General features: G+C 28.5%; 1 protein-coding gene and 1 long non-coding RNA gene across 2 annotated transcripts; one reads left to right on the top strand and one right to left on the bottom strand.

Moving 5' to 3' along the window:
- The first annotated feature begins 10,502 nt into the window (after nucleotides 1–10,502).
- Nucleotides 10,503–12,854, top strand: LOC136086648 (uncharacterized). Its single transcript, XR_010641494.1, has 3 exons — nucleotides 10,503–10,653; nucleotides 12,502–12,596; nucleotides 12,717–12,854. It is a non-coding gene; the product is annotated as an uncharacterized LOC136086648 (long non-coding RNA).
- An 18,129-nt stretch (nucleotides 12,855–30,983) lies between these two features.
- On the bottom strand, nucleotides 30,984–60,634 carry LOC100207574 (uncharacterized). The gene is made up of 3 exons (XM_065808854.1): nucleotides 60,439–60,634; nucleotides 55,926–56,063; nucleotides 30,984–31,655 (listed from the first exon to the last, which is right to left on the bottom strand). The coding sequence occupies exons 1-3, from the start codon at nucleotides 60,620–60,622 to the stop codon at nucleotides 31,486–31,488; spliced, it is 492 nt and encodes a 163-aa protein (XP_065664926.1). The 5' UTR covers nucleotides 60,623–60,634; the 3' UTR covers nucleotides 30,984–31,485.
- Between the last annotated feature and the right edge of the window lie 51,291 nt (nucleotides 60,635–111,925).

A 111,925-nucleotide genomic window follows, 5' to 3' on the forward strand; every position in this document is an offset into this window, starting at 1 on the left:
TCATTTTCAGCAGTCGAAGGAAGAGGTTTCAAGAAATTGTTTGACATTGCAAACCTTAAACTGAGCCTTCATCACTGAACAACATATTCAAGAAAGCTTTCAATTCGCTCAAGAGAAGTTCAAGCTGGATAACATATTCAAGAAAGCTTTCAATTCGGTCAAGAGAAGTTCAAGAACATCGCTGGACACCCCATGTCCAACAGTTCCCAGGCAGACACACAGGTATCTTAATTGAAAGAACGCTGGATTCCTTTTTAGAAGAACTATATTTGCCTACTGATTTGCCAATGTACTGCGTAAACGACCAGGCAAGAAACATGAAAATTGCACTCAAATTCTCAAAGCGCCTTGACCAATACTTGTGCAACAATCATACTTTGCAATGTGCAGTTCGAGACTCATTTAGAATGACTGCTGGAATGGATGATGCGTTGCAAACATGCAAAGAATCGGCTTCTTTAACTCACCAGTCAACAGTTGCAGCTGAGTTGCTTGAATCAGAAGCAGACGCTCAAGGAATCAATTTTAGACAGTTATGCCAATCTGTTGACACAAGATGGAATAGTGAACTGGATTGCATGGCTTCTGTCCTACATCTAAAGAGTGCAATTATCAGCTTATGCGCAAATGAAGATATTTTTTCTTCAAAGACCATCAGTGCATCACAGTGGAAATCAATCGAGGGAGCAGTAGAAATTTTGGCACCACTTAAAGAAGCTACAGAAACGTGATCGGCTGAGTCTATTCCAACAATTAACACTGTCGCCGATTCTCTTTATTTAATCCATGACAAAATTGATCAATTTATTGAGACGGATGGAAAAAATGGCTACGGTGTCTTGTATGCAAAAAACTTGAAAAGCTACATTGAGAAAAGATTTCCTCTTTGTCACACTTGAAACTTGTTGAGTGCTGCAGCAAACTACTTAAACCCTGCTTTAAAGGGACTTCACTTGAAGCTCTTTAAAAAATTTCAAACAACAAAAGAATGGTTAGCCTCACAGGTTAAGGATAATGTTGAGTGCTAACCTGTTGCCAGAGTCCTTTCATCAGATTTGTTTTCTAATTCAAAACTGAAGCGCAAGTTAAACGTCAGACTTGAAACACAAGAGCCAACATCTGAACTGAATCCTATTTTGAGCGAAATTTGCCAGTATGAATATCTCCCTGATGCCAAAAAAGACTTTTTGATTCTTGATTGGTGGAAATTGCATTCAAATACATTGCCAGAACTCTCTTCATTAGCTAGACAAATTTTAGCAATTCCAGCAAGTTCAACTAAATCAGAGAGAATTTTTAGCTCAGGTGGAAATGTCGTCCGATCATCCAGACACAACTTACACCCAGAAAAAGTAGAACAAATCATCTTAATCAGAGAAAACATTGTCTTGTTGGAAAAGTTTTACAAAAAAATTCTGAATTAATATTTGAAAAAGTTGTTTACATTTGACAAATGTCATTTGTGTCTATTTGTCAAAACCATTTTTACATTTTTTTTTTTTACTTGGATTTTTATAAATTTGTTTTCAAAAATTGTTAAATTTCTCGTCTCGTCTCGTTCTCGGTCTCACGAGAAGTACTAACTTCTCGTCTCGGTTTTGTCTCGGTTTGAAAAATCCTAGCCTCGCTCATGTTTACTCTTCTCAACTTAATTTATTACATTGAACAAAAATGGAAAATTTGTGGTAATCTAAAAGTTATTGCTGTACTTTTAGGGATGCAATTAGGGTATTTTAAATACCGCCGCTTTTAGTGTATGTGGGATAGTAGAAACAGAAGTTCACATTATATAAAAGACTGACCCGCAAGAAATCTCAACACAGAAGAAAAAATTTTTATTGCTGAACCACTCGTGGATCCAAAAGATGTTCATTTTCCACCATTACAAATTAAGTTGGGTTTAATTAAATATTTTGTCGAAGGTACGAACAAAGAAGGACAACCTTTTAGGTATTTAAGAAACAAATTTCCAAGAATAAGTGATGCAAAGTTAAAGAGGGTATTTTTGTTGGGCCACAAATACGACAACTTATGAAGGATTCTGCATTTAACGAAGTTTTGAAGGACAAGAAAAGGAAACTTGAGAAGCTCTTAAGGGAGTGATTTGTGGATTTTTAGGCAACACAAGAGATAATAAATACATACAATTGGTAACAGTACTTCTGCAAAAATACTATCAACATGGTTGTAACATGTCCCTCAAGATTCATTTCTTCCACTCACACCTAGACCTCTCTCCCCCTCCCCCTCCCCTTTCCCCGAATTGTGGAGCAGTTAATAATGAACATGGTGAAAGGTTATACTAAGTTATTTCTGTAATGGAACAAAGATAGTAGGCTCGTTGGAATGAGGCTATGCTTGCAGATTACTGTTGGTTTGTGTGAAGGGATGCTCCAGAACTTGTCTACAAAAGGAAAGCAAAAAGATTACAATCTCGTGACAATACCCAGATTTTTTTTTAAACTGTTAGAATATATCTGCAATAAAAAAAAACCAAATGTACTTTAAATATTATTAGAATATGTAAATTATGTCATATTGATCTGTTACAAATTAACTGAAATAAAAATTTATTGTTATTGTATATCTCAGAAACTAGAGCTAATAAAAAATTTTCGTTGTCATTTCCTTTTTTCTCAGCCCAAAATTTGCATAATTTGAATAAAAATGCTAAAGATACAAAATAAATATATTTTTTGTTGCCCATTTTTATTATATCATAGTAATAATTATTATATGATAACAAATATATATATTTTCAATATAACAATGGGTCAGATTAACAGCATTAGTTTTTTCTATGTTTAATAACATCTGTTCAACCTCATATGTAAATATAATGAGGTATAATGACATTTGTCCGACAACATCGGAAATTTCATTGATTTTTTATAACATCTGCGCAACTACACTAGAAGGTTTTACAGATGTAGTTTCATCTTTTCAATTATGTTAAGAACAACTACATCTGCGGATTCTACAGATGTAGCTATATTTTTTCAATTATATTAAGAATAACTACAGGATTTTTTTCAAATTAAATTACATCATGAAAAAATATTAAATAATAACTTTTTTTTTTTTAATCACATGTTGTTACATATATCATTTTTTCAGATGACATCCGGATACCTGGAAAGAAATAATAACTAATAATGCATTAATATAATGTCAAATTATTCTGTAAAGTTTAATTTAAATAAATTAAATTTAACAACATATAAAGCTTTGCTTCATTATATCTGCTTACTCGATTATATATTATATACCAATTTTTACATCTTTTATATGTTTTAAATAACTAAACAAGTTTAGTATGTTGTTGACCGGAAAACTTGTATGTTTGTAATCACAGAGAACAAGTGAGTTAAAAAAATGATAATTTGCATTAAGTGCGTTGATTAGAGTTAATTTTTAAAAAAAGTTGAAGACTTTAATGCTGTAACTTTTACATATTAAACTATACAATAGTATTTCACATTTCTGGAAAGTTTCCATTTTCTGTTCTTTTTTAATTGCTTAAAGAGTGCCAAATGTTAGGACCGTCATTCTTGCAGAATTGCCCATATATATATATATATATATATATATATATATATATATATATATATATATATATATATATATATATATATATATATATATATATATATATATATATATATACTTCATATTGATAACTATATTAATGAATGCCATCTTTTGAATCCTCTACTTTTGCTCTTTTTTTACTACTGACCTCATGGAAATCACAGGTCATTGCAAAAGTTAGCATCTGGAAAAGTTTCCTATCTTAATTGTGCTTGCCATTTTCTTATTTCTGATTCCCTAATTCTATAAATCTTTTCTCTGTTCTTGTATGGAATTGTAATATTTTGACTTCTAATGATATCCTTTCTATTAAATTCTAATGATATCCTTTCTCATTTAGTCATGTATAGATTTTGATTTATTTATTAATCATTTTTATAATGCAGGTTAAAAAATTAAATAAGAGATTGAAAATCAGTAAATCAATAAACAAAGATTGATATATATAGTGCATGAACATTTTGAGCAAAACATTTTGGTGGGGAAACTTTTTTTAATTAGCCAAGATACATATGCTGATTTTGTTCTGTGATTTTTTTAGAAAGAAAAGTGGTTAAAAAAAGGTTCTACTTCAAAATTTATTAAAATGTTATTTTGATACCACTTGCTCTGAAAAAATATAATATCAAAAATGCAAGAACATCAAGTGGTTTTGCGGTTTCGAGGCCTTCTGTATAGAAGGCCTTGAAACCATGCAGGAATTTTCTTGACTGAAGGCCGGTTTTAAAGAAGATGTACAAAAAGTTGTAAAGTATTAGTTATTGTTTTCAAAGAAATTAAATTTAAATAATTTATGATGCCTTTAAAATATTGAGTACCAAACTGTTGCTCTAATTATAAGTCTTCAGATAAAATACCTGAATATACAAATTTCCTTGTAAAGTACCTGAAAAGAGCTAGTGGTTTATGAGTGTCCCTTGCTCACACTGGGCTTTAACAAAATAAGCGTTGTTTGTAAACTGCATTGGCCAGATGATACTGAGTTTACTTTATATTGTGGTAAAATGAAACTGATTAATCTTCAATCAGTGTTTCCAAATTCTCTAAAAGTTGTCTATCTTCTCCACCACCTAAACTGAGAAAAACTTCATCTTCTTCAAAAGAAGTATCAAAAAAGAATTGGAAGATATAAAATAACTGATAATTTAAAATTGAAAAAACACTTATCTAATAAAAATGATATCATTACCCACAAGCAAAACAATTGTATTTTTATCAAGTCTAAGTTAATAGTACAAAATTATGAAATTTTAATTGCTAATATTTAGTCAAAGTTTAAAGTTTGATGCACATCATTATGGCTCAAAATATACTGTTAAACCTGTTTCGAATAACAAAATAACTTTATGTAATACAAATTCAGATTTAAATGAAGCCATTTAAATGAAAGGATGTAATAGTGAGAAGAAGAATTTCATAGATAAATCTGATAAAGATTTTTGTTGGTATATGAGGAGCCCATTTGCAAAACTTACTAAGTTCGAGTAAATTGATTTTGAAAATAGATGAAAAACTACACTACTAATAGTTGGGCATTAACAGAACTCGGTCTTTCCTTTGCCTTTTTTTAATTTTAAAAATCTGACCATATAATTAATTGATTTATTGATTTTACGGTAAAGATCAAACTATTATATTATGCATTATAATAAGTTGTTAAAATAAAATTAATAGTTAATAATATAATAGTTCAGTTAGCCTTCACGTTGGTATACGCTGACTTGATTGAATCTTTATTATATTCATTATTTTATATTCTATAAATCTTGTTTATATTTTTTTTTTGCATTTTGCAGAAACTATACCCATGTATACCAAGAATGAACGAGAAAATTTCGTTGAAGATATCCTGAAAACAGCGCCGGATAGAAAGGCGTCGGTGACCGCGAAAAACTAAACCACGACAACAGTTTTTATGATATTTTTTATATCTATTTCAAATATATTTTAATCTTGAGTATACTTTTAATTTTGTGTTTTATTTGTTTTAATTAGTAAGGCACACTGGTTGCCGTTTCTGTAATGTTTTCTGAATGTGTAATTTTTTCCCCCAAAACACTACAAATTTTGTGATAGCTAAAATACCCTCATTGTTTAACAAATGTCTTTTAAGCGTTAAAAAGACACCCAGAACATCTTTTAAACGTTTAAAAGACGTATTTTCTAGACCCATTTTGTCTAACTGCACTTAAACGGAAAGTCTTTTTGAAGTCTTTTTACGACGTCTTTAGAACGTCCTAAAAGGTTGTCTTTGAGCGTCTTATGTAGAATTAGTTTCAAACGCGTCCGAGACGTTCCGTCTGAACGTTCATTGTACGTTTTTTATATATATATATATATATATGTATATATATATATATATATATATATATATAAATATATATATATACATATATATATATATATATATATATATATATATATATATATATATACATATATATATATATATATATATATATATATATATATATATATATATATATATATATATATATATATATATATATATATATATATATATATATATATATATATATATATACAATATTACATATAAATCCCCTATAACATATTAAAGTTACGTTACGTTTCAATCAGTTACAATTAGTAACAAGGTTACATTCTCTAATTTTTAATTAAATATTAAATAAAGAAACTTGATAATGCAGTAAATGTTTGTTAGTCATTGCCGCATTGGTAATTTCTATCTTATATTTTGTTTTTATTGTAAAACAGCTTCGTCTCAATTGGTTACTTTGTCACGAAAAAAAAAGTCTCAATACGCAACGTTACGTCTAAAATGTTTTTGTTTTTTAACTTTATAAATTTTAACCAATTGAGACGTAACGTAACGCAACTAAATCTAGATTTGAGACGTTGCTAAAATACGTATCAAACATAGAGTTTTTTAACGTTACGTCTCAATTAGTAACCCTTTAAAAAAAAAAAAAAAGTCACGTAACGTAAAAAAATTTATATTTGTGACGTATTTTAATTTCGTTTCAACTCTTAAATATTTTACGTTACGTTATGTCTCTGTTTATATTTTTAAAGGTAATAAGTACCTTATATTGCTTAAGTACCGTAAGTTATTTTAACTTATAAATGCATTTTTTTTAAAGGTTTTTTTTTAAACTTTTAAAGCATTAAAAGTTTTTTTTACCTTAAGGAAATCTTTTTTAAAAACTAGCCTAAAAATTATAGGTTGCATAGGTTTTTGTTGCATAGGTTTTTGTTTGCATAGGTTTGCATAGGTTTTTGTTTGCATAGGCTTGCATAGGTTTTTGTTTACTCGCGGCGCACAGTGGGCGGAATTTCAAAAAACCTGGCCAAAAGTCAAAAAATGATTATAATTAATGGAAAATTTCTGTAAAGCATTTTTTTGAATCCCCAACTTTGAATTTGACATAAGTGTACCAAAATTCAATAATGGTAGATCCAAAATGGCGGTGTTTTAAAAACATTAATCATTAGAAATGCCTTTGGGCTTTCGTGTTTAACCAATTAGTTCTAATTCGACATTTAAGTTCAATAGACTAATGTATTATTTACATTACATATATAAACATTATATATAATACCGATATATAATATATTATGACTGTATTATTATGCCGCAATGTTAAAAAAAATAAATTGAAAAATTCATTATTTATTCTACTTATTTATTTGTTCAAGGAAAACAAGGAAAACTTTTATTTGCATCATTTATCATAATTGTTTCATTTATATTACTTTAAAATAAATCACCACTGTCATCTGAATCATTTATTGTTGAAATATTGTTGATAAACTCAATCACAGACGAATGAGTTTCAGAGTTTTCGTTATAACATTTGTAAAGCTTGAGAAGACAAAGATCTGCTAACTTTTGCATGAGATTTTAAAAGTGAAGATATTGCAGGATCTGACGAAACCAGAAGTCTGCAAAAAACGTCATGCATTGTATTTTTTCTGGAATTTTTCCTGGAGAAATCTTCGCGATATTTTTTTAAGTCTTTGTTTCTCGATTCCTGTGCATCCTCAGATAGTTGTCCTATGGGTAGTATTGCTGTTTTTGTTATTAAGGCTCCATGAATAAGTACTTTGTGTACTGTTGTAGGCATGTTTTACCAAGGATACTTTTCAACAAAAAGTAGTGCAGTTTCGGTAGAATAGTTATCGAGTTTGTCTGCGTCTATTGGAAAGCCACTAGATAATACCTGTAAAATTACATGAAACCGATTTATTAGTTCTAAATCCACTCCTAATATATCAGCAGACACTTGTGAGTTTTTAAAAAATCTTCGAGCTGTATTTCCGTTGTTTGTATTACCGCATCCTGGTTTCGGTCGATCAACTATTAACCCTAGCTGCAGCTTAAAAGCATTCTGGATTAACAATTTTTGTTGTAATATTATACTTTTTTCAATGTCAGAACGTGCTTGCCATTTTTTTATTCCAAGTTTATACCCAAGATACAAAAAACATTCAAAAAAGCGAATCCATGCGTGCAACGTTGATAAACCGTATTTCAATTTTGATTCGTCAACTTTTATTTCTTTAACGAAATTGATATTATTGAATTGACTCGAAGTAGCAGAACACAAATAACACCGCATTGTTGATTTCGTCAATGTTATTGCATTGCAAACTTTTCCGTCAATCATTGTCATAACCAATTTATAATGTATTTTAATTTCTATTTCATGTTGAACAATGATGAGAGGAACCAGTGATTTAATTTTATCTTCAATATAGTCTTTTTCATTAATGCTTGTATGGACATTTTCGTGAAGAAATTGAAGTCTGATAGGTCGGCGAAATCGAGTAGATGAGGGTGTCCTATTTTTCCATAGAATAATATCTTGACCTAAAACTGAATTTGTACACAAAAGTTGTAATGGTGAAGTCAGAAAAACATTTGCATCTGAGTTTCTTCCATCGGCAAATCTCTGTTTATATTCGCTATGACCGGAACTGCCATCAAACCCCCACTTAAGAATTAAAATAAAATTTGATAAAATATTTACATTCAAGGAGTCAATTACATTTTGTTGAGTTTTTATAATTCTTAAACAAGTGTGATTTAATAAAGATTGCAGTTTTACTTCGGCGCTTATTTCAGTTACCGTTATATCTTCAGAGTAACACATTTTCTTGGCTTCTTTAAGTTTTTCGTAAGATGGTAAAAAAGAAGAGCTATTCGCAATTGCAGCACTTCTTATAATGCAATATTGATGTTTAGAAAGCTTTGCTTCCATTAGTATAGAAAGAGCTGTTTCAGCACATAGTTCAGATGTTTGTGAAATTTGGGACAATTTAAGGCTCTCTATATAGTTTGCGACTCGGTGTTGAATTGTGGAAGGTAAATCTTTAACTGTAACTCCGGCATTGCATGCTCCTGAAGCCCGAAGACTCATCTGAGAAACAAATGCTAACTCGGATGAACTAAATGTCGAACGCATTTCCTCTGTTTTTCGCCGTTTCGTTCGTATACTAGCTTCATCAAAATTCAAAGGTGGTCGACCCATTGCACTATGGCTTTTTCTCTCTTTATTTCGTGCTTGAACAATCTGAAATTATTTAAATGTTTAGTAAATATAACAAAGTTTAAAACTTTAATAGAGATAAGCATTAAATAACTTACACAAATATTTGTTGAGGCTTTAAACCAAGTGTCATGTGTCTTCAAAAACATTTTTTTTGTTCGGTTACTACTTTTCCATTTTATTTTTAATTTTGTCAATACATTTTTTAGTTTCTTTTTATCATCTGTTGAAAATTGGAAACAAATTTTTCTTCTTAGACACAACTGTGATTGCAAAATATTAAGCTGGTCATCTAGATCTGAAGATAACTCGTTTTTTAAAATTTCAAAAATTTCAATTCGAGGAATTTGCAAATGATCTTTTTGTGAACCTTAGATATTAATTGAAAATATAATAATTGAAAAAATCATAAAAAAATTATAACTTTACTAAACTAATTAAAAATAAAGTAAAAAGTAATCGATAATATATTATATTATATAAATTCGATATATAAGAGAAAGGTAAAATATACTGTTAATCATATGATTGTATATAGATATAGTTATTATGTTTTTTGAGAAACTGATTTTGTAAAATTCAATAGGTAATAGTAATAGTAATAGGCAAAAATAGGTGCCTTTTCTTTTAATCAATCTTTAGAATACACTTTTATGAACAACATCCAAATTATAACTAAGCGGAATCTCGCGGGTTCACTACTTTTTCAATGCTTGAAAAATAGGTTAAAGAAAATAAATAAACTTTATTCTGTACTTTTTTGTTCGCACTTTTCGCATAAAATTTAGAGAAATAATATAAAACTTTTTACTAAAATATTATATAAATACCTTGAATAGTATCGTCCATAGTTAGTTTTTTAGTACGATAAATAACTTTTTTGTAAACGATATACTTATTTGACCACATTTTTTTTTTGTTTTTAAAATGCCTATTAAGTGTTTTTAATAACAGATGTTTAACTGCGTAGATTTAGGTAACTTTAAAATTTATACAAATTTTTCTTATACAATTAAATGCAACAGGGCTTTGTTTATGTAGTTTCAAAATAATAAAATCACAATAGTGATTTTTTTTTTTTGACTTTTGGCCAGCTTTTTTGAAAATTAGCCCACTGTGCGGCGCCTCAGATCCCCAGTGGACACACGACGTTATTTCAACGTTGATTTACGGTTGATTTTTAGTCGCGACGTCATATAACCAAAAATCAACATTTTATTAACGTTGAAAATTCGTTGAAAACGATCAACTTAACGCGACATTGAATCAACGTTAATTCAACGTCTATATTATGAGTTCCACCGTTCGTTTTGCATTTTGAGAACTCAAATCCGCATGCGTGACTTTACGAGTCATTGATTAGGCCATCTATTGCCATTTCATAAGGTTTTGAGTTTGTCAGTTTAACGATACCACATTGCTTAATTTGCGATGCATTAGTGATAAATATTAAATAGATCTTTTTTTTTATTTCATCAGTGTGTATTGCATGAAGAATTTGCTTGAATTTGTTTTAGAGTTTGTTTAAGTAAGCAGTTTTTTAGAGTTTGATTAAATTGTTTTACTATGTATGTTAGTATATTTGACTATACTAATTTTATATTATATAAATATAAAATATACATTATTAATGCTATATATATATATATATATATATATATATATATATATATATATATATATATATATATATATATATATATATATATATATATATATATATATATATATATAACATATGATATATACATAAAATGTATGATATGTTAATAATATATCATATAGACTGTAATAATCATAATACTATATTATAGTATTTTTATTATTGTTGTTATTATTATTTTTATATTTACAAATATATATATATATATATTTACAAGTGGAAGTTTTTAGAATAAAATAGCTAAATTAAAATAACATAAAACACACTATTTAATTATATAGTGCGTGATTCTTCACCATTTAGTAAACTTGGCATCGATGTTTATTTTCACCCCGTTGTTCATAGTCACCCCTTTTCACGGTATATATTATATAAGTATATTTATTTATATATTTATATATACATATAATATATGATATATTTATATATATATATATATATGATATTATTATATATAACATATGATATAAACATAAAATATATGATATGTTAATAATATATCAGATAGACTATAATAATCATAATACTATATTATAGTATTTTTATTATTGTTATTATTATTTTTATATTTTTTTTAAATTTGGGAAGAGCGGAAGGAAAAAAGTGATTCTTACGCCAATACATACGTCACTTTTAATTACTTTTGACTTTCGTCCAACATTTGCGGAGTTGTCAGAAAGTTAAAACCATTAATTTAATTACAAATTAACCGTTTTTTAAAAAAGCCGCAAAAACGCAAATTTAATTGACCAGAATGTTTTTTAAAACATTCTGAATGTTTTTAACACTATAAACAATGTTTTTATTTTTATTTTTTTTATTAAAATGTTTTTATTTTTATTTTTTTTAATAAAATGTTTTTATTTTTATTTTTTTTACTGTAAATCATGCACGGAGTGCTGCTACATCGACTATCTTATAGCCTGACTCGCTAGGGAGTGCTGCTACATCGACTGATAAATAGCCTGACTCGCAACGGAGTGCTGCTACATCTACTACCTTTTAGCCTGACTCGCAAGGGAGTGCTGCTACATCGACTGAGGGTTTGGTTGGGGCAGGCAGTCTATCAATTAATAAAATAAATCCGGTCTTGCATTTTAACTTTTACTTTTGTCAACAAAATATGGAAGAAAACTTTCAGACAACATATAAGACAACATATAAACATATAATAACATATATATACATACTATAAAAGTGCCTTCTGTTGTTTAGGGAAATGGCTACCCGGTTAAAGCGATGGAGACGGAATAATGTTTTGGTTAATGAGTTTCTTAGTAGTGACATTGATATTGATTGCTCAGCTTCATTAAATGAAGATGTCTGTAGCAGCAGCAATTGTGAGGCTACTACAATAGTAGATTCTAAATATAATTCAGACTCTATCTTACAGGATGAAATTTAAAACTAAAAAATAAAAAGCGACTCAGATGAAAGCAAATTAAGAGGGAAAATAAGGGGAGGAGGGGGGATATTCGGGACTTTTTCCGCAAACAATTTTTCGGATTTTTCAAATTTGACCTGGATGATCTATTATATATATGTATAATTTTTATTGAAATTGACCTATTTCTACAAAAAAAAAAGTCATTGAATTTTTGAAATTTTAAAGCCATTCGGAATTCCGCGGTATACGCGGTGCCATTGGGCTACCTAACCTGATATTGTATCAAAGTTTAATGTATTTATAAAAATAATAACTTTTTGTTGTAGGTTGATGACCAATGGCTTACAATCAAAGTTCAACATGGCTGGCGGCAAGGGTAAAGAGAAATTTAAAGGCACAAACATTTGTAAGGTTGTTGTTGGTAAGTCATGAGTAATGTTATCTGTTAGTGAAAAACACAACTTGATGCTTTGGTGCTACTTTAATTTCAAGTTCTTGCTGTACTTGTTGCAAATTACTCAGGCAATACCTTTTTTTATAGAGAGCGTCATGCTTAGTAAAGCGACTGCTACGGTTGCTGAAGTCAGAACAGATATCATGAGTTTGTTGAAATATGCACCCGACAGATCCAATGGTGGCGGTCGGTGCGTAAATGACAATTCGAATATGTTAATATAAAATGTATATATAAAATGGTAACATTCTATATATTTCTTATATAAACTCCCTTAAAATAATTTTTTGAACTTAAAATACACTACTTTTAGCGCAAAATATTGCTTTTTTATTGTCTTATTTTATCGCAATCCAAGTCGAGACAATTTAAAACGTTAACGATGACAATTTAACATGGCTGCAGCCTATTGGATATAAGTTATATCCAATAGGCTGTATAATTTTTATCAAATGACCAAAATTTAACGTTGAAATTAGGTTGTTTGAACGTTGTTCTAACGTCTTATCGACAATATATCAACCATATATGGTTGATATATTGTCGATAAGACGTTAAAACAACGTAATTTCAACGTTGAACTTTTAATTTTCATTTTATCGAAGTTGAAATATGGATGATATGTAGTCGATAAGACGTTATAACAACGTTGAAACAACGTTTTCATCGACGTTGTTTCAACGTCGTGGTTTTCAACGTCGGATTTTGTTTCCAATTCCACCAAATTTCAACGTTGTTTCAACATTGCATTTCGTCGGTTTGCGACGTTGTTTCAACGTTATTTCAACGTCATTGTGCCCACTGGGTCTATAACAATGCCTTATACGTCCATCTATTTATACGTCCTTGGTTGTACCGTGGAAGTATTATAGATCGAAGTGCAACGCTATTGAAATTTCTAAAAATACGAATAAATGCAAAGTCACCGTGAAATGCATTCAAGAAAAATTAACATTCTATAATTCGAAAATCTCTCTAATTTGAATTTTTATTTTCCCCCGTAAAATTCGAATTAGAGAGATTCTACTGTAATAACGTTATTAAAAAAGTTTTGAATTAAAATAACAAAATATTTTTAATCCTATGTAAAAAGTGGAAAAACATGCCTGCATGAAAAAATAGGGTATGTGCGCATTATTACTTTTTTATGAAATTTGGCAGGCACATAGAAAATAGATTTATACAGATGACTTGAAAATTTTAAAAATGTTCCAACATATCTTATTATTAATGCACCTCCGGAACAGGAACGAAATTTTAAAAACTCAAATCACTGGTAACTGTAAAAAAAAAAACAGAATTTATAACAAGAAGTAACAGTAACAGTAGCAGAAACAGTTTAATAAAGTGTAACAGTAACATTAAAAGAGGTGGAAATGGTACCTCCACTGGGTGGAAAAATATGGTATTTGCGCATGAATTTTTTAATTGAAATTTGGCAGGCAAGTAGAATATTGGTTTATGAGTGTGGGTCCCCAGGGCATGGTGAACCATCAGCTATTAGCATTCACCGCAGACGTGTTTTTTTTACTTACTGGTTATCAAAAAAAAAAAATCAAAATGGCTACTAAAAATTTTACATCTGCACAGTTAAAAGATATTTTGGAAATTCATGAAAATACTATTATGAAGATGTTTAATGACAAAATTGAAAAACTTGAAAACAAATTAAACTCAGTAATTGACGAGAACAAGGAACTAAAAAAGGAATTACGCGAACTTAATAAAGCTGTGGAATTTGTGAGTAATAATTAAGATAAAATAGTTGCTGATCATCAAACATCAAAAACATCATTGATAAATGAATATGTAAATACTAAAACGATTAACAAATTGGCAGAACTTGAAGACAGAAGTCGACGCAACAACTGAAGATTCTGCGGGATTGAAGAAATTGAAAATGAAAGTTGGGAAGACAGTTAAAATAAAGTAAGGGAATTTTTAAATAATAAACTTCAACTACACGGAAACTTTGAAATTGTAAGGGCGCATTGAGTTGGCAAAAAATTACCTGAAAACAATAAAAAAAATAGATTGATCGTAGTTAAATTTCTTAACTACAAAGACAAAGCCACGATATTAAGACGATGAAATTATGGACTAAACGACGATGAAATTATGGACTAAAAAGGTTAACATAAATGAAGATTATAGTGATCATACACTGAAATTGCGAAAAAAACTCCTGAATGAGGCAAAAGATTTAAGGGCAAAGGGTAAGTACGCTAAAGTTGTATATAATAAATTAATCATACGGGATTTATAAAAGAAATTCTTTGATCTCATTTTAAATATGAAAAAACAAAAATTAAATGGATTCTAATGAAACCTTAAATTTTGAGTCTAGTTTTAATAATTTTTTTCGAACTAATGATTTCTTATTAGACGAGGAATCTGATCCTGATCTTAATTATTTTACTGATTCTGATGCTTTGCAAAATAAATGCAACTACTTTTATATACATGAAATTAAAGGATTTCTTGATCAAAATAATATTAACACAATTCACATTAATATTCGAAATTTAAAAATTTTTTTTGAAATCTTTAGTAATTTTATTGAAGAAACTAGTAATCTTTTTAGTACAATCTGCTTAACAGAAACATGGTGCAGTTCAGATGACGTAAAACCCGGCAGTTCAAAATTTACCAATTTTGAACTGCCGGGTTTTAATGTAATTTCATTGGCACGAAAAACAAATAAGCGTGGCGTAGGCGTTCTTATTTATGTTAAAAATAACTTACAATATTTTACCCGGCATGACATGAGCATCACTAATGCTGATAAAGAGGTTTAAACGATTGAAATTTTAACCAATAAATTAAAAAAAAAAATTCTAAGTTGCTGTTATCGCTTACCTTCAGGTGAAGTTAAAAATTTTAATTCGTTTTTATGTAATGACGTTATTAAAAAAAGTAACCGCGAAAATAAATTTATCTACTTATTGGGTGATCTGAATTTAGATTGTTTTCAATACCACGTCAATAATAATTTTTAATGTTATTACATTAAAAAGTTTTATAATGGCATTCTCGAAAATGGTGCGATTCCTTTGATTAGCAAACCGACAAGAATTACTCAATCAAGTGCTTCTTTAATTGATAATATTTTAACCACTGATGTTTTTAAAGTATCCTTAAAAAAAAGGCATAATTAAAAATGACATATCTGATCATTTTCCTGTTTTCTTTTCTATAAATATAGACAATAAATTACTCCCTAATGAAAAACGAGTTTTAAAAAAGCGAATTTTTACAAATAAAAACCTTGAATCTTTTAAAGAACAATTATCTTTAATTGATTGGAGCTTTATTAACGCCTCCGATAATACAAACTTAATTTATAACTCCTTTTTTAAAACTTTTTATGATATTTACGACAATGATTTCCCTGAAGTTAATTTAAATCTCAAAGCTAAAAGTATTAAACCGCCTTGGATTACAAAGGGTTTGCGTAAGTCTTCAAAAATTAAACAAAAATTATACATTAATTACTTAAAATGTAAAACAAATGAAAATAAAATTATATATAAAAATTACGCTAAACTTTTTGAAAGCCTCTAAAAAAATATATATATATATTATTTAAATTTACTAGAAAAATATAAATCAAATTTTTAGCGCACTTGGTTTATAATAAGAGAAATTACTGGCAGCAAAAAAAGTACATCTCACCCTTTGCCAAACATGGTTAAACATAATAATGAATTTTTATATGATAAAAGACAAATAACGGAAGAGTTTAATAAATATTTTGTGTCTGTAGGACCAAATCTTGCAAAAAACATTATTATAGCAAACAGTTTAATGATTGATCTATGTTTCCCTCTAAACTCTTACTTGAACTCTTTTGAATTATCTTTTGAAGAGTTTGAAATTGCATTTAATTATTAATTATTGAAATCTAACAAAGCAGTAGGCCCTGATGGTATTAACGGCAACATTATTATAAGTTCATTTGATGTTTTAAAAGATATACTCTTTAAGATTTTTTCAATATCAATTAAACAGGGAATTTTTTCACAAGCTCTAAAATTAGCAAAAGTCATACCAATTGTAAAAGGTGGTGACATTGAGAATATAAGTAACTATCGTCCAATTTCACTACTTTCTGTATTCTCTAAAGTTTTAGAAAGAATTTTGTACAATAAAATTTATAATCATCTTACTATTAACAATTTGTTATACAGCAATCAATATGGATTCCAAAAAAGCAATTCCACTGAACATGCCATTTTACAATTTACAAGAAATATATCTGACTCATTTGAAAATTATCAATTTACTTTAGGTGTTTTCATTGACTTGGCAAAAGCTCTTGATACTATTGATCACAAAATTCTTTTTAAAAAGTTGGAGTGGTACGGAATTATTGGAAATAAACTAATTTGGCTTAAAAGTTACCAAAATAATCAGAAACAATTTGTTTATGCGGATGATAACGTATCATCTAATTTATTAAACATTTCATGTGGAGTTCCTCAAGGATCCATATTAAGACCCCTCCTATTTCTAATGCATATTAATGATCTACCAAAAGCTTCTAACCTAATGACAATTATATTTGCTGATTCTAACTTATTTCTTCCTCATAAAAACATTTTTACACTTTTTAGCAACATGAACATTGAACTAGCCAAAATTTCCAAATGGTTTAGATTAAACAAACTATCATTAAATATTGGTAAAACTAAATGGATTCTTTTTCATCCTTATGGTAAAAAGCACCAGCTGCCTTGTAATTTACCATTTCTTTTTATCGATAACATAATTATTAAAAGAGTTCTATTGACAAGATTTTTAGGTGTATAGATCGATGAAAATCTTAATTGGAAAAGCCACATTGCTAACTTGTGCAATAATATTTCAAAGAGTATAGGCATTTTATACAAAATCAGAAACTTTCTAGATAAACATACCTTAATTCAGTTATATTATTCGCTAATTCATTGCCATATTAATTATATAAACATTGCTTGGGGTAGCACTTATAAAAGTAAACTTAAACCTCTCTATCGGCAACAGAAACATGTAGCACGCCTTATAAATTTCAAGGACCGTTTTGCTCACGCCAAGCCTCTTTTATATGATATGAAAACACTCAATATATATGAGTTGAATGTTTTTTTAATATTCTTTGTTTTATGTATAAATGCAAGACCCACCTATTACCCGTTTCTTTTCGTAACTTATATTTACAAAGAGATAGAAATAAATATATTTTAAGGAATGATAATTTAATTTGACAACCATTTTCTCAAACTAATTTTGGAAAATTTTTCATTTCATTTCGCGGACCATTTTTATGGAATAGTATAGTTCTAAATACTTCTAAAGATTTTTCTCAAGAATGTAATTTTGATTCTTTTAAACAAAATCTTAAAAAACTCATTTTTTCAACTGAAAATATACTAATCTACTTTTAAATTTTAAAATTTTTTGAAAATCTTTTATCTATATTATATTAGTATATGTATATACTTAATGTATATTTTTATTTATTTATTTTTTTGTTTATTTATCCACAAGCAATTAGCGGTTTCTCTGTGACAAGACCTGGTCTTCTTAGAGTATCCGCGTTCTTTATATTTATTTTTATTATTTATTTCGATATCTTGACTTGTTAACTTTTATTATTGTAATAAAGTTTTGTTTATTTAAATTGTAATAAATATTGTAATAAAGAACAAACAAACAAACAAACAAAAAAATCACGTCACCTTGGAAAAACCCTAATTGGCGCATATTATTTAAAATTTTTCTATATCAGTGAAGGACCTTATTTTTTTACGTAACTTTTCTTTGGTACCCCTTGGACATCTGCTGCCCGGGACAAACTGTCATGTCACTAGTCATGCAAATGATATTGATCATTATTATTGTTGTTCAATTTCTGTTTTGCTTTTATAATATTATTGTCTTAGATGCTTAAAAGTGTTAATTTATGACTAGCGTGTTCAGCGCCCCCTATCACCCTAATATTACATGGGTGGTTGGTCGTAAAATATTTACAATAATGTTCTTTGCTATCAGTGATAGCAAGTAAAATTATTAAAAGTCTTAAACATTAGATTTGAACCAATTTTGGTAACATGCTTTATTCAACAAAAAATTTATGTATTCGCACAAAAATACCCGAATTTATCCATTTTTAAATGTTAAAGCTCGAATCAGTTTGATGTTTTTTAAATTTTTTTTATTTTCAATATGCTCAGTTTTATACATTAAATCTTCCACGCCCTAACTAATTTTTGTTTTCGAAAAATTTTGCTCAGTGGAATTGCCCTAATCTATAATACTTCCATGGTTGAACAAAGTTTTATTAATTTCTTAATATATTAACTCTTTTGTTCGAAAATACTTTTGCCTAATGTTATTTTCCGTGAAAATTCACGGAAATTAAAAAGCAATTTTGGCTATTTTCCGTGAAAATTCACGGAAATTAAGAAGCAATTTTGGGTATTTTCCGTGAAAATTCACGCTATTAATATGGAGGAGTTTTCGCTATTTTCCGTGAAAATTTACGGAAGTTAAGAAGTGATTTTGGCTACTTTCAATCTATCTTATACATAACGAATTTTTGATATTTTCCTTGGAAAGTAACAAAATTATATATAACAAAATTATAATAAATATTGGCAGTTTGCAACAAATTTCATATAATTTTGGCTATTTTTTTTGAAAACTTACCGATTTTTAATAGCATTTTGGCTGTGTTAACAAAAAAATGCAAAATGTCGAATATAGATTAAAGACAAATATTAACGGTGTCACGAATATTCGGCAATTTAATAAAAAAGGCAATCGTTTAATCGTCTTTCTCATTAAAGCTAAACAGTGCTTTAAATTCAGAGTGTCGTGAAAATAACAATTTTAATAAGTTTAAAGTTTTCTATACCAGTTCAATCTAAAGCATTTTCTGAAATTACCTCAGAAGTGCAAGATATACCTGAGCTGGTTATTTTTGAACTTTTCTGAATGGTTTGAAGAGTATGAAACTTTTAGGCATAACTATAGTTAAAATATTTGGTGGATCAGTCAACAAATAATGTATGCTGTGACACAACCTATTTATAAATGCCGATAGAGTAAGTTGACTTATGCATAACAACAAAGCAGGTCAGAGCCCTCAATATAATTTTTTAGTCATCTCTAAGGACAGATGGTATGTAGTAGTTTCGACAACTTAAGTGGTAAGCAAATATTGCAAAAGTGTGTTCACGGAGAAATGAGTAAATTGTAAAGAACGTGGTAGTAATATTGTTTGGTTTAAATGCACTAAATTCTTTAGATACACATTTGTGGTGCAAAAATGTGTACGCGGAGAAGGATCCCAATGAAATTGGAGGAAGTTTAACTGCTTAGGTTGAGCAAATGAACATAAATGTACAAATCTATATATAAAACACGGTCGACAATCGCTGGCTTTTTAATATGGAGAAGAAAAAAAACTTCCTTAATAAAAGGGAAAGTTTTACTAATATGTACTTGGAAATAATTTTAATAGGAAAAAGGCTTGCTTGATAAAGCGCTAACTTAAAATTAATACATATATAAGATAATAACAATAAGATAATATAGTTTGTAATAATATAGTTAAATAACACAATAAGATAATATAGTTTATTACTTTATAGTGAATAGAGATATAAGATAAAATAGTTTATAGTTTAATAATAATAAGACAATATAGTTTATTAGTTTATAGAGTTTATTTTTATTACCTTTGGAGCAGTTTCAACATCCTAACAATATGATTGACAATCACATATTGTGATAATTAAATTAATAATAAAGTTAGCTCATATTGCGAAAATTTCCATTATTAAAGAATTATTCTATTCACTTTACACTTAAATACTTAATTTAGTATAATATAATTTTTATAAAATTTATTATATATTATATATATATTTATATATATATATATATATTTATATATATATATATATATATATATATATATATATATATATATATACAGTATTGGACAAAACATTTGCAACCAACATCGAACAATGCTAAAAAGTGTTCCTAATTTTACATGTCTTAAAAACGAAACGAACTATACTACCACAGCAAACAGTTCAGGAGTCTGGAGTCATAGCATGCCATGACATGAGCAATTAGCTGGCAGGTGACAGCACACAGGCAGAATTTCGTTGACAAGTGCCATTTTGCAGCGGACAAAACAAGTGCAACTTTTTTGGTTTGTTTCATTTTCTTAAGTCTGGTCCGTGTCAACGTCACGGAAGTTTTTTAATTTCCAGAAGTTTCCAGTTTGCTTCTGTATGCTTCTGGATGTTTCCAGAAGCATACAGAAGCTTCCAGAAATTTCCAGAAGAAGCATCTGGAAGCATCCAGTAGCATCCAGAAGTATCCAGAAACATTCCGAAGCATCCAGAAGCTTCCAGAAGCATCAAAAAGAAGCATCTATAATCTTCCAGAACAGGTTCACACAGTTTCATTTTACTATATAAGAGACATGTAAATCGACATGTAATTCAGTCAGTATACGGAAGTCAATCAGTCAGTATTATCAAGACGGTTTATCGAAGTGAGTTTTATCAAAGTGTTTTATCGAAGAACATCAATACAAGAAGTGAAATACAGCAAGTGTTTCATTTCATCAATACAGTCCACATCCAACCAAGACGTTGTGTTCCACAGAGCATTATTGTATCATCACAAGGTAAATGTAACACGGTAAGCCTTGAGAAGCGTGATTATTTATTTTTATGACTTCAAGTGCAAAAATGGCTCCCGACAGTCTTGGATTGGAACTAAGAAAGAAAATTATTGGCGATTACGTAAGTGGAATGTCACAAAAAAGTATTTGTGATAAATATTGCGTGAAAAAATGGACCGTATCAAGACTATGTTCCAAATATCGTTGTACGGGGAAGTTGGCAGCAGATAACAAAGGTGGAAGACCGCGTTCCACCACTTCTAGAGAGAATTCTATGATCGTCAGATCCGTCAAGAAGGATCCCAGGATATCATCAGTCGAGATACAAAAGCAATTAGAGCTGCCTGTATCGGACCGAACAATCAGACGATGTGCTGTTGAAGCCGGATTGTTTTCTCGACGCCCTGCAAAGAAACCGCTGATTTCACTAAAAAACCAGAAGAAAAGACTCCTGTTTGCTACATCTCGTATTGACTGGAATGTGCAGAAATGGCGAACTGTCCTGTTTAGTGATGAATCGAAGTTCAACATCATTGGGAGCGATGGCATTTGCCGTGTACGTCGACCGGCCGGAAAACGCCTCGATTTACGTTACTGCCATAAGACCGTGAAGCATGGCGGAGGCAATGTAATGGTCTGGGGGTGTTTTTCTGCTAACGGTCTAAATCCAATACATCAAAACGATGGAATAATGGACCGTTTCATGTATATAAATATCCTGAAAGATGTTATGTTACCTCATGCTGAATGGAATATGCCAATAAAATTGGTTTTTCAGCAAGATAACGATCCGAAACACACTGCAAAAGTAGTCAAGCAGTGGTTTCAAGACAACCACCTATCGGTGATGGATTGGCCGCCTCAATCTCTGGATCTCAACACTATCGAGAACCTGTGGAAGATCGTCAACCGCAGAATTAATCGTGAAGGTGTTCGTAATAAGGATAAAATCAACAAATCCAAAAGGCATGGGCAGCGATTCCACAAAGTTTCATTAATCATCTGATCGAATCTATGCCTCGAAGATACAAGGCTGTGATCGACAACAAAGGATTTGCCACGAAATATTGATAGCGAAATACAGCTTGGTCAACATTTTGTCGAGTTGCACTTGTTTTGTCCAGAAGGAAATCAACTTTTTTTTAATACTTTTGATTAATTTATTAATTTTCGTGTACAAATAATGAACTTTGTGATGAATAAAACTTATATATATATCTATATATATATATATATACATATATATACATACATATATATATATATATATATATATATATATATATATATATATATATATATATATATATATATATATATATATATATATATATATATATATATATATATATATATATATATATATATATATATATATATATATATATATATATATATATATATATATATATATATTTAGTATACATTATAAAGCGTACATTAAAACCATTCCAATAACAAAAAAGAAATAAAACATTTCTAGTAGGAATCTCTAAGTTGCGCTTATGTCACAGAGCTTAGCTAATAGTCAAGACAGCTTTATACAGTCTTTCATATAATGAATGAAAGGTTTAAAGTTGTTTACCTTGCAGTTATGTTATCATACCTTCCAGCACTACTGCAGAGAGTAACTAATGACTAACAGGTACGTAAAATGTTAATAAAGTTATAGCCTTGCATAAATGAATTGTATTAAAAAAAATACATAAAGTCTGTTTAACCGTTGTTGTTTTGGTGTGCCGATACAGGGTACATCAATTAACGCTAAAAAGTCAAATTTTAACAAGTTTTAAATAAAAGACAAACTATCTACTTATCGTTAAGTTATATACACGCTAATATATTAAACTATCATTTTACTAATAATACATACATATATATGTATATATATATATATATATATATATATATATATATATATATATATATACATATATATGTATGTGACCTATAGGTAATACAGTGACCTTAAGGTTTACTTAAAATACCAACATAATAGTAATGATACCAATGTAAACAGTGATCGCACTGAATCTACTTTTGAAGTTTACTGGCTGATTGAATTTGTTGGCAATGATAAAATGGCCAACTATCGAATGAAGTGCTCTTACATTGTACATCAATTTCAGCCCAAGCAGACTCATCAAAATATTGTTTAAACTCATGTAAATTAGCTCTTTTATCACTAATAATATAAGGTACAGTAGGAGAAAGATCATTACTTGAGATTTTACTACCACTTTGTAATGATTTTGTGCCATAGAATTTTTGACAAACCAAGTTAAACGAATAAAATCTTTTTCATAAACCCCAAGTTTCTCAAGAGGTTTTGTTACATTGTAAAAAAGTATCTGTTTTTTAGCTGGTCGACCTGGGGGAAAGCGCTGTATATAACGTAATAGAATGTCAATGTCTTCTAAAATTCGAGTGCTGTACCTTTTTTCAACAGTCTCACAAGTGATTGTTGGAAGAGTTTTTGATGTAGTTTCAGAGTTTGTTTGTATAAAAATTTGAGATGACACAAGCAAAACACATTTCAATGTTGCAGATAAAGAACTTTCAGGAAATATTTCAACATTTGTCTGCAATCTTTCAACATGAAAAGTCTCACATGTAATTGTTGGGGAAATGTTTGATGTAGTTACAGAGTTTGTTTGTAGAGAAACTTGGGATGATACAGGCAAAACACATTCTAATGTTGCAGAAGAACTTTCAGGAAATATTTCAACATTTGTCTAAAAAAGATTTTCTGAAATAATATCATCTTCAGAATGGTGCTATTGAACCTGCACAAAATTTAAATAGCATTATGATTACAAGTCATGATGGATTGCACATAAAGAAAATAAATGTAAATGATTTATCAGGAGATTTAATGAGGTAGTATAATAGATTCTTGCTTCATTATTAAGTGGTTTACAGTTCAATGTGACCTAGAAATACTTTGTTTAACTTGCATCTTCAATTAACGGCTTTAAAGATTGTATTTTAGAGTTAAGAGAGTTACAATAAAAATTAAATTAAAAAATGCTTCCTTGATTATATTGGCCCCAGCCTTGCGCAAGTATAACTTTAGTTTAACTTATTATATAAAATGATTTTCATATTTTTCATATTTTGCTTATTTTGAGTTGTATTAAAAAGTAGTTTATAATTTTCTTTTGTTGTTTATTATTTTTTTGTACTTTTATATTATTACAATATTTTTCTCTGAAACTTTAATTGTTATTATAAATAATTTTAATTAATTATATACTAGTATTTTTAATTGTTTATTAACAACTTATATTTATTGTTATTGCGGTTAATGACTTTTAGTTATTAGAAATAATAAAATACAGTTTTTTATAAACTATTTTATAAATGGTTTTATTATTTATTAAAATAATTATGGATTTTATTATTTTTACCTGCAGTTCCCACTGTGGAACTGCAGGTAAAAATAATAAAATCCATAATTATTTATAGCAGTGGAATTGCATAATGCCACTGGTTGAATTAAAAATATCATGCTTGAATTAGATAAATTGTCCCCTTGGTTTACATTTGCCATTTGATGGGTAGAAACAAACCACCTAAAATTATTTCATTCATTTTAAATATTTTTTAACATACTACTACTATTAATACAAATCAAAAACAGTTACGCAAGAAAAGACAAAGTAAAAGAGCACGAATTGTTAAGAAAAGTTAAGAAAAAGTAGATAAAATTAAAAAATTGCAAATGGTATGATTTAGGAAAACATGAGGACAGGAAAGAATTCCAACCTTTAATGTACAAGAAATAATAATAGATGAATAAAGATTTTTAGAGCGCGAAGGAAAAAAAACAGTAGGTGGATGCAAATATTGTAAATGACAACTAATGTCAGATTGAGTTACAGTTGGTGGAATAAAAGAAGATAGCTTGCCGAGTAAGCTGGAGAAGATCCAACTATATTTACAAACATTTGTGAACCTTGTTTAGAAGAGAAAGGGAATCATTAGAAGAACAAATCCAAATGTGACAATTGTCTTCCATAGTGGGATGAATAAGAGATTTATAAAGGTAGAGAATGGAATATGGTGAAAGAAAATGGTGAGCACAATTAAGAGTTTTAAATTTTGCTTAGTAAAATTTCACAATTAAGAGTTGAAATTTTTGCTAAATAAAAACTTTGTTTGCCTAAAGATTAACCAAATGAAGTATTATTAAAAATTCTTTGTGTTTAATAGATAACATAAAAATTTTATCTTTTCTATTAAACAACTGACTTTTGTTAAACAACTGACTTTTGTTAGGAATAAAAACCACTAGTCACATTGAGCCTGAAACTGTCGTAAAAGAGAAGTGACATTCAAGGCCTGCCTGATCTTTTGTATGTAACCTTTCACCAAACTGCACACAAAAAGCACTAACAGAGACATCGTCTATACTCAACATGGCACTGTTAATATGCATCTATTGTTCATCATCATAAGCAGGAAACAATGTAACAAAAGTTTACATCTATGGGAGCCAAATAAATAAAGAATGATCTTATTAAAGTTTTTGCAAAAGAAGAACTTCTAAAAGACAGTAGCCAGGTGCAATTAAAACATGTTCAATATGAGTACTTTTTTTTGAGATACCATCTCTAACTTCTCCTTAACCAAGAGCCCTAAGGCATGGGGTATTTTATTTCAGAATTAACTTCCCCCACCTTTACTTATAAAAGCAAACTCTACAAGGCAGCAGGATGTGTAATCCAGTACAGCCATGTGGCATGGTTGTACTGAACTAGATGTTACCAGTAGCAGGGTGATCATTATGACCTGATCAAACATTTATTGCAAAAAATCAACCCAAAAAAAACAAAGAAAACAAACAATATATATATATATATAATATATATATATATATATATATATATATATATATATATATATATATATATATATATACATATATATATATATATATATATATATATATATATATATATATATATATATATATGTATATAGATATATATATATATATGTATACATATATATATATATATATATATATATATATATATATATATATATATATATATATATATATATATATATGTATATATATATATATATATATATATATATATATATATATATATATATATATATATATATATATATATGTATATATATATATATATATATATATATATATATATATATATATATATATATATATATATATATATATATATATATATATATATATATATAAAGTTTAGGCAAACGAAGTTATACTAAAGGTTCTTTGTGTTTAATAGATAGGATAAAATTTTTATGCTATCTATTAAACACAAAGAACTTTTATTATAACTTTGTTTAATCTTTAAGCAAACAAAGTTTTTATTAAGCAAAAATTACTAAAAGCTTTTAAAACAAATCGAATACTTGCACAAATACTTGTTTTGCTTCAACATCAAAAACAATATATCTCAATTGATTTTAATTTTGATTGACAATATATGTCAATGGATATTAATATTAATCCTACATAAATCGATTGTCAGTATATTATAAATGTTCATACACTACAATACTTGTCTCCTATATTCTTTAAATTTTTTAAACGTTGATTGGTTCACTTAGAAATACGTCATTTTCACGGAAAATAGCCAAAATTGCTTCTTAATTTCCGTGAATTTTTACGGAAAATATAATTTACGAATAGGGGAGATGGGGGCACCTTGATCTGTGGGGCAGCTTGATCTTTTTTCCTACTTTTAAAACAAAAGTACTTTTTATTTACTTTTTAATACGCAATATGCGAGTTGCGTTTGTCACTTAATCAGTTTACGTACATAAAATGCAACTCAACCCATGCTTTATGCTTTTATAGTATTTTTTTTTTTTTTACGTTGTAACGTGCTTATGTAAAACATATATATCTCTGGTAAATATATTGCTTTTGTTGTTGTTGTTAAAACTAACAAAAATGATATGTTGCAGACCGGGAAAATTGTATGTTTGTAATGATCGAGACAAAAAAAATATCATAACTTGCATTAAGTGCGTCGAATATGTGTTTGTATCAAACAAATGAAAAACAATTATTTTTCTAATAAAGACCCTACACTCGTAATATCTTTCTAGACTTTAGTTTACGGACTTAAATTAAATAGTTTTTGTTTCCAAGATTTATCTTAATCTTCTAAGAAAAAGTTAGAAAAATATGAATTTCTGCAATTCAAACTTAACTTTTTTCTAAAAGTTATAAGACTTTTTTATATTTCGGAATATCCAAACTTTTGTATAATTTTGGTTAACAATAGCTTTCAGCAATATAATTTTTTTTGTCTTTCTATGAGCACTGTCTTTTTAAGGGCACTATACCTGTTATACCTAAATGGAATTATTTGTGTTCCAAACATTTAAATGTCTACGAAGAATCTTACAAATCGCAAATAATGTCGAATTCTTTGCTTCGCAACCTGAAATAATTGCACTATTCGTTGAACGAATTGCACTATTCGTTGAACGAATTGCACTATTCGTTGAACGAATTGCACTATTCGTTGAACGAATTGCACTATTCGTTGAACGGATTGCACTATTCGTTGAACGAATTGCACTATTCGTTGAACGGATTGCACTATTCGTTGAACGAATTGCACTATTTGTCGAACGAATTGCACTATTCGTTGAACGAATCATCGCATCATTTCCGCCAGAGAATTTATTTTTTCTGGAGTTATTTTTATAGAAAAGTTTGGATATAACTATGCAGTCTCTATTGAAGTTTGATAATGATTTTAAATTGTTTTTTGTTATAAGTGAAAATTTTAGAAAATGGAAAGTAACCAATAGTATAAGTTAAACAATAAAAATGATTTTTTATTACAATCTTTTTGATTGCCAACTGTCTATTAAAATTTAGATCTTTTAGATCATTTTGTCTTCTGTAAGCAAGATCTCCAATTTTCTGTAAGCTAGACCTCCGATTCTGTAAGCTAGACCTCCAAAATAAAGTTTGGGGACTGGACAGTCCATTTCATTTCATTAGTATCGTTCTTTTCGAAAATATTTTATTGTTGCAATGGCAATATGTTTCGGATCATAGTTTAATTAAAACACATTATTTGTTTAGTCTATTTACAACAGAAATTTAAATAAATTTGGAAACAACTTGTTTCCAAATTTATTTAAATTTGGAAACAAATTTTCCAAATTTATTTAAATTTGGAAACAAGTTGTTTCCAAATTTAAATAAAAGAGCAGAGGGCTAAATTTTACTTTTTTCATAGTTGATTCAATGAAAGTCAATTTACTAGCTTCTTGCCAAGCCATTGATTTTCACTCAATATCGTTTTTACCACCATGTTTTCCTATTCCTCTTCTGCAGCTCAATTTTTATGCCTCGCCCTGTTTCCGCCATGTTTTTATTTTTGACTATTCAATGACATTAGATTAAATTTGAATCCACAACGACTTCTCGACTATATGCCGGGGACCACGCTTGTGGAATTCGGTCCTTGACGAAAATATGATAAAAATAAAATCTATTGAAAAGAACTATAAAAAAACACTTACTAAATTTAAACATTACGTACATTCTCTCATTTTTTAAAAAAAAATTGAAATAATTTTGTATTTTTAATTTTTTATGTACTTTATTTAATTTTGATATTGTATTGAATATGCATGAATACAATTTTAATATTGTATTGAATATGTATATGCATATGAAGCGAATTAAATTTTTTTTGTTTTTTTGTTTATTGTCTTTAATATGTATACGAATATGTACAGATTTGTAATTTTTTATTTGTTATTTTATATTTTAGCTTTATCTTAAATTTCTTCTTTTTTTAACTTTAAGTTATTTTTTTAACTTTAAGTTCTTTTTTAACCTTCTAAAATTTCTAACCAAGTTTTTTTTTTTTTTTTAAACTTATTCATTTTACTCTTTTATATAATATTGGAAGATGTAAAATTTAATTGTATTTTTTTGTATTTCACAAAGGGGCTTGATGATAAGTCATTTTGACTTGTACTTGCCCCAGTCAGCTTGTAATTATATATATTTGTTTAAATTTATAGATAACATTGTAAAATGTGTAAAATGACGAAAATAAAATTTAAATTAAAAAAAAAAAAGACTGTAGAAGATATTTAGATAAATGTTTTTTCTAATTTTATTTTCATACGTTTGCCCACACTTAGAATTCACAATAATAAGTCTAATCACCATTTATAGCTCAAGATATAGCCAAACTTGAGCATTTTTAACAAAAAGCCACATCTCTAGAGTCGTGAAACACATAAAGTACTTACTCTAAACTCAGCGACTATCAAGATTAAGCCATACAACTTGTTTGAAAATGCAAAAAAGAAACAATTTTCTCACCAATCATGTGGTAAAACGGGAACACCTTAACTCAAAACGCGGTTAAATAAATATGAATAATTTCAAGCACGAACCTTTACTATAGCACTTTAACTGTAAATTGAAAGCTAAAGACTGTTTTCATCCGAAAACTAAATAGTATTTTCATCACAGAGTGGCACTCTTTATCAATATTTTGTAACTGACCTGATGTTTTAACATCTTGTAACTGACCTAAAGTTTCATGCTTTATCAATATCTTGAAACTGCTTATCAATCTTGTAAATACTTATCAATATCTTGTAACTGACCTGAAGTTTCATGCTTTATATATAATCATTAAATCGCGAAAACTTCTTAAAGTTTCCAGAGATTTTAAGGAATTAAGAAAAAAATTGCTTATTACTTTTTCACAATAAACATACTAAGTTTGCCCTTAGCATAAAGACAAAAAATTGCAATATATATATTTTATTTAGAGGTTGTCTATTACTTAGAGGTGGCCTTCGAGCTTTAAAATTTAAGGTACAAAATTTTGCAACTAGATTAGCAGATGACATAAATATATTTAATTATTATTTGTTTAAACGGTAGTATTGCAACTAAAGCTGACCATTATTTATATTTAAGTCTAACGGCGCACCGTTGGACTTAAATATAAATAATCCGTCGCGGCGGACAGAACGCTAATGGCTTACAACGTTGTTTTTTTTATTATTATTTTTAAATCATTCGAAAAAAAAAAAAAGGAAAATGAAAAAGTAATAAATAAACTGACAAGTATTGTAAAAAAAAAGAGAAAAGGAATTAAGTTGATTAAAACAAAGAATACAAAAGGAAAAACATTTTTAGAGGTTAAGCGGCTGTGGCGCAGTAGACAGAGTTCTGACAAAATATAAAAGACAAATATTGTATGCGTTAGAGAATAAGATCGTTTTAAGATTACATAACGTTAACAAAGTTTAATCAAAACGTTGAATTAATGTTTGTGCGTATCGATAAATGGGCGTGGGTACAATGATCAACATATACGTTCTACCATTTAACTGTTTTTTTCCTATTAAGTTTCCTATTAACTCAGCTATATTTTCAAGGTTGTGTTACTTATCGATCTTGTTACCTTTCAAGGTTGTGTTACTTGTCGACCTTTTTACCTTGTAATACTTTTCAGCTCTCAATTTTTAAAAAGTAATGAGATCATTACTTTTTAAAAATTCAGATTTTTAAAATTTTTTAAAAAGAACTGTTTAAAAAGGTTCAAAAGTTAAATTTTTATCCAGTACTTTTATGTTGATTAATTTCCTAAGGTTTAAGTAAAAAGTTTTTCATTGAAAGTAATAAAATCTTTAAAGAATTTTATAATAAATACATAGAAAATCTGGCGACAAAAAAATACAAAAATTAACAAAAAACACAACAAACGCTTACACAAGGTATAAAAAAATCTTATACGTAAAAAGATATAAGACGTAAATAAATTTAAAACAAATATAAATAAGTTTAAACCGTAAATAAAAATAGAATCAACTTAAATAAATATGTAGAGCATCTACCACGAAAAAAATTTACAAAAAACGTCTAAACTTCGATTTTTATTTATATTTAATTCTATTAAATAATTCATTTTTTTTTAATTTAATTTTGAAAAACTATTTAAAACCAGTCCCATTTAATGATTGGTCAAACCAATAGTGATCAATGATTGGTCAAACCAATAGTGATCAATGATTGGTCAAACCAATAGTGATACACCTTTTGTGATCTCATATATTTATATTACAAAAAAATAATGCTTTCATTAATGCATACTCCACTAAAAGAAATTATTGTGGATCAGATTTATTGTTTTCATAACAAAAATCTCCTAGACACATTAATAGTATAACAACTCCAATGGACAAACAGCCAGCCCAACTTAAACCAAAACTCCATTTAAACGACGAATTACTATGATGATGCGTGTAAAGACTCAATCCAATCAACGAAAGTATAACTATAAAATAAATAAAAATCAAATATAATATTTAAAATTAATATAGTGAAAAATAAAACCTATAGTTGCATAATAATTGAAAATTTATCGTTATCAATATTTTTAAAGAGTGTGGAGGTTTCAATTGACTTTCCTGAAAGGAAAGTTAGGGTTAGGGTGAAAAATAAAAATATATCACACACTCGATTTAAGTCTAATCAAGAATATGGGTTTAAACCAATCAAAAATCGACGGAAATAAATGTAAAAAAAGGAAATAAAAATGAATTTTTCGTGTTTTTAAAATAAAAATTATGAGATTCAAACATTCATAAAATATATACAAATTAAAGTTTTTTATTTGCCGTTGGTTACTTTGTTTCTCAGCGCACTTTGTTTGTCATTACTTGTGGTTCGAAGTTAAAAGTGGTTTTTGTTACATAATCATATAATATTTTATTATACATTTGCATACTAGGGTAGTCCTAAAAACAACTTTTTTTTGAAATTATCTGCTTGCACCCCCTAAATGTGTTCTATAATATAATGAAATAACACTGGATATAAAATATTTTTGAATTAAAAATATTTTTAGGGGTGACCAAATAACCTTACACATCAGACAAGTCTCTAACATTATCAAAAAAAAATTCTTTAGAATTAGAATTAGAATTTCAAAAATAATATTCATATTTTATAAAACCTTTTAAAAATAAATCATTTGAAAAAACCGTAAAAAAATTAAGTATTTTATCTTATATTAAAAAACCATAGTTTTTATGCAATAAAATCTAAAATAATAATCTGGATATAAAATAAGTTTAATATTAAAATTTTTTATAAAATTTTAAAACTTTTTATATAACATAAATATGATATATATATATATATATATATATATATATATATATATATATATATATATATATATATGATATATATATATATATATGATATATATATATATATATATATATATATATATATATATATATATATATATAATGATATATATATATATATATATATATATATATATATATATATATATAATGATATATATATATATATATATATATATATATATATATATATAATATATATATATATATATATATATATACTTAGTTAATTTTAAATATAATTCCGAGTTTCATGCAAATGAGCGATTATCAGATGTTACAAACCTTAAAAATAACAACAACAAAAAATATCAAAAATACTGTGGAGTGTCCTCTTTAGATACTGATCATGTTGGGAGTTATAAAAATAATAGAGTTAAAGAGCAAGAAATCAGTAGACTGAGTTAAAAAGTTGACTTAAAAAGTTGTAGATTGTATGACTAGTCAGGAAAATATGAACAAGTTGTAGATTGTATGACTAGTCAGGAAAATATGAAAATGGGAAAGAGTTCTAAAGGATTTAAGTGCAAATAAAAGTTTTTAGAGCATGTAGGGACAGAGTTAGTAAAAGAATAAGATTTTGCTCAATCACGAGTCAAGAGAAAATGAATTTTGATTGATAAAACAAAAATAGTACCTCCTTTGAGCAGCGATTGTGATAATATCTATAGAAACGAGAAAGATATACAACTTTATGATAATGGTAGAGAGGCTCAAGGCGATAATACAAAGAGTATTATAAATTACAAAAATAGATTTTAAATGTCGACATTAACATTTAAAACCTATTTTTAATGTTTTGCTTTAATTACAGCCATTTTCTTTGGATAATTTTTATTTATCATAAACCGTGACGGTGATCACAATAGATCAACTTTTTTTTTCTTAGCTGGTGGTTTAGATACTGATTGCTTACTGATTTCTAATTTAAAACTTTCTATCGGATCTTTTATGAAAGAAAATGAAAAAGATCTAACACGTGGAAATATAATTTTTGTTAAATATCATTTGCTTTTGGTGATTTTTTGGTGATATGAAAAAATAACAATCCCTTTTAGTAAAAAAAAAATTTTTTTTTGCTTAAAATAATTTATAAGGTAGATAGATAATTTATATTTTAATAAAATAATTGTCTGTTGTATTTTTCAAATTCAATTTATTCATAAAAATTCATTAACATTTAATTAATTTTTTTTTTCTGATTTAAAAGTTAAAAGTAAAATTATGATATCTAATTATGTTTATTCTGTCAATCAAAAATATTCTATATTTTTTGTCATTCTGTACTTTTGCCTATTCAATACTATTTTTTCGCCGTTTTTAAAAGTAAACTAATGACACAGGTCTAAAACCTATTTTTATTCTAATAATCAAAAACATTTATTTGCTAACTTAAAAATTTCAACTTTCTGTTTTTAAAGGCATTTAAACTTTTTTATTAAGTTCGCCTTGCAATTATTGCTAATCAAACTTGATTGAACAGAATTGATATTGGGAGATCAAAATGTCATTTTTTTCAAAAGTAGATAATCATTGATTGTTGATCAGTCTTTATTTCCAGAGCTAACATATATATATATTTATATAAATGTGTATATATATATATATATATATATATATATATATATATATATATATATATAAATATACATATAAAAAATATAAATATTTATATATATAAATGTGTGTGTGTGTGTATATATATATATATATATATATATATATATATATATATATATATATATATATATATATATATATATATATTTCGAACATCGCATTAGCAATAAATTTGTAAAAATTTTATTAAAAATAAAATAATTTCATTAAGAAAATAATACCTTGGGAATATTTTACGACACTTCGCGTATTAAAATTTGTTCATGAGGGTCAAAATGGGATGGGCTTTTGAGAATTACCTGAGAACTCTTAAGAAGTATATTCAAAACCTCAAAATTGTCGCAAATAACTAAAAGAATTGCCAAAATCGAAAATCTTCTTATCAAAACGATAAGAATATATTGGAGAAACCTCCAGACATTTGACAACACGGATAAATGAGCACCTTACGAGTGACAAGCAATCACATATTTTAAACATTTAAATTCATCCATTAATTGTAAAACACTAACTAATTATGATTGCTTTCAGATTTTAGATACTGCCTCTACCATTAACAAATTAAAAATAAAAGAAGCACTTCATATTAAATGGGAAAATCCTTCTTTAAATAAACAAACATCTCATTATATTATAAATTTATCTACCCAACTTACTATATTATTATTATTATTAATATTTTAATATTAGGAAGTTTATTTTGTCATAATTTGTAATATAACTTTTAATTGGTTTGTAACAAGTTTATTTGTCCGTTAATTTTTCTCTGTATTGTCTTCAGTTTTTAAATTTATTCACCAGAGTTTTTATTGTAAATTAAATCTTTTGAAAATGTAGTAAGACTACGAAACATGTCAAGAATAAAAAATATTGTGATTTTTATTAAAATTTTTACAAATTATATATATATATATATATATATATATATATATATATATATATATATATATATATATATATATATATATATATATATATATATATATATAATACAGTCCCTGACCACAATATAGTGATCACCTACAATTTTTGTGTATTTTAACTTCAAGGGTTTGTAAAAAGTATACCAAAAGTACAATTGCAATATTAGTTATATTTTATTGATAAAACATGTTTCCTTAATAATAAAATAATATTTCAAAATCAATATACACACATTTTAACAAACAATTACTCTTTCTGATTGCAAGTCATAAAAAAATATTAATATTTTGCAATTCCTCCTTTTAACGAAATGACTTTAGCTATTCCATCTGGCATACTTTTAATACAGTTTATTGTTGCTGTCTTAATTTTATTCATTGTGGTGCCAATGATAGAGTAATTTTTCAATCAAACCCCTTTTGTTTGTTAAAAACTCGGAAGAGATTTCCTTCTTGAGAATGTTCCACTAATTCTCAATCGAATTCAGGTCAGGAGAGTTCCCTGGCCAATCTAAAACAGGGATATTTTTTGTTTTAAGAAAGTTTGTGATCCTTTTAGCTTTATGGCATGAAGCACTATCATGCATAAACATAAATGCATTGTTGTTTGGAAACCATTCTTGTATTTGGGGGATAAGTTCGCTCTCCATAAACTCTTGATACTGTATTTGGTTCATCATCCCATTGACAATATAAAGTCTTCTTGTGCCTTTACCACTGATAACTGACCACACCATAACTTTAGTTGGATGTTTAACAGTTTGTACAATGCAATCTAGGTAATATTTTTTGTTTGGTCTTCTTTGGAAGAAGGTGGCTTTGTCCAACAAGATCTCATAAACAAGATCATAGTGTGGTTGTAATTAAGTTAATGTCAACATTTAAACAATATTTCATTTTCATTTAACAATATTTCATTCAAAATTGATAAATTTACACGTTCCCAATCTCCAATAGTCATATACTTATGATTTTTTGCCCATTGCAATCTCTTTTTTTATCATTGCTGGAGTTAGCCTTGGTTTTTTAGCTGGTTTGTGTAATTTTAAACCAACTTCAGCCAGCCGTCTCCTCACTGTGCGCTCCGAAACTTGTATTCCAGACTCTTGAACAAGTTTTGACAGCAAAAGGGATGATTTTTTTCTACTTTCCAGACAAATATCTCTAATAATTCTGTCTGTCCTGGGAGTGGTTTTACGCTTTGACCCACTCCGTCCTTCCCTTTTTGGAGAAAGAGTGGTGTCGTTTTCCATTTTGTGTTTGACTTTATTGACAAATGGTTGCAAAACTTTACACATTTTAGCAATTTTCCGTTGTAAATGTGCTCTGAGTGTTGTAAAAGTGCTTTTACTTCTGAAATTTTGCTTGGACTTATGTCCTTACCGGTGCCCATGTTTATTTTTTATTGAAATTTTCAATTACAACCTATTACACTAAAAATGTTAATAAAATGTTACTATATATTAATTCTTGCTATTTATAGTAACTTTATAAAATGTATTAAAAAATAATAAAACACTTTTCACTCAAAAAAAACTGTTAAAATATAAAAAAAAATGTATGTGACAAATCAACCACGTTTTTTTCAAAATTGACAAAAATTCACATTGCTGACTTAAAACACACCTAACTTCACATTGGTCATGATTATAAAGAAACTTTCTTTTCTATTTTATTTGATAGATGTCAGTATTGTATAATAAGTTAGTAAAAATAATATACTCACCTTAAAATTACTTTAAAATAACTTTGAAAACAAAATATGTGGAAAAACTGAGGTGACCACAATATTGTGGCCAGGGGCTGTATATACATAAGCATAAAGTGATAAGCGAGAAGTTCTGAGTTCAATCCCCACATTGTCTCTGGTAGTACCGCGCTCAACTTGTTTCTCTGCGCAGCGACCTTGTTCATAGAGGTTCGTGTTTCAGAGTTATAGAGAGGGTTGTAACCACAAAAGTAGCCTCCTCAACTGCAGTGGCCTTCTCAGCCTTGGGGAGGTGAACAATTAAAAGAAATATCTATAGTTTTGCCAGATGTTCAGATCCGACTTTTACGGAGAATACAGTGCCAAACCTGTAAAAATAAATTTTTTTACTGTGTTCTCCTTTGTAAAAGCCAAACATCTGGCAACAATATATATATATATATATATATATATATATATATATATATATATATACATATATATACATATATATATATATATATATATATATGTATATATATGTGTATATATATATATATATATATATGTATATATATGTGTGTATATATATATATATATATATATATATATATGTATATATATGTGTATATATATATATATATATATATGTATATATATGTGTGTATATATATATATATATATATATATATATATATATGTATATATATGTGTATATATATATATATATATATATATATATATATGTATATATATGTGTGTATATATATATATATATATATGTGTGTGTGTGTGTGTGTGTGTGTGTGTGTGTGTGTGTGTGTGTGTGTGTGTGTGTGTGTGTGTGTGTGTGTGTGTGTGTGTGTGTGTGTGTTTCATGAATAAAGACTACTCAGAAAAGTTTAAAAAATTTTTCTGATGAGTCTATTAATAAGACTCATCATAAAAAAAAATTTTTTTATAAAAAAATTTTTTTTCTGATGAGTCTTCATTAATGAAACACAGTGTTAAATGAAAAAAATTTTTATTAAGTGATTTTCTATCACTTCATATAAATATATGTATATGTATATATGTATATATATATATATATATATATATATATATATATATATATATATATATATATATATATATATATATATATATATATATCAATCGTGGACAGGAAAGGCGTGTGATCACATTCTGATCATGATCACAAATATAATAGTTTTTTTGAAAACTTGACAAAATTTGGATAGTTAAAAATACACTGAACAAAAACAGCAAAGAAAAAAAATTATCAACAGGCTAAACTATAAAAAAAAGTAAGAAAACTTAAAGAGAAATTAAAAAAAAAAATTAAAACCTATAGCTCTAAAAAAACTTGACTAATATAAATCTGAAAAACTGAAAAGATTGTATGAGTCAGGAAAACATGAATATGGGAGAGAGTTCCAAAGGGTTGAAATGTGGAGGAAAAACTAGATAAATTAAAGTTTTTAGAGCATGCGGGAACAGATACAGTGAAAGAACACAACTTTGCTGAATAATGAGTCAAACGAGAATGAGTTTTAGCTAATGGAACATTATAGAGATGATAGCTCCTTTGAGCAGTGACATTGATAGTATATGTAGAAAAGAGAAAGAGATGCAACTTTACAATGATGGGAAAGAGAATCAAGCTTAGCTAATAGAGCAGGTGCAACTATGTTTACTATGCGTTTTTGGACCTTGTCTAGAAGAGAAAAAGGATCTTTAGAAGAACCAGCCAATATATGATAACAGTATTTCATACAGGAACAAATAAGAGATTTGTAGAGGTAAAGAATGGAATCAGGAGATGGAGATCAGAAAATGGCGAACACAATAAAGAGACCTGAGCAGATACTAATTTAGCAATCAATTGTATATAAGGTTTCCATAAAAGGCCAGTAGTTAATGATAATCCAAGAAGATGTAAAGAAGAGGTCTCGGTGAGAGGGTTACCATTCATTAATATAGGAATACCAACAGAGAAATTTGTTTATCAAAGACTTAAAGACCTTGCTAATAACAGAAAGAAGACTGATTGGAGGGGTCAGAATGTTCACCAGAGTTTTTGAAAATTGGAACAACAGATACCATTTTACAGCAGGCAGGAAAACAAGACTCAATCAAGCATTTATTAAATAGTTTAGAGAGAACTGAGGAGAGTTCTGAAGAACAATTTTGTAAGACTATGACAGGAATGTTGTCTGGACCACAAGCTGTAGAAGAGTTTAATTGAGATATGATTTTAGCAATGGAAGCTGGAGATATTTGAGTATCAAATAATGGGTTAACCTGTTTAATTGGAATGGAAGAAAGAAAATGACCATAAGATTCAAGAGTCAAATTTGAAGAAAAGTTCTTTGTAAATAGTTCTGCCTTATCCTTGGGAGAGGTAATAAGATCAGTTCCATGAATGAGAGGTGGAATGTTAGAACTACCCTTGTTAATGATGCTGTTAAAAATATTCCAAAAGTCTCTAGAGCCTAACTTCTGAGATAAGACACAAGATTTAGTGAACTGAGAATAATGGATCTTAGCATCTGACAGCATCTTTTTACACCAATTTCTTACAATAATAAATAGCTGTTTGTTCTCAAGAGAGTTGTTTTTTTGAAAAAGATGAAAAAAATAATTACAATTATATATAGCAGATGCACTAAAGGGTGAAAACCATGGAGTAGAATGAGACCTATCTTGAAACCAATGAGAAGGAATAAAAGTTACCATTCCAGAGGGGAAAGGCATTAGCCTGAGGATCATCACAAAGAAAATCACAAAAAGAATCCCAGTCAGCTTTAGGGTAGTAGTAAGTAGTGCGATGATAGGGTGAGTTCGAAAAGGAAGTAAGAGATAAAAGACTTAAAGAGATCATAGCATGGTCAGAACCTCTTAAAGGAGAAAAAGGAAAAACTGAACACAAGCTAGGATCAGAGACAAGACATAAATCAAGGAGTGAAGGTAAATGATTAGGGTTGTCAGGAAAACGAGACACAAAGTTAACTATCTGAGAAAGAGATTGAGAAATGCAGAAGTAAAAGGCTTTAATGCTAACAGGGTCAGTGGCGTTAGAGCCAAGCTATTCAGTGTGATGGGCATTAAAGTCACCAATAACAACATAAAGAGAAGGCATGGTCAATTCAATCATAAACTACATTTAAAAGAATGCAGTCTTGGGAAGAAGGAGAATGATAAAGAACAAAGAGAAAGGTGATAGAGTGAGGAGGTGCTAAGCAAAAGCACATAAAAGAATGGTCAAAGGATTTGAACCTGATTTTACAACAAATATGTGATATAATGCATATGTATACTTCCAAGCCAAGCATATGACTATTGGAGTCTTTGCGAATCAAAGGATAGTACTCATTAACACTGAGATTAGAAGAAGGAATAACATAATTTAAACTAGTCTCACTAAGAGCAAGAAAATCTGGTGAACTTTGCAAAAGATAAGATTCTAGAGTTCGGGAAACCTTACTACCAGTCGGCTTCAGAACCATTAAACTGAGCTTTAGAACTGTACTCTAATTAGGAGATAACAGGAAGGGTTGCATAGCCACTATAAAAGAGGCACAAACAAAAATCTATGAGAAGAGTCAAAAAGACTAACCCTAAGGCAGGGGAATTTTAGCTGGATGCAGTTAAAATCTCGCTAATATGAGTATTTTTATCAAGACTTAAAACAACCAAAGTTATTTAAAGAGAAAATAAACAAACCATAAACTGAAAAGAGAGATGAACTTAACAAATGATAAAATAAATAAAGGATAAACAAGAGAAAATAAAAGCAGAAAACAACAAATTTTTTAATTTAGAGGCATCTCAATTAATAATTCAAACTTAATTAACTTAAAAGCGATTCAATAGTTTAGAGCTAATAATTTATCCAATGTGTCGCCACATTGATGTTGCCACATTGATGTTGCCACATTGATAAGGTTGATTATTTGTTTTATATGAGGCCCGACTGTTATATTGGCATTGGTCGAAGGTTTAAATCCGACCTCCGGTAAATTTTTTTAAAAGAAAATATCAAGATTTCAAATTTTTAAATAATTAAATTTTGAAGTAATAAAGTTCGGATTAAATAACTTTGAAACTTCTATTTTTTCTATATTCTTTGTAGTGAAACACTTTTAAATTAAAACATATTAAATTTAAATATAAAAACATTAATTTTCTGCTTTTATTTTTTTCTGCTTTATTTTTATTTATTTTATCATTATTTTTTATTTATTTTATCATTATTTTTTATTTATTTTATCACAGTTTTTAAACACAAATGGAATAAAGAAAAAATCAAATCTTTTATCTTTAATGTTTTTTTTATTAATATAGAAAACCTTTCAAAATAAAATAACAATTGTTTATTAATTAAGTTAAACCATTGATGGCCCTTTCAGTTGTCGACAGTTTGTCACTAAAAAGTATGCTGAGCAAACAATAACTGAAATAAAGTGGCAAAATAGTGTCTGAAATGCTGGATCGTATGGATGAAATGGATTGTAAACATAGAAATAAACACATATGATGATTTAAAGCAAAAAAAGTTCAGTAATGGAAATTTTTTCTTTTGCTGACATGGAAATAGATAAGAATGTACAAACCTTTAAAATCTAAACACTGAAAGAGAGTGGGAGTAGAAGGGGTGTCAATGAATGAAAGAAATTTATTATGCTTTACAGTATTTGACAAAAAAAAAATTAGAAAAAAAATTTACCATCATTACTTTATTGTGCAATAGGGGTTCTGAGCCACAAGCCAGTATTTAATGTGATTTATGCCAGTGATTTATGTTCAAAACTAACAATTTTATAAGTCATTGAATTTTATTCCAGTCTCAAACAATTCTAGTCATCGACTGGAAATGTTTCAACTTTTTCATGATTTTCAGGGTTTCCAGAAAGTTAAAAAAATATTACTTTCTTAATTGTTGTGATTGCTACAAAACCCTTTGGACAATTATTAATATTTTGTTAAGTTTTTTATTGTTTTTTTTTGCACAATCATTAACGATTGCAACACTGTCATTCCCTTGGAGATTAATTCTGAACCAAGGAGAACTCAAATCAAGCAGGGTTAGTCGAGCCATCTTCTTCATGTTTTCCTGACTTATACAACATTTTTCAAGTCTTCAGTCAACAGATTCAACTTTTTAAGTCTTTTGCCAACCGATTCCTTGCTCTATAATTTTTTTTTGAGTAACTCCCAACTTAGTGGTTGCTTGCAGCCTTGTTGGGAGTGAATCAGAATAAAATAAAAAATAAAAATAAATTAATATCTACTAAATGTTTGCATTGTTGTTAAATGGGTTTATATTCTTCTAAATGTAAAAAAAAAACAAATTAAAATAAAAGTAAAATAAAATTAAGTCTCCTCAATTCTGCTCAAGAATAGCATAAAGTTCCCAATATACTGAGGAGGATATTGGCAATGCAATTGAAGACATTTAGAGGTTTCAAAAATTTTTCAAAAAGCTGTCAAATTTTACAACATTCCTCAGATCCGTATGATAAAATTAGTGGCTCCCAATTGCAAAAAAGATGATTCCAAACACATTTTTGACTGGTGCAGAGGAACAAGTTCTTGTAAAATATATATCAAGTGCTTAAAAGTGTGCTCTACTTTTCACAAATGATACCATTTTATCCCATGTTTCTTAAAACCCTACTTTTTTTTAGAAAAAATCTGATAAGAAGAATTTCCTCAAGATAAACAAAAATCAGCCTTTTAAATTTGAGCAAGATGGAACTTAAGTGTCAAGGGAAAAATGGTTGAATATAAAATACCATTGAGTCAAAAACTACAACTTTAATTGTTATTTATTTTCTTGTAGTTAGTTTCAACTTTTAGTTTTGATCTAGTATATATAACTATTTATATTTATGTACATATATCTATAAGCTACTTTTATTTTATTTCATTAGGTATTTACACTTCATGAAGAGTAGCCCAAATATATTCATGTGCACCAACAAATCTATGAGAACAGCATGAATGAATGTTACCAAGCAAATAGTGCAGTAATGGTATGTAGATACACAAGCAGTGGTTAGCAGACATGGAAGCAGTGGTTTGCAGACATGCAGCGATGGTTTGCAAAGTGTACTTGGTAGAACATAATATTCTTGATTTAATAAAACCCTTGGTAATTTATCTCTTATTATGCTAACAGCAACAACAACAACAAAAACAACAACAAAAACAAGATCATATAATTACAATAATATAACAATAATAGTAATAATAAATAATATAACAATAAAAGTAATAATAAATAATATAACAATAATAGTAATACAAATAAGAATAATAACAAGAATATCTATAATATAATGAATAATAAAATCATAATATCATTATTAAATATCATTATTAAAAATAAATATAAATAATAGACCTCTTCACACTTCCGATAATCTCCTGCGCGCACATATTTAATAGTACATCATGGTTCCTTATGCACAGAATCACATGAAAGAAAGTAAATATACAGATATATTATGAAAGCATTCTTGGAAAAAACAGTAGTTTATATGAGATTTCTTATCTTTTTTTCATAATAAAGACATCGATTTTTGCTTTATTATAGATTATTTAATCTTAAGTCTAAATTTATATTATTTATATATTTATACTCTTTATATGTTTGTGTTATAGATACAACATATAAAGAGTATAAATATGTAATATATATGAAAGAAATAAAAGCTCTTAAAGAGTGTGAAAATGCACAATGATAGTTGTGTGTGTGTGTATATATACATATATATCTGTGTGTGTGTATATATATATATATATATATATATATATATATATATATATATATATATATATATATATATATATATATGTATATATATATGCGTGTATATATGAGTATATATATATATGCATATATATATATGCGTGTGTGTATATATATATATATATATATATATATATATATATATATATATATATATATATATATATATATATGCGGTAGTGATAAAGCGCTCACTTCATAAGCGAGAGGTTCCGAGTTTGATCCCCACCACATCCCTGGTAGTACCACGCTCAACTTGTTTCTCCGCGCAGCGGCCTTGTTCGTCAAGGTTCGTGTTTGGGATTTATAGAATTGAGAGAGGGTTATAACCACTATTAAGTAGCCTCCTCATCTGTAGTGGCCTTGAGGAGGTGAATAACAAAAATAAAAAAAATAAAAAATAAAATGTATGTATATATTACCATTTTGCAATCGTCTTTCTCTAACTTAAAGCTTATTTTTATTAATCAATATTAAATACTATTTAGAGATTTTACACTCATTGTACAAATTTTTGTTTTTTTCCTAGATTACAAACATATAACAAAAACATATAAACAGTATAGATTTTAGATTTAAAATGGTTAAAATAAACTTATATAAAGCTAAATCAATGTGTTTTTTATGAATAAATAGAAAAAATCTTATATAAACAACTGTTTCTTTCAAAGTTACTATCTTAATTCATATGTGTATTTACTTGCGATTTTTCATGCGATTCTGCGCATAAAGAACCACAACGTACTATTAAATATGCAAGTGCATAAAATTATTGAAACTGTGAAGATGTCTAATGATTGACAAGGAAGGAGTCACTCTAGGGTGGTTCTAAAAATATTTTTTTTGAAAATGACTGTGGAACCCCCCTAATATGTTGCATATATATAAAAAAATGCTAGATTTAAAAAATTTTCGAATAAAAAATATTTTAAGGGGTTGCTACTGACCCAACATGACATACTTTTGGAAAAAAAGTTTTCTAAAAAAATGTCATGATGGGTCTCAAATGAAGCAAAATTATATAAAAATTTCAAAAATATTCATTTTATATAAAAACATCGATAAAAAAAATTATAATAAAAAAATCTTGTTAAATTCTCTATTTTTTGTTTTTCGTTAAAAAACATAATTTTCTGTTAATTAAAATCTAGAATAAAAATTTAACTATAAAATGATTAATATTTTTGAAACTTTTATATAAATTTGCTTCATTTCAGACCCAACATGACATACTTTTAAAAAACATTTTTTTTAATAATTTTAGGGACCTATTTAATATTTGAGGTTTGGCAGCAACCCCTTAAAATATTTTTTATTCAAAAATTTTTATTTACAACATATTCAGGGGGTGTCAGCAGTCCTTTTCAAAAAAAGTTGTTTTTAAAACCACCATAAGTCATGCAGAAATCTGATCAAAGAAGTGACAACAAATAATTATATTAATATTAATTTAAAAAAAATTAATAATAACAATAATAAGTTTATTTATTCAAAAAGAAAAAGTAACAGCAAAAATAATAGTATTTATGATAACTATAAAATAGCAGTAAAAAAAATAATAAATAATAATGACAAAAAAAAAAAAATTTCTATAAAAATAGTAAGAAGAAAAAGAAAAATAAGAAAATTAATAAAAGACAATAATGATAAAAAGTCAAAAAATATTTTTTTTAGAATTTGTTTAAACTTATTTGTTTTAAATAAAGTAATGAAGATAAATTATTTTAAAGTTTTAATTTTTCAAACTTATTTACAATGCACACAAGACTTCGATTCCATTCACTGATGCACTGATGTGTGATAGAGTGTGATGTGTGATAGACTTATCATATCTCAATGTTTTATAGGAGGTCATTTAGTTTTCATTATTATGTTCCTAGTTAAACGTGAATATATAAATTTTGGATATAAACGTCTATTATTAATTTTAGTAATAAATATAAGTATATAGTTATAAAAGTTTTCTTTTTATTATTATTATTATTGTCTTATTATTATTATTGGACATGAAAAAATTAGTTCAGTTTTTTCTAAGTTCAGAGAAAATAAGTTTGCATTTAGCAATGAGCTAAACCTTTTAGATCTTAGTTTATATTCTGACACAAGGAATGATATTATGATATTAGATATTAGTATCATCAGCAAACAAATGGATTGATGAGAAGTGAACAGAGTTGTTTAGATCATTAACATAAATCAAAAACAATAGGGCCAAGAACAGAACCCTGGGGAACACTACAAACCATGTGTTTGTTATTTGATTTGTAACCATTAATGCTAACAAACTGCAATTACAAGCAACTTTTTGGATTCTGTAATTTTTTAGTTTAGAAATTAAAATGGCATGAATAATGGTATAGAAAGCTTTTTGTAAGTTGATAAAAACACCGCCAACAAAATGACCGGTATACAGTGTCTTTTTATTTTTTCGGTTATACGTGGCAAGTAGAGCATTTCGATCGATATCCAAACTGAAATTCATTTAAACAGTTAAAGGAACTAAAAAATGAGTATAATCTAGAATACATTAGTTTATCAAGGAGCTTGTTAATGTTAGATAACATAAAAATTGGTCTATAGTTAGTACATGAGAGTTTTGAGCCATTTTTATATACTGGAATGACAAGTTAATTTAAAAATGAAAGGAAAAATTCCATTTAAGAAAAAGGTATTAAATACCTTAGAGAGATTATGAGAAAATTCAGAATTAAAATCAATAAGAATGTTTGTGGGGATGCTGTTATGACCTATTGATTTTCTAGGTTTTAATTTAGATATAAGTGATGAGATTTCAGAATGGTTTGTTGGAGATATCAGTAAACTATGAAGATTTGGATGCTTAAGAATTATTAAGTTTATGAGTTACATTTGTGAAAAAGTTGTTATTTTATTAATAATAATTAAAATATTAATAAAATTTATTTCTTCGCAGATTAGAGTTGGTTCAGTTATGTATGTTTCATTAACTTGTAAGCAATTTGGAGGTACATGATTGATATTTTTGACATTTATTAGACTTTTTATTTCTTTCCAGGTTTCACAAAGATTTTTTACATTATCTGAAAATAATTTTTTGAAATGTATTTTTTTACTCAGTTTTATTACATTAATAATGGTATAGTATTTAAAAATAGTTTTTAGCTCAATTATACTTGTTGGATCTTTTATCCTTAACATTTTCCTTTTAACAAAATTTTAAATTTAAATTGATTTTATTATTTCTTTAGTAATCCATGACTTGAATTGAAGCTCTTCATACTAATATTTTTGAGTGGCACATAACAATCTAGCAATAATGTTGTTTGAGAAATAAATGCTTCAACACTGGAGTTAACATTGTTTATATTGGTAATGTCATCATATTCAACTTTTAATAATTCAGATTTAAATGATTCTTTATTATAATTTTTAAAGTAAGTTTATAAAGAAGTATAAATTATGACTGTGTGGTATAAATAATTTATTGAAATTAGGACAAATAAGAAATTGAGGTAGGTGATCAGAAATAAAAGTTGTTAGGTTTCCTGAAATAACTTGGTTAGTACTTACATTTGAAAAGATGTCAATGATTGTAGCAGAATGGTCAGTAACTCTTGTTGTAGCATAATAAATGGGTGAATATTATAAGTAAGTTTAAAAACTCAGAAGTTGCAAAGTCAGAGTTTGATTGTATCAGATCCATGTTAAAATCGCCAAGTAAAAAGAAAGATTTAATTTCAGTGGAATTTTGTAGAAGGACAGACATTTTATTTTTAATTTACATCCATGCTTTGCAATGTTGCAACCAACAATAATATTAGATTTTTTGGAAGAAATTATTTCAACAAAAGTAGATTCTAAATAGTTTGATATATGATCAAATCATCTCTTCTTCCATAGATCAGTTTTTTTGATAAATATACAAGGTTCCACTACAAAAAGATTTGGTTGGCATGTGTTAAAAATTTTGAATATTAATTGGTTGTGTGGAAAGAGGTTCTTTTTTTAACCTTGTTTCTATAATTCCAATAATACTAATTTCAAAACTAACTAATGATAATAATATATTCAGATCTTCAAAGTGCTTTTTAAAGAGGATATGTTTCAATGGAAAAACAACATAGAGTTTATGATGTCAAAGTTATGAAAACAAAATTTATTAATGTCATAATATTGACAATCTACATCAAAAGATGTACAGTTTTTCTCATCAGTAACTGAAGCGTGGGATGTAACAAATTTATTAAATTGAGTAGACTTTATTTAATCCCGATGCTGGAAAGAGTTAAGTTGATGAAGGTTAGTCATCAGTTATAATAATTTTATTTGAAGAGAAGAGTAGTTTAAACTCATTATCAGATACATCAGTCAATAGAAAGACACCTTTAGTACAATTTACAAACAGCCATGTTGAGGTTTTTGATTGTGTTAAATTGTACCCATGATCATAAAGTCTGCTACATGTATGAGCCCAAAACAAACATACATCACATTGAATTGCACAGCAACTTTTTAAGTTAAAAAAATATATATCATCTTGTTGGTGTTGTTTGCACAATAAAAGATGAAAACTATAATAAACATAATAATTCTAAATATTCTATTAAAATATATACATTTCATCAAAACTTAAAAATTCTTTTTTATTTTTCTAAAAGTTTTTTTAATATGCAAACATTTATTTTTAATTGTTTTTATTTTTTTTATTTTTTTTTTATTTATATTATTTGTTTCAACATTTTATCTTGGCTTTTTAACATTTTTTCTTGGTTTTTTAATCATGGTAAAGTCTTCGATCGTGCATCTTTTTACTCCATCTGTTGTATCGCCCACTGTGCTATGTTCATGGCAGATGTAGCTGACAACTGACAGCTTGGATTATGGATGCGTAAAAGAATAGAAAGATCTTTCAAATGTAAATATTATAGCAGTTTTAGATTATTATATTTATATTGACCAAAATAAGTTTATACAAAACCAACTTTTTGAAAAACTGGTTTTCTAATTCCGAAATTCCAAAAAAACTATTTTATACAGTTTTCGAATTTTCCTAAAAAAAAGTTAAACAAGCAGAAATATTTTATTCAATGTTTTGAAAGAAAATAAAAAAACCTATATCAAAATCAAAATATTAAAATTTAATTCAAATCAAATTATAGTGCAGAAATGATTATGCAAATAAAACATTGCAAAACGTAAATAATTGTCCAAAAGAGAATTGTTGTGTAGCAATCATTGCAAACATGAAAGTAAATAAATATTTTTTAATAATAACCCTTTAAAACACCTAGAAAACATTTTTCAAACCCATTTTGAGGCCACTAGATTTGTAAAGCCCTTGGTCATGTCTTTGTTAACCTATCTGCCCCTTATTGTACTCTTTAATTAAAACTGGTTTTTAAATGTGTCAAATATATTTTAAAAACCGTTTTGAAAGACTGTCAAACCTTAAAATCAGAAATTAGGTCAGGTTTTATATACTAGTACTAGTAGGTTTTATATACTAGTATTGGTCAGGTTTAATATACTAGTATTAATCCTGCTATATATATAAATATATATAAATATTAATATATATATATATATATATATATATATATATATATATATATATATATATATATATATATATATATATTAATATATCAACTTATATATATATTAATATATCAACTTATATATATATATATATCAATATAACAACTTGTTTCTCCGCGCAGCACCCTTGTTCATCAAGGTTTGTGTTTCGGAGCTATAGAGTTGAGAGAGGGTTATAGCCACAAGTAGCCTCCTCATCTGTAGTGGCCTTCTCGGCCTTGGGGAGGTGAATTAAAAAATATATATATATATATATATATATATATATATATATATATATATATATATATATATATATATATAGATATATATATAGTCAGGTTATCCTGTTACTAGTAACATGTGATCCAGTAGAACCTGCTTCATGTCCTGCTGCCTTGTACGATACGCCTTTTTAGGCAAATGCTAAGAGTAGCCTAAAGAAGTAAACAGATTCTATCTGTTGACCAGCCTTGCACCCCTTCTTCATCTATTAGGCTAGTGCAGATGTATTTATAATAAATTATTTTCAGTTAAGGATGTTGAATGCTGGATTTTCTTGACTCAATGCATGGGTTTTGCTTGTGTCTCTGTTTTTATAATTAGGTAACTTATTCTATTATCTCCTAATAAGGGTACAGCTCTATAACTCAGTTTAATAGTTCTGAAACCAGTTAATAGTCAGGCTTCCCAAACTCTGTGGTAGCTCTCAGCTGATTCCATCAACAACTGTAAAATATCAGAGTACTAACAAAGCCATGTTGCGCATGAATGGTGTCCCGGTTGGTACACACTTTTAGAGTGTGTTGTCAAGGCCACATTTGGAGCCCTTTGTTATGGCTTAGGGTTTATTTATAGTAATGAGGCAATTGCTTGAACTATTAAATAGTGTACTGAGTACTACCTATGGTTTGAGTCAAGTTCTTTAACAAATTTAAAAATGATTAAAGTACCAAAAACTATAAAACACAAAAAACCATCGTCATCATCAAGTTCTCTAAACCTATCATTCACTAATAAAAGTGGTCTTGAAAGTAACTTTTCTTCTATTGAGTTTAATCTCTTAAAAAGTTCACCAGACTTGATTTCTCTATGTGAGAGTAATTTGAATTTGGCTGTCTCAACTTGTGATCTTAATATTGATGGTTATCTTCCTTAAATTCGTAAAGACTCCAATAACCACATGCTTGGCCTGGGCATTTACATTTGTAAGAATTCACCCATTTGTCAGAAAATTAAGTTTAAATCCACCAACTATTGTTGTGCTCTTGTTTAGCACCACTTCACACTTGTTTAGCACATATGTACTTTTATTTAGCACCATTTCACTCTATCGCCTTTCTCTTTGTTCTATATCGTTCTCCTTTATCTCAAGACTGCACATTTTTTGATGTTATTTCTGATCAAATTGACCAAGCCCTTTCTTTATCCATCAGCTAATATTGTTGTTGTTGGTGACTTTAATGCTCATCACACTGAATGGCTTGGTTCTAGTGTCAGTGAATCTGGAAGCGTCAAGGTCCACAACTTTTGCCTTTCTCAATCTCTAACTCAAAGAGTCAACTTTCCAACTTGCTTTTTAGACAACCCGAATCATTTATCTTCTCTACTTGTTTCTGATCCTAGTCAGTGCTCAGTTTCTACACACTCACCCTTAGGCGCATCTGATCAGTTTGATCTCTCTAAAACTATTATCTTCTTCATTATCAGAATCCCCCTATCATCATACCACTTACAACTACCTTAAAGCTGAGTGGGACTCTTTTTTCATGATTTTCTTTGTGATGGCCCTTGGCTAGGAATCTTTTATCTTCCTGCTAAGAAATGTACTTCTTACATAACTTCTTGGATTTAGTCTGGCATAGAATTTTTTATTCCTATTTGACAATTCCAAGTCAAGCCTCACTCTTCTCCATGGTTTTTCTCACATTGTGCTGCTGCAATTTCCAATCGAAACCATTACTTCCATATCTATCAGTAAAACAAGTCTCCAGAAAACAGACTTCAATTTACTATTACTTGAAACCATTGTAAAAAGGTTTGGTCTAATGCGAAAGGCTGCTATTCTCAGGTCATGAAATCTTGTATTTCATCTCAAAAATTATGCTCTCATGACTTCTGGAGAATCTTTAATAGTATCAATAATAAGGGCAAATCTGTTATTCCATCTCTCTTGTATGGTTCAGAATTTGTCGCCTCACCTAAAGACAAAGTTTAATTGTTTACTAAGAACTTTTCATCAATGTCATCTCTTGTTTCCACTAATTACATTCAACCTAATATATAGACAACAAACAGGTTGATCCATTGGTCGACATTTGTATCACTCCAGCTTCTGTATCTAAAGTGATTTCCTGCTTAGACTCTTCTACAGCTTGTGGTCTGGACAACATAACTGTTATAGTCTTGCAGAAGTGTTCTCTGGAGCTCTTGTCAATACTTTCGAAACTATTTAACAACTGATTATCTGAGTCTTGTTTTCAGCCTTTTGGAAAACAGCATCTGTTATCCCTATTTTAAAAAATTATGGAGAGCAATCTGATTTGTCTAACTACTGTCCAACTAGTCTTCTTCCTATCATAAGCAAGGTTTTTAAATCTTTAATTAACAAACACCTAATCTCTCACCTTAAATCTAATAAATTACTTTTTGATCATCAATATGGATTTTGATCTTCTAGTTCTACAGCTAACAGTAATAACTGATAGGTTTTATCGTGCATTAGATAGAGGTAGAGAGGTTAAGGTTGTGGCTCTTGACATATCCAAAGCTTTTGATAAAGTTTGGTATACTGGTCTACTCCATAAGATCTCTTCTTAATGTGTAGTAAAAGTTGTCCTCAATGGACTACACTCTTCTTTATATCCTGTCACTTCAGGGGTTCCTTAACATTCTATTCTTGGCCCTATCCTCTTTTTAATCTACATTAATGATCTTCCAGATATTCTTACATCTAAGGTGGCATTATTTGCAGATGATACTACCATTTATTCTTGTCTTGATAAGAAGCCAATACTCTCTGATTGCTTTGAGAGGGCATTTGAGCTTAAAAAGGATCCGACTTCTGCTACAGCATAGGGCTGGTGAACTTTAATTTAGATGAAAAAAATTTTCAGCCAATTGTTATCGCAATCATCTAGATCTTCGTATATTTATGAATGGTAATGTACTTGATGAGTCATCTGCACTTTATCCTCTAAGATAAACACTTACTTCCCACCTTTCTTGGAAATCATATATCAAATGGATTGCAAAATTAGCATTTGCAAAAACGCATTGTAAACATAGTTGGACTTGCTCTTGCAGCCAACCTCCAACCATTATCACATCACCGTAATGTTGCTTCTCTTTCTCTTTTCTACAAATACTATAATGGGCACTGCTCTAAAGAGCTCGCCTCTCTTGTGCCATCTACTAAAATTCATTCTTGTGTTACTCCTCATTAATTTAGTCTCATCCTTTTACTGTGACTGTTCCTAAGTGCTATAAAACTCTTATTTGACTAGTTTTTTTCCTCGAACATCAGTTCTTTGAAATTCGCTGCTTTCTTCTTGCTTTCCTGCAAGAAGAAAGAAAGGAAGTCGTCTCTTAATTGTTATCTTGCTTTAAAAACTTTATCTTTTCTCTTCCAATAACTTCCAAGTAGTTAAGATATTTGCGACTTTCTGTAATTTAATTTTTGGTATAAATTGAAGTTTTATTAATTTGATCATTCATTTCTGATGAGTTTTTATTGATGAAACAGTGTAAAATGAAAAAAAAATTTTGTTAAGTGATTTTCTACTAATATATAATTGCTCTGTTCTCATAAGAACATTGAGCACTCTATTTTGTAGAATACATTTTAAAGTTGTTTAAATATATATTAGGCTCCTTATTAACATTTGTTGAGCACTCTTAATTGTATTTTAACATTCTGTGTAAATATGGAAACTAATAATTTCACTTACTCGTTGAAAAATATACCTATACTAGCTGAAAAAAGTTACTATTTCTTTGATTAAAAAAGTTGAGCATTTTATTAAAAGAATTTGTTGGAAAGCCCATTTTTTCTTAAAACAAAATACAAACACAGATGATGTATTTAATAATAACCAAGATAATGATAATTATGGATTTAAAACAAAAAATACCCCACCTTTTATACCTGATTTGGAAAATTTTTCAAATGACCTATTGCATTTAATTAAAACAACAAAGTTTTGCCCTATAAAAAATGAATTTTAAACAGAATTAAAGTTAGATGTTAAAAAAATTAAACCAAACCCTAATATTTTGGCTTTTGCTGATAAACAAATAGCATTTACCAACTCACAACAAAAAACTATGAAAAAATTTTATGCGCCAATATTACTAGTTCTTATGAGAAAGCCCCTAAAAATTTGGAAAACAAAATTAATTTAGAAGCGCTAAGTATTGCTAAAAAAATAAACCTTGATAACAGAATCGAATCAACTGCCCAAGCCTTCGTAACACTAAAAGACCATAAACCAAATTTTCAAAACAAACTTCCTAGTAGGTTATTGGTTCCCTCAAAATGTGAGATTGGACCTTAAATTGGATAAAATTATAATATTTTTAAAAATAAACTAAATTTGCAACAGTGGAAAAATACCACTGATGTTATAAATTGGTTCTCTATATCGAAAATAAAAATGACTGTACATCTATTCAATTTGACATTAATGATTTTTAACCCTCAATAACTGCAGATATTTTAGATAAGACAATTGAATTTGCAAAAAGACACACAGTTATTCCTGATGACACAATCAGTATAATAAAACATTGTAGAAAAACTTTACTTTACTTTAATAAGGAAAAGATAAACATACATGACTGCTTTGATGTAACAATGGGCAGTTATGGCGCAGCATAAATTTGTGAATTTGTTGGACTATATATTTTAGATTTATTAAGTAAAATAATCAATATAAAAGATTTAGGCCTTTATTGCGAAGATGGTTCAATAGTAATGCACAAAAATCTGGTCCACAGCTCGATAAAATTAGAAATGATATAAAAAATTTTTAAAATATTGGCTTTCAAATCGAAATAAACATAAATTTAAAAATTGTGAATTTTCTTGATGTCACATTTAACCTCTCTGAAAATTCATATAAGCCTTTCAAAAAACCAAACGACGAATTATTATATATTAATATTAATTCAAATCATCCACCCCAAATTCTAAAACAAATCCCGATTTCAATTAATAACTGGCTAAACCAAAACTCCTCTAATAAAAATGTATTCAATTCCTCTAAACAACTATTTGAATATGCCCTTAAAAAAAGTGGTTTTGAAAATTTTGAACTAAAATTTGTTTCTGAAAAAAACAATACAAATAAGCGAAATAGAACTAGAAATGTAACTTGGTTCAACCCCCCATATAGCAAAAATGTTTCCACTAACATAGGAAAAGTATTTTTAAAATTGGTCGATAAGCATTTCCCTTGAGTTTTTATTGATGAAACACAGTGTAAAATAAAAAAAAAAATTTTGTCAAGTGATTTTCTACTGATATATATATATATATATATATATATATATATATATATATATATATATATATATATATATATATATATATAAATTAGTAAAAACACTTATCTAATTTTTGATTACTTCAACACTGTGTTTCACCATCAGTAGGTTCATCAGTAAGAATGTCTAAACATAAAAAAGCTTTGTCTGGATTTAAATGCAGACATGAAAATAAGTTCCTTTTAAGAAATTATAAAAACAAATGACCAGTCCAAATTTATCTTAATTCTATAGAATTCTTTTCATGATTTTTTAACTATCTAATGTAGTTGATGCAACTTCCTGGTTGCAAATCACTACAGTTATTATATAATTAATTATAACAATTCCCAACTTCCTGTGAAATAATTTTTCTATAATATTAAAAATTTTTTATGTTTAAACATTCTTCCTAATGAACCTACTGATGGTGAAGCACAGTGTCGAAGTAATCAAAAATTAGATAAGTGTTTTTACTAATTTATTATTGGTCTGTTCTTTTAGAACATTGAGCACTCTGTTTGTAGAATACACTAACATAATTTATATATATATATATATATATATATATATATATATATATATATATATATATATATATATATATATATATATATATATATATATATATATATATATATATAATAACACACACTTAAAACGTTATAGATAATGTAATACAGAAGTAGACATTTGCAAGGGCTTTAGTAATGCATCATGTAAGGATTTTTACAAGGTAAAAAAAAGTGTTTTGATCAATTGAATCAATTCAGCATTTTAAAAATTTTGGCTCAGTGTACATTGCTAATCAAAATCTGCAGTAGTAGATATATATATATACATATATATATATATATATATATATATATATATATATATATATATATATATATATATATATATATATATATATATTTATATATATATATATATATATATATATATATATATATATATATATTTATTTTATCTCTAGGGTGATTGGTCTAATGTTTAATACAATTTCAAGATGATTGGTCTGATGTTTAATAAAACTTGGAGAAATGTTGTATAAAATTGAAACATTTTTTTCTAAAATATCTTATTTTATTTCAAATTAATTTTTTTCTAAAATATTTTATTTCATTTCAAATTAAATTTTTTCTAAAATATTTTATTTCATTTCAAATTAATTTTTTTCTAAAATATTTTATCAAAATGAAAAAAAAAATGAAAAATAAAAAAATGCAATAGGTCTTTTAAAAGCAAAAAAACATACAAGCCATAACATTCAACAAGATTATAGCCAGATAGACATTTTTGAAGAAACAAAGTGAACCATAACTTAAGAAAGTTGATATAATTAAAAATGCACAAGCTCCAAGCAACAGTATACGTGCCACATCAAACTCTTTGGCTAAAAAAATATTAAAACAAAGGCTAAAAACAATAAATAAATTTTCAATTTATGATTAAAAAAAAATAAAAAGAATTTTTATGTTTATCTTAAGCTATTAGAGTTTTTTTTTTTTTTTTTAATGAAATTTTTTTATTAAATGTTCATGATTACAAAATTTGAGAGATAAAATTGAAAAAAAAACAAAAAAAAAACAATACACACACAAACTCATGTTTTGCAAAACAGATGTTTTATGTAAATTCTGTTTTTTTAATTAAAAAAATCACTTTTTTTATTGCTTGTTTTTTTGTCAATATGGAAAGACATGTTGTCTAATTGCTTATTCTGGGTGCAAAAAGTCTTTTTAACCTAAATAAAGCACTGCACTGTGATATTTATAGTAAACTTTCTGTCTGCATTTGAGAGAGGCAACAATTACAAGAAAAATACTTGCAAAGAAAAGAAAAAAGTAGGTGTCAAGAAGATGTATTTCAGGAAAGAGGTGTGTTTACATCCCAAGTTTAAACAGAAAGTGCCCCTTAACCTATATACTACAGATAAATATATAAAGTACTGATGTAACGTTTAAAAAAAAAAAGTAAATAAAATTGATTTTCAGGTCATCTTTCTTAGATATACCAACCATGAAGACTAACTCCCATTTTGTTAACTTGTAGTATACAACTGCCTTTGCTTCCAGGCTTCTTCATAGAAAGCAAATGATTAACATCAACCACATGACAGAAATAAGTTAAAGAGCATTACGTGGAGATAAAAAAGTTATGGAGATAAAAAGGTTATAGAGATAGAAGGGTTTTTTAAATGAAAATCTTGCTGAAACCATGATACTTAAGTTATCAAATTTTCCACAAAGCTTATATTTAACAATATTTTCATCCTTTACTGCATAGATCATCTAGGTCGTATTTTAAAAATCAGGAAAATTGTTTGGAGAAAATATCCGGAAAAAATTAAGAATATATTTTCCCTAATTTAACTCATAATTTTGCTTTTTTGAGTCGTTTCAAATTTTTTTCCAAATTTTGTTTAAATTTTTTTATGAGTGATGAGTGAAAAAGCTTAAAAAACAAATATATTACAAAAATATACAGGTTAACTTGTATGCTTGTATGTATGGAAAACATTTTGGATATCCCGAAAAAATAAAAACTGATCATTGATCTTCATACCCCAGGGCACTGGGGTCACTTCCCACTTATTTTGTAAAAATTTTTTTTTTTTTTTGCATTTTCAATAATGTAAAGATAACTTTGAAAATATTGTCTTCAAGAAATTTTTGGGTATATACTAGTACCGTTTTATTTAATTATTTACAAAGAAAAATACAAAAATATAAAGTGTCAAGAATGTGTTAATATCTACTTAGATGCATTATTGGTCAAAGTATATATACGCCCAGGTGTTTTTGCTGGTGCATCAATGCACCTGCAACAAAAACTCAAACATTTTATTACAGTTTAATATCTGGTTATTTATAGGCTTTGTAGAATTGCATTCAGTGCCACCGAGAGAGAGGAGGGGGGGGGGGACTGAATGTAAAATATATAAACCAAAAATTTTTTTTTAAAACAATAATTTTAAAGTTATCTTTATAAAGTTATACTTAATAAAAAATGCAAAAAAAAATTTTATGTTGTTGATAAAAGTGGTGCCCAGTGCCGCAGCCTTCTGCCCCGGAAATAATTTTAACACACATTATACACAATTGCTGAAAACTTCAGAGCTCTAGTTGTTTGGAAAGTAGTGAAAAATCTATCACAAGATTCCACTACAAAAAGGCGGGGCCAATGACCCAGCTCTCTCCCCCCCTCCTAGTGTCTAGGGCCCTGAAAACAAATTTAGCATGCACATTTATCGGTACTACATAAATGCCAAAAGTTTCAGAGCTGCAGCTAGTCTGGAAGGTAGTGAAAAATCAATTGCAATACTCAGCTACAAGAAAGTGAGGACTATGCCCGTTTATCCATTTATGGAAATCTATATACTTGCAGATCAAAATCATTATTTTTTGAAAGATCAATTAATATAGAACGATGCGTAATAATTTTTTTTTTTAATATTATCAAGGCCACATGGGTTTCTTAAACATAAAAATCAGGTATATAAAAAACAGCCTTTATACAGAATTGCTAAATTCAGGTACTTGAAAATTAATTTTTTTACATATCTGATCATTTCATTGGATTTCGCCACACCTGAAAACAGCCTTGTACAAATTTTAAAGTAAAAAGATTAGATATTTTAAAAGTTACATAACTTGAAACCTCTAAATAAACGTTGCGATTCTGAGGATAACGGGTGATGCGGAAGTTATCGGACAAATCCTAATTTCATTATTTGAGCATAATAATTAGTTTCTGTGGTTTTATGTGTAGGCATAAACGTTCTATAAAGTATAAACTTTATTATTTGAAGCACAATTATTTAAAATGAGGTTAAATGCAGCTGAACGAGAATCTTTTCGAAAGCGACTAAAAATGTTTTTTGTAAATAAACCTAATATAAAAAAAAGAAATCGTAAATCATTTTGAAAAGGAAGGTATTGCTCGAAGTACAATATATGATAACCTAAAAAGACATGAACCTGTTCAATCGTTTTCTGATAGAAAGCACCCTGGTCGTCCGACATCCTGGACTAGAGAAAAGAAAGCCGAATTAACGAGACTTGTCAACAATCGAAAAGGGGTCAGTCAGAGAAAAATAGGTATTAAATTCGGTGTAAATCAATCAACAATTGGTCGTCAGTTAAAAAAAATGAATATTAAATATAGAAAACGTGAAAAGACTCCAAAATACACTATAGAACAACAAATAAAGGCAAAGAAAAGAAGCAGGAAACTGTGTCTTTTAAAAAGCATTGAAGTTTATTATGAAATAGTTTTTTTTATAAAATGACTTTGTGCTTTTTATTTTAGTTACAATGATAATTACATTTTTAAGAGAAAAAGTTATACTTTTGCGAGAGCCATAAATTGCTCCCTTAAACCATTTTAGGAGAGTATAGGCAAGAGCCGAAAACCGTTTCAGGGGAGTATTGGCATAAACCATTGCTCCCATAAACCATTTTAGGGGAGTAAAATTGTATAGCCCTAAACCGTTGCTCTCGTAAACCATTTTAAGGAGTATTGGCAGGAAGCTCTTGCTTCCTGCCAATACTTCCTGTCTTTCTCGTCACCCCTCCTCGCCTTTACTGTCTCATCTTCCTATCTTTCCTGTCTTTCTCATCTCTCTTCCCTATCTTCCCGTCGAGCATGGCAAATAGTATAATGGGAAATCTAAAAGATACATTTACAGTAGCATGACTTTAAAAATAGATACTGAGTCATGTTGTCTGATTTGGCATGGAAGGCTATATCACATATGCAACAACTATCAAACTTTTTGACTAGCTTCACCTAACCTTTATGTTGTGTTTATTGATGAAAATAAAGATTATATAGTTTCAGTTAATTGAACTTTGTAATTCTGCAATACTAAAGCCAATTGTCAAAAAGATTTTACTTATAGTAAGTGGCAACTTGGCTTTATAACTTCAATTCAGATATGACTAACAAGAACTAATTTAAATGAATGGAAAAAAGTAACTAAACAAATAGTATAAAAAAATATTAAAAATATAATAAATGAAATATAATAAAAAATATAATAAATATTGCAGTATTGCACAAATTCCATTTAAAATTCTCAATTTTTTTTAGGATGGGCTAAAGTGGAGGGCTGATAAACCACCCCTATTAAAATAATGATTACACTATTTTTTAAATATTGTGGTGTGTAAAAACATCACTACAATAAAAATCCAAACTTCACTCTTAATCTCTAACTACCACATGAGATTACTATTATTTTATTGTTAAACAATTATTCAAAATATACTATAAAAGTATTTTAAGATTAAAAGGTTAGAAGCAAATATTTATTTCCATTTGCAAGGCATAAAAGATTATCTTTTGAAACAAAATTGCAAGCATTTAGATAAGAGTTGGAGCAGGCACACACTCCACCCCTATTAAGTCAACATCAATTTCCATACACAAATTACTCCAGTCATATTTAGTGGTTGCTTGATAAAATTTGTTTTAAAAATCTAATTAAAAATCCAACATTTCTTTGAAAAATGCAGGTGTCCTTACAAAAGCATTTTTGCTTAATATACACTTTTTTAAAACCTTTTTTTAGTACCAAATTATATGTATTTTGAAAAGTTAAAACTAAGTACAAAATTTGACCACAGCCATCTTAACCAGTCTTTAATAATGATAAATTTCAAAATAATTTCTATATTTTAATATTTTTTATACATTTTTTACAGTTATATTTACTATTTTAATATAACATAATAGCTGAATAATTTTAAAAAATTCAGAAGAACCTGAATGATGATCAAAAAAATAAAGGAATCTACAACCATCTTCCCCATATTCACATCTTTCAAATAATCCTTCAAAGTAACTATCAGTTACTCTCCAGTGGGCAGTTGTAAGACTTGTAACATAAGCTAAAAATGCAAGTGTCAGTAAGATCCAAACAATAAAATATACTTCCTTAAGTTGCATAGTTCTAAAAAATATAAAGAACATGTTATAAAATATAGACTCTAAAATAACACTTTGTTAAATATATATATATATATATATATATATATATATATATATATATATATATATATATATATATATATATATATATATATATATATATATATATATATATATATACATATATTTATATATATATGTGTATATATATATATATATATATATATATATATATATATATATATATATATATATATATATATATATATATATATATATATATATATATATATAAAGAACTCTTGTTAAATATAATTATAACTATGTGTATGTATATATATATATATATATATATATATATATATATATATATATATATATATATATATATATATATATATATATATATATATATATATATACAATAATTTCAATATTACTATTTTTTTCTGTTAAAAAATCACATTAACTTGAAACATATGCAATTAAAAAAAAAAATTCATTTAGATACCATTTAAAATTATCTTTTTATTTATAAAATAGTAAAACTATTAAAGTATACATTTTTTTTAACAAACTTTCATGTGCTGCTTTTTTATAAAAAACAGATCAATTATTAAGATGTTTTGTACACAAATTCAACAAGCTGCTTTGACATAGTGGCTGTAAGCAAGAGTGTAGACAACCATTTAGATGTTTGAAATGTTGAACTTCACACACCTCTTGAACTAAGAGGAAAATAAAGTTTACATAATTATAAATTCATAACTCCATATATTCTTAAACTTTAAAATAATGATTACAAACTTATTCTAAAAAGTTTTTAAATGTATAGTTTATTTAACTCAAAAAACCTAGTTTTTAAAAAATACTCCACTTATTGCCCTCAAATTTAAACTGGAGCCAATAATTGGGGGACTTTTTTCGTTTCAACTGTTTTTTGTAAAACACACTTATTCGTCTTTTCAGTATTACCTTATTTAGTTTATTCGTGATTAAAATTTTATTTCAATTATCTTAAAATCTTGTCTGCAATCTTGTTTATAAAATATTTTAATTTAAATTTAAACAGTACAAATTTAAGCAACAACAGGGTAAAAAAAACAGAAGTAATTTAAAAAACAGTGAAATTAATATCTTTCTATTAGGTAATATTAATTTGTATAATTATAGAAAAGGGTTTACTTTAATTAATCTACTTTATTAATCTGTTAGCTTTTATTACTAATTAGCGTAGTTAAAATTTTCTATATATAGATTTAACACTATTGTCAAGTCATGTAGGTTTTGGCGCTAAAACTTAATTTGAATTCCCAATTAAATTTTTTGTGTAAATTCCGTGAAATGATTATAAAATAAGTTATTTTAGAAGTATTTCGCGGAATTTTCACAAAAAATATAATTTGAAGTACAAATTTTAAATAACCAATTAACTTTTTTGTCCATCTTATCTCAATAAATGCATGCTAGACAGCTATTGGAAAGAGATCAATAACTGTATGCTAGCTAGCATGGGCTGCTAAAAGCGTTGAATGTTCTAAAACAGCAGAAGCTTTGCGTTTATTAGGAAATCAATCTATAGGTGTTGCAAATCTACAGGCGCTTTGGTTATCTCTGAATTAAAATGTATACTTCTAAACTCCTCCAATTAAAAAAACATGTAAACAGCAAGAAATGTATGCTAGTATCAGGTGTTTAATTACAAAATACGATTGTAATATTGATTGGGTGCAATATGGTACATGCCAAAAATGGTTTCATCAATTTTGTGAAATTATCGGTAAATCGGAAAAGAGTGTATTGTGTGACATAGATAAGTATGAGTATTTAGGATATCAGGATTAAGATATAAAAGTGTCTTGACCTTAATATTTCTGAAAAAATTTCTTTTGAGTATATTTGATTGCAGATGGAGTTTGAAGACCTAGAAAAAATATCCAAAAGTAGGTCTTCTAATAAGCCCGTTGAAGATAATGTATTTGTAGGTAATCATTGCAAAATAGTATTTAGAAGCCACTATAAACGCTGAAGGGTTATTGATGATGGATAGATTAAAAATAGATTTGTACGTATGTTTATTGTTTTTAATAAGTTGCAGCCTATTCTTTTTAAGCAAAAATTCCTTTCTGATGCCGAATTTACTGAGCTTCATCGAAATATAAATTTATTTACTGTTAAGTTTCATGCTTGCTTTCCAAAAGAAAGCATCTCGCGAAAAGTGCATGAACTTATTTTTAATGTGCCACTATTTGTAAAGTTGCATAAAACTGTGGGGTTGCTGAGTGAAGAGGAAGAGGAACTGTTGGGTTGCTGAGTGAAGAGGAAGAGTGTTTGCATAATAGCCTAAATAAGGAATTAAGACAGTTGCATTCAGTGAGAAATCAAGAGCAGAAGCTGCGTCTTGAATTAAAAAGCTTTGAATTGCACAGCAATGCTGGTAGGAAGCTTCAAGCCTCTAAGGTGAGAAAGTGTGTTCTGATTATTAATATAAAAATTATTAATTATTTTTTATAATATTGATTTTATATAATAACTAGGTGCCCGTTCTATTCCTATCTCTTCAGAACTTAATTAATCATTAAATGTAACATATATATATATATATATATATATATATATATATATATATATATATATATATATATATATATATATATATATATATATATATATATATATATATATATATATATATATATATATATATATATACAGAGCCGTACCAAGGGCGGGCCGCGGCCTGAGGCGCAAAAATTGAGAGGGCGCAAACTTTAATAAATTAAAAAAACAATAATCAGTTTATGAAACTAATTTTTACGGTGTCGCTGCTGTTGATAAGAAAATTAATTAAAATTCCGCCTCTTGACACAAACTCTTAAATATTAAAGCTCATATACTGAATAAAAAAGCGCCCTATAACACTAATATACCTTTGATAACTTTTGAGCATTATAATTCTATTATGAGTCGAACCCAAAAGTTATCTGGTGCTGAATTTAAGAAGAAAAGAAAACAGCGCCAAGAAAGTGACGATAAACTACAAAACTGTTTCAAAAAGTGGTTGGTAACAAACTCAGTGAAGAAACAAATTATTTCAGAGGATATTTGTATTGAAATTAATGACAATTCAACAGATCCTATAATTGACTTTAATTGAGTTCAGATCAGAGTTGTTAGTGGGTTGGGTTAACCCATGGGTTGGGTTGGGTTGGGTTGGGTTGAGGAAGTATAACCCACTGATAACCCACGCCTTAGCTACATTTTCATTGTATTTTCGCCGTTTCACCGTTATGTTTATTTCATTATTTGCGCTTAAGATTTAACGGATTTGCTATCGAATGACGCAGTTTTATTAAAGCCAACCGTCGAGTTGACGTCAACACATCGATATCCTGGCCGCTGTATTAATGTAAAAAAAAATAATGTATAATAATTAGTGTAATAAAAAACTGCTCTTGCGTCATCGAAAGCATAATTACTTTCGATGACGCAAGAGCAGTTTTTTACAGTTAGCGATTAGAGCGTTTTTTTCTGCGTGTATGACGTCATATAGCAAATTCATCGCTGAGTACGGCTATATAAACAGCATAAAATTAAATTAAAAGCATCATAATAATTCAAACTAAGCATGATGGCGAATGCCGATGAATTAGAAAATAAATTGAAACGTTACCCCAATAATTATTTATTCAAACCGTACGAGGCTGCAAAATCTGCGATTTGGGATAGGTTTACTTTAATATTTGAAAAGCGTGACGTTGCCGGAAATGGGAGCCATCGAGTGTTGAATTGAAATATTTCTGTGCGTGTACCGTATGCAAAAAAGTGTATGCGTATAAGTCTGCTGATGGTCTAAGCTGCTTTGGCACAAAAAATCTCATAAATCATGCAAAATTATGCGGCACGAAGGACAGCAAACAACTGCAGATTCGTCAATGTTTCGCGTTAAAGTATCAATTGACAAAAGATGACTGTGACCTTATGAAAAGAAAAGAAGTAGAATTCTGTGCTGATGGTTATCATTCTTTTCGATCTGTCGAACACGATGGTTTTAAAAGACTGCTTCAAACATGTGTTGACTTTGGCGCCAAGTATGGAAAATTTGACATCACTGACGCTCTAGTTAAACGTGAAACTGTAACGCAAGCTTCACGGCTACAAGCTGCAGAAATAAAGAAGAGAATAATAGACGCTATTAAGGAGCCTATCGAAGATGGAACAATTTCACTGTGTCTCGACTTGTACACTGACGACTACAGGAAAAAAGCGTACCTTGATGTTCATGCTTCGTGGATTGACCGACAATTTTGCGTACAACATGCAGCGTTGGCCATTCGCCACTTTGGGACTGAAGCTCACACGGGTGTCAACATATCAACTGCGATGAATACCATCTTCGCTAATATAGTGCTCATTTATGTTAAAGCTGTTCTTTGTTAGTTTGCTTACTAACACATATAGTGACAGTAACTGAGTAACAACATATTATTTGTATCTAATATGGTTGTATAGGCTAGAATGTATTAAAATGTCGCCAATTTAACGGTATAATTATACATGTTTGCATGCACTCCGTGGGTCAACCCATGGGTTGGGTTGGGTTCATGTGGCAGTGGGTTGGGTTGGGTTGGGTTCAATTTTCTAAACCCACTAACAACTCTGGTTCAGATCATCATTTGGAATTAATTGAAAAGGAGATTTTCATCAGCCAAAGTCAAGAAGAATTTTGCACAACTGGTTTAGAACCAACCAGGGAAGATGAAAATGCCTAGCTTTCAGGCCCAGCTGAAATGGACGAGGATGAACTTCATTCAGAAATCTCAGAAATTCCAGTGGCCTCGGAAGAAAATTTTCAACATAGGGATCCAGCAACATGGCCTAAAAGAACGGACAAAACAAGATGCTTTTTGATTGAGCAATGGCCAGAGCAAGACAGAAGAGAATTTTTCCCAAACATGCTGTGTGATTTTGACAACAGAATGCGACACTTCAGCTCAAAATGGTATGAAAAAATTCATCCCAATGGTAAAAAATTTGTTTGCACTTGGCTGTAGTACAGCAATAAAAAAGATTCTTTATTTTGTTTTTGCTGTTTGTTATTTTTAACAACAAAAACCAACAATTTCTCAGAAATTTCTAAAGGGTTTTGTGACTGGAAAAAACCAAACCCAAGAATTCCTGAGCATGAAAACAACAATGAACACCAAAGATGCTATTCTGATCGGAAAACTCTTGAAAAAAACCTTAAGGAAGGAAAGACCCTGAATTCTGATCTGTTGAGAGTTATTAGTGGAGAGATGAAAAAGCGGAGAGATATCTTAAAAGTGATTGTTGATGCAATTTTGTTCTGTGCCAAGAACAATCTTGCCCTTCGGGGAACAACAGAAGACATCGGTCAACAAAACAGTGGCATTTTTCTGAGCTTAATTGAGTTGATTAGCCATTATTATCCTTTAGTGGCTGAACACATTGCGTCCGTTAAAGCAAAAAAAACCACAACATCCTACTTTTCTCCTTGAATTCAAAATGAGCTGATTGAGTTACTTGGGCAGAAAGTCAGGAAAGAAGTTTTGTCAAACATCAAAGAAGCTAAATACTACTCTGTTCTGTTTGACTGCACTCCAGATACCTCCCACAAAGAGCAGATGACTCAGATCATCAGGTATGTCCGCATCAGTGATGAAACCTGCACAATTAAGGAAAGCTTTGTGGACTTCATTGAATCTCACCAAAAAATCGGAAAAGGTCTTGCAACAGAGATAACTGAAAAATTGGAGAAGGATGGTCTAAACATTTCTGATTGCTATGACAATGGAGCCAATATGTCTGGAAAATACAATGGCGTCAAAGCTCACATCCATTCTCTTAATGAGTCAGCAAGATTTGTTCCATGCGCAGCTCACACTTTAAATCTTGTTGGTGTTCATGCTGCTGAGGTTTCCCCACTCATGATTACGTTTCTTGGAAAGGTTTAAGCCATCTTTAACTTTTTTTCAAGCTTCACGTCAAGATGGAAAAAACTGATGAAAACGTTGACCATCTCATTAAAGGGAAATAGTGACACAAGATGGTCTACTAAAAAAGAAGCAATTACACCATTGCACAGACAAATCAAAGATGTTCTTCAAGTTTTGGAATCCATTATCCACAATCCCATGACAAATGCTGTCACAGTTAGCAGTGCAAAAGAACTTCTCATTCAAATTGATTTCAGTTTTTTGTGTTTGTTGGATTTCTGGTGTCAAATTCTTTCTCTAATTGACCGGGAAAACAAACTGCTTCAGTCAAAAACCATTTCAATTGACATTGTCTCAAAAAAAATGAAATGATTGAAGGTTTCCATTTAGAATTTTCAAGATGTTGGGGTGGACAACATTATCAAAGATGCCACAGAAAAAGCTAACCAGAGTGGAATTGATGGAAAAGCTGAAGATGACTCTCACCTTCTCACAGCAGAAACAGAATTCGGATCTCAGTGCAACCTTGTGTTTGACAGCATTGTTACACAAATTGAGTGGCGGTTTGAAGCTGTATCCTTCTGTATCCTCTGATTTTGACTTCCTCAGTGGGCTTTCACTCTCTAAAAGTTCAGTGAATGAACTCAAGAAAAAAGCTGCAAATTTATCTCAAATTTACAAGGCAAAGATTTTTCCGATTTCCAGTCAGAAATAGCAAGCTTTAAATATCAAGCTGCCGCAATGATAGACAACTTTAAAAAATCTAGCCCGATCGACATTTTGCAGCTCACTCATAAATATTCTTTGACCAATGCTTATCCCAACACAACAATCTTCCTCGCCATACCAGTCACAGTTGGTACGTGTGAGAGAAGTTTTAGTATACTTAAGCTCATAAAACACTATATGAGGTCAACAATGGGCCAAGAACGTTTGTCTAGTTTGACTATAATTTCAATTGAAAATGAAGTGGCAAACAACATTGATTTTGATGATGTCATTAGTGAATTTGCCTCAAGAAAAGCCAGAAAAGTGGCATTGAACTAAAGTTTGTGCAACCTTAATGACAAATTTTACTTATAACTTGATGTGATAAATTTTGTGATCAACAAATCATTATTTTATTTTAATTTTATTATTTTTTTTTTTTTTAAGGCGGGGGAGGGGGAAGGGAGGGGAAGAGGGGGCGCAATTTTCTTTTCTTGCCCGAAGCGCAAAATTGGCTCGGTACAGCCCTGTATATATATATATATATATATATATATATATATATATATATATATATATATATATATATATATATATATATATATATTTATATATATATATATATATATATATATATATATATATATATATATATATATATATATATATATATATATATATATATATATATATATATATATGAATAAATTAGTAGAAAACCACTTAACAAAATTTTTTTTTTTTTCAAGTTTTTTTTTATTTTTTTCATTTTTTTTTTGTTAAGTGATGTTCTACTAATTTATAATTGCTCTGTTCTTTTTTAGATTTCCATTCAATTATTATCATCAGAAGTTAGTTCTACCTATGCAGTACCTCTGCTCTACATACCTCCTCTCTGGTTAAAGAATAGAATATTCGTCTCATATATATCAAATTGGTGGAAAAATTTTGTTTAATAAATTAAGAATGTGTAAACGTTATTGTCACAATTTTGAATTGTTCTTCTAGTTTAGAATGAAGTATAAATCTAGTATCAACTGGGTGTACAAAGATAGTTTACAACTTAAAAAACTCAATGGACCAACTGATTATAAAACAGTTTTTTATGAGAATAAAAAGGAATTATCAAAAAATTTAAATTAGCTATTTGTATATTTAAACAAATACTTTCTTTTTTGTGAGAAGAAATTATTGATTCAAGTGCCATAAAATAATTCTACTATAAGCGAGGTTAATTCAAAAACTTTAACTCAATTTTGATCATGAACTATTTTATTAGACTTGGTGAGTTTTTATTTATTAACAATCTATCACCATATTATTAGAACTGTGTGCACAGAAAAAAATAAAAATTTTAAATGATTGAGCTTGAATGTTTAGACTAAATATTTCAAAATCAAAATCTGCCACCATTTCTTAATGCATTGAATTTATCAGCTTAGTGAAATTGTTTTCTATAACAAGAACTTGTAGATTTATAAACTCATTTAACAGCTAATCCTTCTTTTAACGATATTTTTCATGATTTTGCGAAAATTGTCTGAAAACCGCTTTCAGACTTTATTGAAGTCTGAAAGCGGTTTGCTTTCAGACTTCAATAAAGTCTGTTTTGATTAACATTTAACACTTAAGTAAGTTTTTTTGTTTTTAAAATAGTCAAACAATGAGTGTATTTGATAATAACAATCGGAAATATATGTTTTTGAATTATTTTTTTTATTACGAAATGGCCATCAAATTACTAAAATTCAGTCAAGTTCATCATTTTTTGCGTTTATTTGAAACTAAAAACTTTTGCAAATGCATTAAATGTCGTGAGATAAAACATTTTATTAGTGTTTTTATTCTTTTTACAAAACAAAATTAACTTTAATATTTCAAAAGTTATAAATGTTTCAGTGAGACCTCTTAAGTCTATATTTTTAAAAAATAACAAGCGGCCGTAAAGCTCGGTTTGAAACAGCCGTGCTAGACACTCAGTGTCGTGGCTACTAGGTCTGAGGTCCCTTCCCCAAAACCATAAGGGTCCGAAAATCTTAAAAACTTATCCATTAGGTATTACTAAAAAAAAAAAACTCTTTACATTTGCAAAAAACCGTGTTGGGGTGTTTAGCGGAGCCTACCCACGACTCTGTACACAGTTACTGAGATGTACGACAGAGTTTGTTTTTGTTTTGTTTTTTGAGGGGAAAGAGGAGCATTTTAGTATTTGAGTTATGCCGAAATTTTCATGCTTGAAACTCGACCATTAAAGTTACGAAAGTTTAGGTCATTAATTTAAAATACATAAAGTGTCAATAAAAACACACAACAACTGCAAGTTTAACACTATCAGACATAATTTTTTTCTATAATAAAAATGTAAATTACTGAAATGTACAAAGACAAAAAAATATTGAGTCAACAAACGTAAATCAATTTAGAAACTACGTAAACATAATTAAAATAAAATGATAAACATTTTAAATTTTAAATTTTAGTTGTTTTTCGTCGAGAGTTTTAGTCTAAATTCTACGTAATTTCAGTTTCAAGTCATATGAGTTACAGCGTCATTTCTATTCTATTCTAAGTTTTTGAAAATTTAATAAAAATTCTAAGATTGCATTATCCTTATAAAATTCTAAAATAGAATTAAATGATTTTATGGCAATATTTGCAGAAATTATTATTGTTATTGTATTAAAGTTTGATTAGGCCAGTTTCTCCAGCCTTCTTTTGCTCTCTTTTACTAAAATTAAAAAACTAGATTTATTTATCCGAAACAATCTTTAAAAGTATAAATCTAATAAATGCGAAGAACTTTTTCTCTAATTCATATATTGAACAAACGACCACATTCTTCCAGTCACTTCAATGATACAAATCAGCTATAATTGAGTAATCTTTTGCAAAGCATCCTTATTTGACATAAGTATAAACATACAAATGTTTGGAGTTTGCTCCGTGTTTGGAGATTATCTATCTCAAAGAACAAAAAATGCTGGATTCGCTTCTAAACAGATTTTGATTGTTCTACTGCTGACTTATTAACCGTCATAATAAAAATGTTCTGTTGTACCAGATTTGTTAACAAGGCCAAAAATAGCAAGGTCAAGGCCAAAGCCACACATTACAAGGCCAAGGCCAAGACCAAAGCCAAAAATTACAAGGCCAGGGAAAAGGTAAAGGCCAATATTTTTAAGTTCAAGGCCAAGATTAGGAGTTTCAAGGCCGAGTTCAACGCAAACATTTTCAAGACAAAAGACTTTAATTTTTGCCTTACGTTAAGGCCAATAATTAACAAAACTGTAAGTAGCAAGTGCTGTGACAATAAAATCATATTTTGTAAAAATAGACCAAGGTTATGCGCAGAACTCAACGAAATCAATATGAAAATATGTATTTTTGTTTAAGACCAAGGCCAATACAATCAAGGCCAAGCCCAAAATTTAATGGGGATTTAAATATTAACAGTTTAAACTACAAAGAAAATGCGACTACTAAACTCTTTTTTGATAGTCTGTTTTAATTTTGTATCCTCCCAATTATCAACAAATCTACTCGGGTAACCTCAACCTCCGTTTCTGCTAAAGTCAATATATTAACAAATACATTACTAGAAGCCTCTTTAAAAACAGGAATTATCAAAACCGATATATCAGATCATTTTCCTATTTATTTTTCATTATCTCAAGATTTAAGAACCTATAACAATCCTAAAACCAAAAATTATAATAGAAAAATCAATTAGTTCTCTATTAAAAATTTTAAAGACTCGCTATCGGTGGTAAATTGGGATAGAGTGTATCAAGAATGTAACCTTGGACACACAAACTCCGCATACAATTTATTTATAAATATTTTTCTAGATCACTACAACAAACATTTCCCTGTTGAAAAGAAAGAAACAAAGCTAAAACATTTAGAGTGCCCATGGATAACTAACGGGATTAGAAAATCATTAAAAACAAAGCAAAAACTTTATATCAAGTATTTAAAAAACAGAAACGAAACTAACTTAACTACATACAAAGAATAAATAAATCTATTTGAAAAAATTAGAAAGAATTCAAAAAATATATATTATTCAAAACAACTACAAAAAAACAAAAGTGATATTAAAAAAACCTGGAACATATTGAAAGAAATAATAGGTAAAAACCGTACAAAATCAAATAATTTACCCGATAAAATTATCGTTAACAAAACTGAATATATCGACAAAATTTCTATCGCTGAAAACTTCAATATTTTTTTTGCAAACATAGGCCCTAACATGGCTTCAAAAATTCAATGCTTTGATATCTTCTTCGAAACCTATATCACAAACCAATATTTCTGTTTAAATATTTTCTTTGGACTAAACCATGAAGAACTAGAAATTGCGAAAAACTCGCTTAAGACGAATAAGGCCCCTGGAATTGACGACATTTGCAGCTATATAGTTAAAAATGTATTTCCGGTGATAAAACAAGCAATCTACAAAATATTTAAATCTTCAATTATTACAAGATCTGTACCGAATAAATTAAAAATAGCTAAGGTAATACCAATATAAAAAACCAGAGATTCATTTACACTAAATAACTACAGATCTATCTCAGTTCTTCCTGTATTTTAAAAACAATAAACTGTATAAATATCTAACAAATAACAAAACTCTGAATATTAAAAAAAAAAAGTTTGGCTTCCAAAAACAACATTCAACCGACCACGCAATTCTTGATCTTATAAATAATATAAATGACTCCATTGAAAACAAAAAATACGTCCTTGGAGTCTTTGTTGATTTATCTGAGGCATTTGACACGGTAGATCACGCTATCTTAATTAGGAAAATGGAAAAATATGGGATAAAAGGTGTTGCACTAAACTGGTTCAAAAAATTTTTACTAGACAGAAAACAATGCGTTATTGCTCATGGAAAAAAAATTTCAAAATTACTCAAAATAAAATGCGGTGTCCCCCAAGGTTCCATTCTCGCACCTCTTTTGTTTTTAATATACATAAACGATCTTCCTAAAGCCTCAAGTAAATTGTACTTCATAATGTTCGCGGACGACACCAATTTATTTTATGCATCCTCATCAATTACAGAACTTTATGAAACTACAAATGCTGAACTTGAAAAAATAAACACTTAGTTAAAATCTAACAAATTATCGCTAAACACAGTCCAAACCAAATACATTCTTTTTCATTCTAACCTTAAAAAAATACCATCCGATTTACCTTCGCTAAATATAGATTTTAAAAAAATAGAGAGAACCCAAGCAACTATATTTCTAGGGATACTTATTGATGAGAACATCTCATGGAAATCACATATAGATATATTAAATACCAAAATATCAAAAACATTGGTATCCTCTACAAAGCTAGTTCTATACTGTCTCCTGATAATTTAAAGTTTCTATACTTCTCTTTCATACAAAGCTGCTACATATACGTTAATGCTGCATGGGCGATACTCATAAATCCAAACTAACCACACTATATCAAAAACAAAAACATGCTGCAAGAATAGTTTTTAATAAGGATAGACTCTCGCATGCTGAGCCACTTTTAAAATATTTGAAAGCATTAAATGTATATCAAATCAATATATTCCAAAATTTGTTATTTATGCTCAAATATAAACTTGTACTTGTTCCTTCTCACTTTTCAAAGAATTTCTTCCAAAATAGCAAAAATAGATACCATACCAGAAGAACGGGAAACTTCAACGTACCTTTTAAAAAAACTAATCTCTCGCGCTTTTCAATTTTGTACCGTGGTTCTTGTCTATATAACAAATTAATATCCAAAAATACTCAACTGGAAAAATCGAATAACTTAAATACTCCGAAACGTTATTAAAAGATCTCATTTTAAACACTAACAACTTTATGAATTTTTATTAACCTCAAAACATTTAAAACTATGTATAAAACTAACTTTGTTCCGAAACCAATGAAAACTCTAATAACTCTAAAAACTCTAAATAACTCAAAAACAACAGCAATAACAGAAAAACAAAAACAAATAATAGGCTTATTTATCAACACTTGAACGACTATATATTACCTATTTAGCAAATCGTGTACCTACTTATATTTATGTGTATTGAAATAAAATTTAAAAAAATCAAAAACTTCTTTTTATCTGAATTCTTTGTTTTTTGCATTTTGCATTTTTATTCTGATTCTGTCGCAACTGAAAAAAAATTTTTTTATAATATAAACTTATTTTAAATTAAAGTATCCAAAAATATTAGTAACGCTTAGCGGTTTCTTGATGACAAGACCGTCGGTCTTCTGCAAGTTTTTCGCGTTCTTTGAAGTAATTTCTAATACTTAACAGTTTTATTTTTTGTATAAGGTAACTTTGTGATTTTTTTTTAAAATTTTACTTACTCTGTAAAGATTCTATTATATATTACGAATTTCTAAAGATTAAAGAACAAAAAAATTAAAAAAAATTTTTCAAGGTCAAGGCCTCAATTTTTAGCCTTAAGGCAAGGCCAAGGTTAAGGACTAACAACTCCAACTTGGAGTTCAATTTTTTAACAAAATTTCAACAGCATAAATGAATAATATCAACCTAGTGTTCGACATGTATGTTTTGCTGATAACCGCATGCTTATATTCCATTTGAATGTTAAGCAGCTGTTACGTCAGAGTTAGCCTTGAACTAAATCGAAGGTAATTCAAGCATTTTCATTCAAACCCAGTGTCTTTTATTAAATAACCAAGTTTTAAAATAAATAAAATGCAAAAGTAAAAGTTGTTTTTTTTTAATACCTTTTAATTTAATAAATCAATTTTTCAAGTATTAAACTCAGATATATTATTTAAGAATAAATACTTAGTTTGCTTTATTCAAAAGATTTTTCCTACACAAATAGTCTGCCGCTGTTGGTTTCAAATATATATATTTTCCGATTGCGCCTTCAAATCAACACCTTTTAAGTTTTTCAAGTTTAATTTTCTCGAGCGCAATCTTGAAATGTTGAAAAAAGAATTTTAAAGTTTTACCCTCTTTAGGAGATAAGAATATTATCATAGGAGTTGCATAGCCTTTACCAAGAAGACACAAGCAAAAATAAACGATGATTAGTATAAAGTAAAAAACACGTTTTATTCACTCATTACTCTCACATTTGGTGTACAGGTAAAAAATTTGTGGGGTGTTTTTTTCCAGATTCCGAACATCGAAATTTTTTGTAAAATTTTATCATTTAGCATTTGAGTATACTTAAATTATGAAAATAAAGCTGCAAAGTTACCGTTCCCAGGCGTAAATACATTGTTGATAGTATATTTTAATTGATAATTTGTTGCTTCAAAATTTAGCTACTTCCAACTCTACTAAAGACTTCTTATCACTTAAAACAAGGGTTTTAGTCCAAATGATAATAGATGCATGCGTTAACGTTTTTATTACATTGCAATTGGAACTTCGATCAAAATTTTAAAATGAACTTTATGTTAAAAAAATTACCAAGATAAATAGAGCATAATATTATCGTTCTAAAGAAGGTTTTATTATGATTATATCATGAAAAGAAAAAAAGTTATTCAGTTTTCAAAAACCAAATCAAAAATCATTAATGATATAAAAATTGAAATAAACCGCGCTTTTAAAAACAGCATTAAAAAAACATATTAGCTTAAATTTTTGAAAAGCGTGATATCGAAATGATATCACGCTTTTCAAAAATTTAAGCTAACGTGACTAAAAACTTAAAGTTACGATAAACAAACTTCTGAACCGCGGCATAAGTAAATTTTTAAACAAAATTTTTGTTTTTTAAACATCTTCGCTTCCAACAAGGCTGCGAGCAACCACTAATTAAAGTTGGAAGTTACTGGAGGAGAAAAGACGAAGATTGCAGAGCAAGATAACGATTGACGGACGACTTAAAGGATGGCAAATTATATGAATCAGGAAAGCAAGATGAAGGAAGCGAATTCCAAAGAGCTGATGTTCGAGGAAAAAAACTAGACGAATAAGAGTTTTTGGAGCGCTTAGGAACAGTCACAGAAAAAGGATGACACTTAATTAAATGACGAGTAACACGAGAATGAATTATAGAAGATGGCACAAGAGATGCTAGCTCTTTAGAGCAGTGCCCATCATAGAATTTGTAGAAAATAGAAAGAGAAGCAACATTACGACGATGTGATAATGATTAGAGGTTAGCTGCAAGAGCAGGTCCAACTATGTTTACAATGAGTTTTTGCACCTTGTATAAAAGAGAAAGGGCATTATTAGAAGATCCACCTGAGATATGGCAACAGTATTCCATACAAGGCCGGATTTGAGATTTATAGAGATAGAGAATAGAATCCGAAGTAAGAAAGTGTCGAGCTTGATAAAATGATGCAACCTTAGCATATGCTAATTTTGCAACTGATTTGATATATGGATTCCAAGAAAGATTGAAAGTAAGAGTTAATCCTAGAAGATGAAGAGTAGATGACTCATCGAGTACATCACGTTCATTAATATAGGAAGATCTAACTTATTGCGATAACGATTGGCTGATAAAAATTAAGTTTTATCAGTATTAAAGTTCACCAGCCACTGAGAGACCCAAGCTGTAGCAGAAGTGAGATCCTTTTCAAGCTCAAATGCCCCCTCCAAGCAATCAGAGAGTGTTGGTTTTTATTACGACAAGAATAAATGGTAGTATCAACAGCAAACAATGCCACCTTAGATGTGAGAATGTTTGGAAGATTGTCAATGAAAATTAAAAAAGAGTATAGGGTCGAGGATGGAACCTTGAGGAACCCCTGAAGTTACAAAATAAGAAGAAGAGTGCTTTCTATCGAGGACAACTTTTATATTACGATTGGAAAAGAAGGATTCAATAACCTTAAAAATGTTGCCAGATACACCATAAGAAGAAAGCTTATGGAGAAGAACAGCATGCCAACCTTTATCAAAAGTTTTTAAAATGTCAAGAGCGATGGCCTTAACCTCTCCACCTTTGTCTAATGCACAATAAAACCTATCGGTTATTGCTGTTAGCAAATCAGCTGTAGAACTTTCGAGATTTCATGACCTGAGAGAATAGCGGGCTTTGGCGTTAAACAAAACCTTTTTACAATGGTTTCTAGCAGTAATAAACAAACGTCTGTTTTCTGGAGAATTGTTTTGCTGATAGATATGGAAGTAACGGTTTCGATTGGCAATTGCAGCAGCACAGTGTGAGGAAAACCATGGAGGAGAGTGAGGCTTGACCTGGAATCGTCGAGTGGAAACAAAAGATTCCATGCCAGCCTGAATCCACAAAGTTATGTAAGAAGCACATTTGTTGACAGGAAGACGAAAGATTTCTACCCAAGGGCCATCACGAAGAAAATCACGGAAAGAATCCCAGTCAGCTTTAAGGTAGTTGTAAGAGGTGCGATAATAGGAGAATTTAGGTAATGAAGAAGAATGAGATATTAGTTTTAGAGAGATCAAACTGTGATCAGAAGCACCTAAGGATAAATGTGGAGAAACTGAGCATTGACTAGGATCAGAAACAAGACATAAGTCAAGTAGAGAAGGTAAATGTTTCGGGTTGACTGGAAAGCGAGTTGGAAAGTTGACTATTTGAGTTAGGAGTTGAGAAAGGCAAAATTTGTGGGCTTTAATGCCTGCAGAATCACTGACACTAGAGCCAAGCCATTCAGAGTTAGTGAGCGTTAAAGTCACCGACAACAGCTATATTAGCTGATGGATAAAGGGAGAGGGCTTGCTCATTATAATCAGAAATAACATCAAAAAGAGTGCAGTCTTGAGATGAAGGAGAGAGATATAGAACAAAGAGAAAAGAGATAGAATGAATTGTTGCTAAACGAAAGCACATAAAAGAATAGTCTGTGGATTCAAATCTAGTTTCATGACAAATAGGTGAATTCTTACGAATGTAAATGCCCAGGTCAAATATGACTATTGGAGTCTTTACGAATTAAAGGAAGATAACCATCAGCACTACGATCACAAGATGAGACAGCTGAACTCAAATTAGTCTTACAAAGAGCAAGTAAGTCTGGTGAACTTTGCAAGAGATAAGACTCAACAGAAGAAAAGTTACTTTGAAGACCACGAATATTAGTGAATGATAGGTTTAGAGAACTTGGTGATGATGATGGTTTTTTGTGTTTTATAGTTTTTGGTACTTTATTCATTTTTAAAGTTGTTGAACAACTTGACTCAAAGCATAGATAGTACTCAGAACATTGCCTAATAGCCCAAGCAATTGCCTCATAACTATTAATAGACCCTAAGCCGTAACAAAGACCTCCAAATGTGGCCTCCGCAATGCACACCAAAAGTAAGAATAGGGATACCATCTATGCGCAATATGGCACTGTTACTACTTTGATATTTTTCAGCTGTTGATGGAATCAGCCTTTCGGAGAGCAACTACAGAGTTCGGGAAACCTGACTACCAGCCGTCCTCAGAATCATAAAATTGAGTTTTAGTACTGTTACCTCATTAGGAGATAATAGAATGAGTTGCCTAGTCATAAAAATAGAGACACATGCGAAACCCATGTATTGAGTCAAGAAGATCCAGCATTCAACATCCTAAACTGGAAACAATGTATTAAAAATACATATTACGCCAGCCCCTCCTAAATTATAAACCCCTCCTATATTAAATATAAATAATAGTTTATATACAGTAAACTCCCGGTTATTCGAACCTCCAAGGGGAACAAGAGTTTACTTCGAATAACCAAAAGTTCGAATAACTTAAAATCTTTATCAACGGAATCATGCTTTCCCAAACTTAACTTTTGCCTCTTTGCTCCAAATTGACCTGACTCATACTTGCTAATTATGTCTTTTTTATGCGTAATCCAGTAAGTTAAAGTGTTTTGAGGAACACTAAACTTTATTGCAACATTTTTTAGAGCAAGATATTTTTCTTTGATTGTCAGAACTGTTTTCTTTTGTTTAGATGCCATGTTGAAACTTCTACCGCACTACTTTGCAATGTTTTCGATTTTTTAATTATATTTTAATAACATTTCGTAACTTTACGTTTCGAAATGCAATGGAATGGTATCTTTAAACAAAGAAAAACTTCGAACAACTGACGGGGTTTTCGTCGAAGGGAGTAAAAAATTGTTTCTAATAACCAAAATTTCGAATAACTGCGTGTTCGAATAACTGATGGGTATTTGCATGGATTTGTTAAGGAAAATTCGCGGGGAATTAAAATTTCTTCGAATAAGCGGGAAATTCGAATAAGTGTCAGTTCCAATAACCGGGAGTTTACTGTAAATATGAATAATAAATATAAATTAAATAACAAATCAATACCTTTTAAAAGGTTGAGACAATTTTTTGTAAATCACAGACCATATTGTGCATGTGACAATGAAGACAATATGTTTTATATTATTTATAATAAAACTGTGTCGTGTATATAAGAGACAATGTTAATTCTCTGATAAACATGTTTGTTATATCGCTATCATCAATGTACAAAATATTTACAAATTCTAAGCTTTTTTCTTAAAAAAGAAAAAGACATAATAGAAGCACACAAAATAATGTCTTTTCCATCCAGCTCCCAAATGTGGTTAATACCCTTTCCTAAAATGTTACAGTCTTTATTGAGCACAGCCAACGCAAAAGTTTTCATATCCTCTGAAAGAACGGAAAGAGCTCCAGGTTCATCATTTAGGTAATGATTGCTTGATTTTTCCATTGTGTTTCCTTCCAATTAGTATCTTTTCTGAGCGGTTTCTTGCTGTTGCATATTTGTTGCGGCTTTTATACTTTCTTTCCACGTTGCTAAAAACTTCCTAGTAACAGATCCCTGTTTTTTAGCAAACATTATAATATCTCTTTGTTTAACTTCACTCTTGTCCAGCAGCCAGCACATTGTTTTATTAATTTTGCTTTTTACTTTACTTTCTAAAAAACCTGTTGCAGCATTAGGAGCTGTTTTTTACTGAGCATCAACTTTACCTAAAACTCTTTCACTGTGCATATTATGCACTGGTGCTGAAGAAGCAATCTTTAAAATTTCAGGAGTAGTATTACTAAGATTGCCAGTTAAATACTTTTTTAGCTGTCTCTCGAGCACACAAAGAAATCCAGATATTAATAATTTTGCAACATTTAGAGAGAACTTATCAAGACTTTCATTTCTCAGAGAAGCAAGAACAACATCTGAGGATGATACTTCAGTTCCGAAACAGTCAATCTTTGATGAAATAACTTTAAATGGATCATCTCCTACAAGTTCAAGCCGGCTGACACAATGTTTCATGAGTGGGATCTGTAATTGAATAATATTATTAAACAAATATGTTGAGACTTTTTATTATATCACTTCATTTTGTGTTGAAATATTACAGATTAAAATATACAATACTTAAGTAGTATGCATATATATATATATATATACATATATATATATATATATATATATATATATATATATATATATATATATATATATATATATATATATACATATATATATATATATATATATATATATATATATATATATATATATATAAATATATATATGCATACTACTTAAGTATTGCTTGTCTGCTGGCTTGTAGGAGATGATTCATTTAAAGTTATTTCATCAAAGATTGACTGTTTCGGAACTGAAGTATCATATATATATATATATATATATATATATATATATATATATATATATATATATATATATATATATAATATATATATATATATATATATATATATATATATATATATATATATGTATATATATATATATATATATATATATATATATATATATATATATATATATATGTATATATACATATATATATATATATATATATATATATATATATATATATATAAATATATATATATATATATATGTATATATATATATTTATATATAAGTAAGTGTATCAATATGAATAAAGAAAATATCTTTATATTATCATGTATAATATTGTATACTTGAAAGAGTGCTCTATAGATAAACTAGAGCTATATAATATATATGTTACTGTTACCCGCAGTACCAGGAATTAGCTAAATGCTAATGTTTATAATATAATTTAATATTGCAACCAATTTTTTTGGTAAAATATAAAAAGTTAACGGAAGAACTTATTTTAACATGAAATTATCATTAATATTGTTTTGATACTTTTAAATTTGTTTATATAAAAGGTTGGCTACAAGAAAGTTCAAAAAACATTTTTCTTTGCTACTAATCAGCTAAATAATTAGACTGTCAATGTTTCAAATCATGTCAATATATGTGCCTAATAGTGTTAGTTGAGCACTCTATATTTGTATATTCAACAATGGATAACATCCAGTTTGATTATTCTCTTAAAAACATACCCACAACGGGAAAAACAAATTATAATATCAAATTAGTAGAAAAAATACAAAGTTTCATAAAAAGAGTTCGTTGGAAAACTCATTTTTTTCTGAAAAACGAACAAAACAATGAAACAAACGATAATTACGGTTTTAAATCAAAACTAACACCCCCTCAATGTACCGAGCTAAACGACTTTGAAAATGACCTTTTAAATTTAGTCAAATCTATTAAATTCAGAAACATAAACGATCAATTTCAAACAAAAATAAAAAAAGATATCCTTAAAATTGTAACCAGCAAAGAAGTTCACGTATTTGCTGATAAAACCAATAATCTATATAAAAAGTCATAATAAACTAATGAACGAAAATGTTACAAAAACCTATAAAAAAGCACCGGATAATTTAGAAAAATCAGTCAACCTAGAAGCCAACCAAATAGCTTTAAAACTAAATTTAAATAACCGAATTGAATACCTAGCAAAATCTCCAGCATTTATCACCTTAAAAGACCATAAAGAAAACTTTCAATCAAAACCTGCTTGCCGTCTCATTAACCCAGCAAAAAGCGAAATCGGAATAATAAGCAAAAAATCTTAGACATTACTAACACATACTTAAGAAACAGCCTAAAAGTAAACCAATGGAAAAATACCACCGACGTTATTAATTGGTTCAACGGCATAGAAGACAAAAATAGTTGTTTCTTCATACAATTCGAAGTAAATGAATTTTATCCATCTATAACTACAGAAATATTTAATAAAGCCGTTTCCTTTGCAAAACAACACACCACAATAACAGACGAACAACTTAGAATTATAACACATAGCCGAAAATCCCTCCTCTACTACAACAATAAAACATGGATAAAAAAATTGAACCATGAATGTTTTGATTTAACAATGGGCAGCTACGATGGCGCTGAAATTTGCGAACTTGTAGGGATCTACATTCTCAACGAATTATCTAATATAATTATAAAAACCGACATAGGGCTTTACCGTGATGATGGCTTGTTGATAATACGCAATTCTAACGGCCAAGAAATGGAGCGAATCCGAAAAAATATAATCCAAAAGTTTAAAGACGTTGGATTTCAAATAGACATAAGAACAAATCTTAAATCAGTTAACTTCTTTGATGTAACTTTCAGTTTAGCCCAAGACACCCATAAGCCTTTCAAAAAACCCAACGATAATCTTCAATATATCCACATATCTTCAAATCATTATTAAACACTTACCTACTTTAATACCAAACAGACTATCACAAAATTTCTCCAGCGAAGTTATATTTAATCAATCAAAAAACGAATATGAACAAGCACTAAAAAATAGCGGATACAAAAACTACTCCCTCAAATATCAGATCAAACATAAAATATCCCAGAAAAATCGTAAACGCAATATCATATGGTTCAACCCCCCAATCAACCAACCACAAATCATCATTCAACAATATTAAATACAAAAATTCGACCGCCCTATCAAACTATGTCTGGGATTTAAAAAACAATTTTAATGAAACCCCTATGCTAACATGGTCTATTCTCAAATCAGTACCCCCCTACTCAAATATTTCCAAAAGATGCCCACTATGTCTGTATGAGAAATTTACTATTATATCATATCCAAAATCTGAAAACGATCTAAAATAAAAATATAAACTGTAACGTCCACTAAACAAATCGTAGCAAAATTAAACTTTTACTAATGATTGTGATGATTTGATGCCTGATGATTGTGATAACACATGAAACTCAGAGTTGCAATATTAAATTATATTATAAACATTAGCATTTAGCTAATTCCTGGTACTGCGGGTAACAGTAACATATATACTATATATATATATATATATATATATATATATATATATATATATATATATATATATATATATATATATATATATATATATATATATATATATATATATATATATATATATATATATATACAGTACTGTAAATAAATTTTAGACCACTTACGTTTTTTCAAAAAATCCCGGAGAATTCTTCTCTAATACTTAAGTTTGTAGTTCTAAATTATAAAATTATTAAAACACATGTATTTCACATAAAATATGAAACAATTACAAACTTTTTAATGTTAAACTTCATAAAAAACTCTTAATATTTACTTAATATGTCCTCCTTTTGCCTCAATCCCAGCCAATATTCGCCGGGGAATAGATTCATACAAACTAGTTATAAAATCCTGGGGTATATAGTGCCATTCTCTTTGAAGTACTTCAAAACATTCTTTAGCATTTCGGGGAGCATGTTCGACCTTCTTTCTGTCCAGGTAATCTCAAATATGTTCAATTATATTCAAAACTGGACTCTAAGGAGGCCAGGTCATCAATTCCAGTACTCCTTCCTCTGCCATTTCATTTGAATAATTTTTTGCCACTCGGGAACAATGTTTTGGATCATTGTCTTGCTGCAGAATAAAATTATGACCTATTAATGTCATTCCGGATGATACAGCATGGTGCCATAGCACAGTGGTCCAAATGGTGGACAAAATGAAAAAATCTATATTTCTGGACTAAAATTTTTTTATGATTTTTTGAAACTACTATAAAATTCGACTTAAATGGAAAAGACTAGAGGTGATTATCATGCCTGGTTAAGAAATGACAACCTTTCAAAGTTTTAAAAAACATGTAAAATAAGCGTTCACACCGCAGAGTTAGATTTTTCACATACATTTTCTAATTTTAATTATATGCAGCAGATTTATAAACAAAAATTAAAAAAAATATTTCATTTCTCACGAAATTGAATGAACAAAATAAAAGTATTAACTCCTTTTTTTTTTTTTTAACGTTATTAATAAAAAAATTTCATTTCTTTTAAAAAAATTTAATGCAAAAGTCAGTTTCTGCAAAAAAAAATCTCTTAAATTTTGTATACTTCCTCAAATATCTCAAAAACCGGAAATTTGGTAATACTAAACCATATATTATTTAGAAACTTCATACTGTTGCCATTGTTTTGGTATGCCACATATATTTACCAAACACCCGGTTTTTAAGTTATTTGTGGTTATAAAAACTATGTTTAATTGTTTCTTTAAGCATAATGCACTAGTTATTTTATCTAAACTTTTAAAAAGACTAAAAAAATAGCAAACGCTCAAGTTTAATTTTTTTATTTTACATAAACAAAGTATTAACAATGTCATTTTCATGTACTTTGAAACATGTTTTTTTACTATGCCGTATCTCACTACACAATTTGCATTGTAATCGACCTTTGTTCCTTTGCTCGGTAACTAAAGGGTCAGAGCCCACCCAGAGTCTTTTAAAACAATATTCCAAGTTCTGCAACTGATGTGTTTTTCTTGATAGTTTTTCTCTAAATATTCTAAGTTGTTTGTTGTTGGCCTCCATGCCTTCCTCGCTCCATGATTTAAGTCCTGTATCATTATTTAACTCAATAAGCTCCCAAGTATGTCCTAATAACTTATGAATAGTCGGTGTCAAACTAACCCAGGGCATTTCTTGTCGAAGAAGAATGTTTGTCTCCTTACATATATCTCTATATTTTTTTATGTTAATTTTCTGACTAGATGACATAGCACGAATAATATTAGACAACAAGAAACCGTACCGCTCTGCTAACATTCTGGCATGTTTATTTGAAATGTAGTCAGTAATCAGTTTTCTATTTTTCTCATTATAAAGAAGATTTCTTGCAACGTTGCCAGTTGTAGTACTACCCCCTTGACCTGATGAATCTGCAAAATCCCACTTGATACCTGTTTTTTTTCCAATTAACTCCTGTATATTTTTTTTCTCTATTTCAAGGAAGTGCGTAGTACTGGCTGTCTTAGACTCTGTCCATGCGTGAACTCCTGCAGATAAATGAACCACAACTTTCATAAAGTGGTCAAATCCACGGAGTAATGCATGGAGTACTTGTACAGACCTTACGTTAGATCCAGCTATTGGACTTGCTGTTTGTCCATGGCGAACATCATAATCCTTTGACTTTTTAGTTAAAGAGCCGTCTTCTTGAACTAAATCCAAAAATATCTGCTCCATGGTTTTGATGTCTCTATTTATAACGAATCCCTGTTCAATTGTACATATATCTTCACATTGTTCCTTAGATAAATCACAAAGATCACAGTACGCACCTCCAAGGCCCTGAAATATATTTGATGCTTTTCTGTCAAAACTGTCTGCAACAATGTTTACTTTAATATTCAAATATTGTCCGTTGAAGATAATAATGAAACCTTCCTCCTTCATTGTTTTTATATCCCCATTAAAAACGGTTAAAGATTGTGCATTCTCACGTGATTCTTTTCCCATTTGAAGCATAAGAGGCCTCTGTGAAAAATCTGAGTTTGGAGATATTTGTTCCCATATTAAGTTGTTTCCATCTGCATTAGAGTTTAAAAGTTTCAGAGGGCAAAACATTGCCATGATTATATTATTGGTATTTACATTGTGTAGCTGATTATACATTTTATGTCCTCCACTGCCATCATATCCAAATTTAATTTCAAGAACTAAATTTGTTAGTTCATTTGTTTTATGGACATTTTCAAGCTTAAGAATTTGGGCTACTGTGATTTTGACAGATTCTGTAAAGTTAGAGTAAACTCCAATATATGGTTCAGGTAGGGGAACGGTTTTCAGAGGAGTAATAGAATTTTTGAAGTCTTGAACCTTTTTCCAGCTTGGGTAAACATTGATACTGTTAGCTCTTAGCATTTTCCTCAGTTTTCTGTATGCTGATCGACCCAGCAGTGAATCACAGCAGATTGCAACACCTGTCACAGTTGTTATTTGAGAAGTTTTGACACAGCTAGAGGATGAACATCTAGATAATAGGAAATCATGAACCTCTTTCAGATCAATATTCTCGATTTCAGCAAGTTTGTTTACATTTTTCCAGAGTTCTTCTGTTCTTCGAATTTTTGACTTTCGAGAAATACTATCCCATTTTTTTCTATTTCTTTGCGTATCTTCTTCTGAATTGTAGTCATCTTCTTGGTTTATCATATCTTCATTAAATGACAGCAAAACCTATATATGAAATATATGTAATATATATATATATATATATATATATATATATATATATATATATATATATAATTGTAATAATACTATATATGTAACACTAAAAATTCTAATTATTATTATTAGTAATATCAAACTTTATGATTTATAATCACAAAAGTAATAATAATGATTTTTGTCAAAATTAAGTTTTGTTTATAAATGCAGTAATACCTGCACTAATTAAAAAATATTCTATAATAATTATGTCATTTTTTGTTTAATTTACATATATATTTGAAGGTTTTAATTACCTCCACTTTTCTCAGCTTTACTATAGCTTCTTTGTCAATCTTGATACGTTTTGCAATAAACATTGATTTTTTTAGGTTGCTGAACTGCCTAAATGTATTTGTTAAAACTAACTCTGAATGTTCGTCAATGTCGTTAATATTCTCTAACATTTTAAACACTGTAATTAATGCTTGTGCTGAATTAACATTGTTATCTAATATTATTTTGAAAACTTCTTGTTCTGTATAGAGAACCATATTGAACGGAGAAATTACCAGAAACAAAGTAATATACTTTTACTAAATTGTTTTTATCGTGTTCAGTGTTTAATGTTTGTTCTTATTCTGAATTGAATAATTTTATTTTAAAAAGCTTTAACCCATTTGGCGACGATTATGTGGTTCAACAGTTTTTATTGTTAATTGTTATATATGGCTTTTAATGTTAATTTTTGAGGGTTTTAATTCAATATAAACTATTGCTAGAATTCGTAAATAGGAAGTTTTAATTCAGTGATGAATGTCGTTACCTAATTCCTGTGTTTAATGCAAGCTATAGCTTGCATGAATAATTGTAGTTATAACTACGCAACATAAATAAAATACTATACAATATTTTTATTTTGTAAATACAAATCATTATTTATGGTTTACAAAATTACATAATTAAAAAGTTTGATTCGGCGTAAAAATTTAGGCTGCATACACAGTAATCGCAGGGGTTGGAAAATGGTTTTCGCCGCTCCTTTATGGAAAATACAAGCAAGTAAAGGAAGGAGTGCTATTAGGAAATTTAAAAACTAGAAAGAAGAATTTTTTTTTTTTTTAACACCCATAAAAAAGTGACGCCCTGGGCAGATCAGCACCCCATTTTTTGCACGATTGCTACCCTGATGTTAACACATAGGCCGCAACTTTATAATATAAATCTGAGGCAATTTTGACCTGCCTTCAAATAGTTATATAAATTTGTCCGCAAAACAGCCCAAACGGACCACTGTGCTGTTGATGATTTTTTTTTCCAGAGCTGTTAAAAATAGTCAAAATCTGAAAGGAAAGCCATTTATTGCAAAGTCAATGACACAAAATAAAAAAAACATTAAAGTTGTCAGTGCAAGCAAATTTATTGTAATTTTACCAAAAAATAAGACTATTCTTACCTTGATTGCGACAAACTAATTACCTTTTAAACTATTAGCTAATGATCAACATAGTAAAGTTTAAATAATTAAAGTTTACTAAGTTAAAACCATATTTAATTAGTAGATAAAGTAAACTTATGATCGTTGGTAGAGCACCAAAGTAGAGCTAAAGAAATAAAACAACAACTAAGTTTAAAATATTTTCAGTTAAACATAAAAAATAACTCTACCATCATGAAAAAATAAAGGTAAAATTATAAAAAGAAACAACAACAGCAACAACAGAAAAGAATATTTCTTTTTATTAAAAATAAGATGCTTTTATTTAAAAAAATTTAACAGATAAGGACACATCGATGAACAGATTAGAACATATCAATTAAGAACATGCACAAAGAAAAAGTGAATTTTAAGTTCTTTCACAAATTTATTGTAATTACTTATCAGATACTCCCTAATTCAGTGATTTTTAATTATTATAAAAATTATTAACTGCAATTTAAAGTATTTACAAAATCTAAACTGACAATAAAATATTATTCTGTCATGGATCATTGATGTTTGAAGATAACAACTAGTTGAATAGTAGTTTTTTTAGCATGAAAAAACATTTACAGCATAAGGATGCAAGTTTGCTAAATGACAAGATTGATTATATTATGTTTGGTGAAACAAGAAATAGTGCTCACTTGAGCGATAACTATGGTAACTATTTCATTTACATTTATATGGTAACTATGGTTATATTTGAATAGAAAAATTAAAAGAGATATATAATGATTTGACAGGGGTTCAAACTTAGCAGCTAGAACAGGTGAAACAGGCAGAACAATGCATTATTAGACAGCAGCAAATTATTTTATTATTTTGCATGTTCTGCTGACTAAAATTTTGACGGTGTTCAATGTAGAAACAGAATATATATCTTTTTAACAAAAATTTTTATAAACATAAATTAATATTTAAAAAATTTAACAAAATTGGTTTACAAACAAAATTTAAAAAAAAAGGTTAATAAAAATATTAAACTAATAACATTTAATTACACATTCGTTTTTTTGCATTAGTAAAGTTTGTGTAGTCTTTGTATAGTTAAATATTTTCCCCTGCTTACTTTAATTCCACCCAATTTTGGTATAAGTAATCTCTTCCTCTTTAATGAGGGGAAATCTTTTCTCTTGTTCTGGGCCTCACCCTATGTGTACTATAGGATGTGGGTCCTAATTAACATCTCAATAGCATACAAATGCTTTGTTAGATTTACCTAAAAAAAAGTAACAACTGAAATAGCTGAATGATGTTTTAGTTTCATACTTATTAAAACATAACCTTGATCTTGCTGAGATTGTTACAACTTAATTAAAATAAATATCAAAAAAAGTACAGGTAATCAAATTAAAAATTAAATAAAATTTAGATTAATCAAACCATTACTAACATTAACCAATACTAAAACCACTACTATTTTGTAAGATATTTTACTAATGGCATTAGTAAAATATCTCACAAAATACAATAACACAATCATATTAGAAAAAGTTTTTCTAAATTGGTTTTAAAGATGAAGATAATTTAGAAACTAAAACCTACATTATGTTGTAAGCTGTTGCATTAAAATTAAAATAACAAACAAAATATTGTTATTTAATTTTAAACCTTTTGTACAAAATAGTTTGTTAAATTAGAAATTCAAAAAAAAGCAAATGTAAATTTTAAAAGATTTTTTAAAAGATAATTTAACTTAATGAATTCAAACCTGAATATCACCACCAGACAATAACACTTTACTAAATACTTAGATTCATATAGAACGCGATTGAATATTTAACATAAAATTATCTACATAACAACATCTACAAAACAGAATGTTTCATAAGTAAAACATTAAAAAATTAAAGTTTTGTAACTTTAATAACAGATTAAAAAATACGTACTATTTATTTCAGTATATTCAATAATTATATCATTTATGACATTGATAATAGAAGATTCAACGTTATTTCAAGAAATACAAAAAAGTTATTGTGTGTACATCTACAATGCCTTGTGCACTTTATCCTCATTTAGATCAATTACAGCGTTCGAGCTGACTCTACTATACGGATTATAATACTATTTTAATGGTTATCTAAATTCTGTCAGTGTTTGCGCACTCGTTCGCCGCATGGAAAGTTCTTATCATCACCTTGCTCTTTTTTAATTTTTGTTATTTAAAATGCAAAATAAAATAAATTTATTGCTCTCTATTTAAAGGTTTTTTAGAATGTAATTCCGAATAATCAAAAAAATTAAAAAAAAAAAAAGTTCCATCAATGGGATTTGAACCTGGACGCTCTGCTTATATGTTAATGAAATTTTGAAATTATTTAAAAAACAAAAGACTTAATCAACTTAATCAGAGATCAAAATACAATGTTGCTATGTAAGTAAAACTGTAAAACTTGATAATACATAATAAAATATTTAATGTTACGTAATAAAACGTACATTAGATAATAAAAAATACATTTGCATACACTTTCGTTCAAAGATATTTGCATACACTTTCGTTCATGTATCCTTATAAAACAAAGTGCTGCAACTCTTTTTCGCCATTACCTCGGTTGCAATGGCTGCTAAGAGTTTTGTGCCAAACACGTTTGAAAGGGCATTACTACTATTAAGTTCAGCATTATTATAAAGATATATACAGTACTGTGAATAAGTTTTAGACAAGTGGTCTAAAAAGTATAATTAGACGTGTTTACAATTTTTTTCCTATGTAATTTTTTTAAAATGTATTTAAGTTAAAATATAAGAAAAGTTGAAAGAATATATTATTTTGAATAAATAAACAAAGTTGATGAGGAAACATGAGGGATTTGTTTGTTTATTTATTAAAACGATGTGTCACAACAACAACATCAAAAACAGGATATTCGAAGAATGCTGTTACAGAAATGATTAAAAAGTTTAGAGAAACTGGCTCCCTACCCAGTGGGCACAGGACCTAAATAAGACGTCTTTTAAACGTTCAAAAGACGTCCGAAACGTTTAAAAAACGTTTAAAGACGTCTTTTTTACGCCCTGTGCACAGTGGGCCAGAATGCACTTTTACTGGACAAAATTCATAACTAATTTAATATTGAGCTATATTCACTAAAATTAGTATGAGTACTAATATGATGTCTGCGCTTTTTATGAAGGTAATATTTTTTTATTTCGTTGCTATGGATACCTTTATTTTGCTTAGCAACAACCTACCTTTGTTATCTGCAGATATTTTATAAGTGCTATATTCACTAAATTTGGCATGAGTACCAATATGAGATCACACTTCTTACAAAAGTGATAATTTTTTAAATTTAGTTGTTATGGATACTTATATTGCTTAGTTACCGGATACTTTCCTTAGTTACAAAGTGGTAAATTGATATTTGAATATCTTATCGGATTTTTGACCCACCTATATTTAATAAAAATTGAGTATTTAGGTAAATAATGTTTTAGGAATAATAAAAGCAAAAAATAGTGCAAGAAAACGTTATCAATTTTAAATTACATCAAAAAATAATAAAACAATAATATCGTTTGAAGATTGTTTAAGTAATTGTAAAACATCTGAAGGAAATGCTTTATGATTTGTTTGGTGTGATGTTGATTTACGCATGATGAAATAACAGGATCACTGGAAACTAGGGGTCTATTGATAAGATCAGTATTTGTTGCTTTTCTGGATGTTTTTCGGCTGAAATTTTCGCGATAAGATTTAAAGTCTTTATTTCTAGCCTCTTGAGCTTCCTCTGACATAAGTCCGATGGGTAATGTAAGGCTTTTAATTATGTCATGTCCATGTATCAATACTTTGTGAACTGATTGAGCCATATATAAAGGGACATGTATATACCATGGATAAAGGGACACATATAGTCTAAAAGTGTCAAAACAATAATCCTTGAACTTTAAGCAGTCTATTTCATATCCTGAAGAGAGCGTTACCAAGATAATGTAAAATCTGAATATAAGGTTTTGGTCAATACCCAAAATTTCAGCTGTTTGTTCATATGCTGCAAAAGCACGCCTTGAGGTATTGCCATCATTACTTGTTCCAGAACCACCACTTTTAGGGAAATCAACAACAAGTCCCATTTTGTTCATAAAATCAGTCTGAATCTTTTGTTTAGCTACAGATGCCTTTTCTTTGTGTTCTTTAGATCTTGCTTGCCACTTTCTTGTTTCTTTTTTATATGCAATGTGCAATAACATCTCAAAAAATCGAATCCATGCATGAAGACTGGAAAGACCATATTTGAACTCTCTGTTAGTATAATCTATATTAAGGATATCAAGACTATTCATATTTTTTGGAGAGACACCACACACTGAACAGCATTGGTATGAGTTATTTTTTTCAGATAATATTGTTTGAACCTTCCCATCAATCATTGTAAGTTCAATAATACAATTCACTTCAATAGAAGATCCGCAAACCTCTAATAAAATCATACCCAAGCTTTCTATCTCACTTTTAATGTACTGATCTTCTTCAATCACAGATTCCTTGGATTCCATTTTGTATGCAAATCTTATGGGTCTACAATAGGCTGTGGAGGACGACTTTTGATTTCTCCAAGTAGGCACCTTTTCGTTGCTGTTGTTAAATCCAGTCAAATCCAATGGGACAAGACAAGTAATAAATAATGATTCTTCACGCTTTAAATCTCTGGTAATGTCGGGTTCTGATAAAACTTGTTTATAAATGCTTTGGCCAGTAGCACCATCAAAACCAGCCTTACACGTTAGTATCATTGTTTTTATTGCTTTGTCGTTCAATATCAAGTGCCTTAGCACAGGTTCCTGAACTGCACAGATTCTTTGCAAAGTATGAGTCATTAAATCTTTTAAAGGAACTGAAGCTGAATAGTCCTTCACTGTTATGTTTGCAGGATAACATTTCAATTTTGCATCTCTGACATCATTGTAAGCGGGGTAGATGTTATATTCTTTCTCCAAGGCTCCGCTTCTAATCAATTGATAGGAATCTTTTGTCAGACTTGCATCAATTATTAAAGCCAGTGCTTCGTCTGCTGAATATTTAGTTGCTTTATCTGTATTTGATATATTTAAAACATTCTTGGCAGCAATAACAACAGATTCATCTCTAAATTTTTTATTAGCAGCAAAAAATAATTCATTGGATGAATGAGATTCAATTAAACAAGATACACGCCGTTTTTTAGTTTTATTAGAACTATTATCAAATGCAACTGGTTTTCGACCACGTCTACTTGCAGTTGGTTCATTGTCTTTTTTTCTGACAATTAAATATTCATTAAGCCAGTTCACAAACCTCTTTTCAAAATTTTTCACAGTATAGTTTGCAGGTTTCCACTTTTTTTTATACAAGTAAACAAATCGTTGAACAGCATGTCTAAAATCAACGTCTTTAAAATCAGCAAATTTTGGCTGAATAAATTTTAATATATCTTCAGTAATATTTTGTTTTGAAATACTAAGATTGTTTTTTTGGAGAAAATTATGAATGTCTAAGTTTAACAAAACCATATCTAAATAATTATTGTAACAAGTATTTTGTATTTAAAAGTAAAATGTTATAATATATATGCCGCCTGGACTACTAATACTTGTTAGAAATTAAGTTACTACAAGTGTTAGTAATTAAAATTAAAAGTAATTAAATTACTGTCAGTGTTAGTAATTAAATTAATAACAACTAACGGAAATATGTTGTTGCTATGTTATGCAAAGTAAGGTATCCATAGTAACCAAAAAAAGTTAATCTCATAAGAATTCTGAATCTCATTTTAATACATACCCCCAACATTGTGTATTTAGCGCAAGTAAAATACTGTTAAAACAGCGTTAATGTAAAAATGAGTTGTTGCTATGCAAAATTTAGTACCATAGCAACCAAGTTAAAACATACATAAAATGTGAACGGGGATTTAAGGGGACGAGCAATCAATTAAAACTCAATTGAAGCATCATATAGCTCAAATAAATATAAGACAACACATGGCAAATTGTGGTAATTATTAGTTATTGTGCGGCAAAAAATAAGTTTCTTAAGAAATTTTTTTTTTTAATCTGTGATTTTCAAAGTATAACTGAGATAACATGCTATAACAAATTTATTTCACACATTGGTTTTTCTTATCTCTAAATACTCTAGAATAACATGTACTAATTTTTTGTTTCAAAAACGTAGATGTAATTGAAATATAACACAACGTTGATGTCACCGTTAATTACTTATTTATAATTTTTTTATTTTTTTATTTTATCTCAATATTAAAATGCTTAGAGTCCTGGTAACTAAGGGATTTAATATAAATAAATTATCAATAGATTTCTCCTAATATATGTAGATACTAAAATTAAATAGGTTTTCAAGATTAGACAACTAAAATTTTTCTCATTTTGTCCACCTACTGGCCCACTGTGCTGTGTCCACTGGGTAGAAGATAGAAAGAAAATGGTAGACCTCCTAAGCTAACAAAAGATGACAATAAATAATTACAAAGCATTAATTACAGTGTTTAAAATGTTAGAGAATATTAACGACATTGACGAACATTCAGAGTTAGTTTTAACAAATACATTTAGGCAGTTCAGCAACCTAAAAAAATCAATGTTTATTGCAAAACGTATCAAGATTGACAAAGAAGCTATAGTAAAGCTGAGAAAAGTGGAGGTAATTAAAACCTTCAAATATATATGTAAATTAAACAAAAAATGACATAATTATTATAGAATATTTTTTAATTAGTGCAGGTATTACTGCATTTATAAACAAAACTTAATTTTGACAAAAATCATTATTATTACTTTTGTGATTATAAATCATAAAGTTTGATATTACTAATAATAATAATTAGAATTTTTAGTGTTACATATATAGTATTATTACAATTATATATATATATATATATATATATATATATATATATATATATATATATATATATATATATATATATATATATATATATATATATATATATATATATATATATATATATATATATTACATATATTTCATATATAGGTTTTACTGTCATATAATAAAGATATGATAAACCAAGAAGATGACTACAATTTAGAAGAAGATACGCAAAGCAATAGAAAAAAAGGGATAGTATTTCTCGGAAGTCAAACATTCGATGAGCAGAAGAACTCTGGAAAAATGTAAACAAACTTGCTGAAATCTAAAATATTGATCTGAAAAAGGTTTGTGATTTCCTATTATCTAGATGTTCATCCTCTAGCTGTGTCAGTTCTACTCAATTAATTACTGTAACAGCTGTTTCAATCTGTTGTGATTCACTGCTGGGTCGATCAGCATACAGAAAACTGAGGGAAATGCTAAGAGCTAACAGTATCAATGTTTACCCAAGCTGGAAAAAGGTTCAAGACTTCAAAAATTCTATTACTCCTCTGAAAACCGTTCCCCTACCTGAACCATATATTGGAGTTTACTCTAACTTTACAGAATCTGTCAAAATCACAGTAGCCCAAATTCTTAAGCTTGAAAATGTCCATAAAACAAATGAACTAACAAATTTAGTTCTTGAAATTAAATTTGGATATGATGGCAGTGGAGGACATAAAATGTATAATCAGCTACACAATGTAAATACCAATAATATAATCATGGCAATGTTTTGCCCTCTGAAACTTTTAAACTCTAATGCAGATGGAAACAACTTAATATGGGAACAAATATCTCCAAACTCAGATTTTTCACAGAGGCCTCTTATGCTTCAAATGGGAAAAGAATCACGTGAGAATGCACAATCTTTAACCGTTTTTAATGGGGATATAAAAACAATGAAGGAGGAAGGTTTCATTATTATCTTCAACGGACAATATTTGAATATTAAAGTAAACATTGTTGCAGACAGTTTTGACAGAAAAGCATCAAATATATTTCAGGGCCTTGGAGGTGCGTACTGTGATCTTTGTGATTTATCTAAGGAACAATGTGAAGATATATGTACAATTGAACAGGGATTCGTTATAAATAGAGACATCAAAACCATGGAGCAGATATTTTTGGATTTAGTTCAAGAAGACGGCTCTTTAACTAAAAAGTCAAAGGATTATGATGTTCGCCATGGACAAACAGCAAGTCCAATAGCTGGATCTAACGTAAGGTCTGTACAAGTACTCCATGCATTACTCCGTGGATTTGACCACTTTATGAAAGTTGTGGTTCATTTATCTGCAGGAGTTCACGCATGGACAGAGTCTAAGACAGCCAGTACTACGCACTTCCTTGAAATAGAGAAAAAAAATATACAGGAGTTAATTGGAAAAAAAACAGGTATCAAGTGGGATTTTGCAGATTCATCAGGTCAAGGGGGTAGTACTACAACTGGCAACGTTGCAAGAAATCTTCTTTATAATGAGAAAAATAGAAAACTGATTACTGACTACATTTCAAATAAACATGCCAGAATGTTAGCAGAGCGGTACGGTTTCTTGTTGTCTAATATTATTCGTGCTATGTCATCTAGTCAGAAAATTAACATAAAAAAATATAGAGATATATGTAAGGAGACAAACATTCTTCTTCGACAAGAAATGCCCTGGGTTAGTTTGACACCGACTATTCATAAGTTATTAGGACATACTTGGGAGCTTATTGAGTTAAATAATGATACAGGACTTAAATCATGGAGCGAGGAAGGCATGGAGGCCAACAACAAACAACTTAGAATATTTAGAGAAAAACTATCAAGAAAAACACATCAGTTGCAGAACTTGGAATATTGTTTTAAAAGACTCTGGGTGGGCTCTGACCCTTTAGTTACCGAGCAAAGGAACAAAGGTCGATTACAATGCAAATTGTGTAGTGAGATACGGCATAGTAAAAAAACATGTTTCAAAGTACATGAAAATGACATTGTTAATACTTTGTTTATGTAAAATAAAAAAATTAAACTTGAGCGTTTGCTATTTTTTTAGTCTTTTTAAAAGTTTAGATAAAATAACTAGTGCATTATGCTTAAAGAAACAATTAAACATAGTTTTTATAACCACAAATAACTTAAAAACCGGGTGTTTGGTAAATATATGTGGCATACCAAAACAATGGCAACAGTATGAAGTTTCTAAATAATATATGGTTTAGTATTACCAAATTTCCGGTTTTTGAGATATTTGAGGAAGTATACAAAATTTAAGAGATTTTTTTTTGCAGAAACTGACTTTTGCATTAAATTTTTTTAAAAGAAATGAAATTTTTTTATTAATAACGTTAAAAAAAAAAAAAAGGAGTTAATACTTTTATTTTGTTCATTCAATTTCGTGAGAAATGAAATATTTTTTTTAATTTTTGTTTATAAATCTGCTGCATATAATTAAAATTAGAAAATGTATGTGAAAAATCTAACTCTGCGGTGTGAACGCTTATTTTACATGTTTTTTAAAACTTTGAAAGGTTGTCATTTCTTAACCAGGCATGATAATCACCTCTAGTCTTTTCCATTTAAGTCGAATTTTATTGTAGTTTCAAAAAATCATAAAAAAATTTTAGTCCACCATTTGGACCACTGTGAACAGGTAAATTGGTGAAAAAAAGTGGTGAAAATAAAAAGGAAAAAAATATAAGGAGGAAAAGTGGTGGGGAAAAAATATGCCGCATCTATAATTAGTATTTTTGTAGTTAGTTATCTATCAATGATATTATAACATGCTAAAGTGGTTGAAGAGTCAAATCCTTTTGTCTACACACTAATTTTAAAATAAATAAGTTTTTAAATACTAGTGTTGATTGTTCTAGTCCAATATCTATTAAAACAATTTCATTGAAAAGTACCATTGACAATGATCATGATGTTCTCCCTTACCCAAAATTTGTTGTTGATAAGTCAAAAAACAATAGAAATACTAAACAAAAGTATTTTGTTCTAACTTCTCCTAAAGCTATGCCAGCCAAGTTAAACGATCTAAAAAAGAAGGAGGAAAAGGTTGAGGCTGCAAAACTAAAAAAACTGAAGCAACTTGAGGCAAAGGAAAAGAGATTAAGACTGCAACAGGATAGAGAAATAAAAAAGCAATCAAAAGATATTGATTTTGTTGTTAATAAGTGAACAAGTCAATATTTTTTATCAAATTCTTTTAATACTTTTTTTATGTATTTCTTGAGTTTTGATTGATAAAATTTCTTTGAATCAGTATTCAATTTTATAGATACAGTTTTACAAATAATTTATTTTCTTTTTAAGTTATTTTGCCCTTTGTTGGAGGGGGTACTTATGTCTACGCTAGTTTTTATTGAGTAATTATACCGTTTAATAAATTTATAAAATTTGATGTGTAACAGTTAATAATCAATATTTAAGTAGTTCATTATTTTATTTTAAAATCTTTTTTTTTTTTAAATCTTGTGAAAATTAAATTATTTTCACAACATTTTCACCTGCGGCAAAGTTAGTGGAATCTAATTTTCTAATAAAAAGCAAACTGGCTCTTTATTAGTCAACCCGGCCATTAATAGGTGTTTATTCAAAATTTAAGTTCAAATGAATTGTTTATATTGTTTTTTTTTTATATTTTGGTTACAATTACTCAAAATAAATTGAAAGAATGTCTATTAATAAATATAGCAACGAAAAATTAAATCTGACAAAATTACTGTTTGCATAGTGCCTTTTAAAAAAGATGTGGCTATTAATTGATTTCCAAAAGTCTTATTAAATCTTCCAAAAAAAACAAAGATTCTATGAAAAATACTTAAAAAAAAAACTTACAAAAATGAAAACAAATACAAAAATTTTAAAACCTCTTTGAAAAAATAAAAAAACAAGCAAAAAAAAAAATTATTATTCTAATTTATTGCAAAACATTATCGGAAATAACAAAAAAACATAGGATCTTATAAAAGAAATAATAGGAAAAAAAAAGATTGACTCTGGTAATACACTGCCTAAACGTTTAAATACTAATGATAAAAACATATTTATCAGTGATAAAAAAGAAATTGCTGAAAGCTTTAACAATTATTTTATAAACATTGGAAAGACGTTAGCAAATAAAATAACTCAAAGTAAAAAACTATTTAAATTACACTTAAAAAAAGTAGACTACAATAGATGAGTATGACTTATCTCCTGATGAGCTTTGGAATGCTTTTGAAACCATACAGTCCAGAAAAGGTTCCGGTCTTGATGACATAGACTCTAAAGTTGTTAAAAACGTTTATGACGTTATTGAATATCCCCTAATGTTTCATCTTTAATCTCTCATTAAAAAAGTTTTTCCTGACCGCCTAAAATTAGCACGCGTAGTTCCAGTATTTAAAAGCGGAGATGACTCGACTTTATCTAACTACAGACCCATCTCCATACTCCCATGCTTCTCAAAAATATTGGAGCGCATAATGTATAATAAACTCTTTACATACCTTCAAAATCATAACATCCTCTACAATAACCAATACGGATTTAAAAATGGCCACTCAACTGAATATGCTGTAATAAAATTAGTAAACGAACTTTTAAGTGGCTTTGACAAAAACAAACACACCCTTGGAGTATTTATCGACCTTTCAAAGGCTTTCGATTCAGCGGACCACGAGATCCTTCTATACAAACTTTATAATTATGGTATAAAAAATAAAAATTTAAAATGGTTCAGTTGCTATCTAAAAAACCGTAAACAAGCCTTATTTTACAATAAAACATACACTCCCCTTGAAATCGTCACATGTGGTGTTCCCCAGGGGTCTATTCTAGGACCTCTGCTTTTCCTAATCTATATAAATGACATATTTTTATCTTCCAGTATATTGAACTTCATTCTTTTCGCAGATGACACTCAAGCTTTCTATACCCACTCTAACATTACTACACTTTTTAATAAAGAAAATCAGGAACTTGAAGAGTTGAGCGATTGGTTTAAAGCAAACAAACTTTCTGTCAACATTGAGAAAAGTAATTATATCTTTTTCACAAAACTATACAATTCAGACAAACTACCATTAAAACTTCCAGATATTTTATCAGACAAAGTTAGACTAAATCGAGCGTTCTCAGTTAAATTTCTCGGGGTATTCTTAGATGAACATATTAGCTGGAAAGACCACATTAATATATTAAAAAACAAAATATCTAAAAACATTAGAATTATGCATAAAACCAGATATATTTTAAATAATGCATGCCTTAAAAGTTTTTATTTTGCATATATACATAGCTATATTAACTACTGCAATATTGCCTGGGCTAGTACCTACCAATCAAAACTAGATTTAATATATAAAAAACAGAAACAAGCATGCCGTATATTAACAAACGCAAATAGAAATGCCAATTCTAAACATTTAATGAAGGAACTGAGAGATCTTAATATCTACGAACAAAATATCTATTTCATTCTTCAGTTCATGTTTAAACTCAAAAATGATCTGGTCCCTGAAGTCTTCCATAACTTTTTTCGCCTTATTAATCACAAATATCAAACAAAATACTCTATCAAGAACTACTATATTCCAAAAACCTCTTTAAGACAATCTAAATTCTCAATATCCAGCAGAGAACCCCAATTGTGGAACTCATTTCTAACAAACAAAATAAAAACGATTAACTCATTCCAACATTTTAAATGCGTTGTAAAGCAACAGTTACTAGACCTCAACATTAATGAAACAATCTCTTATTTTTAAAATTTTTCCTTTTTCAATTTAAATCTTCACTTTTTCTTGAAATTCTATTATATTACTTGCTTGGTTATTTAATGATGTTCAAAAAAAAAAATTATATGTATTATAAATATTTTATTATATTTGTATTTGGTTTATATTTTGTCAACGACAAAATGGGGCAAGATGATAAGACTATTGTCTTCTACTGCTCCAGTCATATATTTCACGGTAAAATGTTGTACAAACTTATATTAATAATGACGAATATATATTAAAAAAAAAAAAAAAAAATTGATCAGTTTGCTCTACCAAGACCCGTATTTTACGGGTCATGACAGTTAATATATGCATATATATAAATATATATATATATATATATATATATATATATATATATATATATATATATATATATATATATATATATATATATATATATATATATATATATATATATATATATATATATATATATATGTATATATATATATATAAGGTATCTTTAAACTGTAAGTTGACTACTTGTAATAATAAATATGTTGTTAAAAAATATGCATACATTTTTTCTCAATGTCAAACTGACATGTAGGTACATGTTTTAAATAAATGTCAACAAAATTTGTATATCTTTTAAAATGATGCTAAATTATTACATTGAGAGTTTTTTTCTTAGCGCTATTTTTCAAATATTTTCATATTTGTCAACTTAAGGTATAACAAACATTCACAGTCGCCTTTTTAGTCAACCCAGAATTATTATAAATATTGCTTATATTATGTATTCCTACCATTTCCATGTGTGAACGTTTATCCTTGTTTTTATAAAATAGTGTCATCCAAGGTCCTGTGATTAGTTTGCCATACACTGAAAAACTGCATATATATTTTATAAAAAATAACAACCTAATATTCTTAGCTGCATTGTAATACTTAGTTTTTGTAAATCAGCAAGAAGGGTGAATCGAAGTCATTTAGCTTTGCAATATTTTTTTAAAATAGATAATGAGATTATCTCTCATCCAGTACACAGTTCCAGCAAGATGAAAAAGTATGTGCAATCTGTTTCCAACATAATGGGCTATTGTACCCAGCTTCAATCCAATGCTAATCAAAAATGCCTCAAAGCCTGCTGGTTCCCAAGCTTTCATTTTGCATCTATAAATAGAAATCAGAGCTATCTGTAATTTTAATCACAGCATATAAATGTTAAAATATCCATTTGCAACAAAAATTAATCAAAATCACCAAAATTTAAATTAATTTTATTACTATTTAATTATTTTATATTACCTAAATTAACAAAGAAATGCATTCATTAAATACCATAATTTTTAAACTGCATGTACCATAAATTTCACTTTTGATTTCATTGTCACTATTATATTGGTGCAACAATGTGCGTGCCTTTTTCATAAGTCCCTCAAGAGGGTGAACATTGAAATGGAGTGCTAAAAGTTGCTTTCAAAAAAATTTGCTCAGTTCTCTTTTAACACAGTTATTTACAGCTACTCTGTCTGCAAGTGTTGAATGAAATGTGTTTACAAATCTATAAAGTATAACATGTTGTTGGATGCCACTAAAGAAGAATATGTTGATGCTAAGTCTTGAATAGAATTTATTATATGTTCCATATAGTTATTAGTTTTTCCTCCAGATAATTTTTCTATTTGTATCGTTAATTGTTTGCTGTCAGATAAATGACATTCATTTACATGAATTCCATCAAGAGCGGTTGAGTCCCAAGAAATATCAGCAATAGCTGAAAAAGAAAAATGATTGTGTTCTGCTACTTGAATATCAGAAATAACGCCTAACTCATAAGCCATTTGTGCAGATGTGGAAGGAACAGAAATGTTTAAAACAGATTGTAAAGTCAATTCCTTGATAATAAACTTGATCGAAATTCCAATATTTTCTACTTCACTAATATCATTACTAATATCATCACATACATATATATATATATATATATATATATATATATATATATATATATATATATATATATATATATATATATATATATATAATATATATATATATATATATATATATATATATATATATATATATATATATATATATATATATATATATATATATATATATATATGTATATATATATATATAAATATATATTTGTAAACAAAAAATGGTATATTTAGTAATGTTGTCCAAGTATAAATTAAGTTTAAAATGAAAACACGCATGGAACAAAGAAATGCAAATTTCTGTAACCAGATAAATAAACTTTATTATCTCGAAAAATTTAAGGTTTACAGATAAAAAAAAGTTAAGTTTAGTTAAGATTGCACAATGTATAATATAGTCACAACAATAAGTCAAAGTTGCGCTCAAAAGTCATGCACGAAAGTTGCAAATTTATCTAGTTTATGTTGTTATTTTGATGAAAATAAAATGCTTGTAAGTGTTTCAAATGAAAGATTAATAAAGAATCATATTCTATATATATATATATATATATATATATATATATATATATATATATATATATATATATATATATATATATATATATATATATATATATATATATATATATATATATATATATATATATATATATATATATATATATAGATATATATATATATATATATATATATATATATATATATATATATATATATATATATATATATATATATATATATATATATATATATATATATATATATATATCTATGACTCATATTCTATATATTTTCAATGAGAAATAGCAGTCATCAAATACTTCTAGAGTATAGCGTTTAGAAAACCGTTGCACATTTTTCAAACTATTACGACATGTATGCGTAAAATAATAAAACAATAAAAAATATGTATATGTAATCATTCAGGTACCCTAAAATATGGTAAAAACATTTTTGTTATAATTGTTCTTTTAGATAATCAAAATGGCATATTGTTACAAATCTCAGCTTATAACTAGAAAAAAAAAAAAAAAATCAAGGACAGAAATAGAAATGCCCTAATTATTATATAACTATGACATAACTATTTAAACTGCATGTAACTATGACATAACTATTTAAACTGCATATTACGAAAGAATTATTTATAATATTGTCTGCTATATGATTTATATATAATAGAGAATATTATCATGTCTGTCCCGTAGGAACAAACATTTTATTTAAGGGAGGAGGAGGGCAATACCACTAGGGTAGTTCAAATACTTTGAGGGTGAATCGGAATAAAACCTTATAGTTTTGCTTGCAATGTATAATAAAATAAAAAAATATTGATGGAGTGGGGGGCAAATGCCTCTGGTGCCACCCTGATTGCTCCGAGCCTGATTATAAATAATCTATTTGTAATAAGTAACCTAACTTATGCTACTTATTACAAATAAATTATTTATAATCAATTATGTCATAAGCAACTTATATAACTTATTATGAATACATTCTTGTTTGTATATACAAACAGATATTATAAATACAATACATATTTGGATATATAATAGTACTATTATAATTAGGGCTACCATATGAAAATTTCAGGACATCATGTTTTTTTTAACCTGTCAAATCAGGACAAATATAAATAAGCAGAAAGTCTAAATCAGGACAAAAGCTCGTCACACTAAAAGTGAAAATGACAAAAAATACAACATTAAAAACAAGCTTTATTTTACATTTTTGTAATGACTACAAGAATTATTTCTTTTCTTTGTTTTTAAACCAGTCATATTTTTCACTAGAGTGTACTTTTTTCAGGAACAACTGGTCATTTTTTATCTTTTCATAGAACTGTGAGCAATTGAGATCAATTTTTAACTTACAAAAAAGCAAACTTTTTATCAAAAATAATATTTTTTTTCTTTTTTGTTATGGTTTTTTAAAATCAGGACATTTTAACACCTGATCAGGACAGTCAGGACAGATCCTTCAAATCAGGACAGTCCTGATGAAAATCAGGACTATGGTAGCCCTAATTATAATATATGCCCTACTCGCAATGGTACCTAATACCAAATTTTCCTACCAGATACTTACCAGGTACGCACCCGGTACCAAATTTGGTATCAGATACGTACTATTGCTAGTTGGGTAATGAATATAACAAATGTATATATTCAGAAACTACCTTTTTAATTAAATATAATATGGTTAATACAGAATAATCTGACTACACATAAAATAATACAATAATCTAAATTTCAGATTATCATAATCATTATAGACATGTAGGTACACACATGCATACAAATGTAATAAATGCATAATGTATGCATGTGTGTACATACATTCACATACAGTCTATTATAAATAAAAAATATATAACATAAATTATGTTATATATATTTTTGTTCATTTATAATACACATACACTATATATAATAATAATATATTTAAATAAGTCCTTTAAGACACTATGACAAATTATTGATTATATGACAATTAAAATTATTGATTACATGACAATTAAAAAACAAACAAACAAAACCAACAAATTATACAAAAATTTATGGTTTGTGAAATATAAAGTAAAAAAAAGCATTTGTTATTTAATAGCTTGTTATCAAAATTGAGAAAAAGAGAAAAAAGATTGCTTTCATTTAATTAAAGTTTTCATCTATGACAAACAGTATCTAAAAAGTCAATATTTGTAGCCAGAGTTGTTACGACAAAATATGTCTGGCAGATCTGTTGACATATTTTCAGACATATTTTCTGCCGACATAAAATATGTCCCACATATTTTCGATTGACATATTTTGACATAATTTTATGTCTAAATTATTTTCTGCTGACATAAAATATATCAGACATATTTTCCATTGACATATTTTGACATATTTTTATGTCTGAATTATTTTCTGCTGACATAAAATATGTCAGACATATTTTCTATCGACATATTTTGACATAATTTTATGTCTGAATTATTTTCTGCTGACATAAAATATGTCAGACATATTTTCTGTCGACATATTTTGACATATTTTTATGTCTGAATTATTTTCTGCTGACATAAAATATGTAAGATATATTTTCTATGGACATATTTTGACATAATTTTATATCTGAACTATTTGCTGTTTGATATTCTTGAAGAAAAAATCAATCTAACAAATTTATAGCGCATTTCAACTTAGTTTACAGAGTTAAGTGAAAATAGTTTAACAAATTTGTTGCTTTTCTGCAATCAATTATAATTGAAGGTCAACAAAAAAAAAAATTTTTTCTGGTGCCGAGCAAACAATTTGTTTTTTGGATTGCATTTCACATTTTGATTTTAAATATGCAACTCATTTTTTATCATCACGTTAAGTTGTAAAGATTTTTGGGTTCAGATCTTTAATATTTGGGGTAAAGTCCTAATATTGTCAAAAAAAAAGTTGTTCAAAAGTATGTCAACTTGGGTCTCAAAAAATGCTTATTTTAGAAGATAGTATAGAGACTTTAGAAAACATAAAAATTTTTCCTTAAAATTTTTTGGCAAAAAAATTATTTGAAAAAATGCTTAAGACTCTTAAAAAAATGTCAACAAAATGTTTTTCAGCAATAATACAAAAAATACTTATTTTTATTACAAACGAATAACATCTTTAAAATCTCTATGAAAATACGCTTCTTTTGAGACTCAGGTTGATATACTTTTGAACAACTTTTTTTTCGACAATATTAGGGACTTTACCCCAAATTCTAAAGATTTGAACCCAAATATCTTTACAACTTGACGTGATAGTAAAAAATGAGTTGCATATTTGAAATGAAAATAAGAAATCCTACATAAAAAACAAATTGTTTTCTTGGCACCAGAAAAAAATTTTGTTTTTGTTGACCTGTGTTATGCTTCATAAAACTTTTATTTTAAATCCTATAAGCAAATATCTTTTGTTTCATAAAGGTCTTTTTCTGCCCTTTTTAGCGATGTATCATTTGATAGTATTGACAAAGTATTTTTAGCGATGTATCATTTGAGAGTATCGACTAGTATTGAGGCATCATTTGATAGTATTTGATAGTATTTGATAGTATTGCTTAGTATGGATTAGTATTGGCGATTTCCCTTATTAGAATATAAAAACCATCTCAAGCTGGGTTTTTATTACTGAAAATGGTTTTTATTACTGAAAATGGTTTTTATTAATATGACTAAACTTAAAATTATTCTCTTGATTAAAATAATATTTAAAAAAAAAACATTTTTAGTTATTTTTAACTAATAGTTGATTCATTCAATAAATTATTCTCCATTTTTGACTTTAAATCGTAAGGAAAACGAAAAAAATAATTATTCCAATATATATTTCACTCAAAACATTTTATGCAAGTTTATGGCAGTTAATTATGCTGTTATAATGGAATTGTCAATTATTTTATTGTTAAATAAATCATAACTATTATAACTAAAAGTATATTATTCGTAATTAGTTATAAATTATTACCGGTTAGTCTTCTTAATATGAATTTAATGAGCTGAATATAACTTTTGTGAAATATTTCAAATTCTTCAGCTTAAATGAATTTAATTTGGCACGAATTTTTTGAAATTCTGTGAACCGTTTTTTTCATAGAATCTTTTGAATTCAATTTTTCATAATGAAATCTTTTTCAGGATCAACTAATAATTAAAAATAACTGAAAAAGTTTTTTTTTATTATTATTTTAATCAAAGAAATAATTTTAAGTTTGTCATACTAATAAAAACCACTTTCAGTAATAAAAACTCTGCTTGAGATGGTTTTTACATTCTAATGAGGGAAAGCGCCAATACTAATCAATACTAATCAATACTATCAAATACTATCAAATGATGCCTCAATACTAGTCAATATTAGTTAATACTATCAATGTCAATATTAGTCATAATCAATAAAAAAGTCATAATCAATAAATAAGTCAATAAATGCCAATATTAGTCGATACTATCAAATGATACACCGCTAAAAAGGGCAGAAAAAGACCTTTATGAAACAACTGATGTTTGCTTATAGGGTTTAAAGTAAAAGTTTTATGAAGCATAATTGATTGCAAAAAAGCAACAAATTTGTTAAACTATTTTCACTTAACTCTGTAAATTAAGTTGAAATGCGCAATAAATTTGTTAGATTTTTTCTTCAAGAATGTCAAACAGCAAATAGTTCAGATATAAAATTATGTCAAAATATGTCGATAGAAAATATGTCTGACATATTTTATGTCAGCAGAAAATAATTCAGACATAAAATTATGTCAAAATATGTCGATAGAAAATATGTGGGACATATTTTATGTCGGCAGAAAATATGCCTCAGACATATTTGACAGATAACAACCCTGTTTGTAGCTGCTAAAGCACGAATTATTTAATAAACGTGCAGCTCATCTTCAGTAAAAGATGTACTGTTTGCAGCTGTAGAAAAAAAAATACTTGTCTATTCTATTCTTAAATGCGTTAACTGACAGAGCCTTTTTGAATGCTGACGGCAAGTTATTCCATTCACTGACAATACAATTTGTAAAAAAATTGTGACTAGCATTATTATATGTGAATTCACGCATTAGGATGTTGGAAGATGATCTGCGAATTGGTGGATTATGCCAATCGATAATATTGAAAACCGCTTTCTAGCTTAAACTGGTGGATCAAGTCGCCACATCTCCTGCAAGTTTCCAAAGTAGTAAAATTGAGCCCCCAACACCTTTCAGCATAAGGTAATCCTATTAAATCATGAGGTACTTTTGCTGCTTTGTGCTGAACTTTTTCAATTTCTTTGATGTCACCTTTTAAGTAAGGGCACTATACAGGAACAGCGAATTCCAGATGCGGCCTAACATTCGTAGTGTATAATTTACTCCAAAGCTTTATATCTCTTGATCTAAATGTTTTTTTTAATAGGCCAAGTATCATATTTGCTTTATGTGTTGCAACCTGTATGTGTTGATTCCATCTTAGATCATTAGATATAAAGATACCCAGGTCTCTCTCAATATCCGTTACATATTATATATATGTAACATATAATATATGTTACATATATTATATGTTATATATATATTATATGTTATATATAGATTTAATATATTATGTTATATATGCAACATATTATGTTGTATATTTCATCAATAATTTATAGCTTTATCATAATGATAATGCTATAAATTTTTGATGTGACATAACACAAAATAATAAATTAATTGTTATAATATATAAAATATACACAATCATTAATATATATTGAAATTTAGCACAAAGTTTAACTTAAACTTTAAGTCATAGTTGGGACCAACACTTTTGTTTTTAAAAACAAAAATTATTTTTAAAAAATAGTTCACAGTATAAAAATAGTTCACATATTTCTCAAAAACCACAGAATTAATGAACCACTTTGCACCAGTTCATAGCTAAAATAGCCAAATATATGTACCTTTTTATACTTTTGAAAAACCTAACTTTGTTAAAATCATATACCATCTTTAGGTTAAAGGTGGTATTTCTTTGTAAGAAATAAGATTTTTTTTGAAAGTAAGTTAAAGTTCAACTTACTTTCAAAAAAAACTTTATTTATTACAAAGAATTTAAATTTCGAATAAACAAACTTGTAGAAAAATTAAAACTGCATCGTCATTTAGCATACTTTTATGCTCAAAATGGTTGTTCTAGAAATATTTTTTTTGACAAAATATGTTCTTCTTCTTCTTCTTCTTCTTCTTCTTCTTCTTCTTCTTCTTCTTCTTCTTCTTCTTCTTCTTCTTCTTCTTCTTCTTCTTTCAGCATTTCCCGTTTAGGGGTCGCCACAGTGGATCAAACTCCTCCATCTAGCCCTGTCATGAGTGTCCTCCACTGACACACCAGCCACTCTCATATCCTCCACCTCTGCATCCATTAACCTCCTCTTAGGTCAACCTCTCCTCCTCTTACCTGGAAGTTCCATCCCCAAAACCTTCCGGTCTATATAGCTCTCCTGTCTCCTCTGTACATGTCCAAACCATCTCAATCACGATTCTCTAACTTTATCTCCAAAATATGCTATATGTGCTGATCCTCTGATAAACTCATTTCTGATTTTATCCTTCTTCATCACTCCAAATGAGAATCTTAACATCTTCATCTCAGACACCTCCATCTCCCTCACTTGTCTCTTTGTCAGTGCCACTGTCTCCTGTCCATACAACATAGCAGGTCTCACTACTGTCCTATAGATCTTACCCTTCATTCTAGCCAACACTCTTCTATTACAGATCACACCAGACACTTTGTGCCATCCACACCCTGCCTGCACTCTCTTCTTTACCTCTCTTTCACTTCCTCCATTACTCTGTACCCTCTATCCTAAGTAGGTAAACTCGTCGACCTTATTATTATTATTTTTTATTTTTTTTGTTCTTTATTACAATATTTATTACAATTTAAATAAACAAAACTTTATTACAATAATAAAAGTTAACAAGTCAAGATATCATTAAGAAATAAATAATAAAAATAAATATAAAAAAATAAATATAAAAATAAATATGAAAAAAGAACGCGGATACTCAAAGAAGACCATCAGGTCTTGTCACAGAGAAACCGCTAATTGCTTGTGGATAGAAAAATAAATAAAAAATAAATAAAAAAGAATATACATTAAATATATACATGTACTAATATAGATAAGGGATTTTCAAAAAAATTTTAAATTTAAAAATAGATTAGTATATTTTCAGTTGAAAAAATGAGTTTTTTAAGATTTTGTTTCAAAAGAATCAAAATTACATTCTTGAGAAAAATCTTTAGAAGTATTTAGAACTATACTATTCCATAAAAATGGTCCGCGAAATGAAATGAAAAATTTTCCAAAATTAGTTTGAGAAAATGGTTGTCAAATTAAATTATCGTTCCTTAAAATATATTTATTTCTATCTCTTTGTAAATACAAGTTACGAAAAGAAATGGGTGATAGGTGGGTCTTGCATTTAAACATAAAACAAAGAATATTAAAAAAACATTTAGCTCATATATATTGAGTGTTTTCGTATCATATAAAACAGGCTTGGCGTGAGCAAAACGGTCCTTGAAATTTATAAGGCGTGCTACATGTTTTTGTTGCCGATAGAGAAGTTTATATTTACTTATATAAGTGCTACCCCAAGCAACGTTTGCATAATTAATATTATTGAAAATTAGCACCATTATGCTATGTTTCCACTCCTCAGGCATCTTCTGACCTTCCAAGATTCTGTTAAATAACCCTGTCAAAAACTCCTCTGCTATCTCTTACAAACATTTCCATGCCTCCACTGGCATATCATCCGGTCCAACTGCCTTGCCAACACACTTCATTCTCCGAATTGCAGCCCTTACTTCCTTTTTGCTCACCTATGGAACCTCCTGATTCACAACCTCTGTTTCTTTAAACTTCTTTCCCTATCATTCTCTTGATTCGTCAGTTCCTCAAAATACTCCTTCCACCTTCCCAAGACACTCTCCTCACTAGACAACACATTTCCATCTTTATCCTTAATCATCCTAACCTGCTGCACATCCTGCCCATCACGGTTTCTCTGTCTGGCCAATCTGTACAGGTCCTTTTCCCCTTCCTCAGTGTTCAACTTCTCATACAGATTACTATATGCCTTTTCTTTGCTTTTGCCACTGCTCTCTTTGTCTTGTCACACATCTCCTTGTACTTTTGTCTACTTTCTTCATCTTGCTAAAAATGCCAATTCTTTTTAGCCAATCACTTTCCTCTTAAACTTTCCTGAACTTCCTCATTCCACCACCACGTCTCCTTGTCTATCTTCTTCTGTTCTGATGTCACACAAAGTATCTTCCTAGCTACGTCCCTCACTGTATTTGACGTCTCATCCCAGGTATCCTGAGCATCACCACCCAGTGCTTGTTTTACCTCATCCCTGAACTTTACACAACAGTCTTCATCCTTTAACTTCCACCTCCTGATCTTAGGTTCTGCTCTCACTCTCTTCTTCTTCTTCACCTCCAAAACCATCCTACATATCACCATCCTATGTTGTTTAGCTACACTCTTTCCTGGTACCACGTTGCAATCACTAACCTCTTTCAGGTTACTTCTCCTACATAGAATATAGTTGACCTGTTTACCTCTTCCCCCACTCTTATACGTCACCCTGTGCTCTTTCTTTTCCTTAAAATAAGTGTTACTACAGCCATCTTTATCTTTTTAGCAAAATCTACCACCATTTGTTCTTCTTATTCCTTTCTTTAACCCCATATCTACCCATCACCTCCTCATCACCACTGTTCCCTTCACCAACATGTCCATTAAAATCTACTGCTAGAATCATTCTCTCTTCTATAGGAACCTACAGAACAACTTCATCTAACTCTCTCCAGAATTCTTCTTTCTCCTCCGTATCACACCTTATCTGAAGAGCATAAGCACTAATGACATTCATCACCACCCCATCAATCTTTAACTTTACACAAATCACTCTGACACCTACTCTCTTTACCTCCACTACACTCTTACTAAACTTCTCTTTCAGAATTACCCCTACTCCATTTCTCTTCCTTTCGACACCATGATAGAAGAGTTTGAAGCCACCACCAATGCTCCTGGCCTTGCTGCCCTTCCACCTGGTCTCTTGTACACACAGCACACAGTATTTCTAACTTCCTCCTCTCCATTGCATCAGCTAACTCTCTCCCTTTACCGGTCATAGAGCCCACTTTCAACGTACCAAATTTAACCTCCACCTTCCTGCTCATCCTCCTCTCTTTCAGCTTCAGAGCTCTCTTCCTCCTTTTCCTCCTCCTCCTTGTCACAACAGTAGCCCAATTTCCACTAATGCCCTGTTGGGCAACAGCACCAGAGGCGGTCGTTGTTAACCCGGGCCCCGACCGATCCGGTATGAAATTCCTATTGTTGATATGTATCATTTGATTTGGCGCAGTTTTTACACCGAATGCCCTTCCTGACGCAACCCTCCCTATTTATCCGGGCTTGGGACCGGCACTAAAATACGCTGGTGTGTGCATCCTAGTGGCTAGGTTTTTGACAAAATATGTTATCGAAAGGAATTGTCGACATTCGTAAAAAAATCACGCTACCGATCGCAATAAAAAGCGATCCAAAATCGATCTAAAAACGCGTAAACAAGAAGCCCTTAATCGAAGTCCCTAATTGCAGCTAGAGTATATTGCAAGCTGAAAATGTCAAAAAACAAATGTTAAATTCATTTAAATCAAATGTTGAATTTTTTCAAAGAATAAAAACTCAAGAAAAAGTGAATTTAACAGAAAATAAATATTATAATATTAAACAT

The sequence above is a fragment of the Hydra vulgaris genome, chromosome 10, assembly GCF_038396675.1.
Source record: "Hydra vulgaris chromosome 10, alternate assembly HydraT2T_AEP".
Lineage (NCBI taxonomy): Eukaryota > Metazoa > Cnidaria > Hydrozoa > Anthoathecata > Hydridae > Hydra > Hydra vulgaris.

Excerpts from the sequence above, each read along its gene's own strand:
- LOC100207574 (XM_065808854.1), bottom strand. The coding sequence starts at position 60,622 with ATGCAACTTAAGGAAGTATATTTTATTGTTTGGATCTTACTGACACTT. Across the intron at positions 56,064-60,438 it reads TTTTTTTGATCATCATTCAG|CCAAAGAGTTTGATGTGGCA; the intron begins GTTCTTCTGAAT and ends ATATTTTTTTAG. Across the intron at positions 31,656-55,925 it reads CTTGTTGAATGTTATGGCTT|TTATACTTTCGTTGATTGGA; the intron begins GTATGTTTTTTT and ends TTTATTTTATAG.